The sequence below is a fragment of the Lepus europaeus genome, chromosome 9 (genome assembly GCF_033115175.1).
Source record: "Lepus europaeus isolate LE1 chromosome 9, mLepTim1.pri, whole genome shotgun sequence".
Taxonomy (NCBI): domain Eukaryota; kingdom Metazoa; phylum Chordata; class Mammalia; order Lagomorpha; family Leporidae; genus Lepus; species Lepus europaeus.
In genome coordinates, this window is record NC_084835.1 from 80,250,012 (window position 1) to 80,394,190 (window position 144,179).

At 41.2% G+C, this 144,179-nt stretch overlaps 2 protein-coding genes and 1 long non-coding RNA gene across 4 annotated transcripts; 2 read left to right on the plus strand and 1 right to left on the minus strand.

Annotated features, from left to right (window-relative positions):
- The first annotated feature begins 4,450 nt into the window (after window positions 1-4,450).
- RNF125 (ring finger protein 125) lies at window positions 4,451-56,728 on the plus strand. Its single transcript, XM_062201511.1, has 6 exons — window positions 4,451-4,818; window positions 30,008-30,161; window positions 35,411-35,505; window positions 36,283-36,373; window positions 49,927-50,034; window positions 52,102-56,728. The coding sequence occupies exons 1-6, from the start codon at window positions 4,655-4,657 to the stop codon at window positions 52,186-52,188; spliced, it is 699 nt and encodes a 232-aa protein (XP_062057495.1). The 5' UTR covers window positions 4,451-4,654; the 3' UTR covers window positions 52,189-56,728.
- Window positions 39,863-71,920, minus strand: LOC133767211 (uncharacterized). Its single transcript, XR_009866822.1, has 3 exons — window positions 71,675-71,920; window positions 69,455-69,543; window positions 39,863-39,986 (listed from the first exon to the last, which is right to left on the minus strand). It is a non-coding gene; the product is annotated as an uncharacterized LOC133767211 (long non-coding RNA).
- Window positions 71,921-72,197: 277 nt separating this feature from the next.
- RNF138 (ring finger protein 138) lies at window positions 72,198-120,350 on the plus strand. Of its 2 annotated transcripts, XM_062201512.1 has the most exons (8): window positions 72,207-72,450; window positions 72,885-73,074; window positions 98,877-99,042; window positions 101,137-101,252; window positions 111,361-111,417; window positions 112,201-112,312; window positions 115,763-115,870; window positions 118,027-120,343. In XM_062201512.1, the coding sequence occupies exons 2-8, from the start codon at window positions 72,965-72,967 to the stop codon at window positions 118,093-118,095; spliced, it is 738 nt and encodes a 245-aa protein (XP_062057496.1). In that variant the 5' UTR covers window positions 72,207-72,450; window positions 72,885-72,964; the 3' UTR covers window positions 118,096-120,343. The 2 variants fall into 2 exon arrangements, with proteins under 2 accessions (XP_062057497.1, XP_062057496.1); XM_062201513.1 differs by lacking the exons at window positions 98,877-99,042; window positions 101,137-101,252 and having other exon boundaries at window positions 72,198-72,450; window positions 118,027-120,350.
- The last annotated feature ends 23,829 nt before the right edge of the window (window positions 120,351-144,179 follow it).

Here is a 144,179-nt window from a genome sequence, read left to right on the forward strand (position 1 = left end):
TATTGTTTGTGTTCAAACAACCCCTTTACTTTAATAATGGCTCCATAGTGCAGGATTAGTGATGGGCATAAAACATGAAAGGACAGATTAACTATGTGACTACAGGGCATACACATAGAAATACTGTGCTCACAGAGCTCTGTTTTAGCCATGATTTTAACATTCATTGCAGGTCTTTGACGATGTCCCTTCCCACCCCTACCCCCAGATAAAGGGGGACTACTATACCTTTGTAAAGTCAGAAATAGGGACCACTATTGTGGCATAGTAGGTTAAGCCTCTGCCTGCAACACTAGCATCCCATATGGGCATCAATTTTAGTCCTGGCTGCTCCACTTCTGATCCAGCTCCCTGCTAATGGCCTGGGAAAGCAGAGGAGAATGGTTTCAGTGTTTGGGCCCCTACACCCATGTGGAAGACCCAGAGGAAACTCCTGGCTCCTGGCTTTGGATCAAGCCAGCTCCGGCCATTGCAGTCGTTTTGGGAGTGACCCAGCAGATGGAAGACCTCTCTCTCTCTCTGTCTCTCTCTGTCTCTCTGTCTCTCTCTCTGTCTCTCTCTCTCTCTCTCTCTCTCTCTCTGACTCTGGTTCTCAAATAAATAAATCTTAAAAAGCCAGAAATAATCTGTTTCAGAATGAGGGTATCTAACCAGTGTAGTGTCATCTAGTAGTGAGCTGGCATCATTGTGGATAGCTTGCATTAGAATGTTTTTGTAAGTAATTCTCTCTTGGCATCTGACAGCTACACAGTTATTAAAGTAACCTGGAGAGTCTGCCCACAATGCAGAGCTGTATTTCTCAAAAAATGGTCCATTGATCCCAGAACCAGCTGGGGGAGGTAGGGAGAAGAGCTGTTGAAAAATGCAGCTTTTGGGGCCGGCACTTTGAATAGCAAGCATCCCATATGGGTGCCGGTTCAAGTCCCAGCTGCTCTACTTCCAATCCAGATCCCTGCTATGGCTTGGGAAAGCAGTGGAAGATGGCCTAAATCCTTGGGCCCCTGCAGCTGCATGGGAGACCCAGAAGAAGCTCCTGGCTCCTGGCTCCTGGCTTCGATCAGCGCAGCTCCAGCCATTGCGGCCAACTGGGGAGTGAACTAGGGGATGGAGGACCTCTCTCTCTCTCTCTGCCTCTCCTTCTCTCTCTTTGTATCTCTGACTTTCAAATAAATAAATCTTAAAAAAAAAAAAAGAAAGAAAAAAAAGAAAAATGCGGCTTTCACAGCTCACCCTGGCCCACTGAGTTCAAAGATCTTGAAGTGAGGTCATTTTAACAAGCTCCACAGGTGAAAACCCTGGACATAAAAAGAGTGGGATGGCAAAATTGCAGGTACGGCCATGTCACTCTCCTATGCTAACTTTTAACTGACTCCACGAAGCCACAAAAGCAGGTTGAAAACATTTAGCCTGTCAAATAAGCTTTCATGACCCCATCTCAGCCGAGGTCTGCAGTTTCTTCTCTTCCCACTCCCTTTGTGCTTCAAAGCCCAGCAACAAGAAACTGCTTGCTGATTCTCCAAACAACTATTGCTTCTTGTCTTCTCCTATGTACTGACCAGGACTTCTATATGTGGAATGATGCTCTTTCTTTCATTCCAGCTCCCTCTATCTGCAATGTCCTTTCTTTTTCTCCTCCTGTTCATTGCATGCCCAGGGCAAAATTAGCAGCACCACTCTTTGTATAGATCTCTATCATAGATGTTATCATACTGAATTACAAATATATGTGGTTTTTCTATCCATCTTACCTATGAGGCCATGAAAGCCTTGAAGACAGGATAAATGTGTCAGCTTGGTTGCAGGCAACAGAACTCACTCTGAATAAGTTAAACAAAAAACAAGGAAGTATTGGTAAGATGCTGCAGGAGATAAAAGAAAGCGCGTCAACCACGCTTAGGAAGGGCAGATACTGGGGAAGCTGCAGATCACAAGGACAGGAACTCCCACTGATGCCAGGCAAGGGCCACAATGGATAAAAAGTGAAGAGCATGAAAGCCCCATCAGAGTCATCAGTATAACACTAAAACATACACACGCACACATGTACATCTCCATGGCACATCACATGTGATCCATAAAAAAAAGACAATTCCTCTAAAGGAAGGGTACGTGGTACAATTACAGAAAAAGATGGTGAAGACATGCTTGGCAGCCAGACGCAATAGCTGTCTACTCCACAGGGCCTTGCTGTTGATTGTGTCTAGTGAGCTAGTTGATCCAAAGCAGACTCTCATTGAATGAGTGCAGAATGAATGAAATCAGGGAGAGAACTACTGCATTTCACATTACCTGCCAGGCAATGAGCCAAGGCTTTCATTGCTATTCTTTTAACCTCTCGCATAAGTTCCACAAGTAAACCCTGCCTTGTGTTTTCAGATAAGGAAACTTGAGACCAAAGAAGATATTTGCCAAGGTTACTCAACAAGAGAGAGCTATGATTTTGAACAAGTGTGCACCTGCTTCTTCCAGTGAGAAATATATAATGTTTTTTTTTCTGCAAGAAACATATCTCACAGTGATTTTTGTATTCATGAGTAATATTCATTTTAGTTAATAGTGTCTTAGAAATATCACCATGCTGGGGCCGGTGCTGTGGCATACTGGGTAAAGCTGCTGCCTACAGTGTCAGCATCCCACATGAACACCAGTTTGAGTCCCAGCTGCTCTACTTCCAATCCTACTCTCTGCTATGGCCTGGGAAAGCAGTAGAACATGGCCCAAGTCCTTGGGCCCTTGCATCCATGTGGGAGACCCAGAAGAAGCTCTTGGATCCTGGCTTCCAATGGGCACGAGCTCCAGCTGTTGTGGCAATTTGGGGAGGGAACTAGCAGATGGAAGATCTCTCTGCCTCTGCCTCTCTGTGACTCTGCCTTCTAAATAAATAAATAAATCTTTTTTTAAAAAAAAATTAGGGCAAACGGAGCACTCTCATTCTCCTTTCCTAGTGACGAATTTAGGGATGGTCATGTGGCTTAATTTCAACCAATGAGATATAAAGGGAAGTCTATCTTCCTCATAAAAGAAGAGAGAGCTACAAGAAAGATATCTGATCCTTTGCATTCTATTAATGGAAGTGGTGTGTTGTGTAGAGAGATGTGAGAAGAAAATCTCCTAAGACAGAATTTCACGACATAGCCAGGGAGAGGAGGCTAAGAATGAACCACAAGAAAGAGAGATGGCAAGCCAGAGCGTGTCTAGGAGGAGAGAGTGGCGAATGCTGACAGAGTTGAAAGGTCAAGAAGAAGAGGACTGCAAAGAATGTGTTGGAATTAGCCACATGAAAGTCACCAGCAACAATGATGATGACATCCTTTGAGGAAAGATGGAGGTGGAGTGGTCGGTTCAGAACCCAGAATGAACTGGATAAGGCATGAATAATTTTTGAATGGAGCCATAAGGGAGAATCTGATGGAGAGATTTGACTTTGAGGAGGATGTAGGACAGGAGCTGAAGAACAAGAGGGATGGAGGGAGAGGTTTTTCTCTTTGTTTTAAAGAGAGGAATGGTTGCCTCTCTGTGTCTCCTGCTGGTGAGCTCCAGCTCCACACCGCCTCTTTGTGTTCTCAGTTCCTGCTTCACTTGTTGCTCTCACTGCTCACCAAACCTCTTCCTAAATCGTTGAAGGGCTGACTGCTTTTCATGATTCACTACTCTGCTCAAATATCACTTCCGCCAAAAAGTCTTCTCAGACCTTTTTGCCTTTCCTAGTCCTCCCTGTTTTATCTTCTTCACGGCTCTTACCACCTGAAGTGATCTGGTTCATTTATTTATTTGTTGATTACCCATATTGTCTCATTTAAAGTAGTCTGGGGGAACGTGGGTGAAGCTTATGGGATTATCATGTGTTGCACATATTATTATGCACTTTAAGCATACACACTACGAGTGTTTATTATATACCATTATGCATTATTCCTTACAACTACATTCGAACTTGTAATTATCTCAAAAGACTTTTTTGGTACTAAATTCTGCGGAACTGGGATTTTGTGGATTTATGGAAAACCATGCCCTCATCACCAGAGTCTGGCATGCAGGGAGCACTCAACAGAGTCAAGATTTAAATCCGGACCTGCAGAACCCTTTCCACTGCTTCTGCATTAATGGAAGATATACTGATTAGACGACCTAAGCAGCAATTAGCAGTGTCTCAGGAGACTCTCAGCTGGACACAGGTCATTTTTATAGCTTACTACAGTTACAACGCGGGGGACTGACATGACTGGCAACCAGGCGGAGCAAGACCAGGCCAGTACTTCCCTTAACTAGGCGTAGTGCAGAAGGAGGCTGTGTGTGATCGCCTGGAAGGTTCACTGCCTGCCCGGGTCCTCAGTTCCACAGTCGAGGTTTCAGGTTTCAATTCTCTCAGGCCCGCGAGACCTTGCAGCGTGTACCGCGCCGCTGCTGCCTCCGCCTCCGCGCGCCAACCCAGGCAACTCCCGAGCGAGCATTGCAGCACCGCGGCCGCGCACTCAGCCTGCCCCAGACCGAGGTTAGGCGAAGCCGCGAAGGCTGCTGCGAGGCTGCGCTAGCTGAGCGCGCTGGGAGGCGGCGATCACAGCTGGGCTGGGACTTCCTTCCTCCACCGCAGGACAACAAACAAGCGCCTGCAGGCACTGAGCTCTCGGCGGCTGCCTGGGCGAGAGGCGCAGCGATGGGCTCCGTGCTGAGCAGTGACAGCGGCAAGTCTGCGCCCTCCTCTGCCACCCCTCGGGCCCTGGAACGCAAGGGGGACCCGGAGCTGCCCGTCACGTCCTTCGACTGCTCGGTGTGCCTTGAGGTGTTGCACCAGCCTGTCCGGACTCGCTGTGGCCACGTGTGAGTGCCAGGGAAGCTGGGTGTACGCGCCCAGTACTTGGGGAAGGAGCTGTTGGGGAGCCGAGGGCTTGGGGGTGGGGGTTTGTAAAAGAAACCAGCGCTTTAGGAAATTGCTTCAGGAGAAACCTGGACCCATCCATTGCGGGTCACGGGGAACACGCCCAGTAGGAACCCTGCAGCCTGCTAGAGCTGCCTCGCTCCCGAAGCACAGGTGCGGAACTCCAAGGATGGGGATCCGGGCGTGGGACTCGCCGACAGCCAGGGCCTTGGTTGGAGAAACGGCACCCGCTCCGGCACCGAAAGGAGGCGAGAGCCGGGCGACGAGAAGGTGGGCTGGGGCCAAGCACACGCATCCTGCTGAACTCGGTCAAGCGGAGCTGTGCTGCCTTCTCCCCCAGAACCCCGGGCCGGTTTTGTTTTGCTGGAGCTGCGCACGTGCTCCAGACGCCTGTAGAGGCTCCTTTCTTGAGCAAACAAGGATCTGTGCAAACTGTGCTTCCACCCCCACCCCCGCATCCTTTTCTCAGCACAGGCACCCGGGCCCCACAAAGATCCTCACGTGCAACTGGAGCGTCCAAGGGACTTTCTGTGGTCGTTAGCGTTTAACAACCTGCTGGGGTGGGCCTTGGGGCTTACAGTCCCAAGCCCGTGAATGAAGCAGTTTAAGGCACAACAGCGACAGGAGGTCTCTGACTACCTAAAGCAATAGTAAGTGTTGGTTAAGAGTTGCTTAGAAATCAGGCGCTATTTAAAACTCACTGGTAGTGCAAAGCCATGGTGGTTTCTAGGAAAGTTTTAGAAGTCTATAAAATGGACACCTCCTTAATGTGAGCTGGAGTAACTGGAGGCGAGAACTGGCAACGTGAGTTTGTGTTCTCTGTTGACTTTATTTTCGTGGATACGTCGATGCAGTGTGTGGCTGGACATGTGTGTGTGCGTGAATCAGGAGCGGGATGCCCGTTTAATGCCTTCTCTGGACGGTGGACTAACTGTACTGTGGTGAAGCCCCAGGGCGATGCCACAGTGGCTTGTGTGGGCTTTTGGCTTAGCAAGATAAAAGAAGTACCATATTATAAAAGGAAGTTCACAAAACGTTTCTAAGCCGGCCTACACGGGCCTTGACACCCTCCGCAGTTTTCTGAGGAGCAGTTTTCTCCAATGCCCATCAGTGAGCAAGGGAGAAAAATGCGCAGCCCACACATGTTTAAGTGAAGAGTGCTCTGGGCACTATTCTGTGGCTGTATTTACAGGGCCTGCTGTTTCAAATCTGCCCTTACACGCAAGGCTTAAATTTGCCTCCATTCTAATGACTGATGTTTCCTAGCTTGTCAGATGTCACTCAATGACCAAAAGTCAAGATGGAAGCCAAAATGCTGTTGTGTAATGGGATAAAATACATTGATTAGTTCAGGGCAGTAATCACCTCAGGATGGTACACTTAAATTTGATCTTTATTAGCCTGAAAACTTTAAAGTTTTGCCAAAGTTGAATAGTGGGCATTGAGTCTTGAAGACTCAATGTTGTAGAACTGGAATGAGCAGCTTTGGTGCTGTAATGAACAGATTGGAAATTGTTTTTCCGGGCTTGCATTTGAACACTTTAACTTTCTGTTTAGAATGTTTTTGCTTCTACTAAAGGATAATATGCCTTTGCAAAATGTTAACTTTTCGGTTTAATCTTTTTCTTTGTTACAATGAATAGGAAACCAGCAACTGGAAAATAGTTGTAAAATAGCCTAACAAGGGCTGGACAAACTGCCTTCCCTCACTTTACTGTTCTTTGTTTTGACAAATTTATGTCCATTGTTCTGCTGTGGGCAGAATTTCCATATGCCTCCTTTTGGCAAACTTACTTGGGCCCCTTCCACTTTATAAATGTTAACCAGAGTCCATTTTGCACTGGGGATTGGGAATGTTGACACCATTTGTATATTCTAAATGAATTACTCCTTTCCATTGAACTGAAGCTGGAAAATGAAGAAATGCAAGTGAAACCCTTCTATTTTATTACTCCATAATGAAACTAGATTTCTAAACTTGTTGAACTAGTTGTTTATGCTGATTTCTGTTTACACACCTATTTCAAGTGAAACACAATAATAAGAACAATACCTTGAATTAATACATCTATAGCACTTTGTAGATCATCTTGTGATGCAACAAAAACTGAGCATTACAAAGGGCTGGATTTGATATTTAACTCTGCCACTGGTCAGCTGAGTGGCTACCAAGTTGCTAAATCTCTTTGAATCTCAGTTTTTCATTTGTAAAATGGGGTGAATAATGCAATTTTTATGAGCATTTAAAATTAACAACCAGGCCATAATAAAGGCTCAAAACATGGTTTCCATTTCCTTCAGTCATTCCATAGCAAAACTCCCATAAACAGGTATTATTTCTTATCTCAGCATTTCTTTTTGAGGAAAACTGGGCCACAAAAAGTAGATCTATGACATTTCCAAGATGTCCTAGAAAGCCTTACTTTTAGCTTAGCTTTTTTTTTCCTCTGGTGGACTTTAAGTTGCCCTGTAGTATTTTATAAAATTTTATAATTTTAAATTGACTTTATTTGTATCAGTATCAGATATAAAAATAGCTTTTGGGGAAAAGGCTTCTTACCCCTCTACCTTATATAACAGTAGAGCTGGGGAAGGATGGGGTAGATAAGTTGAATCTGTATGAGAGAAATTAGAAAGAAATCTGACTTACATTTAAAAGTAACATTCAAAGAAATTTGTCTTCAGATTGGATATGCCAGCTACAAGCAAGGAAGCTACCAAAAACAATTTCTAGGGGCCAGCGTTATGGCCTAGTGGGTAAAGCCGCTGCCTGCGATGCAGCATCCTTTATGGGTGCCACTTCCAATCCAGCTTCCTGCTAATGGGCCTGGGAAAGAAGTGAAAGATGGACCAAGTACTTGAGCCCTGTGACCCATGTGGGAGACTGGGAAGAAGTTCCTGGCTCCTGGCTTCTGTCTGGCCTAGTCCTGGCCATTAACGGCTATTTGGAGAGTAAACCAGCAGATGGAAGATTCTCTCTCTTTCTCTCAGTCTCGCCCTCTCTTTCTAACTCTGCCCCTCCCCCCTTTCTTTTTTTGACAGATAGAGTTAGTGAGAGAGAGAGACAAAGAGAAAGGTCTTCCTTCCGTTGGTTCACCCCCAAATGGCCACCATGGCAGGAGCTACGCAGATCCGAAGCCAGGTGCCAGGTGCTTCTTCCTGGTCTCCCATGAGGGTGCAGGGGCCCAAGCACTTGGGCCATCCTCCACTGCCTTCCCGGGCCACAGCAGAGAGCTGGACTGGAAGAGGAGCAACCAGGACTAGAACCCCGTGCCCATATGGGATGCCGGCGCCTCAGGCGGAGGATTAACTAAGTGAGCCACGGACCCCTCTGCCTTTCAAATAAATAAAATAAATCTTATAAGCAAAATAAAATCTATAAAAAAAGTCTAGGTTTTTAAAAATTTATTTATTTATATATTTATATTTGAAAGGCAGAGGGAGAGATCTTCTACCCTTATGGTTCACTTCCCAAATGCCCACAACAGCCCAGGCTGGGCCATGCTGAAGTCCAAAGCCAGGAACTTAGTCCAGGTCACACATGTGAGTGGCAGAGATCCATGTGAGCCATCATCTGCTGCTTCACAGGGTGACATTAGTGGGAACCTGGACTGGAAGTGGAGCTGGGAATCAATCCCAAGTACTCAGAAATGGGATGAAGGCATCCCTTGCCTGTCCCACCTTCTAGTTTTAAGTCAGGTGATAAGGAGGGAGAGAAACTGACTCAGGACAAGTTAGTGAACTTATGAATGGACATGTTGAATGTGCAGTAATCTGATAGGGAGCTATGCAAACAGAAATATTTCAAAGGCACTGGGAGAGCAGGAAAGAAGCCAGAGCTGGAGGCCAGAGAAATTACCTAAAAAGGATCTAGAGACTGAAACTGCATCTCAGAGAGTTAAATACTAACTGAGCTGTAAAGAAAGGGCTGCATCTCCATTGAACCTAGTTGGATGTAACTGCTCTAAGTCATGAAATGTGTCTAATTTTTACAAATGAATCTCTGTTGAAGATAATTCTGAAGTGCTTTTAGGTAAATGGATTAAAATGCTCCATCTGTGGTCAAGTATTAGCAGTAAAGCTTGCACCAAATTGGTGGTTCTCTATTAGAGTCTAAGTAGCTTTAAACTGATCCAGAAATATGTATCTGTGCTTTCATTTTTACATAAGACATACCACGTCAAAAACTTCTTTTTAAACCTAGGATTAAAGCTTCTTATCCTATAATGTATTACAGGTATTTATTCTCTGCTTATCTGTGCATACCAGAGGCCTTCAAAAAGTTCATGAAAAATATGTATAATGAAAAATACTGTGCATGAATTTCAGAAATTTTCTACAGCAAAATAAGCTTATCTTTTTTTAAAGTTTACTTCTATTTATATATTTATTAAAGATTTATTTATTTATTTGAAAGGCAGAGTTACAGAAGGAGAGAGAGGGAGAGATCGATCTTCCATCTGCTGATTCACTCCCCAAACGACCACAGTGCCTGGGGCTGAGCTATGCCAAAACTAGGAGCCTGAACTCCATCTAGGTCTCCCACATAGGTGGCAGGGGCCCAACTACTTTGGTCATCTTCTGCTGCTTTCCCAGGCACATTAGCAGGGAGCTGGATCAGAAGTGGAGCAGCTGGGAATGCTGATGTTGGATTAACACATGTGCCACAATGCCTGCCCCGTATTTTCATTTATGTTAGAACCAGAGCAACAGAGCATGAGAGAGAGAGAGAGAGACTGAGACTCTTCCACACACTGATTATTCCCTAATGGCCCACAGCAGCTGAGGCTGGCCCAGGGGAAACCAGGAGTCAGGAATTCCAAATGAGTCTCCCATGTCTGTGGCTAGGACTCAAGTACTTGAACGTCAGCTGTTGCCACAATGCACGCCCCATCAACTTATTGATCTTTTGATTCCATTTTTCCACACACTTTTTGAAGTACCATCTTATTAGTGAGGGTTCTCTAGAGAAACAACCAACAAGGGATATAAATTATATAGAAATAATATATACCCCAACTGTCCCAGACATTCAGGGAATGAGTCAGCAGATGGGAGCTCTCTGTCTGTCCCTCTGTGTCTACGCTTCTCAAATACATATATGCAAAAGCACCATCTCTTTCTCCTGTTAAGGCTGGACAATTGGTGCTGAAATAAACAGGCAACAGACAGATTAACAGAAGAAAAGGCAAACAAATTTATTACATGTGTGGTATCAAAGGAGAGTAAATACTCAGTAACTCAATGAGCTTTAGAAGCTTATATATTCTCTACATAAAGGAGACAGAAGTGAGAGCTGTAGAAACTTTTAGAGGAAAAGTAGATGATTAGGGGAGATGAATGGTCCCCAAGAACATATGGGATAGTCTGGGGCTAGGCTACCTGGGTTCTGGACATGGCATCAACTCTAGACTTCTTTCTTCTGGGGGACTAGTTTTTTAAGTGGTTAGGGGAACTTCCAAGAAAGCTCCTCTCTGTGCTTCAGAAGGGGTGTGGAGTGGTCAGAGAGAGCAGCTGAAACTACATGTTTAGTTGAAAGTACTCAGCAAGTCAAAGCACCATATATTGGGATTATTGTTTTATGAGTCCTTACTATATATACATTTACCTATCTATCTCTGTAGTTTAATTTGTATGATTTTCATGTATATATATATATATATATATATATATAAAGAGAGATATTAAGGAGTTTGTTTACACAATGGAGGGTAATCTTTTTAATTAAAGTCAACTGTAGATGTTAACTATATCAACAAAATACTTTCTTTACAGCAACATCTAGATGACTGTTTGATTAAATGAGTACTGTAGCCTAGCCAAATTAATAAGACAAACCATCACTACTATTCAATGGGTTATTAAGGGTTCTTAAAATCTGGTTTTCAGAAACAAAAAATAGGAGTGTGGTGGGTAAAGCTGCCACCTGGGAAACCAGCATCCCATATGGGTTCTGGTTCATGTCCTGGCTGCTCCACTTCCGATCCAGCTCCCTGCTAATGGCCAAGGAAAAGGAGCAGAAGTTGGCAAGTGTTTGGGCCCCTGCCACCCATGTGGGAGACCTGGAAGAACCTCCCAGCTCCTGCCTTTAGCCTGGCTCAGCCCAGGCCATTGTGGCTAGCTGGGGAGTGAACAAGTTGGTGGAAGAACTGCCTCTCTCTGTCTTTTCTTCTCTCTGTAACTCTTTCAAATAAATAAATAAATATTTTTTAAAAAGAAACCAAAATATTCATTAAAAATTAATCATCATTGCACTTTACTACAGAGGAGCCTTCAAAATTCTACTAGGAAATTAGTCTGTCAAGAAACAATGTACCCACATACATGTTGCTAGTGGGAATTCACACAATATCTTTTTTTTTTCCCTGCCCTCCCCGCAATTTCTTTAAATGAAAATTATTTTCATTAAAATTTTTTGCTTATTTTGCTTATTTGAAAGTCAGAGAGAGAGAGAGAGAAAGAGAGAGAGAGAGATCATCCACTGGTTTACTTACTCCCCAAATGCTGCAACAGCTAGGGCTGGGGCAGGTCAAAGCCAGGAGACTGGAACTCAATCCAGGTGTCCCTAGTGGGTGGCAGGGATGCAACTACTTGAGCCATCACCTGCTGCCTCCCAGTGTGCACAATAGCAGGAAGCTGAAATCGAAGAAAAGCCAGGAGTCCAATCTAGGCACTCTGATATGTGATGTAAGCATCCCAAGAAGCATCTTACCCATTAGGCCAAATTCCTGCCCCTATTTTTCATTTAAGTTCATCACTGTCACTTTTGTTTGTTGTGGATTGTTTGGTTAGGTATCTGATTTTATGGAGTGCATTGGTTTATTAATCCAGCAAACATCTGCTGTGTACTGAGCACACTGACACAAATCTTCACCCTCGTAGAGCAAGTGTTCTCATGGGAAGGATGAACAATCAACAAGACATGAGTGCAAGTAGGTGGTGTGTTATGCAGTGATAGGTGTCATGAATATATATATCTATATGGCAGGGCTGGGCATTTAGAGCCCCCGAATTTCATGCCTGCTTCCTGTTCCTGACTCTAACTTCCTGCCAATGTAGATCCTGAGAGGCAGTAGGTGATAACCCATGTCAGTGACCTGGACTGTGTTCTGGTCCCCTGGCTTTGACTTGGTCCAGTTCTGGCTGTTGTAGGCATTTGGAGAGTGAACCGATAGATGGAAGCTTGTGCTCTCTGTCTCTGCCTCTCAAATAAATAAATAAATACTTTTTTTTAAGAAAGGCAAAGGAATGTGATAGGAAGTGTGTGAGAGAGTTGGCAATTTTAGGGTGTTTAGAGCAGCATTTCTCCAAAAATATGTTATGAAGACCAGTGAGCTTTTGTTGTGTTTTATTTATTTTATTTATTTTTCTAACATCTCTAGCCTATTATATAACTAGGTCATCTTATAAAGTATAAAACATTACAGAAAAATGAAAATTTTAAGAGATTCATATGTATAAGATACAAGTCCTGACTTAAAAAATTATTATCATGGGGACCTGGCATCGTGGGGAAGTGGGTGAAGCCACTGCTTGCAACACCAGCATCCCATTAGGCACTGGTTCAAATCATATGGCTGCACTGCTTCCAATCCAGCTCCTTGCATTGGACTAGGAAAAGCAGCAGAAGATGGCCCAATTAGTTAGGCACACATAAGAGACGTGGATGGAGTCCCACTCCTATCACTCTGCCTTCCAAATAAATAAATAAATCTTGAAAACTTATGATATTCAACAGACATAAAATTACTGTCAGGTTGTTATACAAATTTCTCAATACTTCTCATGATTTTTATACTTAATTAAACAATGAATCATTAATAAATGGGGCTTCATTTCATGCAGCCTTGTTTTAAAAGAAAGTGGAGGGTGAGAAAGCCAGTTTGACCACACCAAAGTGAGTTAGAACACAGTTGAGTGACACTTGTGGGATCATTATAAGAAGTTTGGCTTTTTCTCTCCATGGGGGGAAGATTTGGGACATGACCTGGTTTTAAATAAATTGGCCTGGGAATATGCATTGTGGGGCAGTGGTTAAGCTGCTGATTGGCACATCTGGATCCCTGGTTGCAATGCCTGGTTCAAGTCCCAGTTACTCCATACATTCCATCTAGCTTCCTTTTAATGTGCCAGGGAGGCAAGGGATGATGGTCTAAGTACCTTGGTTCCTGCCACCCATGTGGGAGAATCATAAGTAATTCCAATCTTCTGTGCTTGGCCTGGCTCTGACTGTTATAGGCATTTGAGGAATGAACCAATGGGTGGAAGATCTCTCTGTCTCTGCCTCTCTCTGTCTCTGTCACTCTGCCTTTCAAATAAACAAATCTTAAAAAAAAAAAAAAAAAAGGAATAGATTAGACCATATGAGAAGGTAGGACCAGCAGAGTAAGTTCGGAAGCCACTGTAATAATCCAGGAGAGAGAGACCAAGGCCAGGGTGGGAACAGTGGAGGTGCTCAGAATGGTAGGATTTTAGATGTGTTTGAAGCTGCAGCTGAGAAGATAGACTCTATTTGGAGTGTGAGACAGAGTGAGAACTCAAGGATGGCTTCACAGTGTAAGACAACCAGGTGATATTAGGTAGGCAGTAAGAGCTGAATCTGGAGTTCAGAGGAAGATCTAGGTTGTAGATAAAATTCAAAGACATAGCGTATGCTTGATATCAAGCCATATGCCTGGATGAGTTTATCAAGGAGTAGGTGTAGATAGAAAAGAACAGAGGTCCAGGGACTGTATTGGTGCACACTGACATTTAGAGGCTGACAGAACAGCCAGTGAAAGGGGTGGGAGGAAACCAAATGAGTGTAGCATCCTGGAGGCCACATGAGCACAAGAAGTGTTCAAGGAGGAGCGGGGGATTCACTGAAACCAGGGCCACTTAAAGGTCAAATGGATGAAGAGAGAATTGACCACTGAATTCACAGTGTGGAGGCCACTGGTGATCTTTTTTTTTAAACTTTTATTTAATAAATATAAATTTCCAAAGTAAAGCTTTTGGATTACAGTGGCTTCCCCCTCCTCATAACTTCCCTCCCACCTGCAACCGTCCCATCTCCCACTCCCTCTCCCATCCCATTCACATCAAGATTCATTTTCAATTATCTTTATATACAGAAGATCAATTTAGTATATATTAAGTAAAGATTTCAACAGTGCGCCCACACAGAAGCACGAAGTATAAAGTACTGATTGATTACTAGTTATACCATTGATTCACATAGTACAACACATTAAGGACAGAGATCCTACATGGGGAGTAGGTGCACAGTGACTCCTGTTGTTGATTTAACAATTGACACTCTTATTTATGACATCAGTAATCTCCCTAGGCTCTTGTCATGAGTTGCCAAGGCTATGGAAGCCTTTTGAGTTTGCCAACTCTGATCTTATTTAGACAAGGTCATAGTCAAAGTGGAAGTTCTCTCCTCCCTTCAGAGAAAGGTACCTCCTTCCTTGATGGCCCATTCTTTCCACTGGGATCTTACTCACAGAGATCTTTCATTTAGGGTTTTTTTTTTTTTTTTTCCACACCGTCTTGGCTTTCCATGCCTGAAATACTCTCATGGGTTTTTTTAGCAGGATCTGATGCCTTAAGGGCTGATTCTGAGGCCAGAGTGCTGTTTAGGACATCTGCCATTCTATGAGTCTTCTGTGTATCCCACTTCCCATATTGGATCGTTCTCTCCTTTTTAATTCTATCAGTTAGTATTAGCAGACACTAGTCTTGTTTATGTGATCCCTTTGACTCTTAATCCTATCAGTGTAATCAATTGTGAACTGAAACTGATCACTTTGACTGCCACTGGTGATCTTGAGAAGAGCAGTTCCAGTCCACTGTTATGTTCCAAAGCCTAACTGGGGTGGGCTCACAAGTGACCAGAGGAGAGACTGCAAGACAATGAGCATGGAAAGCCCTTTCATGGAATTGAGAAGTAAACTGAACCAAAAAAAAGGGGGCGGGGAATAGCTGGAGGGAAAGTGGAATTGAGAGTTTTATTTAAATTAATTCTTTATTTATTTTATTTGAAAAGCAGAGGACCAATATTTGGGCAGTGGTTAAGATGCTGCTTCAGACACCTACATCCCATTATCAGAGTGCCTGGTTTAAATCCTGGTTTCTCTGCTTCTGATCTAGCTTCATGCTAATGTGCACCCTGGGAGGCAGCAGATGTTGGCTCAAGAGCTTGGGTTCTTGCCACCTACATGGGAGACCCAGATGAAGTTCTGGGCATCTGGCTTCAGCTTGGTCCAGCCCTGCCTGTTGTAGACATCTGGGGAATGAACTAGCCGATGGAAGATATGTCTCTGTCTCTGTCTCTGCCTTTGAGATAAAATGAAAATACATAGATAAAAACTTGACAAAGAAAGAAAGGCATAAAGAGAGAGAACTAGGAATTAGTGGGCCAGAGGAAGATCTGCCTTTAGCTCAGACAGTTCATCCATCCATTTAACAGAATGAAAAATTTTAGGGCTGCCTGCAGTGCTGGTATCGGGCATTGGTTCAAGTCCCAGATGTTCCATTTCTGATCCAGTTCTCTGTTATGGCCTGGGACAGCAGTGGAGGATGGCCCAAGTGCTTGGGTCTCTGCACCCACATGGGAGACCTGGAAGAAGCTCCTGACTTCTGGCTTCAGATCAGTGCAGCTCCAGCTGTTGCAGCCACTGGGGCAGTGAACCAGCAGATGGAAGACCTTGCTCTCTCTGCCTCTGCCTGTCAGTAACTCTGCCTTTCAAATAAATAAGTAAATCTTTAAAAAAATTAAGAATGTTAAATTGACCCAAATCCAAGATAGTGGTAAAGATTAGTAGGAGTTTGTGGAAGTTTTCACCTGATTGCAAATTATCATTCAAACATTTAATCTATGATTTTCTGACCATGACTTTGAGTGAAACTCTGCAGCTTAAACATGAGCCATCTATACCCCTGCTGCTGAAGGGAGTACATAGAACACTCTCACTTCCCAGTGTACTTGGGTAAGTGTTGCTTGAAATGAGATGAGATGAGTGAGGTAGTTTGTATTGTGCAGTCCTCAACCTCATGAGAGCCACTGCTGCTTTCCAACTGCCAGTCCGGATTGAGTACCAGGCTGCTGGCTTCAGCCTGGCTGTGTCCTGGCTGTGGTAGCGTTTGGAGAGTAAACCAGCAGAAAGAAAATCTCTCTCTGCCTCTTTCTTTCTCTGACTTTCAAATAAAATGAAAATAATTTTTTAAAAACCACAAGAAATGCATATTCTATAAAAAATAAATACATAGTAGAATGCGGAGAAATGCAGAGGCAAATCTTGGAAATGGAAAGGCTCCAAGACTGAACTTTGAGCGTAACATAATTGAATACTTAAACACATCCAAGGAAATCTCGAGGGCAGCTCATAGTGCGAGGCCCTGTGCTTCAAGATCAGCTGGACTTGGTCCCATCCAGACTGACCCATCCTTGCAGAAGAGGGAGTAGGTTGTGTATATATTTATTGTCCCATAATGGAATATTTTAGCCTAAGGCTCTTAATTGTCCCATTGAATGATAGATACCCTTTACTCTATTTCCATTTTCGTCCTTACCAAGCCAATTCAAGATTTTAATTTGGATGCCAGCATTGTGTCATAGTGTGATAAGCCACCACCTGCTATGCTGCCATCCCATTTGGGCACCAGTTCATATGCTTCACTTCCAATCCAGCTCCCTGCTAATGCACCTGGGAAAGCAGCGAAAGATGGCCCAAGTGCTTGGGCCCTTGTACCCATGTGGGAGACCAGGATGAAGCTCTTAGCTCGCGGCTTTGGTCAGACCCATCCCTGGCTGTTGTGACCATTTGGGGAGTGAATAAACAGATTCTCTCTCTCTCTGTGTGTGTGTCTCGTTCTTTCTCTGTAACTCTTTCAAATAAATAAATAAATCTTTTTAAAAAACTTTAATTCTGTTTTATCTTGGCAGTGAATCTGTTTTATGTTGCAAACATACATAAAAGCTCAAACCTGCCACATGTTGCCAACAGCTTCTTCCAGAAACATATTTGAGGACCACTTCTGCCTATTGCACCTGTCTAACCCTAGACTCCATGACCTCCCTAATGCTTCCCTTTTCTTTTTAAATCAACTTAGGATTCACTTGCACCTTATGAAATTGAGCACAGCATTTTACTCAGTATCCTCAGCTATCTTTTCTTGTTTCCTTACAAATACTTTGCTGACTTCTTCATTCTAAGAATTTTATTGCTAATAACTTAATTTAGGGAAATAGGAGTTAATGAAATAAGAAATGGGAGTAGGGTGACTAAGTTCCAAGCTGGCTTCAGAGTCCTTTGAGTGATTATCTGGTTCTTGACTGATTTCATCCGAAGCTGAAACTCTACAGGGAAGTGATGTAAATGAGTGTGAAGAGTGAGAACCTGACGAGCACCCACGGGAAGCGGCACCAACTGCTGTGGCCACCTGAGGACGGAGACCAGAGCTGCAGAGACCAGAGGGACTAGCTCTGCGAGGGAAGCCAGGAAATCGGGATTTGTGTGGGAAATCTGATCTTAAAGCAATGGCACTTCATTCAGGGTTTTCGAAGACCTTGATCCGGCCTTAACAAACTGCAATTGATTTCCATCCTTAGCTCTTAATCTTTCACCTCAATTTTCTTTATTCTGATCTTGTCTTTTATGATTTCTCATTCTCAACCACCTTATGCCACAAGTGGGGCAGATAAAGGAATCTCCTGGTCTCCTTAGGTTTGCATCCATTTCCATTCCTTGAGTTTTTCTAGTCAGGACACCATACTCTTATTCATTAATGGGAACTTTGGGCTCTGCCCAGAAAATCCTGCTTTTGAACAGTCCTCATAACTGATTTCATTACTTTACTTACTGGCCATTTACGGTGTAGCTACTGTGTTCTTGGGTTTTGTAGTGGGGAGTCAGAGTTCAGGATCCTGAGTGGTCCTGTGCTGTGTACATTTCTGTGATCGTCACCCAGTGGTGCTGTTACTGACGTGTTGTTAATGGGGGCATTTTTATTTCTTTTTTTTTTTTTCAGTTTTATTGAGGTGATACAGTATAATTCACACAACATGTAATGGGTTGATATTGTGCACAGCCCTGTAACCACCACCAAAGTAAGATTTAGTGAGTTAGTTCCATTACTCTAAAAGATCTCTCCTTTTTGTAGTCACTCTCTTCCCCCAGTGCCTGGTGCTGAGCTACCCCACCTCCTCTATCACCAAGCTTTGGAATTATACAATAAGCAGATTTTTCACTTAGAATAATGGGTCATGTATTTTGTGTCATATGATGAAAGTCCCTTTGGCTTGGCTTCCATATTAAATCCTAAATCTTTCTGTCCACTTTCCACGGTCAATTGCTGCTTTGCTGATCTGTGCCACCATCCTCTCTTGAAACAACTCCTATGAGAGACTTAAAACTAGACTCCTGTGGCTCTTGTAAGTCTGTGAACCATTCTGCACGTAGGATCCAGGGTATGCAATACCAATCAAATCACATCCTTCTGTTTAAAACCCCCACACCTTCTCATTGCTCTTAGCTTTGGCCTTATGATTTGTCCCCTGGCTGTCTGACTCCCCTGGGCTCCCTATGTGTCAGTGACTTGGCTTTCTATGGCTTGCTAAGGTGCTCCCTATGTTTTGCACCTTGTGCTATCAGCATTTGGAAAACCATTCCTTGGAGGTCTTCTCCAGGACCCCATGTATACTGCTCATTCAACCCCATTCATTCTCTTTTTTTCTGTTTCTTCACAAATAATTTATTTCTTAACCTATCTACTTGTTTCTCTGCTTATTTCCTCTCTCCCCATTCTAGAACTTTGAGAGCAGGGACCTTAAGTGAGGCCACAGTGTTGTCTAGGCATGTCAAACACTGCCTGGCAATGTCAGCTAGTACTACAGATTTTGCCTTTGAAGGAATGTCTGTATGGATGGGTTTTGGGAAAGTTGTGCTGATTGATGCATTCTCTCACCTTCCAAATAGGGTCCTTGTTATAACTATGGATAATTGTTTTATTAAAAAATAAAGGGGCATGCATTTGCTTCAGTGGCTAAGATGCCACCTGAGACACCTGCATCCCATATCAGAGTGCTTTGTTTGAATGTGGCTCCTCTGCTTCCAATCCAGCTTCCTGCTGATGTACACCCTGGTAACCCAAGTAGCTGGGCACCTGCCACCCACATAGGAGACCTGGATGGGGTGCCAGGATCCTGACTTTGGCTTGGCTTAGCCCTGGCTGTTGTTTGGGGAGTGAACCAGTGAATGGAAGATCTCTGTATCCCTGTTTTTCTGTCTCTTTGCCTTTCAAATAAAATGAAAATAAATAAATAAATAAAAGTAAAACCAATACAAATCTATTTTAAGGTTTTATGTTTTCATTTCAACTCATTCTGTGCTCTTTATTAAGTCATTGTAAGTGCAATATAATCTTTTTCTCACTGGATTTGGATGCTCTCAAAAATATTTTTTAACATTTTCACTAAGATGGGGCCTGTGGTGAAGAAAGATGCTTCTGCCCCTCCCCAAGTGGAAGCAAAGGTTTTGAAGGCCAAAAAGGAGTTCACAGTGACAACAAAAAAGAGAAGAACCCCACATCCCCACCTGCTAACAGCCCAAGACACTAGGGATCCTCCAGAAACAGCCCAAATATCCCAGAAGAACACTCCCAGGAGAAACAAGGCTGACCATTAGGCCATCACGAAATTCCCCCTGACCACCATGAAATACATAGATGACAGCAGCACTCTTATGTTCCTTGTGCATGTCAAGGCCAGCAAGCACCCGATCAAACAAGTTGAGAGGAAACTCTATGACGCTCATGTTGCCAAGATCAATATCCTGATCAGTAGCCTAATGAGGAGAAGAAGGCATATGTTCTACTGGTTCCTGATTATGATGCTTTGGATATCTCCAGCAAAACTGGAATCATCTAAGCTGAGTCAAGATGGCTAATTCTAAATATATGTTATATTTTGCTGCTCAATTCACATTTAATTAAGATTTTCAGGCATCTCATCCTGAAAATATTGTCCTTCCTAATTTTCCAACTAAATTTTTTTCAGGAGTAAAAAAATTTTAAGTCATAAAAAAACTGTAAAGTCACAAATGCTTAAGTAAAGAAATATTATATAATAGTAAAGTGATTAATTTCCCCACCTTTTTATTATGAGAAATTTCTAAGTTGAAAAGATTATACAGGGGGCCGGCACCGTGGCTCAATAGGCTAATCCTCCGCCTTGCGGCGCCGGCACACTGGGTTCTAGTCCCGGTCGGGGCACCGATCCTGTCCCAGTTGCCCCTCTTCCAGGCCAGCTCTCTGCTGTGGCCAGGGAGTGCAGTGGAGGATGGCCCAAGTGCTTGGGCCCTGCACCCCATGGGAGACCAGGAGAAGCACCTGGCTCCTGCCATCGGAACAGCGCGGTGCGCCGGCTGCAGCGCGCCTACCGCGGCGGCCATTGGCGGGTGAACCAGCGGCAAAAAGGAAGACCTTTCTCTCTGTCTCTCTCTACTGTCCACTCTGCCTGTCAAAAAAAAAAAAAAAAAAAAAGATTATACAGGGGTTGGCACTGTGGCATGAAGCACTGGCATCCTATATGGGCGCCGGTTCAAGAACTGGCTGCTCCACTTCCAATCCAGCTCTCTGCTGTGGCCTGGGAAAGCAGGAGAAGATGGCCCAAGTGCATGAGCCCCTGCACCCACGTGGCAGACCCAGAAGAAGCTCCTGGCTCCTGGCTTCGGATCGGCACAGCTCCGGCTGTTGCAGCCAACTGGGGAGTGAACCATCTGATGGAAGACCTCTCCCTCTCTCTCTGCCTCTCTTCTATCTGTGTAACTCTGACTTTCAAAAAAAATAAATAAATATTTCAAAAAAAAAAAAGATTATACAGTGAATGCCCATATAATCATCTTCTAGGTTCTATAGTTGCTAATATTTTGCTATGTTTGCTTTTATCTTTTACTTTGTCATATACCTATTTATCCATCTATCCATCTTGTTTTTTATGCATTTCAGTGTAAGCTGCAAATATCAGTTCACTTTATCCCTTGTCACATAACCATGCATAAAAATCAATGAGTTTAATAAGTTCCATTAATTTTTAAAACTTTTTTTTTAAAGATTTGTTTATTTGAGGCCGGCGCCGCGGCTCACTAGGCTAATCCTCCACCTTGCAGCGCCGGCACACAGGGTTCTAGTCCCGGTCGGGGCGCCGGTTCTGTCCCGGTTGCCCCTCTTCCAGGCCAGCTCTCTGCTGTGGCCAGGGAGTGCAGTGGAGGATGGCCCAAGTGCTTGGGCCCTGCACCCCATGGGAGACCAGGATAGGCACCTGGCTCCTGCCATCGGATCAGCGCGGTGCACTGGCTGCAGCGCGCCAGCCGCGGTGGCCATTGGAGGGTGAACCAACGGCAAAGGAAGACCTTTCTCTCTGTCTCTCTCTCTCACTGTCCACTCTGCCTGTCAAAAAATAAAAAAAAAGGCCGGCGCCGTGGCTCAACAGGCTAATCCTCCGCCTTGCGGCGCCGGCACACAGGGTTCTAGTCCCGGTCAGGGCACCGATCCTGTCCCGGTTGCCCCTCTTCCAGGCCAGCTCTCTGCTGTGGCCAGGGAGTGCAGTGGAGGACAGCCCAAGTCCTTGGGCTCTGCACCCCATGGGAGACCAGGAGAAGCACCTGGCTCCTGCCATCGGAACAGCGCGGTGCGCCGGCCGCAACGCACTACCGCGGCGGCCATTGGAGGGTAAACCAACGGCAAAAGGAAGACCTTTCTCTCTGTCTCTCTCTCACTGTCCACTCTGCCTGTCAAAAAAAAAAAAAATTTAAATAAATAAAAAATAAAAAAAATTAAAGATTTGTTTATTTGAAAAGAGAATGACAGAGAAAGAGAGAGGGAGGAACAGAGAGAGAGAGAGAGAAAACAGACGTCTTCCATCATTTGCTGATTCACTTGCCAAGTGGCTCTGAGTGGCCCAGGCCAAACACAGGAGCCAGGAACTCCATCCTGGTCTCCCACATAGGTGGCAGGGGCACAAGTATGTGGGCCATCTTCCACTGCCTTCCAGTGTGCACTAGCAGGACACTAGATTTGAAGCTGAGAAGCTGGGACTCAAACTGGCACTCTGATGTGGGATGCCAGTGTTGGAAGCAGTGGCTTAATTCACCATGCCATAATGTCAGTTCCCCAGTTAGATAATTTTTGAAGTAAATTACACAGGCAATGAAATGAATGGATCCTAGATGTACTGTTTGCTGAATTTTGACAAATTGTTGGCTTAGATGTCTACCAATATAGAATTCTATCATGCCCCATCCCAGCCAATCCCATTCATATCCACCCAAAGGCAACTACCATAGATTTGTGTTGCTTATTTTAGAACTTCAGATAAGGGGAACTATATATAGAATGGACTCCGTTGTGTCATGGGTGCATGTTATAGGTGGTTTGTTCTTTTTGTAGTTATAGTATTCTGTTGTATGAATATGCCACAAATTTGTTTATTCACTTGCTTGTTGATGGGCTACTATGAAAATATTTCTTATGAATATTCTTGTCCAAAACTTTTTCTTAATATGTGTTTTCATTTTTTGAGTAAATAAATGGAATTGGTATTGCTGGGCCAAAGGGTGTTTGTTTTATTAGAAACTCCCAGACTGTTTATCTAAAGTGATTGTAGGTAGTAAACTTTTAAAAGAATCATTATTGTAAAAAAAGAAAAAGAATCATTATTGTGTGTGTATGTAATATGCTCACATGGTTTAAATACTTAAGCCATTTTTAAAAATTTGAGAATGAACATACTCTTCTCCCACATTCTTCTTCTTTCCAGTTCCCATTTCCCCAACAAATAACAAATATTCTTTTTTTTTTTTTTTTTGACAGGCAGAGTGGACAGTGAGAGAGAGACAGAGAGAAAGGTCTTCCTTTTGCCGTTGGTTCACCCTCCAATGGCCGCCGCGGTAGGCGCGCTGTGGCCGGCGCACCGCGCTGATCCGATGGCAGGAGCCAGGTGCCTATCCTGGTCTCCCATGGGGTGCAGGGCCCAAGGACTTGGGCCATCCTCCACTGCACTCCCTGGCCACAGCAGAGAGCTGGCCTGGAAGAGGGGCAACCAGGACAGGATCGGTGCCCCGACTGGGACTAGAACCCTGTGTGCCGGCGCCGCAAGGCAGAGGATTAGCCTAGTGAGCCGCGGCGCCGGCCTAAATAACAAATATTCTTAGCTCTTTATCCTTAGACATGTTTTTCTACATTTACAAACCAACAAGTGGTATATATATATATATATATATATATATATATATATACTGCAATACACTTCACTATCTATGAGATCTTAGTGATTTTGAATTATCTTCTCTATGTAGTTATATAATTTATAGGTACTTATTACCTAAACCTGGACAGCCCTGTATGGATTCTAATTAGAAAATTCATAAAATCCTTGACACCTGCAAAATTTTTTTGTCAATATACTAGATCAGGATATTCAATTTACCAGCTCTTGTGACTTGAATTTGATAACTGCTAAGGAGAAAATATTTTAAAGATTTATTTATCTGAAAGGCAGAGAGAGAGAGAGAGAGAGAGAGAGAGAGAGAGAGAGATACATGGGGAGAGAGAGACTGAGAGACAGAGAGAAATTTTTCCATCTGCTGGTCCACTCCCCAAGAGCTTCAACAACCAAGTCTGGGTCAGGCTGAAACCAGGAGACAAGAATTCCATCCTGGTCTCCCACATGAGTGGCAGGGGCACAAGTCCTTGGGCCATCTTCTGCTGCCTTCCCAGGCACATTAGTAGGGAGTTGGATGGGAAGTAGAGCAGCGTAGACTGGAACCAGCACTGCCATATGGGAAGCACACTTCCCAAAGACTTAACCTGCTACATCACAATACCCACCCCTAAGGAGAGAATTTTAACTTCAGTTCTTTTTGAACTAAGCAGTTTTGCAGTCATGTTTCTTATGGTCCTACAAAATGAGATTTGAGCTGCAAGGACATCCAATTTCTTCTCTTAGTAACACTTTAAAAGTCATGATTTTTATATTCACAATCAGCAAGCTCAGTCTTTTCCTAAACCCCTTGGTCTTTGTATGCTTTCTCCATTTTATAATCACTTTTTTGAAATGGATCTGGCTAATTGATTGGTCTACCAGATCTGCAACTAACATTCCCACATTATGCAGTAATATGTCTTTATGCTTTTTCTGTGCTCATTTGAGTTTCATGCCACCTATATCACCACCGAACAGAAGTGGGTGGGGTAGTTAGGGACTTGATGAAGAAAAATGCCTCCAATGTGCTACTTTTTATAAATATCTACTGGGTATTTCCACTGTTGTGGTTATCATTTGTAATACAAAGCCTTTACAGAATGTTCTCCATGAAAGGCCCACCCAGTGGTTTATATAGCCACATCCATGATCTTATATTCTGCTGCTTCAACTTCAATGGGGAGAATTGTGTCTTGGAAAAGACTACAAACTTTGAGGCCCTAGGTTGTGAAAACTAGGCACATGGCTCCACTTCTCTGTTCCTCAATATGTCATCAGTAGGATTAGGAAAAAGCACAGCAGTGTTTCACAATTAGTCTAGGGATCTACTGTATCGTGTAAAAATGGTTGCTGCAGGCAAGGCGTCGCTCATCATCTTCTGCTTGCACTCGAATAAAACTCAGATAAGTCATGAGAAAAAGAGGAAAACTTTTGGTCGACAAGAAACAAAATGTTATCTGTTTGATTTTAAATAATATAAATAAATAATTCATGTCAGTACCGTAAGTGCTGGGGCCAGTGCTATGGCACAGCGAGATAAGCTACCACCTGCAACACTGGCATCTCATATGGAGCACCAGTTCAAGTCTCAGCTGCTCTGCTTCCTATCCAGCTCCCTGCTAAGGCTCCTGGGAAAGCAGTAGAAGATGGCCCAAGTGCTTGGGTCTCTGCCACCCATGTGGTAGACCTGGATGGTGTTCCTGGATCCTGGCTTCAGATTGGCCCAGCCCTGGCTCTTGGGACCATTTAAGGAGTAAACTAGCAGATGGAAGATCTCTTTCTGTGTGTCTCTCCCTCTCTCTTTGTCCCTCCATCTTTCAAATAAGTAAATAAATAAATCTTTTTTTAAAAAAACCATAGGTATTGTATTGAAGATATTAATTTTTAAAAAGATTTTTATTTGGCCGGCGCCGTGGCTCAGTAGGCTAATCCTCCGCCTTGCGGCGCCGGCACACCGGGTTCTAGTCCCGGTTGGGGCACCGATCCTGTCCCGGTTGCCCCTCTTCCAGGCCAGCTCTCTGCTGTGGCCCGGGAGTGCAGTGGAGGATGGCCCAAGTCCTTGGGTCCTGCACCCCATGGGAGACCAGGAGAAGCACCTGGCTCCTGCCATCGGAACAGCGCAGTGCGCCGGCCGCAGCGCGCCAGCCGTGGCGGCCATTGGAGGGTGAACCAACCATTGGAGGGTGAACCAACGGCAAAAAGGAAGACCTTTCTCTCTGTCTCCCTCTACTGTCCACTCTGCCTGTCAAAAAAAAAAAAAAGATTTTTATTTATTTATTTGAGAGAGAGAAGCCTTCCATCTGCTAGTTCACTCTCTAAATGGCTACAATGGCCAAAGCTAGGCTGAGCCAAAGCCGGGATCAAGGAACTTCCTCCAGGTCTCCTATGTGAGTGTAGGGGTCCAAGCACTTAGGCCATCTTCTACAGCTTTCCAAGGCCACAGCAGAGAGCTCGATCAGAAGAGGAGCAGCCGGAAAATGAACCATCACCTATATGGGATGCTGGCACCTCAAACAGAGGTTTAGCCTCCTATGCCACAGTGCCAGCCCCTAAGATGTTATTATTTTTTAAAAAGATTTATTTATTTGAAAGACAGAGTTACAGAGAGAGGTAGAGACAGAGAGAGAGGTCTTCCATCCACTGGTTCACTCCCCAGATGGCCGCAACAGCTGGAGCTGCACCGATCCGAAGCTAGGAGCCAGGAGCTTCTTCCGGGTCTCCCATGTGGGTGCAGGGGCCCAAGAACTTGGGCCATCTTTCACTGCTATCCCAGGCCATAGCAGAGAGCTGGATTGGAAGAGGAGCAGTCAGAACCAGAACTGCCACCCATATGGGATGCAGGCACTTCAGGCCAGGGTTTTAACCCATTGCACCATAGCGCCTGCCCCCAAGATGTTAGTTTTGAGGTGCGCATTAGAACCATTTGTAAGGAAAACCCTTCAGGACTATAGTTTGAGGATTCATTCTTAGAAACATAAAGACGTGCAAGGGCAGACTATGCCTTGGAATGTATAATCATCAAAGTAGAGAGAAACAAAAGATAACACAGGACTTTTAGATCTCTTAATTCTAAAAGTTTTGCTCTTTCTAAGAGGGGCAGCTGTGGTAATGAAGAGTTATTGAACTTTGGGCCTGAAAACCCCAGCTTCAGACCAGCTGCATTCATGCACTTTCTATATATCTGATCTTGCAGTTATAACCTACCCTCCTTGTACTTCAATTTCCTCATATATAAATGGAAAAAATCATCTTTCTTAGGGGATTGTTAAGGATAAATGAATTACGATATGTGGAAATGTTAAAAATTTCTGGAAAGAACTATTATATCAAGCTTGAAATTGTCTAAACAAAAAGTTATCAAACAGTAACAGAAATAGCTGGAAGGAAACAAGTAGCTGTGGAGTTCTGAGTAAAGAGTAGGATAGTCCTGTCAGGTTGCTGCTGGATCAGTCTTCTGTCATTCTGTTCAGTATTCAGCTCCCAGGGGGCGGGTCTACTTGGTGCTCATGCTTTCAGCAGGCAGGGGATGGTGGGCACCTTGACTGGGGACCTGCTAAGAGAAGTGTGGTTCCTGCAGAGCAAACACAGGATGCTACTGCAAAAAAAAGGGGCAACGGATGCTGGGCAGGCGTAAACATCAAGAGTTGCCTTAAGCACTGTGCAAATGGAAGCTTCCTCTGTGTACTTATAATTGATAGCAGACGCAGAAGAAAATACTTTTAAGAGTCACTAAGGCTAATATAATTGGGAGTTAAGAAGGGGAAATGAACAAGAATGGTTTGGAAAATAGCTGTGCTTGTCCATTACTCAAGTTTATCATTGGAAAGCACTTAAATAATACTTCCCAAATGCCCTTTAGCAATAGAATGGGAAATAAATTGTGTATTCATACAGCAGACTTCACAAAATTAGAATAGACCATATCAACAACACAAAACCATATGGATGAATCTCTTGATTTTATATTGAAGTAAAGGCAGATAAAGAATGCCAGAAGCTTCCATTTATAGAAAGGACAAAAACAGGCAAACCTCACTTTGTTTTTAGGAGTCAGTGATTAAAGCCATCAAGAATTGTGAGCAGTGATGTGAAAGCTGTGGTCTGGTACAACATTTCATAATCACATTGTCATGTTTTGTGCATTAAAATATATCTTATTTTTTTAAAAAGTCAGTAAAGATATTAGAATCATTACTGGCAGGAAATAGGAAGGGCAATTCTAAGAGCTAGCTTTTTGCTTTGGGTACTGGTTATATGGATGTTTTCAGTTGGTGAGATTTCACTGAACTATATGCCTAGGATATATGAACTTTGCAATTATGTAAATAGTATAAGTAGATTTTTTGAAGATTCATTTATTTATTTAAAGGCAGAATTATAGAGAGGGAGAGAGGGAGGGAGGAAGAGAGAGAGAGAGAGAGAGAGAGTCTTCCATCTACTGGTTCACTTCCAAGATGGCAACAATGGCTGGAGCTGGGCTGATCTGAAGCCAGGAGCCAGGAGCTTCCTCTGGGTCTACCACATGGGTGCAGGGGCCCAAGGACTTGGGCCATCTTCTACTGCTTTCCCAGGCCATAGCAGAGAGCTGGATTGGAAGTGGAACAGCTGGGTCTCAAATTGGCACCCATATGGGATGCTGGCACTGCAGGCAGCAGCTTTACTGGCTACGCCACAGTGCCAGTCCCCCATATAAGTAAATTTTAAAAAGCTTAACTTTTGATATGTTAACATTCTTGAGTAGATTTTATAATTTTTTTTTTTTTTGACAGGCAGAGTGGACAGTGAGAGAGATACAGAGAGAAAGGTCTTCCTTTTTGCCGTTGGTTCACCCTCCAATGGCCGCTGCGGTAGGCGTGCTGCGGCCGGCGCACCACGCTGATCCGATGGCAGGAGCCAGGTGCTTCTCCTGGTCTCCCATGGGGTGCAGGGCCCAAGCACTTGGGCCATCCTCCACTGCACTCCCTGGCCACAGCAGAGAGCTGGCCTGGAAGAGGGGCAACCGGGACAGGATCGGTGCCCCGACCGGGACTAGAACCCGGTGTGCCGGCGCCGCAAGGTGGAGGATTAGCCTAGTGAGCCGCAGCGCCGGCCCTCTTGAGTAGATTTTATACGCTGAATAGCTTAAGAGAGGTAGCAGATCATGCTGATGTGCTATCCTATCTAAATGCTCATTCCCGTGTACTTTTAACCTTTGACAGCTTCCATAAATAGGTCAAAACTTTCAGTGAATTCTGTTGATCATGTTGCGATTTTATTATGATCATCTTTAAATAAACCAGAGAATATATATATATATATATAGACTTAAAGGACATTCCTAGTAGTATGATGTTGATGGAATAATTTTCTATATCTGGAAACAATTATGGAATTATTTTATAAGGAATTACAATGTGTCTGGTATTTTTATTTCCTTGATTTGGTGCTATTTTATTATCTACCACACAAAGACCTATTTTCCAAGAAAATTTGATGTAAGATGAGATTAAAGAAAGCAAAGAATATTAGATATCCTTTGAGTGATAATTTTAACTTAGTTTATAGGAATGCTATTTCACCCACTTTGTTTTTTGTTTGTTTGTTTGTTTTGTTTTGTTTTTTTGACAGGCAGAGTGGACAGTGAGAGAGAGAGACAGACAGAGAGAAAGGTCTTCCTTTGCTGTTGGTTCACCCTCCAATGGCCGCCACGGCCGGCGCGTTGCAGCCGGCGCATCACGCTGATCCGAAGCCAGGAGGGAGCCAGGTGCTTCTCCTGGTCTCCCATGGGGTGCAGGGCCCAAGCACTTGGGCCATCCTCCACTGCCTTCCCGGGCCACAACAGAGAGCTGGCCTGGAAGGGGGGCAACCGGGACAGAATCCAGCACCCCGACCGGGACTAGAACCCGGTGTGCCGGCACCACAAGGCGGAGGATTAGCCTGTTGAGCCACGGCGCCAGCCCCTATTTCACCCACTTTGTAGTCCTATGTTTTTAAAAAATGTTTACTTATTTATTTTCATCTACTTGAAAGAAAGAGCAGCAGTGGGAGAGAGAAGGAGATCTATCATGTGCTGGTTCACTTTTTTCTTTTTTGTCAGGCAGAGTGGACAGTGAGAGAGAAAGGTCTTCCTTTGCCGTTGGTTCACCCTCCAATGGCTGCTGCAGCCAGCGCGCTGCGGCCGGCATGCTGGGGCCAGCGCACAGTGCTGATCTGAAGCCAGGAGCCAGGTGCTTCTCCTGGTCTCCCATGTGGGTGCAGGGCCCAAGCACTTGGGCCATCCTCCACTGCACTCCTGGGCCACAGCAGAGAGCTGGACTGGAAAAGGAGCAACCAGGACAGAATCCGGTGCTCCGACTGGAACTAGAACCCGGTGTACTGATGCTGCAGGCAGAGGATTAGCCTATTGAGCAGCGGCGCGGCCATGGTTCACTTCTAAATACCCACAACTGCCAGGACTGGACCAAGCCAATGCCAACAGCCCAGAACTTCACCAGGGTCTCCCACAAGGGTGGAAGAGCCCCAAGCACTTGAGCCTTCATCTGTTACCTTCCAGGGTGCATTAACCAGGCTGCTGGACTGGAAGCAGAGTAGCTGAACTCAAACCAGCACTCTATGAGATGCGGGCCTCCCAAGTGGCAGTTTAACCAGCTGCGTCACAATGCCCACCTCTGTTCTTTCTTTTGTTTAAATGCATACGAGTGTACATAGTGAGGATGTGTGGTCCTAGAAAAGGCTTACTGAAAAGGTAAGTGACTCACTGGGAAGTGGAAGATGCAGTGGACCTGTAATTTAATAGTATGGTTCAGAGTGTACAAGGTGTCATTAAGTTACAATGTTAAGAAACAGATGGTGGCGACCCCTTTATTCCTTGCAAGGAAACTGATGTATTCTTGGTTTGTTTTGGGCAGATTCTGCCGTTCCTGTATTGCTACCAGTCTAAAGAACAATAAGTGGACCTGTCCTTATTGCCGGGCATATCTGCCTTCAGAAGGAGTTCCAGCAACTGATGTAGCCAAGAGAATGAAATCAGAATATCAGAACTGCACTGAGTGTGACACCCTGGTATGTGACCTTGCCCTTGTTCATGGTTACCTGCTTAGGTCCCTGAGAAATTTGTCATTTTACTTATGCTTTTGATCCCATCCTATCTACCTTCTCTTTTAAAAAATTAATTTACCTGTTTATTTTCACTTTATTTGAAAGGCAGAGAAGCACACACACAGAGATCTGCCTTCTGCTGTAGCACTTCCCAAATACCTGCATCAGCCAGGGCTGGGCCAGACTGAAGCTGGGAGTCCATAACTCCATGCAGGTCTCCAAGTTCTTCAGCCATCATCTGCCACCTCCCAGGGTACACATTAGCAGGAAGCTGGATCAGAGTGAAGGGGAGCGAGCTGTTGAACCAGACACTGTCATATGGGATGTAGCCGTCCCAAACTGTGAATTAGTTACTGCTCCAATTACCCACTCCTCTACTCATGTCTTCTAAAGTGTTTGATTTCAGCTTCCCCTCATCCTCTTCATCTATGTCATTTGTAAAAGCTGCCAAAAATGAGCCCTTGAACTCCTAATTTTTGAAGCAAATATTTTCATTGACCACCTCCATTTCTTCTTCCTCTCATTACTTGCATGATTCCCTGTTACGTAGCCCCTATTTCTGTTACTCAATTGCAGCCAACTAGTGAATAGTTTTATCATCCAGTGACATGGTTCTACCTATACTATTCTGGACTTCTTAGGGTTTATTGATTGCTTCTTCCTTGTTGTAGTTTAAATGTTTGATTCTATTTCTTTAAGATTTATTTATTTATTTGAAAGGCATAGTTACAGAGAGAGAAGGAGAGATGAGAGGGAGAGAGTGATGGAGAGAGCGAAAGAGAGTGAGAGCGAGAGTGAGAGTGAGAGAGAGAGATCTTCCATCTGCTGATTCACTCCCCAGATGGGTGCAATGGCCAGGGCTTGGTCAGGCCAAAGGCAGGAGCCTGGAGCTTCTTCCGGGTCTTCCATGTGGGTGGCAGGGGCCCAAGCACTTGGGCCATCCTTGTGCTGCTTTTCCAGGCGAATTAGCATGGAGCTATATTGGAAGTGGAGTAGGCAGGACTTGAACTAATGCCCATATGGGATGCTGGCACTGCAAGTAGTGGCTTAACCTGTTGTGCCACAGCACCAGCCCTTCATATTTGGTTCTATAGTAGTCTGGTCAGATCGTGTGAGGTCTTAGAGGCCATGTGAAAAGAGTCCAGATTTTACCCTAAACACAATAGTAAACCATAGAAAGTGTAAGCTTTGGAGTGCTGAGATCCAATTAATACCTGTAAGGTCATTTTAGCATATGCAAGGAGAATGGTTTGGAGGGGCCAGAGTAGAACTAGTGAAACCAGTTAGGTGACTATTATGACTGGTCAGGTAAGGAAGGTAGATTAGGGTGATAGCATTAGGTGTGTAATAACAGGCTGTTTCAAGGACTATTTAGAAGGTAGAATTGAAGGAAATTGGTAACTCACTGTATATGGGAGTAAGTAAAAGGTAAGTATTAAAAATGTGCATCAGGGTTCTTATCCACATAAGTGAGTGTCCTAGGGATTGGTGTCATTGCACAGCGAGAACAATAATATCCCCACTAACCTCCTACTTGGGAGTTCCAGTTCCAGGCCTGGGACCTCCACTTTCAATCTGTCTTCCTGCTAATGTATCCTGGGAGGCAGCAGATGATGGCTCAAATGCTTGGGTCCCTGTCACCCAGATGGGGGACCCAGATAGAATTCCAGGCTCCTAGCTTTTACCTGGTCCGGTCCTGTATGTTGTAGGCATTTTGGGAGTGAATCAACAGATGAAAGATTTGTCTCTCTCATTCTGTCTGCTCTCTGCCTTCCAAGTAGATGAAAACAGTAAACAAACAAACATCTAAGTGAATGTGCTAATATGAGGAGTAAATTTGGATAAGAATAGAGAGTTAAGTTTCAGATACAATACTTAAGTTTGACTTGTTAAAGGTAGGTAGATACCTGGTCTAGAAACCAAAAGAGAGCATCTATATTTCTCTAGAAGATCTTTCTTGATCATTCATCTAAATTAAAGCTCTATGGGACCTGCCTTGAGGCTTAGTGAGTAAAAGTTGCCACCTGTAGTGCCAGTATCCCATATAGGTAATGGTTCAAATCCCTACTGCTCCACTTCCAATCTAACTGCCTGCTAATGCACCTGGAAAAGCAGTGGAAGATGACTCAAGTGCTTGGGCCCCTAAATCCACATGGAAGACCTGGAAGAAACTCCTGGCACCTAGCTTCGGACTGGCCCAGCACTAGTCATTATGGCCATTCGGGAGTAAACCAGCAGATGAAAGATCTTTTGGTTTCTCCCTCTCTTTCTGTAACTCTGCCTTTCAAATACATAAATACATTTTTAATAAATAAATAAATAAAATGAAAATAAAGGGGCCAGCGCCGTGACTCACTTGGTTAATCCTCCGCCTGCGGCGCCAGCATCCCATATGGATATGAGGTTCTGTCCTGGTTGCTCCTCTTCCAGTCCAGCTCTCTGCTGTGGCCCGGGAAAGCAGTGGAGGATGGCTCAAGTGCTTCGGCGCCTGCACCCACGTCGGAAACCATGAAGAATCACCTGGCTCCTGGCTTTGGATCGGAGCATAGCTCCAGCCGTATTGGCCATTTTGGGGGGTGAACCAATGGAAGGAAGACCTTTCTCTCTGTCTCTCTCCCTCACAGTCTAACTCTGTCAAATAAGTAAATAAATAAAAATCTTTAAAAAATAAATTAAAAATAAATTAGAGCCCTGTGATATTTTCTCATTGCACTCTGTGCTTTCCCTTTATATGACTTATTACCATTTCTAATTATGCTTTTGTGGGGTTTTTATTTAATTTAAATTATTCTCATCAGATTTGAGTCCCATCAGTGTAAAGGTTGTGTACGTTTTATTAGTAGCTGTGTACTTAGCATTTTGAAAAGTGACAGTAGGCCAGCATTGGGGTCGGTAAGGCTACAGTTTGCAATGCTGGCATCCCATATGGGTCCTGGTTCAAATCCTGGGTGCTCTGTTCCTGATCCTGCACCCTGCTAATGGCCTGGGAAAAGCAGCAGAAGATGGCCCAAATGTTTGGGTTCCTGCCGTCCACATGGGAGACCTGGATGAAGCTCTTGGCTCCTGCCTTTGGCCTGGACCAGTGCTGGCTATTGCAACCATCTGCTACCCAGCAGAGGGAAGAGCTCTCTCTGTCTCTCCCTCTTTGCATCTCTGACTTTGAAATAAACAACTAAATTTTTTTTTAAATAAAAGTGACTGGCACACTAGTAAAAAGCTTGGTGCATTTTTGAATGGTTATGTGAGACTCAATCTATTCATGGTCACTTGGCTGTAGAATTTATCCTGGTCTTTGGAGTCAGATATCCTGGAATCAAACTCTAATTATCTTACTTACTCTTTTTGATTTGGAGCAAGCTATTAATGTGAGTACTTTTCTCTTCATAAAATAAGGGAAAAGATAATGTTCACAGTATGGGTGGTTATGAAGGTAAATTTTATCTATCTATTGATCTGGATTTTAGTGCTTGGGACATAGTAAACAGTTTTTATATTCTTAGTAATCAATTATTGTTTTTATTTAGATTTCTGTCACCATATAAAATTCAACACACAAATCAAAGTCATCATATCATTCTGTCATCTGGTTTTGTCATCAACTTTTGTTGTCTGTCAAGTGAGAGCATTGTCTTCATTATCATGGATGGAGATCCCATTCCTTTCTCACTCCCCATATAGTCTAAGGTTTTATCTATTTTTTCTCTAAGCTACTTCTTTTGCCTACTTCTTCCTTTCTATACTATTCCTCTTGCCAGAAAGACTGTCCATTCCGCCTAGAGCTGTTTTAGACTTGACCTATTCTTCAAAGTCCAAGACAGATCTCCATTTATGAGATCTGTCCTAGTATTCCATTCCCTCCATTAAATAATTTCTATAGCTGTCAACACATCCTTTTCTCTCTATTAGATTGTAAGCACCGTTAGAGCAGATACAGTGCACCTTTCTTCTGCCTTTTCATATAATGTTTCACATAATTTTGTGTCTAGGCCATGAATTTGTCAATTTGTCCATATCTAGCCCCAGATATTTATGTTGAACAAGGACTGCAAAGAGAAAGAAATACTTATTAGCAGAAGTAGTAAAGACATGGAAGAACCCTACTGTGCAAAGTTGAAAAGGCTGTAAAACTTCTGTTTAAGACTGCACCCTCCATCACTTTACATTTTACATCTTTTAGATAAATATTTGTATAGCAAGGCTTTTGGTTTTACTTTTACACTTTCTTTTATTTTTGTTAAACAATTAAAACTGTTTCCTTGACGTGGTTGCTTTCGTGTTTGAGGTTTAATTTCCGTAGCTTGGGCAAAATGAAGCAAAACGGGTGGGCTGCCTCACCACAGCTCTACAAAGCTTCCTTTGGTACAAGATCTTATCAGAGTGTCTAATGAAACATTTAGTAGAATATGTGCTATGTTAGCAATAGATCCCTCATGGTGAAGCTCTCTGAATGTATATCTGGAGGAATAGGGGCTCTTTATTCTGCACTGATGAAAATCGACTGCAAGAACTGTCTTTTATGTTTGCTTTTAATGGAGCCATTAAGTATATTGTGCATTGTGAATTCATGTCTTAACTGGGTACATTATAAAACCATGGTATTTATCTTGCCCTAAAGCACAAGGTTTCTATTAACTTACTGTGGAGATCTTTATCCATTTAGTCTTATCTCTCTTTATTTCTTTTCCTTCTTAAGTTTTTCTTTTTTTCCTCCCTCTCTTCTTCACTCATTTTCCTTCTTTCCTTTCTTTCTCTGGCATGCACAAAATGTAAATTTTGAGTTACTATCCACTGTTCCACTTCAAAGTGTATATATATATATATATATATGTTCTATGTTCTATACACTTTATATATAGTACATAAAATATGTATAATATATAGTATATTATATATAAACTATATAAACTATAAATATATAATACACAAAATAAATATATATATAATATATAGTATATATATATAAAGTACATATACTCTATATTTTTTTAGAAGAATCAAGTTCAAGAAGTAACATTTGGGTCTACTAAGTATTGGAGAAATTTTAAAATGGTTTTATTCTTGATGATGCCCTAACTTCGTGATACTGTTGTCATGAATGCATCTATTTAAATAACTGGCTGGCTCATAGTATGATCTTATTTGAAAGTTATAACCTGGGTTACATAAAGCCCTCTTTCAACAGTGAAAGTTATTTTGCATTTGCTTTTCTATAGGTTTGCCTCAGTGAGATGAGAGCGCACATAAGGACTTGTCAGAAGTACATTGATAAGTATGGACCACTACAAGAACTTGTGGAGACAGCAACAAGGTTTGTTTCAGTACAATGGAGTTTGATGTTAAATTTGATGCATCTATAAAGAATTTAAGGGGTAGAAGAGTTTAACGCTTAAGAAAATATTTATGTAGTTATGTTTAGGCATTTCACCATAAAACCTGGTACTGGTAATTATTTGTTAATAGCAATCATTGTCATTGTCTACTTTAAAAACTGCGTAGGGAACCAACTGCACAATGGAGAGATTGTGGTAACTTCCTTAGAAAAGTTTATATTAGAGAAGATCCAAAAATAGAATGCTGAACTGTTAGATTTCTGGTAGGCAGCAGCTTAACCTGTGTAAGAATTTAACATTGCACCGGAAACTAAGAATGTGAGTTGACACCTGAAGTTATGTACTCCTGTTCTTGTGGAGCTGGAGAAAAAATAGCACCCAATTTGGATGTTATCTGTTATCAAAGGGAGGAAGAAAAAGATAACTACAGAACTGTTGATTGCTGTGATCCTCAGTTTCTCAATTAATGGGTACTCTGAATATTTCTCTTCCAAAGAGAATAAAGTGCTTTAAGTGTACTATTAACTGTTTCTCTGTCCAGTCCCGGGGAAGCTACTCATTGATATTTCTTAGGAGAAAAATTCAGGCATCTGGATCAGCTCCACTATCAGGACAGAACAAATAATGCCAAATCAAAAAAGAATTAGGAACAGAGATCAGATACCCCTCTGTTGTACTTTTCTAATCCCCACTTATGCTACTACTCTCTGATTGCCAGCAATTTGAGTAACATTTGGATTCCCTATGATTTCCAGGTGTGTATGTCCATTTTGTCAGAGGGAGTTGGATGAAGACAGCCTGCTGGATCATTGTATTACTCATCACAGATCAGAAAGGAGGCCTGTGGTAAGGAATTTTGCTACCATGTATTTGAGTAATGTCCTAATTCTGGATACATTAGATAGTCTAGTCCATTTAATAGATTTCTATTTATAGCTTTGTTATAAAGGACAATAATTGATGTTGAGGTTATGATAATTCTGTGTTAATGATATGTGAAAGTGCTGAGTTGAAACTGACAAGAACTTTTAATGTGCAATTGCTCTTTCATTTATGAAATTATACATTATCTCTTACAGATACGGGCATAATCAACTAAAATGATCCAAAATGCATATATAAAATCTAATTTTAGTTTACTAACAGTAGTCATACCCTAAGTTTAAAATATTTTTAAGTAATGCAAATAGTGATATGACACTAGAAATGAAGTCACTCATTTTAATTGATTAACCTATTGTTTTTTTTCCTAATCTGAATACTTATCCATATGCCTAGTAGATATACGTACGGCTCTTCCTTTCCTAGATTTATTGTTAATGCTGCCTTTTGTCTTTTCAACCTGGCATTTTAGTTCCACTGTACTATGTAGTTTTTGTTTTTTGCATTTTTAAAGATTTTATTTTATCTATTTGAAAGACTGACAAAAAGAAAGAGATCCTCCATCCGTTGGTTCACACCCCAAATGGCCATGATGGTTAGGGCTGGGCCAGGCTGAAGCCAGTAGCCACGAACTCCATCTGGATTTCCCACATAGGTGCAGGAATCCAAGTTTTTGGGTAATCTTCTGCTGCATTCCTAGGTGTGTTAGAAGGGAGCTGGATTGGAAGTGGAGCAGTCAGGATTCGAACTGTTGCTCTGATATGGATCCAGCATCACAGGTGGCTATTTAGCCCACCACGCTAAAATGCTGTCCCTGCTGTGTTGTTTTTATACATTTTTAAAATTATACACACATAACCTATGTCTATTTTTAAAAGTATCTAGTTATTTTCATTTTATTCAATCAGAGTCTCCCATGTGGGTGGTAGGGGCCCAAGTAACTGAGTCATTACTACTGCCTCACATTAGCAGGAAGCTAATTAGAATTAGTCAGGACTTGAACTCCAGGATTCCACTATGGTTTGTGGGAATCTCAAGCAGCATCTTAACTATTATAACAAATGCCTACTACAATAATTTTCATGTTTCTGTAATTTTGAGGTAAAGCACTTCTTTATCCATTTTACCATTACTTTTTTTAAAATTTATTATTTGAGAAGCAGAGAGAGAGACAGACATTTAGAGCTCCTATTTTCCAGTTCACTCTCCAAATGCCTAGTAGCAAAGAATTCAATTGAAATCTGCCATCCAAGCTGCAGGAACCCAAGTACTTGACCCATCACCAGCTTGCCTCCAGGGTGCACATTAGTAGGAAGCTGGAATTAGGAGTGGAGCCGGGCATTCTGACATGGGATACAGGTGTCCTAACTGGGTGTCTTAACTGCTGCACCAAATGCCCCCTCCTATTTTACTAATTTTGAACAATAGAATTACTAAAATTTGAATTCATATCCTTATAGATTTTAAAGCTTATTTATTTTTCATCAGAGATCCTTCATCTGCTGGTTCACTCTCCATTACCTGCAACAGTCAGCACTGGGTCAGGCCAAAGCCAGGAGCCTGGAACTCAATCCAGGTCTCCCATGTGGGTAGCAGGTAACTCTCTTCAGCCATCACCTGGTGTCTTCCAAGCTGCACATTAGCAACAAGCTGGATCAGAAACAGAGGAGCTGGGTCTGGAACCCAGGCACTCTAATATGGGATGTGAGTGTTCCAAGCAGTAACTTAATCACTACACCAAACACCCACCCCATATCCTTGTACATTTAAACTTTCCTCTATATTGATTTTCTTCATAAGAAGAAACTCCTTAGATTGATATTTCTTGGGTCAAGATGTGGACTTTTTAATAGTTCTTGAAATATACTTCTAAAATGCTTTCTGGCAACTCTGAGTTAATTTATATTTGTGTCAGCAATTTAAGGATACACCACTTTCATCTTAACATGGCCAAAATTAGATATATATTTGTTTTAAATTACCGTGGCTTAACAGATATAAAATGATACCTTAGAGTTCTTTTTTAAGTTCTTTTTTATTTATTTGAAAGGTAAAGTTACAGAGAAAGAGAGGAAGAGACAGAGAGAGAGAGAGAGAGATCTTCCAACTGCTGGTTCACTCCCAAAACAGCCACAATGGCCTGGCTAGGCCAGGCTGAAGCCAGGAGCCTAGAACTCCATCTGGGCCTCCTACATGGGTGGCAGGGGCCCAAGTACTTGGCTATCCTTTCCTGCTTTCCCAGGCACAGTAGCTGGGAGCTGGATGGGAAGTGGAACAGCTAGGGGTTGAACCAGTGCCTGTATAGGGTACTGGCATTGCAGGCAGTAACATAACCCACTACACCACAATGCTGGCCCTAGAGATTATTTTGAATGTTACCTTTGTTTTTTGTAATATGTATGTATAACAAGTATATGTAAATATATGCAGTTATACAAACATGAGTGTTATTATATACATATATGAGGTTTTTGGGGTTTTTTTTAGAGTTTTTCATAAAACCCTTTTGGAAAATGCATGAAACTGAAATATATTTATAATTTTACATTTTTATATTATTTATTAAATATTATACCACTTAGGGGTAATCGCTGTTAATGTGCCTGGGAAAACAGTGAAAGATGGCCCAAGTACTTGGGCTCCCTTACCCATGTGGGAGACCCAGATGAAACTCCTCACTCTTGGCTTTGGCCTGGTCCAACTCTGGCCATTTTGGGTGTGAACCAGCAGATGGAAGAACTCTCTCTCTCTCTCTGTCTCTCTGCTTCTCCTCTCTGTAACTCTGCCTTTCAAATAAAGAAATACATCTTTAAAAAGTAAACGAAAACTAAAATTATATAGGAGGTGGGGGGAGGGGGAGAATCCTGACAGATAGGCATGATTATTATCCCCGTTTCACAAATGAGAAACTAATACTCAGAGAAGTTAAGGAAGTCATTCAAAGTCACAGAGCTGGTAAGTAGCAAAGCCGAATTTGAACACAGTAATCTAGCTACTGTGTGATGAAGCTCTGTGGCCTACAGCAAGTTCCAGAGGGAGACCATATAAGCACACATGATAAGTTATTGATTCTAATGGCTTAGGGGTCTGGCTCTTGGAATGGCTAGGTAGGAACTTGATGTGTGTTGAATGAGCAGGGATATTGTCATAGGCTTTTCCTGCTCAAGGTGCTCTGTAGGAACTGCGCTAGGAAGTTGTTTTATAATAGGTCCTGAGAGAGCTACAGGAAATTAGAAGAAAGTGTGAAGATGGAATGGTAATGGCTACTATTTACTGACTTGTAATTGCTTGCTTGTCTCCTCCTAGCAAGTCTATGAAGACAATCACCCAGCCTCAGCCCTGACTCTTAGTGCCCAGCCTGCTGCTCAGGCTGGAGGGATGCTGGACACTCTGGAGCACCGTGGTCTTAGGCTGCATCATAGCAGCAATCTGGGGCAGGCCACATACCTGTCAGTCCACTGGTATCGTCCATCTGCTCTAGCAGAAATCCAATCAGTGCGCTGCAGAGTCTGGCCATTCATTTGAAACTAGGTTCTCCGTGATTTATGTGTCATCAAGGACATTAAGGAATGCAGACCTAAGAACAGAAATTGGAATCAGATTGCCCTTGAAATTTAGTGGTTAGAGCCTAGGCTTTGGATCAAATTCAAACAAGTCTGTTATCTTTTCTCTGTTTCTGTTTCATCATATGTAAAATGGGGATGATGATGACAACAATAAGATCTTTTCACAAGATAGGAATAATTGGACCAGGCATATAAATTGAATACTCTTTGTCACCTGGTGATCACTTCCTAAATGAAAAGAGGGTGGTGGTGGTGGGTTATTACCATTTTTTAAACTACGGAAAAACTCAAGGATAGATTTCTCAGAGGAACTAATTAACTTTGACTGTTGGGGAACCCATGCAGAGCTGGGGAGAAGGGACTTTGGGGACCTAAAGTGGTGAAATCTCACCACAAAGACTAGGGTGCTATTATGGCCTTGAGGGAGGAGCAAATTGTGCAGAAGTCCATGCTTCCGTTAATACTCTGGGATCATCTAGAAGTAGTCACTGGAACAGAAGATCTTCAGGTTTCCTGTCAGTGTTTCATTCTTGAGTGGAAGCTGAAGATGGGTGTTGTTCTAAAGGACCTAGAGCCACTAGAAGTGATGACATAGCCTATGGGGTCTATGTGGCGTAACTGAGGTTCATGTGCTTAGGTATCCCCAATAGGTGAAAACACCTGCCAAAAGTCTGGGATGAAGAAGGCTGAGTTCAACACCTACTCTGGTTTGGTGTGAAATTAGCAAGCAATTATTATGCTTTAGGGCAACTGGGCAGGGGAGGCAGAGAAAAAGAGAAAGGCAGAAAAACAGAGTGCTCCCATTGGCTAATTAACTTTCCAGTTACCCAATAGGGCTGCAGCTGGGAGCTGGGAATGTAATCTAGGTCTCCCACATGGGTGGCAGGGACTCAATCACTTGAGTCTTCACCTGTTGCCTCCCAAGGTGGGGAGCCGGAATAAGGTGCTGAAGCCAGGAAGTGAGCCTTGGGCTTCTCAGTTGGTATCCTAACCACTAGGCTGAATAACCACCCTGGACATTTATTGCTTTAAAGGACTGGGTTGCTGGGTTTGCCAGCAGATTAAGATCAGTGACATCATCTGACTTGCCTGGCATGGGAGGTTTCATAGCAGAGACTTGGAATAATGGTTCTGTCTTCCAAAAATAGACAACTCAGAGCTCAAGCCACAAGACAACCATCTTTTCTTTCTGAGCTGCTCAAGAGTGATATAGTCTGTTAAGAACCATCAGGAGATACCGACTTTTCTCATATGCAGCCTTAAGAGCTAATAGCTCTTTTTGTCTTGTGGTAATTATATTCTGCTATGTTGTATTGTTTTCAATAATTCTACCTACAGAATTTTATATCTGAAGGAGACAAATGACACATGAGCAACATGCTTTAGATTAAGAGAAATTTGCTTTTTTATCTTGGATAAAAAAGCTTTCTGGCCATTATTGCTGCCCAGGGTGTGCTCTTTTTTCCCTTCTGGTTGGCTCTTACTCATCCTTTAGAGTTCAGCCAAAATCTTACTTGCTCAGGGAGACCCTCCCTGACACTCACATTAATTTCAGCTCTTGCTTTTTTCTCCCCTGTTTTTTCAGTATTCACCATAATTTATAATTGTATATCCATTTCATATCTGTCTCTCCCTCTAAATTATTAGGTTCATGAAATCATGGAGCCAAAGCCCTTTGTTCAACACCACATGCCCAGTTCTTGGCAGAATTTTAGCACATAGTAGAATATAAGGACATGAAAGAAGATGTTAAAGAAAAACATGTCTCCATTCTCCCAGATTTAAAGGTTCCAGGTTTCCTTTATTTTCTACTTTGCTCTGTAAATTCACTTTTCAAGGAAGGGAAAGGATTTCTCTTGGCTTGAAACATAAACTGTGGTGACACAGCCTGAGCCTCTCTTCTTCCCATGGCAGTTTATTTCCGTGAGTATTAGAATACCTGTGACTCTGCTGGGCAGTGGGGACATATGTGCATATATGTTTTTGGAAGCAAGAAATTTTTCTTCTTATTTTATTTTTTATAAGTTTATTTGTTTGATAGAGAGAGGGAGGGAGAGAGAGAGAAAGAGAAATAGAGAGAGAGAGAATCTCCCATCCATTGGTTTACTCCCTCTCCAAATACAACCACCAGGGCCAGAACCTTTCCAAAGCCAGGAGCCAGGAACTCAGTTCATGTTGCCTGTGGAGTATCAGGAATCCAAGTAATTGAACCATCACCTGCTGCCTCTTAAGGTGTGTATTGGCAGAAAGCTGGAATTGGAAGTGGAGATGGGACTTGAACTTAGGCACTGTGATATGGGATGGAGGTATCCCAAATTGCATCTTAATTGCTGTGCCAAGTGCTCATCTCAAAATATCTTCATTAGATTTGCTTTCAGATTCCTACTAAATTAGGTATGCAATCTGGCTCCTTGATTTTGGTTTGAACTCTGTTCAAACCTGGAAATATTTTCACTGCATGTCTCTTCTCTCTTCTTTGGGTATCGAATTTAGTAATCTTAATGACTTTCGCAATGGCATTTACCATCTTATAGACACTGTTCTCTAATCGACTGAGTTTCTGTGGTTAATCTAAGCCATAGGGTGTGCTGAATGTCTACTGTCATAGTCTGAAGGATTATATCCTTTGCATCTTGAGATGTCTGTAACATCAGTACACTATCTTTCAACTGTTTATATTTATTTTCTTAGAATTTATTGTCTGACTTCACAATAACATAACAGAACATGTTCTTTCTTCATTAAAGATCATTGATAGAAGATTGGGTCTATAGAGAGGACTTGCCACATGAAAGCCCTGAGCAGTAAAATACGTTGTCCACAGCCTTTGTGCTTTTAGAAACTAAGGGCATCATTAAAAAAATAATAAATTCCATCCCCTATTTTACTATTCCTTGTTGAATCAGTCACTCACAGGCTTTAGAAACAGAGTTCAAATTTTTTAAAAAATTCATTTGGGAGACAAAGTGAGACAGAGAGAGAAAGAGCTCCCATCCACTCATTCATTCACCAAATGCCCTAAACAGCTGTGGGGTGGGAGTTGGTGGGGGTGGGGAGAGGGAGGTTTGAAGCCAGGAATTTGAAACTCAATCCAGGTCTTCCACATTGGTGGTAGGAATCCAATTACTTGAGCCATCACTGCTACCTCCCAGGGTCTGCATTGACAGGAAGCTAGAATTAGGAGCTGGAGCCGGGTGTGGAAACCAGTCACTCAGACAAGGGACACAGGCATCCTAATAGCTTGACCACTAGGCCAAATGCCCACACCATCATTCTCATGGATTTCTGTAGAATGAGCATAGGTGCAAAAAGAATGCAATGACCTTGGCTTCACGATGAGTGATTTTTATATTTGCATAGCAAAGAGCTGCAAGCCTTCTCCCTACCTCTCCATCCCAAGCCTATCCATACTAGTCACACAACAGCATTTCTATTCTTATTATGTTTGGGCTGTTTATGGTATTAATTTTTTTGTATGATCATAGAAAAGGGTCCTTAGTGTTGAACTAAGGCAGCCTCCCCCTCAATATGATGACTGATACACTATGTTGGTGCTTCAAGTTTTCCAGAATGATAACCCAGTTACTACAGGGGTTTTATTACTAGACCTGTCAACATCTTAATTATCCTTCCACAGCTTATTAATGCTTCCCTTACCAAGCACTTAAAATAGAACACAGCACTGCAAGAGTGGACAGTGGTGCAGAGAGAAGCATCAACCATTATTCTAAATAATTGAACACTATCAGCACTGTTCCTTATTTAGCATTTTAGTAGCTTTTTCTAAAAAAACGTCAGTTATGATTCTCATCTAGTGATGATTCTCAGTAAAATAAAACCGCCAGAACACTTTTTTTGCAATAAGTACTGGAGTCTCAAAAGGTGTTCTCTATTACAATCTAGGTATTAGGTGAAGAATATTTCCTTATCCTGCTCTACTCCCTCTTCTTTCTCTAAAGAAATTATATTTTGGGGGCCAGCTTTGTAGTGCAGCGGATTAAGCTGCTGCCTACAAAATCAGCATTCCACAGGGGCACCAGTTCAAGTTCCAGCTACTCCCTTTCTGATTCAGATCTCCCTGATAATATGTCTGGGAAAGCAGTGGAAGATGGCCAAGTACTTGGGCCCCTGCCACCCATGTGCAAGACCAAGATGGAGCTCCTGGCTATTGGGTTGGCCTGGTCTGGGCTGTTGTGGCCATTTGGGGAGTGAACCAGAGGATATTAGATCTTTCTCTCTCTCTCTCTCTCTCTCTCTCTCTGCCTTTCAAATAAAAAAAATTTTTTAAAGAGATTTTTTTTTTGTTATTAAGACAGTGGTTCTCAAACTTTATCATACTTCAGAATCACTAGGAGGGTTTGTTTAGGCTCAAATTATTGAACTCTACTTCCCCAGAGGGTCAGATTTAATGACTCTGGGCTAGGCCTGAAAAGTTGCATCTCTAACCAGTTTCCCTGGTAATACTGATTCTGTGGGTCTGAAGATCTCATCTTGAGAAAAACTACTTTGTTGAAAACATTGAAGAGGGCAAGCTACAAATATGACTATATATTTTTTATTTGATTTTGTGTTGACCAGCATTAAACAGTCTACATCCAAAGTACTTGGGGAATCATTGGCCTTTTGATAGCTTCTTCCTCATCGAATTAAAAGTGGAAAGGAACATCACCCAGATCATCACTTTTTTTTTTAATCTTCTTAAAGCAGCACCCATCAGGAAATATGTCTCCCTTTTCTAGCAAGTTCCTTTAACCCTCTGTCTGGTCTCCTGTAAAACAACTGAAGATTAAAATCTACTCGGTGATGCTGATTGTCTTTGGCTTTATAGTTTCTGGAAAGGAAACAAAAACAAATGAAGAATCATTGTATAGAGACTCTCTGGAATAAACACATTCAAGACCAGAAACTATAACCCCAGTAAAGGGGGATTATCTGAAGGCATCAAGAAGTTTGCAAACTTGAAGACTGATGTCCATGTCCTTGTCTGTTATGTACTGGCCTCTGGTGAACACATCCACTAAGAACCTAACCTCCAGGGGATTCCAAGACATGACAGAAATCAATGTAACTGATAAGTGGAAAGCTATCTCAGATTATTTCTCAATGATCTGCAGTTGGTAATAACTTCCACTATGGTGGCTGTTATTCACCCACTGTATTCACATCAGGAGAAATACAAACTGAGATGAGGCCAACATCTTTGGAATGAACACTGAGGATTTGTTGGTTCCTAATGTAAGTAGCATGGCCAGGGAGCAGTGGTAAAGGATGAACTGATGTTAAGAAATTGGAACAGCCAAAGTGAAGGTGAATACTTATACCTAGGTAATGATTAGCCTGCCATTCACTGATCATTTCTTTTCCCTTCTTATTGTTACCTTCTCTTCTCACACATCAAATCTCCCAATTTAAGAAACAAAATAGGGTTTTTGCACTGATTTTCTGGTAGATGTCTGTTTAGTCACACAACTAAATTTTATGTATGCCAGCTAACTGAAGATGAGTCCCCTATTAACATCAGACTAAAAAAAAATCCTTTGCTTAGAATTCCACATTTTCTGTATCTCTCTCTTCCACTAGACTTTAAGCTCCTTAATGGTAGGGAACAGAACATAGTCATCTCTGTATTTCTGAACTCTTGGCATGAGACCTACAGAAAACATGTTAAAAGCTCAAATAAATACTGAGCAAACTTGGCTCCAAATTATCCTTCCAAAGTCATCTGCCACCACTTCCTCCAGCAATGCCCTTCCTGCAGCGACACTGAGCTTTTTCCATTGCCTAAGCTGGCCCTGCCTATTTAGGATTTCCTGCCTTTTCCCACATGAATTCCTCTGTCTCTTGTGTTCTTCCTCTGTGGCCTGGCTGGCTCATTCTTCAAGACTCACTTCAGTTACCAACAATTCTGCTAAAACCCTTCCAAATTTTCTGGTGGCAAAATGAGAGTTAGTTCCTTTCCAAGACTGTTCATATCTTGAATGTACTGCTTGCTGCTCTGTATTCAAAGTGATAATAATGGCCACTATTTATTACCTATGCCAATGACTAAGCTAACAATGACTGAGCTTCATCATATTAAATTGTTGGAAGGAGATCTGTAAAGGTTCCCCAGTTGATTTATTCCAGGTTCTTGCTTCCACATGAGATAAGAATTCAAAACAGAGAAATAGATAAAGTGTTAGGGTGGGAGAAGGATTTATTTAAAGAGAGAGAGAGAGACAGCACACATTCAGTGGTCACTTTTATTGGATAGGGGGTGGTGCCCTAACTGAACATACAAATAGGGTGGAGTTTAGGCAGAGTTCAGTTTCAGTGCCCATGATATCTTCTGGGAGGGTTAAATGGCATTTCCACGTGAAGCTCAGAGCATATGTGTTCATTATGGTGTCTTTTCATCATGGGAAAGTAGGTGTACCTAATTGGTATGCAAGGGGTGGATTGGGGTGCAGAGATTGTGGGAAATCTGCCAGATCCTTTGTTCACTAACTGACTCATGGCCTGCCTAGCCCATATCAAAATGATGTTATTTTAAATCTATCAACAGCCCTGAGACACAGAAATATTTCTCATTTTATTGCTTAAGATTCATTATTTGCCAAGAGAAAACCTTTGAGAGGTAGAGAAGAAACTGCAGGAAACATGTAGTTTCTTCACTAGTGGAGTCCCTTCTCTCAAGGGCAGGGATCAAACAGTAGCAACTATGGTGGTTTTCAAATGCCACCCTTGGGTATTTGGCACATTAAGGGCATCGCCTCAAATTTTACAGCAACTCTGAGGCAGATGACAGAGTACTCATTTCACAGAAGGGGACACTTATGTGCTCAAGCTCACACAATAAGTAAGAGCTGGTGCTAGGATTTGAACGCCAAGTTGTCTGATGTCAGAGTATCTTACTGGGAATCCATATTCCAGGTGCCTAGTTCACAGTTAGGGGCACATTATAGAATATTGTGTGAGCAAATTTCTGTGTCACACCACAAAATATTAAGACTATTTCTTGATGTCAGCTCTTTTCACAGGATACACATTGGTCTCTGGGTGGATTCAGACTGTCTTGGGAATGGCCAGTGTTGCCAATTGGCCAAGATAGCTAAAGCTTTAGGAGAGTAATAAGTGATTATAAACCAATAATAACTAAAAGGCTGAATTTTTTTAAAGATTATTTATTTGAGATACAGAGTTAGAGAGAGAGAGAGAGAGAGGGAGAGAGAGAGAGAGGGAGAGACAGAAAGGTCTTTCTTTCAGCTGCTGATTCACTCCCCAAATGGCTGCAACGGCTGGATCTGAGCCAGTCTAAAGCCTAGAGCCAGCAAGTTCTTCTAGGTCTCCCATATGGGTGCACGGGCCCAAGCACTTGGGCCATCTTCCACTGCTTTCCTAGGCCATATACAGAAGGCTAGATCAGAAGAGGAGCAGCTGGGACACAAACTAGCACCCATGTGGGATGCTGGCACCACACACAGAGGCTTAGCCTACTATGCCACAGCGCCAGCCTCTATTTTTATTTAAAATTAATAAACCTTTTATTTTTAAACATTTATTTATTTATGAGGGCTTAATTGTGGCAGAGAAGTTTAGGCCACCGCTTGCAATGTTGGCATTCCATATGGGTGCCAGTTCATGTCTTGGCTGCTCCACTTCCTATCCAGCTCCCTGCTAAGGTGCTCCCGGAAAGCAGAGGAAGATTACCCAAGTCTGTGCCCCTGCTACCCATGTAAGATTTGCAGATGGAGTTCCTGGCTCCTGGCTTTGGCCTGACCCAGCCCCAGTTGATGTGGCCATTTGAGAGTGAACCAAAGACTGATCAAAGATTGATCTCCTCTCTCCCTCTTGCCTTTCAAACAGACTCTGAAAGGCAAAGAGTTAGAGAGAGAGAGAGAGGGAGAGACAGGAAAATGATTTGGCAGCTTTCTACAAAGTTAAACACATCCCATATAACTATGCAATCACATTCCTGGAAATTTCTCCTATGGAAATGAAAACTTACTTTTATGAAGATATCTGCACATACATATTCACTGCAGCTTTATTTGTAACAGTCACAAAGTAGAAACAATCCAATGTCTTTTAAAAGGTAAAAGGAGGGATGGGCACTGTGGTGTAGCGGGTAAAGCCATCGCCTGCAGTGCCAGCATCCTGTATGGGCACCGGTTTGAGTCCCGTCTGCTCCACTTCCAATCCAGCTCTCTGCTATGGCCTGGGAAAGTAGTAGAAGATGGCCCAATTCCTTGGACCCCTGCACCAATATGGGAGACACAGAAAAAGCTCCTGTCTCCTGGCTTCAGATTGGCGCAGCTCTGGCCGTTGTGGCCATCTGGGGAGTGAACCAGCAGATGGAAGACCCCACTTTCTCTCTCTCTGCCTCTGCCTCTGCCTCTAACTTTGCCTTTCAAATAATAAATGAAAGGATTTGGGGCTGGCATTTGGTAAACTCCCACATCCCATATATGAGTGCCTGGTTCAAGTCCCAGCTCTGCTTCCAATTCCAGCTTCTTGCTAATGTGCATCTGGGAGGCAGCAGATAATGGCTCAAGTACTTGTGTCTCTGTCACCCAGATGAGAGATTTGGATTAAGTTCTTGGCTCCTGACTCCAGCCTGGTCCAGCCTTGGCTATTCAGGACATATGGAGAGTAAACCAGAGCATGGAAGATCTCTCTCTCTCTCTCTCTCTCTCTCTCTCTCTCATTCTCTCTGCCTTTCAAATAAAATGAAAGCAATTATATATATTTTTAAAAGGTAAATGAACAAAATAACTGTGGGATATCAATACCATGGAATATTACTTAACCATAAAAAGGAAGAAACAACTTAGATGAATCTCAAGGTCTTTGTGCTCAGTGGGAAAAGCCATATAACATTCTCAAAATGATGAAGTTATAGAGATGTAGAACAGGTCAGTGGATACCAGCAGTTAGGGAGAGATCCCAGCACAATGGAGTTTCTTTGTAGTGACATACTGGGTCTGTATCTTAATTGTGTTAGTGGTTATATGTATCTACATGTTGTGATAAAATTTCATAGAACTACATACATACACACAACACATACATCCAAAAACTGCTGAGAAATGAGTGAAGTCTGCAGCCGAGTTAATTGTCAGTTTCCTAATTTTGACAATGTACTATCATTATGAGAAATGTTACCATTTAGGGAAGCTGGATGATTGGGACATGGGACCTCTCTGCATTATTTATATAATTTCGTGTGAGTTTATAAATATCTTAAAGAGCCATTAATGGCTTTTTAATTAGGAAAACATGGGTAAATATGAATATCTAATGCTGATGTGTTGTAATCTATTGGTTGTGGCCAAGAAACTTGCACAACTTATTTTAGGGGTTGGGTATTGTAGCACAGCAGGTTCTGCTGCTGCTTGGGATGCCTGTATCCCATATTTGAGTGCTGGTTCAAGTCCTGGCTACTTGGCTTCCAATCCAGCTTGCTACTAATAATGCACCCTGGGAGGCAAGAGATGAAATATTTGGGTCCCTGCAATCCACATAGGAGACCCAAGTGGAGTTCCTTACTCCAGGATTCAGCCTTGCCCAAACTTGGCTGTTGAGGGTATTTGTGAACCAGTGAGTGGAAGAGCTCACTCTTTCTCTCTCCCTGTCACTCTGCTTTTCAAGTAGATGAAAATAAACTTTTTTTTTCAAAAAAGAAAAAAAATTCCAAGTGATACACAACTGTAATATTTAAATTGTAAACTCATAAATATAAAACAAACAGCAATACTATTATATATTCAATTGGATAAGTCATATATATGAAGAAATAATGTAATTTTATTTAATGTTGCTTTGTTAATATAATTTTTAACATAATATTGAGGTGTGGCCAATGGATTCATAAAGTTAAAATTCACTTTGTTGAATGATTATTTTTTAAAATTCTGACACTAGTAATTATTTTAAATTTCTTCTTAAACTCATGGTCTCATTTCTTTCCAGTTCTGTCCACTTTGCCGTTTAATACCTAACGAGAATGCAAACAGCTTTAATGGCAGTTTAATAAGACATTTGCAAGTTAGTCACACTTTGTTTTATGATGATTTCATAGTAAGTACATTTTCTTACTTTTACATTATGCTTTTATGCTATCTGTGTTAAGCTTACTCTTGTAGGACAAGTGAGTAATATTACAGAGGAAAAATGTGTATAGCTGAAAATGTTAACTATTAGCTTTTATAAAGTTGATTGTTAATATTAAAGTAGTTATCTGTCTTGGATAAATTTATTTTCTTTAGATAATCAGCCATTGCAGAAAGAGTCAGAGTCTTTACATTATCAAATTTTTACACTACATTTCTTTATGTTTGCTTATAATGTTTATAGGATTGAGAACTCACATAGCTGAGATGAAATTATATCAGTAATAAAATAGCTCAGTTTGTTCTGCATCCAGTTACTTACACGGCTAATAACAGATAGTGACATTATCAGTGTAGTAAGACATGTGGGCATTCTCATTTTTTAAATTGAGATTGTACACAATGTGTTTGTTGGAATTTTAAAGAAATTTATTATGACAAAAATTTTAAACATATACAAAAGTAGTATTTATAATAAATATATAAAAATTAATCATAACTACTGATAACTTAGTTCAATAACCAACTCCCGTCCAATCTCATCATATGAAAAGTTCATGGAAAAACAGAATTCAAAGATAAGCTTATTTTGATGCAAAAAATTTTTGAATCCCATGAATAGATTTTTTTAAAAATCAGGCATTTTCCATGAACTTTTTGAAAACCCAGCATATGTACAGATTTTGAAAACTTTTTGCACCAAAATAGTTTTTATTTCAAGTTTCCCTGAGTTTTTGAAGTTCCTTCATAGTAAGAGTTTTTTAAGATGGAAGAAAAATTATATATAATATAAAGAGTTTTTTTTTTTGACAGGCAGAGTGGACAGTGAGAGAGAGAGAGACAGAGAGAAAGGTCTTCCTTTTTGCTGTTGGTTCACCCTCCAGTGGCCGCCGCAGTAGGCATGCTGCGGCCAGCGCACCACGCTGATCCGATGGCAGGAGCCAGGTGCTTCTCCTGGTCTCCCATGGGGTGCAGGGCCCAAGCACTTGGGCCATCCTCCACTGCACTCCCTGGCCACAGCAGAGAGCTGGCCTGGAAGAGGGGCAACCGGGACAGGATCGGTGCCCCGACTGGGACTAGAACCCTGTGTGCCGGCGCCGCAAGGCGGAGGATTAGCCTAGTGAGCCACGGCACCGGCTAAAGAGTTTTAATACTTAAGAATTTATTTCCCATTTTCAGAGATGAGAATAGAAAACAAAAAGTTCATGTAGCCTTTGCTCTAGTTTGGATTTTTTTTTTTGTTTGTTCACTTCATAGGCTACCTTGTACTAAGCTCAGTATTCTTTGCATATTGTCTCATTTTGTTCCTTGCAACAGCTTCTGTGAGGTGAATACTGTATTTTTGTCCTAATCTAGTAAATATCTAAAGCTAGAAGATTAACTAAATTGCTGAAGAATAAACCAGTATTGAGCCCAAACCTCGTGCTCTACTGTGTGTTATGGCTTTCTTTTTAATTTTATTTGTTTATGTTTTAGAATAGACGTCCAATAAAAATTTCACTTTTTGTTGTTCTCATTATTAACTGTGGAAGATGAGAGGGACTGCAGTGTATAGTGTCTCAGTAGTTTTTTTTTTTACCTATAGAGAGTATTGACATAAAGTTTTGAATTCCATTTTGATACACAGGGGTACAGGAGCAAGAGTTTTATTTTCAACATTTTTTTTAAGAAATAGATATTTATCAGTGAATTAATTTTGCTTCATGTTACATGTTTTTGTGAAACACAGCCCTTTGATCAGGATTTGTAATGCTGACTAAAAACTATTTGATCAGATAAAGACTTTAAATTTTAAATCAACAATTTTTTGTGACACTAACTAATTTAATGATAGACAATAAAGTGAAATAGAAAAATACACTGGCCCCAAAGCCAAAGCCCTAGGTTCTGTGATAGGCTTTGTGGAACCCTGGACAAGTCAGTTAACTTAACGCTGTAGTTTCCTGCAAAATGGGGGCACTGCATTAACCCATATCCTTCCATTGCTGAAACACTCTTGACTGTGTATAGTTCTAATTATTTTTCTTTATTATAGGATTTTAATATAATTGAGGAAGCTCTCATCCGAAGAGTCTTGGACCGGTCTCTTCTTGAATATGTGAATCACTCAAGCACCACATAATTTTATTAAAGGGAAAGGGAAGTGGACCATTTAGTTGCACCATTTAAGATGCTGCTTGACAAGTGGAGAGAAACTGTCAATGTTTGATGGGCAAAATGTACAACACAGTTATATGTTTGCCCATGTTTATTGTTATTTCACATTTAAAATTGCTTTCATTTTGATGGTTTCAATATATTTTACATTCTTGAGTTTCTTAGAGATATAATAACAAAAATATATTCTTAGATATATAATAACAAAAAATAGTCTCCTACACTATTTAATACATGGAAGAGACACAGGCTCGGTGTGTGATGGAGAATTTGTTTGCAAATTGGATGCCATTATGTATAATGCCACATATTAATAAGTACCATCATGGTTAGGCAAGAAAACTGTGTGTGTTCCATATAAAAAGATGAGAAGTGAAACTGTGAACATTCAAGGAAATACAAAATCTGTTCCAATGCTCTTTTTCTACGGTCCAGTAGGATAACATGAATAATCTTGGATGGGAGTAGGAAAGGAAAATTTTAGAAGTCAACAAAGACTATTTAACCAAATTATATAATATTGCAACACAACAAATTTTGTGTTAGAAATGTGTACTTAATTCTTTACTTTTTATAACTATGCACACATAAGAATTTATTTTTTTCAAATATTTGTAGCTTACTATCTAGAAATATTTCTATAATATAGACAATTACTTAAGAATCATTATCTGGTATTTACAGAAGTATTTACATACATAATTGTGGAAAACCCTAAGGGCTTTTTTATTTTAATCTTTTAAAAAGTTATAAAACACAAATACTGAAAACCAGACACAAAAGTTAGAGCTTAACATATAATTATAGAAAATATTCTAAAATTTTCTTCTATATTTTTGCCTGTCACCTGTGTGTCCTGTCATAATTAAAACTCCACAAAAAAAACCACTATACTAATTTCAACAGTAATTACTTCCTCACAATTCTTTATTATTTTATCTCCCAAGTCCCTATTTCAATATTTTAATCTTACCCATTTAAAATTATTTTATTAAATATTTTATACTTCTTATTAATTTACAGATTCCCCTTCTTCTTTCCTTTACCTGAAGAACCTAGAGAGATTCCCACAGTCTGTATTTGCTGACTGTACACTCATGGAGCAATTCAGCATATTCTTCTGTCCTCTGGATATTGGCACTTGGATCCAGAGGTTTGAGCAGACTTAGATTCAGTCTTTTGGGCAAGACTGTAAGTCATGGTTGTGTTCTTTCATCAGAAGGCATATAATGTTTAATTCTTTTTGTGACATTAGCTGAAATTGATACTTAATGCCTAAATCCATCATTCATTTTGGTTTGAAGAATATTCTACATCATTTCTTTTTCCTATATTAGTGGGAATTTTTTTTTTTTTATTTGACAAGTAGAGTCATAGACAGTGAAAGAGAGAGACAGAGAGAAAGGTCCTCCCTCCGTTGGTTCACTCCCCAAATGGCCACCATGGACAGTGCTGCGCCGATCCAAAGCCAGAAGCCAGGTACGTCTTCCCGGTCTCCCATGCGGGTGCAGGAGCCCAAACACCTGGGTCATCCTCCACTGCCCTCCCGGGCCATAGCAGAGAGCTGGACTGGAAGAGGAGCAACTGGGACTAGAACCTGGCGCCCACATGGGATGCCGGCGCTGCAGGCAGAGGACTAACCAAGTGAGCCATGGCGCCAGCCCTGTGGGAACATTTTTATTAAAGGACACTTTCCCACATTTGCTATTTTGTTAACTAGTGGTAGACTATATAGGAGAGGAAAATGAACATTTAACTTCTTTCTTTTACCAGTTTTCAGATAATAAACTTGCTTCCCATCATCTTTCATTAAAGTATTATTAAATCTTGGATTTAAACATATTTGATGGGATTCAGTCCATTACAAATATTACTTTATAGAAGTTCAGACTGTCTCATCTTGACAAAGAATGACAGCCTCATTAAGTTTGCTCTGAGTCCTTTTGACAGTAGACTAGCAGCCTTTAATAGGTTCCTTGCTATCTTATATGACAAGATGCTCCACGTTCAACCTGCACATTTCCTGCCACAGACCTGGAATCTACTATTTTTCTAAGAAACCTGGTTTCTTTCAGGGATAAACCATGTTTCAAAATCACAATTTGATGTCTAAGGATGTGTATACACTTCAAGAATTTCCTTTGATAATTGTAGGTTACTACAGGGTTTTAACCTATCCTTTCTGTTACAACTGTTTCTCTGTTCTTCTATCCTGAAAATTTAGGCTTTCAGGGACACACAGGCATGATCAAATTAGAATATCCTACACTACTTTTTCCTTTATTTACCTTGTGCATACACCATCTCAGAATAAAAGTACTAACACAACCATAACCAATATGATAACCAAAACAATCAAAATTTTTTCATTTGCTTTCTCCTTTTTTTTGTTTTTATTGGTTTACTATGTTGACATTTTCATGACATATTGCTATAACATACTACAGTTTCTCCATTTTATCCCTACATTTGTTCTTAGTTCTTTGAATAACAATATATTGAACATTTGCCACCAGTTTTTATTTGATGTCTGTTTTTCATATCTGACTCTAATGACAAATTTAGGACATGAAGCAAATAAAGTTATGAGGACTACTGCTATTAACTCCTGTTAATAAACTGCTACCTCCCCAGAGTTCATTTTTTTAATTGAAATCACTTGTAAACTCCCTTGTTACACATAAACTAAATCATTATCAGGGTCAACGTTGTGGTGCAGTGGGATAAGCTGCCTCTTGCAACACCTATATCCTGTATCAGAGTGCTGGTTAGAGTCCAGATGCTCAGGTTCCCATTCAGCTTCCTTCTAATGAGTTTGGAAGGCAGTGGATGATGGTCCAAGTACTTGAGCCCTGGCCACACATGTGGCTGACCTGGATGGGGCTCCTTGCTCAGCTTGGCCCAGCCCTGGCTGCTGCTGCCATTTGGAGAGTGAACCAGCAGATGGAAGCTGTCTCTCTCTCTGTAATTCTGCCTTCCAAATAAATAAATAAATATTTTGTAAAAATATATGTACATATAGTAATTATCATGGTGCCCCCAAATTTTCTGTACTAAGTTATCCATAACTTCTTAAAAGTCTTGGTACTATTCTCCTATACAGTACAAGGCAATTGAGAAAAATGTAAAGCTGACTGAAATCTGGACAGCTTCATAGCCTCTCTTTTATTACTTTTTAAAAAAGATTAATTTACTTTTTAAAAAAAGATTTATTTATTTGAAAGGCAGTTACAGAGAGGGAGGCAGAGACAGATTAGTTCACTCCCCAAATGGCCACAATGGCCAGGCCAAAGCCAGGAGCCTCATCTGGGTCTCCTATGTGGGTGCAGAGGTCCACACATTTGGGCCATCTTCTGTTGCTTTCCCAGGCACTTTAGCAAGGAGCTGGACTGGCAGTAGAACAGCTAACACTCAAACCTGCTGCGCCACAACACTGGTCCCCATGACCTCCCTTTAAGATAGGCATTGGTTTCAAGCTTCCTTTTCACAGTTGATAAGAAGTAACAACAGATTTTCAGTTTCACAACCTCTTTTACTCCAATTTGAATGGATCACACAATAGAGCAAAACCTGTTGGACAACAGGAGCAAGAGAGGAGGAATGCTTTAGAAAAAAATCATTGGACTGAAAATCTAGCCCCTGAAAAACAGAAGAATTATGTCTAAGCATTAGTACTGAATATGCAGACCAGAGCAATAGAAAAGACATCTTTTGATTGTAAATTTTAAAAAAAATGTTAAAACTTTGAAAACAGTATTTCAAGTAAAGCTTTAAGTCATTTACCACTATTAATCTCAATACAGTAATTTGGATCCTGTCCCTAGATTCCTTTTTTGATAATTTTGCCACCTACAAGACAAATTAGGTGCTGGCCACCTGAATCATTTTATGTTCTGAATCATCTTGAGTTCTAAAATGGTGAACTGAAAATACTGTTTCACTGTGCCTTTAGCTTTTAATAAAAAGGACTTTTTTTTAACTTATTGTTTTAAAAAATGAAAGCCAATATTCGAAGCTGTTGACTACCAATAAAAAGTTTCACTCACTTTATAGTGCCTCAGGATATACTTTTTCAAGGCCTTATAAGGGAAAAATGAATTTACATTACCCTTCTAAAGCTAAATTCCTTCTAATGCACAAAACCTGTGAGGATTTCCTTTTCATATATTTCTTCCAAAGTTTCTAAAATGTGTACGGAAAAAAATAGATTGATTGTAAATCAATGGTAAAGTTAGGGACCCTGGTCAGATCTTCTAAGAGTTCCTATCTCCAGTAATGTTGCTTCATTACTTTTACTGGGTGCTAAGTGTCTTTCATTTTGAAGTGAGCTTACTCAATTATGGAATGTTTATGATATCTTATATCCTCAAACATTGAAGATATTTTCAGAAGTACTGAGATTCATTCTTTCATTATTCAAGCATAAAAATCTATATAATGATCACAATTTAAAATGTACAATACTTTTTCTTCTGTAAATATGTGTTATTATGAGAAATAAAGAATGGCAGGACCATTGCTTTCATTAACATATCTGCCGTGTCTTTCTTTCTTTCTTTTTTTTTTTTTTTTGACAGGCAGAGTGGACAGTGAGAGAGAGACAGAGAGAGAAAGGTCTTCCTTTTGCCATTGGTTCACCCTCCAATGGCCGCCGCGGTAGCACGCTGCGGCCGGCGCACCGCGCTGTTCCGATGGCAGGAGCCAGGTGCTTCTCCTGGTCTCCCATGGGGTGCAGGGCCCAAGCACTTGGGCCATCCTCCACTGCACTCCCTGGCCACAGCAGAGAGCTGGCCTGGAAGAGGAGCAACCGGGACAGGATCGGTGCCCCGACCGGGACTAGAACCCGGTGTGCCGGCGCTGCAAGGCAGAGGATTAGCCTGTTGAGCCACGGCGCCGGCTGCCGTGTCTTTCTTAAATATTGATCTTGGGGCAGGCATTTGGCCTAGTGGTTAAGACACCAGTTGGGATGCCTGGGTTTGAGTTTGAACTCCAATTTCCTGCCATGCAGATCCTGGGAGGCAGCAGGTGATGGCTCAAGTAGTTGGCTTCTTGCCACTCACATGGGACACCTGGATTGAGTTTTGGGCTTCTGGCTCCAGCCCTGGACATCATGGACATTTAGGGAGTGAAGCAGTGGATGGGAGCTCCCTCTGTCTTGTCTGTCTCTTTGCCTCTTGAAAAAAAAAATTAAAAAAAATTGATCTTAATAATTTTTTACACTAACCTAGTATACTTTTTAAGTTGCTATTTAGGAACACCTATCACAAAAATATACATTTAGGTCAGTAGTTCACAACTATGGATAATTTTGCCTTCCAGAGGCTATTAGCAATATCTACAGATATTTTTGGTTGTCATAAGTGGGCTGAGGTATGTTTTTAGCCTGAGCCCTGGGTAGAGGCAAGGGATGCTGCTCAACATTCCACAGTGCACAAGACAACACCTCACAACAATTAACCTGTCCCAAATGTCAATAGTGCTGTGGTATAGAAACCCTTGATTTTGCCATTCTAATGCTGAGCACCATACAGTTATTGATTCTACTAATGAAGAGTTTCATTGAAATTTCACTGAGCTATAAAAGGTAATATGCAGGGGCCAGTGCTGTGGTGCAGCAGGTGAAAGCCCTGGCTTGCAGCACTGGCATCCCATATGGGCACCAGTTCAAGTCCCAGCTGCTCTACTTCCGATCCAGCTCCCTGCTAATGCACCTCGGAAAGCATCAGGGTATGGCCCAAGTCCTTGGGTCCCTGCACCCATGCAGGAGACCCAAAAGAAGCTCCTAGCTCCTGGCTTCTGATCATCCCAGCTATGGCTGTTGCAGCCATTTGGGGAGTGAACCATTGGATGGAAGACCTCTCTCCTTTTCTCTGTCTCTACCTTTCTCTGTAGCTCTTTGAAAAAAATAAAAGAAATCTTTAAAAAAAAAAAAGGTAAGATGCAAATATCCTACTCAAGCTAAATCAAATGTACCTATGTGAACAAACGAAAGCTTATTAGACTTTTCGTGAGAAGAGGTTAACCTTTGATAACTCCATTTTCTTTAAATTTTTATTTAATAAATATAAATTTCCAAAGTACAGCTTATGGATTACCATGGCTTTCCCCCCCCATAACTTCCCTCCCACCCGAAACCCTCCCATCCCCTGCTCCCTCTCCTATTCCATTCACATCAAAATTCATTTTCGATTCTCTTTATATAAAGAAGATCAATTTAGTAAATATTAAGTAAATGATAGGTCTAAGAGTCAAAGGGATCAAATAAACAAGACAAGTGTCTGCTAATACTAACTGATAGGATTAAAAAGAGAGAGAACGATCCAACATGGGAAGCGGGATACACAGCAGACTCATAGAATGGCAGATGTCCTAAACAGCACTCTGGCCTCAGAATCAGCCCTTAAGGCATTCAGATCTGGCTGAAGAGCCCATGAGAGTATTTTAGGCATGGAAAGCCAAGACACTCTGGCAAAAAACAAAAAAAAAAAAAAAAAAAAAAACAAACCACAAAACCTAAATGAAAGATCTCTGCAAGTGAGATCCCAGTGGAAAGAACGGGTCATCAAAGAAGGAGGTACCTTTCTCTGAAGGGAGGAGAGAACTTCCACTTTGACACTTTGATTATGACCTTGTCTAAATAAGATTAGAGTTGGTGAACTCAAAAAGCTTCCATAGCCTTGGCAACTCATGACAAGAGCCTAGGGAGATTACTGACACCATAAACAAGAGTGTCAATTTGTTAAGTCAACAACAGGAGTCACTGTGCACTTACTTCTCTTGTAGGATCTCTGTCCTTAATGTGTTGTTCAATGTGAATTAATGCTATAACTAGTACTCAAACAGTACTTTAAACTTTATGTTTCTGTGTGGGTACAAACTGTTGAAATCTTTACTTAATATATACTAAATTGATAACTCCATTTTCTAAGTGACATCCTAAAAGACAGAGTAAACTTGGGATCAGCAGGTAAGCCTTACTATTTCTCTCTCTTTTTAAAGAGATTTATGTATTTATTTATTTGAAAGTCAGAGTTATAGAGACAGAGAAATATTTCTATCCACTGGCTCAATCTCGATAGCTGCAATACCCAGTGCTGGGCCAGGCTGAAGCTAGGAGCCAAGATCTTCACCCAACTCTCCTACAGGGGTGGCTTGGGCCAACACTTGAGCCATCTTCTGCTGCTTTATGAACTGGTATCCCTATGTGATTCTGGTGGCAGTGATATCTGCTACACCACAATGTTGGCCCCAGAAGACTTACTTTTATGACTTATATTATCCTTATTGAAATAAATAAGACAAAAGATACCTATGTCTGAGATCCCTGAGGCTAATAAATACTTGTTTTTGTTTTATTATTGTAAAGTCTTTTGGCATTTTAACCCTATGTGTTTCAGAAAAGACCATCAAATGGATCTTATGGCTAAGCATTACCCACAAAGTAGCCATGGAAGAGGCCCAATGAGGGTGGACCACAGGGAGAGGTACTGGTCAGGATAGATCAGTTTATCCTCTGAAACCCAGCACTCTCCCAGAGTCTACTATATGGGATGGCTGTTCTCCAGAACAGCTGCTTTCTGCCTCATAATCCCAGGTGCTTTCATCTCATGGCATTTGTACATCACCATGCACCTCTTCACCATCATAACAGGCTGGAGAGTTGCATACACAAGTCATTTCTGCTATATTTCATTTGCCAACACAAGTCATATGGCCACACAGAATTTCAAGATGTTGGGGAAGTCCTAACTTCTCATGTAGACAATGACTGAATGTAGGGATAGAATGGTAATGCCAACCTTAAAGATGCAAATCAGACAGAGTTGAGAGAGACGACAGGGAGGTCCACAGAGAAAAGACATTAAAAACAAAAAATAAAATAAACAAGAAAAGTCAAATGCATTCTCAATCCCTTACAACTTTTTTTTTTTTTTTTTTTGCTAGGCAGAGTTAGACAGTGAGAGAGAGACAGAGAGAAAGGTCTTCCTTCCACTGGTTCACTCCCCAATGACCACCACGGCCGGCGCTGCACCGATCCGAAGCCAGGAGCCAGGTGCTTCCTCCTGGTCTCCCATGCAGGTGCAGGGCTCAAGCACTCGGGCCATCCTCTACTGCCTTCCCAGGCCACAGCAGAGAGCTGGCCTGTAAGAGGAGCAACCGGGACTAGTACCCGGCGCCCCAACTGGGACTAGAACCTGGGGTGCCGGCGCCACAGGCGGAGGATTAGCCAAGTGAGCCACGGCGCCGGCCAACTGTATTTTCTTAATATACTCCTTGTGTACTTCTATCAGAATCACTCAGGATACTTGTTATAATTGCCATTTTCTTGGGACCTCCCTAGATGGAAGTAATCGGTCCCTCTGAAATCCTCATGGATTCATCAGCAAGTCATCAAAATATATTCAAATCTGTCCATTCCTACTGTAGGGTTAATCTCATGAGTATAAACTAAGCTGAAAACAAAGCTTTGTAAAAATTTAGAGTGGGAATAGGAGAAGGAGGAAGAAGAAGGGTGGGAGCATGGGTGGGAGGGAGGGGTGGGTAGGAAGTATCACCATGTTCCTAAATCTGTATATATGAAATAGAGGAAATTTGTATACCTTAAATAAAATTTTAAAATGTATATATGTAACTATACTCACAGCAAAAAAAAAAAAAAAGTTTCTCACCATTTCCAATTCTTTTTAAAAATTTTCTTTTCTTAAATTTTATTTCACTTTTAAAGATTGACACAGAATGATTATACATATTTATGTGGATTGATGTGACATTTCAATACATGTATACAATGTGTAAGGATCTGATCAAGGTAAATTACACCTATCACCTCAAACATGTATTATTTGTGTTGGTAATATTAAAAATCCACTCTACTATCTACTTTAAAATATTCTATTAATTGTTGTCAACAAGTACTCCTACTATACGATAGAAACATAGAAGTCATTGCTCCTTTCCAACTGCATCCCTGCAGCTATTAACTATCCTATCTCCATCTACCCCTCTCCTACACTCTGTCTCTATTAACCACGGCTCTGTTTTCTACTTCTTAATGATCAATTTTTAGCTTCCATATGTGAGAACAGGTGTTGTCTTCATGTGGACTTTTATTTCACTTTATATAATGTCTTCCATCCACATTGCAGCAAATGACAGAATTTCATTTGTTTTTGGGCCAGAATTGTGGTACAATGTGTTAAGTAGCAGCTTGCAACAATAGCGTCCCATATGGGGTGCCAGCTGAAGTATCAGCTGCTCTGTTTCTGATCCAGCTCCCTGGGAAAAGCAGTGAATGATGGCCCAAGTAATTGGGCCTTTGCCACCCATATAAGAGACTAGGATAGAGCTCCTGGCTCCTGGCTGTGGGCTGGCTCACCCCCAGTTGTTGTAGCCATTTAAGGAGTGAACCAGCAGATACAATCTCTCTCTCCCTCCCCTACTGTTCTGTTTTTCAAATTAATTGAAAAATGATTTCATCCATTTTTACGTCTGAACAATATTCCATTGTGTATATTTACTACATTGTCTTTATCTATTCATCTGTCAATCACTGTCTCCACCTCTTTGATTGTACTCCAAGTCATCAACATCACTTGCCTGGATCCCTAGAACCATCTAATTGGCTTTGCCATTTAGCAGAGTGGTTTTCAAAAGGATGACTGATTATGCCACACATAGACCTGTCATCACTGCTCTAATTGCTCCAAGGGCTTCCCATTGGTAGTAGAATAAAATCCAAAGACCTTTCCATGCCCTTCAAAAGGCCCTTGTCCCCGCCTACCTCTCCAATCACATCTCACCCTGTTCTTTCCCTTGATCCCTCCACTTCAGCTACTCTGTCTTTTAGTGGCTCCTGCATATTTGCACTTCCTATTCCTTCTGTTAGCATAAGTTAGCATAGTTCTTTTCCAGAGTGTCACAGGACTGCCATCGAATCATTCAACTGGCAACTTTATCAGTTTCTCATACTTCCAGCTGATGTCACTTTCCCAGGTTGTCTATTATTTTACTGTAGTTTCTTCACAACTGTTCCCAGAATTTGAAACTGACTTGCCTCAAACTGTCCTCATTTCAAAAGATCACCAGTTTGTGGGTTAAAGCTTCAACACGTCAATTTTGGAAGACAAACATTCTGTCCATAACAGTATATTTGTTGAATGAATGAATGACTTGAGAACAAATGAGTCAGCATATTTAGGTTGGCTTGTCAGTGTACTCTTCTCAATTATAAGCTCTACATGGGGAACAAATTTATTACAAAAAAGAGTAGCACTATGTCTAAATCTGCTGTGCATCTCTATAGGTACTCAATAAATATCTGATAAACAATTGAATGAAAAATCATAGTTTGAGAAGCTTACACAAGATATTACTAATGAATACCATCATCAAGCCAGATACATCTGTTTAGAAATCCAATAGTGTAGGCCGGCGCCATGGCTCAACAGGCTAATCCTCTGCCTTGCGGCGCCGGCACACCGGGTTCTAGTCCTGGTCGGGGTGCCGAATTCTGTCCCAGTTGCCCCTCTTCCAGGCCAGCTCTCTGCTGTGGCCTGGGAGTGCAGTGGAGGATGGCCCAAGTGCTTGGGCCCTGCACCCCATGGGAGACCAGGAGAAGCACCTGGCTCCTGGCTTCAGATCAGCGCGATGCGTCAGCCGCAGCGTGCTGGCCGCGGCGGCCATTGGAGGGTGAGAAAAGGGCAAAAGGGAGACCTTTCTCTCTGTCTCTCTCTCTCTCACTGTCCACTCTGCCTGTCAAAAAAAATTAAAAAAGAAATCCAATAGTGTAGCTCTTACAAGAGAAGAAGTATTACTTTGTGTTTGACTAGTAATATTTGAGATATGATGCTAGCTTTGAAAGACAATTGCACATTATACATCATAGTTGATAAATTTAATTTGCTGAAGATTATACAGTAATCTGCTACAGTCAGCATGGATAAGCAAATAAAATTGACTATCCTAGGTAATCAGGTAAAATGAAGAAAATATTTAGTTCTTATATTCACTATGATTTGCTACATTTTTTGGTATATTTTACTTTGTCCCTTTGAAACATTCTTAATAATGTATGCAGGGGCTGGAGTGCTGTGGCAGGTTAACTTGCTTTCTGGGACACTGGACTTTCACATGTGTGGTGGCTAGAGTCCTGGCTGTTGAACTTCTGATCTAGCTACCTGCTAACATGCTGGAAAAGCAGTGGATGATGGCCCAAGTGCTTGGGACCCTTGCATCCAAGTGGAGACCTGGATAGAATTTCAACCTCCTGGCTTTGGCGTGGCTCACCCTGACCGTTATGGCCATTTGGGGAGTCAACTAGCAGATGAAGATTCTTTCTCTCTGTCTCTACCTCTCTTTATGTAACTCTGCCTTTCAAATAAATAAATCTTTTTAAAAAATGTATCCAAAATGATCATAGTTTTGTATACAAAATAATCCTGTCCTTTTACAGTATTTCCAGGTTATTTCTCCAGAAATTTTAGCCTAAGGCATGCTAGTTTTAAAACTAACATAATGTGGGTCTGGCATTGTGGCATAGCAGGTTAAGCCATTGCCTACAACGCTGGCATCCTATATGGGTGCCAGTGCCTAGAAAAGCCATGGAAAATGGCCAAAGTACTTGGGCTCCTGCATTCACATGGGAGATATGGATGAAGTTCCTGGCTCCTGGTTTTAGCCTGGTCTAGCCCTGGCCATTGTGGCCATTTGGAGAATGAACCAGGATCTCTCTCTCTCTCCTTCTCTGTCTCTGCCTTTCAAATAAATAAATAGATCTTAAAAATAATGAGAAAGAAGTTTCTGGTTATAAAAAACTAAGTAATTAAACTCTTACTAACAAGTAGACTGGTAAAAAAGTTCTAGAGACTTGTTTCACATCAAAGTGAATAAAGATAACACTACTCTAGACCTAAAAATGGTCCAGCACAGTGAATTCTATGGTTTTCCTTTTTTAAAATATTTTATTTATGTACTTGAAAAGTAGAGCTAGACAGAGAGAGAGAGAGAGAGAGAGAGAGAGAGAGAGAGAGACAGAGAGAAAGGTCTTCCATCCTCTGGTTAACTCCCCAAATGGCTGCAATTGCCTGATCTGGCCGATTAGAAGCCAGGAGACAAGAGCTTCTTCTGGGTGTTGCATGTGGGTAGAGGGGCCCAAGCACTTGGGCCATCTTCTGCTGCTTTCCCAGGTTGTGGCAGGGATCTGGATTGGAAAAGCAGCCAGGACTAGAACTGGCACCCAAATGGGATGCCAGCCCACAGGCAGAAGCTTAGCCCTCTACACCACAGTGCTGGCCCCGTAAGGTTGTGTTTTTTTTTTTTTTTTTTTTTTTTTGCCATACTTTTTAAAAAACAACAAACAAAAAAAGATTTTAAGCCAAAGACTTTGGTGTATTTATGGTTCTCAGATACTCAGTCTGGTAAATTATAATTGTCAGGGAAATTTAGGAAAGAAGGAAAGTCATCCCACCAACAAAACACTTGAGGTTTCAAAATAAGTATTTAAATATAGCCTGAACAACTCTATTCCTGTTGCTATTTTTTTCTCCCACTGGTCTCTTTCCAGACTTCTGATGAACTTTAAAGCAAACAGCTTTCTCTGCTTGTCACCTTTCCCCCAACTGCCATGATTCTATAGCCTCTCCACTATTCTCAGCTGGAGTTCCTTGTCAGAGTCTTATTTTCCCCATTTTAACCTAATTACCTTTTCAAAAGCATTATGTCCAAATATAGTCACTTTCTAAGGGGCTAAGGGTTCAGGCTTCAAAAAATGTATGGGAGGGGCCCAATTATTATGGTTAATTTTTTTAAAGATTTATTTGTACTTATTTGAAAGGGAGAGTGACAGAGAAGACAAAGAGAGACAGACAGAGAGAGAGCAAGCTTCCATCACCTGTTCACTCCCCAAATGGCTGTGCCAGTCAGGGCTAGGCCAGGTGGAAGCTAGGAGCCTGGAATTCCAACTGGTCTCCCATGTAGGTGGCAGGGGTCCAAGCACTTGAGTCATCTTTGATGCCTTCCTAGAAGCATTAGCAGGAAGTTGGATGGGAAGCAGATGGGACTCAAACTGGCATCACAGGTGGCAGCTTAACTCAGTGCACCATAAGGCCAGAAATGGGCTGGCTTTGTTTGTATAGCAGGCTAAGCTGCTGCCTATGATAACGGCATCTCATATTGGCACCTGGGAAGACAACAATGGCCCAAGTCCTTGGGTCCCTGCCTTTGGCCTGGTCCAGTCCTGGCTGTTGCAGCCATCTGGGGAGTAAACTAGTGGGTAGATCATCTCTCATCTCTGTTTCTGGAGCTTTGCCTTTTTTTTTTTTTTTTTTTTTTTTAAATCTTTATACTAAACTTTGTTCAAACTAATGTACTGTTTCTCACTCCTGATTGGACTGAGACTGAATTTTTCTTCAGCAACCTCAATAAGATGCAATCAGAAATTTACTGGTCTCCCGTGATCCTATGGAGATTTTCCTGGATGTAGGTAAAGGGAAGGAGAGTTGGGATTTAGAATACTGAGGTCCAGATCAAGAAAATAATCATTGACTGAAGTACAGAAGTCAACTCCTCTGATTCAGCTCTTTCAGTATATGAGATTTTTAGATGTTCCCCTACTAATAAAAATAACACCACAAGCAGTATCAGAAGGGCCACATTAGTTGACAACAGAATTTTCACCACTGCAAAGTCAACCAAACAATGCCCATGAGACTCTGGTCCTATGCTCTGCTGTATTAACTCTGTCCAGCAGCAGATGGCACATGTCCTGTGGTTTCTTTCCCTTTCTTCATGTTTTAATTGGAATTTTCTTTTGCTCTCTATTGTAATACATGAAAAGTGACTGATAGAGATTACATTTATGATTTAGTCTAAGGTTGCAGTGTCATGAGATGTTAAAGCTTGACGAGATTAAGACTCAAGCAAAAAAAAAGAAGTAAATTATTTGGAATTACAGTACTAGAAATATAACAGCCTCAAGACATTCCCTCTGGAAGCATAGTTGAAAGGAATTTTGGGTTGCCTCCTTTTGAGGAAGACATAAATGCCTGGGTATTGAGGGGGAAGCCTGGAGTAACTGAACTTTATGTACAGAAATAAGGGTATATATGTGCACTCAAGTACACTTGAGGGTTCGTCTCTTTCCCTAAAAAATAGACTTTGTACAGCTGGAGTTGTGGTGTAGTGGGTAAAGCTGCCACCTGTGATGCCAGCATTCCATACCTATGTGGGCACCTGTTTGTGTCCTGACTGTTCCACTTTGGATCCGGCTCCCTGTTATTGGCTTGGGAAAACAGAGGAAGATTGGACCCACATGAGAGACCTGGATGAAGCTCCTGACTTCTGGCTTCAGCCTGGCCCAGTCCTGGCTATTCTGGCCATTTGGATTGTGAACCAACAGATGGAAGACCTCTTTCTCTGTGTCTCTGCCTCTCTGTAACTGCCTTTCAAATAAATAAATAAATCTTAAAAAAAAAAAAAAAAGGCTTTGGTTTTTAAAACTGGTGGCAGGCTTTTGCCTCTACTGTGGTATCACAAGTAATCTTGTTATAGTTGCCATAATCAAAGAATGTTAATAAATGTGGGGAGGAAAGACAAAGAAAAAGGAACAGGGAAGGAGAAAGGGAAACAAGAGAGGCGTTGGACAAGGCAGAAGGTGACTTGTCCTACAGCTCCTGTGTGAACTAACTGTCCAAGTTAAGGTGCTTAATACAAACTGACTAGAATATTAAAATCTCAGTTCCACATATTTTGGGAGAGAGACTGACTGTCAAAGATTGGGAGTCTACATTACTCTAATCACCTATAACATGAAGGCTATATTTCATAGGCTGAACAGGGACACCAGGGCTGCTAATAAGAGCATTTCCATTATGCTGTTTTGCACAGATGTAAAGAGGGAAAATTTTAAGAGGTTATTATTATTATAAGTGATAGGGAGGGAGAGAGTGAAAGAGACAGAGACAGAGAGAGAGAGGTAGAGAGAGAGAGAGAGAGAGAGAGAGAGAGAGAGAGCGAGCGCAAGCACTCCTATCCATTGGCTCACTGTCCAAATGTCCACAATTGCTCGGGCTGGGCCAGGCTAAAGCCAGGAGCCAGAAACTCAATTCAGGTTTCCCACATGGGTGGCAAGAACAAAATTACTTGAGCCATCACCACTGCTTTTTATGTTGTGTATTAGCAGCAAGCTGGAATTGGGAGTAGAGCCTGAGACTAGAACCCAGTGGAACATGGCTGCCTTGACTGGTAGGTCAACTACTCACTCATAAGGAGAGAACTTGCAATGGAAAGTAACCCAGCTCTTTCTCTTTTGGGAAAATAAACCACGTTTCTATTTCTTTCTTACATGTCTTCTCTCTCTTAAAGTGTTGAATCAGCTAGGAAAATGGGATAGGGTCCAATCAGGAAAGCAGAGCTAACAAAGGCTAGTTCAATAAGGGATGTTTAATGTAGGAGACTAATTACAAAGACATTGGAAGAGCTGAAAAAACAAATAGAACAGGATGCAAAAGCCACTGATTGGCAAGGCCATCTCAGTAGGAACTGGGATCAGAGAGGAAAGGCAGCTTCACAGAATCACACACATAAGGAGAGAAGGTGAAATATTACAACTCCTTCTTCCTTCCTATCTTATCAGTGCTCCTCATTGGCTGAATATATATGAATAATATATATATGTCAGCTGGCAATGGACTCTGGGAAACTGCTTATAAGGGTCAGCTCTGGCAACCCAGAGGCAGAGAGTGGGAAACAGATCCGATTACTGAGGAGCACATTTGTAGCTCAGATACTTTTAGCTATGAATAATAGAGGAACCAGTTGAGGAATGGCTTAAACTAGAAGAGGTTTATTATCATGCTTATAGCTTTAGTTCCAGGGTTAACTGAATTAACCAAATGGTTCAACTACATCAAGGAACTCTATTCTCTGTGTCTTTCAACACTGCCATCTTCAGCACATTGGCTTATTCTTTTTTTAAAAATTTTTGACAGGCAGAGTTAGACAGTGAGAGAGAGAGTGACAGAGAGAAAGGTCTTCCTTCCGTTGGTTCACCCCCCAAATGGCTGCTACGGCTGGCGTGCTGTGCAGATCCGAAGCCAGGAGCCAAGTGCTTCCTCCTGGTCTCCCATGGGGTGCAGGGCCCAAGCACTTGGGCCATCCTCCACTGCACTCCCAGGCCACAGCAGACAGCTGGAATGGAAGAGGAGCAACCGGGACAGAATCCGGCACCCCAACCGGGACTAGAACCCGGGGTGCCGGCAGCACAGGCAGATGATTAGCCTAGTGAGCCACAGCGCCAGCCACATTGGCTTATTCTTCACTTGCTCCTTTATGGTTTCAGAATTTGGATCAGTTCCAGGCAGCAGCATACTCTATAGACACAAAAAAATCCAAACATGGGAATTTAATTGTTTATTCCCACTTGTTTTATAAATAAAAAGAGAAGCGCTTGTCAATGCCCCCCAAATAATTCCTCTTGAAACGCCTTCATCAAAATTGAGTCACATGATCATGCTTAGACCACTGGCAAGAACAAAGTGTCAATCAAGGTTTTACCCCTTGAGCTGGAAATGACTGCTACTTCCTGAAAAATATGGCTGGGAAAAAGAGAGAAGATATCAGAACAAAAATCTTGAATTGTTAGAGTGGAGGATGGGAATGAGATTTATGAATGATTGTTGATGGGAAGACAGTGTCTGTCACAGATTCTCTTTCACATTCCTATTCACTTGACCTCCTTGCTACTCACCCTGACACATCCCATCTGCCAGTATATGTGTTGGAGTAAAGTGGAGAAAAAAAGAAATCAGCAAGAATCCAACAGAAATGAAATCAATCATTGCTTTTAAAAAAAAATTCTCAAACATGCTTATTCAATTAGAATTACATGCCTTCATTGGTTATTCAGGAGTAATCCTGAAAATATTTCCTAACTGGAATCAAATTGATGCTGATCATTCAGAATAAACTATTGACCAATCAGAATGTACAAAGCTGAAAAGGCCTAGTAATGCTGTCCTGGTGCAAATCAACTGAACATAAACACCACACATGGTACCAATTTAAGAAGGTACCAAAAGGTAAACAGTGAAGCATGACCTCTCCTCCCATTCCATCCTCTAGCTTCTCAGTTCACTTCTTTAATGGTAACCACTTTTACCCACAAAACAAGCTTTTGAAAATTTGTAATAAGACAAATAGTATTGCTAAGGCTGGACTACGGAACTAGGACATACCTTCACTTAGCTTGGTCTTCATTAGCAGATTCTAGCAGCAGAACATTCAGGACTCATAGTATTTCTAGGAACGGCCAAAATTTGCCTTGCTGCAGAAAAATCAAGCAAGAATCCAAAAGAGAACTGACAAGATACCAGGACCCAGATTTCCAACAGTGGCTCAAGTACAGTGTTAGCTCTCCATCATCTTCACTTCTATCTTCCAAGATGCCATTTTGTGGAAAGCAAGCTGACATTGATTCAATGTTTTAACCTAAACTTGAAGGAACTGCTTACATTACTGCAATAAAACAAGCTTATCAAATCTGTCTAACATTTAGGGTTTAATCCCAGACATAGAGGACATTTTATTTACACAGCTGAACATTGTTGAGTAAATCTGTGATATCTGCAAAAAAAATTTCAAGTAGTTCTTTATATGAAATGCTGCTGAGACATAGATTATGTCATTTGGTACTTATTTATTTTTTTAAGTTAACTACATTTTCCTTATACTTAACTTTTGATAGATTTCTATATATTGCCAATTATATACTTATATGTACACCAAATACTTTTTTAGAATATATGAGGATGTAATACAATTATGGTTGGATTAGGCACAAATACAGCTGCTATTACAGTGAAAGAATGAAGCAAGTAAAATTAAAGTCAGAGCCAGCATTATGGCGTAGTGGGTTAATCAGCTGACTGCAACCTGGCATCCCATATAGGTGCTGATTTGAGTCCCCAGTGCTTCATTTCCAATCCAGTTCCCTGCTAATACACCTGGGAAAGCAGTGAAAGACGGACGAAGTATTTGGGCCCCTGCCCCTACATGGGAGACCTGGATGAAACTCTTGGCTCCTAGCATTGGCCCCGCTCACACAGTCACTTTGGCCATTTGGAGAGTGAACCAGCAATGGAAGCTCTCTCTCTGTAACACCTTCAAATAAATTTAAAAAAAAAATTAAAGTCACAAAATTAATGTTAGGGTTAGAATATAGAAAAAACCATTATATACATTGTTTTCCTAAAATGGCCCTAGTGAATGTCGAGTGGAAATATTTTATCAGAAAGGTGAAATTTGGAATCCAAGTACTATGTTATAAACGAATTTTAAAATCAACCTAGAGTACTGCTATTAGCTCCTCCCATGATGTGCTCTTCCTCCTCCCAGGAAATTTGAAGCTAAAATTAGTTTTCCTGTTCTGCTTCCACTACAAAATGCTATAGTTTGGTAGAAAGAATTAACTATTCATCAGCCAAATAACTGAATATTATTCCAGAAAGCACTATTTTAATATGCACATCAAGACCCATTTTCCTTCATAAAGTTTTCTCTGTTAAGTCCATGTAATTCCAAACATTCCACTGCTATTCTCGTTCTAGTTACTGCTAATGCAAAATTTAATACTTTGGCAAATACTAATTTTTTTAAAGATTTACTTTTCTGACAGGTGAAAGTGGGGGAGGAGAGAAGGAGGTCACCAGATGGCTGCAACAGTCAGGGCTGGGCCAAAGCCAGGATCCTGGAAGTCTCTCTGGGTCTCTCTCATGGGTAACAGGGGCCCAAGTACTTGGAGCATCTTCCACTGCTTTCCTAGGTGCATTAGAATCAGGCTAGACTCAAACCAGAGCTCCAATATGGGATGGCAGCATTGCAAGGGGCAACTTAATTGGCTTTGTCACAACCCAGGCCCCAAATACTGTTTTTTGTTCTCTCATTTTGATAGCGATCCAAGAGTATAAACTAGCTGACAGCAAAATTCATGATGTTTGGAAAACACTTAATATATAGTGCTGTCAAAAGACAAATTTAAAGATCTTAATTGGTTTTTATTTTAGGTTCTAGGATTAGGCAACAGCTATTCCCATAAAATAGAATTATGTGTTCTGATGAGTTGAGCAGAGTTTGGCCTTACACACAAGGAAAGGGCTCATGAAATCAGAAACGGAACGAAAAATAGAATTGGTCATTTCAGAGTTGCTTGTTTAGGGATCTGGCTACCATCACTCTACTGGCTTGTCCAAGTTCATATAAACAACTCAGGCTTGGTACTGCGGAAACTTAAGCATGAGTTACTCCATTCTGGTTCCATCTGTTAGGTCTAGTGAAGGAGTTCAGCCCAAACTAACGACATCCTATACATTAATAGTGCCAAGGCAACATGACCAAGGAAGGCAGAATTGAATTAACTCCAACCTTAAAGGACTAACATTTAACCTTTAGTGACGAACCTTGATGAGATGGCCTAGGTTCATGCTTCTACATTTTTTTTTCCTCAAAGCTATCAAAAACCAAAACAAAAACCAAAATAAAACAAAACAAAAAACCCGCAAGCCCCCCAAAATCCAAAAGGACGGGTGGAAGACCGCATCCGCGAATGTGACCAGTCGGCATAGTGCGTGCCACTGTCTAATTTAAAACTTTCTCAAAGGAACTTTTAATCCCTCTCCGCAATATTACTTGTTTGGTACCACATCTTGCCAAAGATTCTGGCAAGGGCAAACAGTAAAGCCCCCAAAAAATTTCAGCAAAAACTCCTGAAAAACCCAGCCTATCTGACAGGAATGGTCCAAGCGCAGCCCCGGCTACCGAGCGGCTGAAGCCGGCGCGCGGCACGAACGCCGGCGCTCGGCTGGTGACGTCACAACTTGCTACGCGACGGTTGCTAGGCAGCACGCCTGCACCTCGGTCCCCGCCTCTCCCTGCTCCCCGGCCCGGCGCCCGCGGTCCCGCCGCGTTGGGCGACCCGCGGGGCAGGGTGCGGACAGCGCGATGCCGCGGGAGAGCTGCTGGCGGGGGCGTTGGGATCCCGGAGCACCATGAGCCTCAGGTTCCTCGCCGTTCCGGGCTGATGAGCATTGCGCACGCTGCCTCCATTTGCCTACAGGTCTCGGATGCGAGGGCGGCAGCGGCCGGTCCAGACGCGGGAAGACCACACGGGGCTACGTCTTTATCCACCCGCGACGGAGAAGCGGTTCCATCCACAGCGGCGCTCTGGGATTCCTAAGTGAGGGTCGCGCCCTAAGGCGGCGTGGTGACTGCGCCGGGGCCCTACGAGGCGGGTCGGGAGGAGGAGGTGGAGGAGGAGCGCGGGGCTGAGGCGGGAGGGAGCCGCCTCCGCGCGCGGGGAAGCGGAACCGCTGGGAGGAGGAGGGTCGCGAGCGGCGCCGGAGGCCGGGTGTGGATCCGCAGCCCAGCCCGCGAGCTCGGAGGCGGCTGAAAGGAACCGGTCTTTGGCTGGTGCCCGGCTCCCTGGGAAGCGACGGCGAAGCCGACCGCCCAGGCCACGCCCTTTGTGGGAGGAGCTCTGGGAGAACCCGCCCCGCACCGGCGCGTGCGGCTCCGGCGTCTGTGCGTTTCGCCCCGCCCCCCGGGCGCCGCCCCCTTCCTGGCGTGAGCCGCTTCCTGACGTGATTCCCCTCCCCCTCCGGGTGCGCGCAGGGTGTCGGGCCCGGGGCCGCCACCGCCACCTCGGCCTCTGCTGCTGCCCCCGCCGCCGCCTTGTTTCCCCATCACCTGTCATGGCCGAGGAGCTTTCCGCGGCCACGTCTTACACCGAAGATGATTTCTACTGTCCCGTGTGTCAGGAGGTGCTCAAGACGCCGGTGCGGACCACGGCCTGTCAGCACGTGTGAGTAGATGCCCCCTCCCCCGCGCGGACCTGGGTGGTCGTTTAGGCCCCGTATCCGGCCCTGGACCCTCAGATGAGGCGTGGCGGGAGCCGAGCCCGCCGCGGCCTGCCCGGGGTGGGGTGGGGGGACCCGTTCCCCGCCCATCGTCGCTCCGGTCACGCTCTCCGCCAGGCTCGGAGCCCACTGCCCGGGCCTGGGCTCTTCTGCCGGAGCGCCTGGTACCCGGGCTTATCTCATTTCCGTGCCCCCGGGGCAGGGGCCAGCCGCGGGCCTCTCGCTGTGGTAGTCTTCGGGCCCTGGAGGCCCCTCCAGCCTCCGCCGGGCCGGGGAGCAATTGAGGGGAACTTGGAGCCTTTTTGTTTCCTAGCAACCCAGGCGCAGGCTATGGTGTCGAGTGTCAAAACCGGCCAGGGGCCTACCCTCCCACCTGCCCTGTGTCTTAAACTTTTTGCTTCTTTCAGAGCTTGGTTCATCATCCCTTGTTGATCCAGCAGCGCTTATCTAATTCTGATCCTGCTGCACAGATCGCACTCCAAGGGCTTGGCTTCGCTTAAAATTGAGTGTATGTTAGAATGGTCTAGAATGAGTTTTATTCTCTCCTGGGTTGGCACCGATAGGATTTCCGGGTATTGAAGTGATAGTTGCCCTTTGTTTTACCCTTCTGCTTATTGGTCACTGCAAGGCTGGAGGTGAGTTCTGTTAGGAGGAATGGGCTGACCCTGTGGCACTAACTCTAGGGGAGTGAAGGAACTTGGTGCTTGTAATTTTGTAGACTTGCTGAAGTGCCAGAGTTAGAGGGAGCCCTTCCTGAGAAGGTAGATAGGACTTCTGACTAACCTGGCAGGTGAGTGCCCTGGTAACTTTGTAAGTAAACATTCCAAGGCCCAGGCTCCATTTCAGACTTAAAAAAGAATTTCTGGCAGGGGTGGGCTGGAAATCTTTATCTTAAAAAATATGCCCAGGCTTCAATGTTCTGCATGCTTGAAAACAGTTGAGAAGAATTGGGCCTATTCTTAAATGTATTTCTATTTTTTACTTGGAGAGGTGGGGTTCCAAGAGTTTGTGGAGCATGAATTGACTTGTGTTCCTAATCACAAATGTCATTGCTACAGTTTTTTTTCTCTTAATCTGAAGTGCACTGTCTGCTTTATTCCTGAACTGTATTGGTTGTACGAGCCAAGAATATGTGGCTTTTTCAGGTTAGAAATTATGTCAGTTGTGTGTTTGCTCTATTGGAAGATGAATTAGTCCAAGATGTCTAGGGAAGAATATTTAAAAATTCTAAGTACTGTGCTGGCACTGAGTGGAAAGATGGGAGGAAGGCAGGACAAGATGTGAGGGAGTTAGCGTAGCTGCTAATAGTATGTATATGTGACAGGTTTGTTTCTGGACAGAATCATTTTGGTTATCCTTTGGGTCACTGACCTCACAGAACTTACTGTAATTTTTAGCTCCCCTCAAAATTCCATGCAGATTGCACTAGTCCACTTCCCTTGTGGGGTAGTTTATTTAAATCAAGAACTATAATTTGACTTGACCTCAGAAGTATGGAAAAAGAGTGAAGATTGGTTTTTAATTCAGGGCCTTTCTCAGAACAACTCAGGGGGTTTAGATGTGACCAAGTAGCCTCCCATTCCCACTCCTCCATATAGTAGTTACTTTGTAATTCTGGCTGGAGAATGATCTAAATAAGTAAAGGTAGGAAAATACTTTATTTGGAGGGGGTGGTATTAGAATAAGGTCCTGATTGGCTGGAAGGAGTTTGATGGAGAGAATCTTTGTTTTAAAAAAGATTTATTTAGTTATTTGAAAGGCAGAAAGAGAATACCTTCCATCTGCAGTTTCAGTCCCTAAGCTCCCACAACAGCTGGACATGGGCCACATAAGAGCCAGGAACTCCATTTGGGTCTCCCATGTAGGTGGCAGGAACCCAAGTACTTGAGCCATCATCTGCTGCCTCCCAGGTGCATTATCAGGAAACTGGATCAAAAGTGGAGGTGGGACTTGATCCCAGGCACTCTAGTTTGGGATGTCGGCATCCAAGTGGCTGCCTCACTTGCTGTGCCATAACACCTGCCCCATTTAAAAAAATTTGTGATTTATTTGAAAGGCAGCGAAATATTAATTCATTGATATATTTCCATCCCCTAGTTTACTCCTTAAGTGCTACCACTGCCAGGGCTGGGCCAGCCTGAAGCCAGGAGCCCAAATTTCATCCTGGGTGTTCCAAGTGGGTGACAGGGATTTAAGTACTTGAGCCATCACCTGCTGCCTCCCAGTGTTCATTAGCAGGAAGCTGAAAGGGGCACGGAACTGAGATTCAGACCCAAGCACTCTTATAAAGAATGTGGGTATCTTAACTGCTGTGCCAAATGCATGTACCAAGAATCATTTTTTCAAGTAATAGAGTTTATTGTGTCATTTACCTTTTTCTGTTTCATGAAGGAGAGGTCTGTACCTTTAAACAACTTTATATTTAGCTAAACAATCAATTTCTAGTTCAAAAATGGAGAGGATCAAGGTGATAAGAGACTTTGAATCATTGTAGGTCGGTTTGAAAGTAAGTTTCCAGGGATTGGCGCTATGCCACAGTAGGTTAAGCTGCTGCCTGCAGTGCTAGTTTGAGTCCTGACTGCTCCACTTCCGATCCAGCTCCCTGCTAATGCTCCTGAGAAAGCACTGAAGATGACCTAAGTCTTTGGGCCCCTGCACCTACATGGGAGACTTGGATGAAGCTCCGGGCTCCAGTCTGGCCCAGCCCCAGCTGTTGTGGCCATTTGGGGAGTGAACCAGCAGGTGGAAGATCTCTCTCTTTGTGTCTCTCCCTGTCTCTCTGTAACTCTATAAATAGATTAATCTTTAAATAAATAGGTTTTCATTGAACGCCACCGGATAACTGGAAAAGGTTTGCCTACTGATTATTCAAGTCAAAGGAGCAAGTTCATTGTCATTAGTTAACAACTTTATCTAAATATAAATTCCCATTTAATCCCTATTCATTCCTTCCAAAAGCCATTGTTGACTGCTCTGTTTGCATAGTATGGGGAATGCAAAGTGTTCTTTCCCTAGAGACTGTTAATAGTCTAATGGAGAAGACCTCTAAATGAACAATGATTGATGTGGAGGCAGTTTAGCAAGAAAACTTTTTGTGAGCATTGGGAGGGCAGAGATCTAAATCACCCTTGAGTATAGGGACAGTTTCTTGGATGAAGTATCACTTGAGATTAGAATTTGTATGTAGGGGTTGTTGGGAAAGACCCTGTTTAGCTTTGCATGGTATGAGAGGCAAGGAGCATGGTACTGAGTATAACTCTGGCCTTCTACAAAGTTTGGAGCCAGAGAATGAGTGTACTGGAGATGTAGCTTAGAGATACTGGTAGGAACTTACTGTGTAAGACGATTGGAATGTTTTTCTGAAAACCATAGAGACCTATTAAATAATTTTTGGCAGAGAAGCAGCATGGTCACATTTCAATTTTACAAAGTTTACTTGAGTGGCAGAGCTCAGCTTGGTATTGGTAAGAGTAGTGAAGAGGCTGGTGACACATTGATGTGTCAGGGAGAGAAATGACTCAAAGCTGAACTAACGTAATGATAATGGAAATGGATAAGTGGTTTCTGCTCTTTGAAGGAAATCGTATAGAAATTTGGTGATTCTATGTCGAATGGTTAAAAGTATGAGGGAATTTTTTAAAGTTTGTGGAAAAATAGAATTAAAAGTTGTTTCTTTTGATGAAAAAATTTGAAATCCATGCAGTTTTTTCATAATACCCTTTTTCCATAAACCTGTCAAAGTACTGTGTGTGTAGTGAAAGGCAGATCTGGAATTCATGGAGCTAAAGCTGTGCATGTGGATGTTGTCCCCTGTGTGTATAAATTGACAGATGAAAGATGGACCAGATAGAACAAAGTACTTGGAGAATACAGATTTAAATTTTAAGTAGAGAAAAGCGGAGTCTGAGAAAGAACGGACTGAAGAATAGAAAGAAAACCAGAATAGAGAATGCCAGTGGAAACTGAGAATTTTAAGGAAGTAGCAATATCAGATGCATATGAGTAATCAGATATATTTTGAAAAACATAATAACATTAAAGTTGAACAGATATTCAAAATAAAGTCTTAGAAGAAAGTACAGAGTGGCATAGTAATAAGGTCTATATCTCTTTTGGTGATAATAATTGGTTCACTTCTCAAATGTCTGTAGCCTCCAGGGCTGGGCCAGGCCAAAGCCAGGAGCTGGGAACTCTTTCTGGATCCCCCAACATGTTTTTAAAAAAATATATTTATTTTGTTTGAAAGGCAGTGTTACAGAGAGGCAGAGAAAGACAGACAGAGAGAGAGAGAGAGAGAGAGATCTTCCATCCGCTGGTTCACTCCCTAGATGACTACAACAGTTGGAGCTGCCCTGATCTGAAGCCAGGAGCCAGGAGCCAGGAGCTTCTTCCAGGTCTCCCATGCAGGTGCAGGGGCCCAAGGCCTTGGGCCATCTTCTACTGCTTTCCCAGGCCATAGCAGAGAGCTGGATTGGAAGTGGAGCAGCTGGGACTTGAGCCGGCACCCATATGGGATGCCAGTACTGCAGGCAGCAGCTTTACCCGCTGCACCACAGCGCCGACCCCAGGAACTAACTACTTTGACATCACCTACCGCCTCCTCATGTGTGCATTATCAAGAAGCTGGAATCCATAGTTGAACCAGGACTTGAACATAGGCATTCTGCTCTGAGATTCAGACCTCTCAAGTGGTGACTTAACTGTTGTGCCAAATGCCCACCCCCAAACTTCTTGAAATACCGTTATAGTTACTTATAAAACGGCATCACTTAAAAAAAAAAACTATGGTATTTAAAATATGTAATAGGAGGTTGACATAATTTTAAGTCCTGAACACTAATTAAGAATCTCTGATTATTTGCTTTTTTTTTTTTTTTTTTTAAAAAAAAGGCTTATTTATTTATTTGAAAGTCAGAGTTACACAGAGAGAGAAAGAGAGGCAGAGAGAGGGAGAGGTCTTGCATACATTGGTTCACTCCCCAATTGGCTGCAGCATCCAGAGCTGTGCTGATCCAAAGACAGGAGCCAGGAACCTCTTCTGTGTCTCCCATGCAGATGCAGGGGAGGGGCCCACAGACTTGGGCCATCTTCTACTGCTTCCCCAGGCCATAGCAGAGAGGTTGGATTGGAAATAGAACAGCCAGGTCTTGAACCAGCGCCCATATGAGATGCTGGCAGTGCAGGCAGCGGCTTTACCCACTACGTCACAGCGCTGTCCCCGATTATTTGCTTTTAAAGATTTTTGGGGAATGGTTTTTATTACAGACTAAAAAATATATGGAAATATATGGTGCCAGATTTTTAATTTAACTGATGCAAATCAGTAGCATGATGGGTGTGAATGTTCTTTTTCTCTCCGTATCTGTTGATGTTTTTTTTCTTGGTGAAAAAAAAATAAGAACAGAAATTCATCTGGCATCTGCTAGTTTGAAATTGAGAGAAATTTAAAGATGATCTTTTAAGTTGTTTTAGGGTATTACGCTATCTTAAAGATGCAAACTCCTTTGATATGTTGAAATTTAATTTAATAATTAAATTTATTAATTCTTTGCACTTTTTTCCTTTCTCTTTTCTCCTTTCTTATGACATAAGCTATCTAGCAAATTCATATAGTTTTTTGGTCTTGTTTTATTTTGTCTTTTTAAAGATTTATTTTATTTATTTGAAAGAAAGAGTTACAGAGAGAGGTAGAGACAGAGGGAGAGGTCTTCCATCTGCTGGTTCACTCTCCAGATAGCCGCAACAGTCAGAGCTGTGCTGATCCAAAGCCAGGAGCCAGGAGCTTCTTTCGGGTCTCCCATACAGGTGCAGGGGCCTGAGGCCTTGGGCCATTTTCTACTGCTTTTCCAGGCCATAGCAGAGAGCTGGACTGGAAGAGGAGCGGCTGGGACTAGAACTGGCATGGGTGCCAGCGCTTCAGGCCAGGGCGTTAACCCACTGCACCACAGCCCTGGCTCCAAGTTCACATAGTTTAACCCAAAGTGAGAAAAACGCTTGGCCGGTGCCACAGCTCAATAGGCTAATCCTCCGCCTGTGGCGCCGGCACACTGGGTTCCAGTCCCGGTTGGGGCTCTGGATTCTGTCCCAGTTGCCCCTCTTCCAAGCCAGCTCTCTGCTATGGCCCAGGAGTGCAGTGGAGGATGGCCCAAGTCCTTGGGTCCTGCACCCACATGGGAGACCAGGAGAAGCACCTGGCTCCTGGCTTCGGATCAGCACGATGCGCCAGCCACAGCATGCCAGCTGTGGTGGCCATTGGAGGGTGAACCAACGGCAAAAGGAAGACCTTTCTCTCTGTGTCTCTCTCACTGTCTACTCTGCCTCTCCAAAAAAAAAAAAAAAAAAAAATGCTTGATGAAGAATGGAATGGGAAAGGGAGTGGGAGATGGGATGGTTGCAGGTGGGAGGGAGGTTCTGGGGAGACAAGCTGCTATAATCCAAAAGTTGTACTTTCAAAATTTATATTTATTAATTAAAAGTTTAAGGGGATGTTGGTGGGCATCGTCACCATCTTCTGTAGCTACTTCCTGCTTATCAGGGGCACAGACCCTGCCTGTTTTCGGTATGGAAGTCTCTGCTTATCTCATCTAATGAGTTCACTTCACAAGCTGGCTCTCTTTCAGTCACCACCATCCTCAGTGTCTTCTGCATGGTCATCATTATTCTCAGAAGCTGCTGGGTTCTGCTGGGTTATTTTAGATATAAATGAAGGTCCATTGTCGCTCTGGAGTGACCGTGGGATTCCAAAGTGTGGCACGTTGTCTTTCAACACGGCTTTAAACACGTCGTGTGCTTTCTCCATTCGGGTCGGAAAGGCCTCTATCCATCCTATGAAAGTATCAATAAAGACTAGAAGGTACCTATAATTGCTTGTTGGGAGCATATTGGTAAAATCAACCTGCCAATCTACACCTGCACAGTAGTCAACAGGGGAGTTGGCCTTATGTGGTGAGGGTTATTCTGTAAACATAGTGGCCACGAGTGAGTCATTTCCTTTATGACTGTATATAGTCCCTTTCCTCCAAAAGCTCAGGAGACCAGTTGTACTAATGCATCTCTTCCCAGGTGGGTAGAGTTGTGTATCTCCTTTATAATTTTCTATTGAGTGGCCATTGGTAGCATAATTCTATGATTTAGCATCCACCATCTATTTGCATTTTTAGTATAGCCTCGCTGTTGGGCTCATTCATTCTCAGGCTCCGTATAGTGAGGTTCCTTAACCACTTCCACAGATTGAGGTATAAGGGCCATTTCCAAACTTTCCTGTGTAGCTGCTCTATCTGCTAACGCATTTCCCTGATTAACATAATTATCTCCCTTCTGATGTCCCTTGCAGTGGATGATGGCCACTTCTGAAGGTTCCAGTACTGCCTGAAGTAGAGCCAGTATCTCTTTTCCATATTTAACAGGGGAATTCTTTGCAGTCAGTAAGCCCCTCTCTTTCCAGATTGCTGCGTGTGCATGTAACACAAGGAAAGCATATCTGGAATCTGTATATAAACTTGGTAGCCTTTTCCCAGTTGTAAAGCCCTAGTCAATGCAATAAGCTGCGCCTTTTGGGCTAAAGTATTGTGTGGTAGTGCTTGGGCTTCTATTGTCTGCCTTTCTAACTCCTTCCTTCATATAGCTGCTGCCATCAGTAAACCATTCGGCATCCGGATTTTCCAGAGGCTCATTTCGTAGGTCTGGCTTACTAGAGTACACCTGCTTAATTCATTCCCCCCTCAGAGACTCCATCCCTTTAATCCTAATGGGAGTTGATGGCCATCGAATCATCTCTTCTGTAACTGCTTCCTGTTCATGAGGGATGTACTGCAGGCCCTGCCTATCCAGTGTCTGTAAGTCTCTGTCTATCCTATCTAACAAATTTGCTTTGTGGGTTGGAGCAGTCTTGGTCATTGCCAAGGTCTATGTCCCTGCGTAGTCAGTTACTCCCATAAGTCGAGTTCTGAGGTTTCTGACTGGCTTATAGGAACAGTCAGGAATGTCTTTTGCATTCACCTGTGAAGACTTAAGAGGTAGAAGTTTAGTCCTAATTTCATGGAAGTAGTCGTGTTCACTAGCATCTGGTCAGGTCCCTTTTATTTAAGCTGAAACTGATCTGAAGAGGATCTTCTTACGAATGGCTTGCTCAGGAATTTCTAATGTTGGAGTTTTTTGCTAAAAACTCCTTGATTCCTTGGAACACATTTGCAGCTCCCTTGTCCAGCACAGTGTCTGTTTCAGAGGCTTTTAAGCAATCACAAGGCTTAGAATCCAAATCCTGGAATCCATAACAACTTTTGTAGCTACCCTTTTCAGTACAAAGTCTGTATCAGGGCCTCTTTAAAGCTATACACAAAAGTTTGGAATCCAAATCTTGGAATTCAAATTCCATAGAATCCTGTTGACAGTAATTCCCAGTACCGGAGCTTTTATTTAGAAGCTCCTTAGTTCTCTGGAACAACTTTTGCAGCTACCTTTTTCAGTACGGAGACTGCATCAGAGCTTCTTTAAAGCTATACACAAAAGCTTGGAATCCAAAGTCCATAGAACTTTGCCATTCTCAGAAATATCCTCCACTGCCTTTAAATATCTGACCCTATGTTAAAATATACTAGATAGAAATTTCACAGAGAGACATGTATGCAAGATTTCACATTTGAGGCACTTACCAAACCTTAAATAAATGCCTAAAAACACAGGCAATGGAGTCTGACATTTAGAAATAACTAGAACTTACAATGCGTACTATCACACAATAGAGCAAAGCAAATCTTTGGAATTAAGTTTTTCCATTAAAGTTACTACTGTAGCTCTTTTGAGAACAGAGGTCCTACATGGGTAGTTAGTACACAGTGACTCCTGTTGTAAATTTAACAATTAACATTCTTACGTGTGACATCAGTGATCACCTGAGGCTCTTGACATGAGCTGCCTAGGCCATGGAAGCCTTCTGAGTTCCACAAACTCCATCAGTATTCAGACAAGGCCATAAGCAAATGGAAGTTTTCTCCTCCCTCCGGAGAAAAGTCCATCCTTCAACGGCCAGTCTTCACTGGGATCTCACCCAGAGAGGTTCTCCATGTAGAGACCTTCTGCACAAGTGTCCTGGCTTTCTACGCCTGAAATGCCCTTCTGGGCTTTCCAGCCAGACCAGATGCCTTTAGGGCTGATCTTGAGGTCACTGAGTGCTACTCAAAGCCATTGCCACTCTATGAGTCTGCTGTACAGACTGCTTACCATGTTGGAGCATTTACTCCTCTTTAACTTTATTATTATTAGTAATAAACACTTAATCCTATTGACATGATCACTCTATACGTAATCCCACCTATATGACCACTTTAAAACTTAAGATGTTGGCCGGCGCCACGGCTCACTAGGCTAATCCTCCGCCTTGCGGCGCCAACACACCGGGTTCTAGTCCCGGTTGGGGCACCGATCCTGTCCCGGTTGCCCCTCTTCCAGGCCAGCTCTCTGCTGTGGCCAGGGAGTGCAGTGGAGGATGGCCCAAGTTCTTGGGCCCTGCACCCTATGGGAGACCAGGAGAAGCACCTGGCTCCTGCCATTGAAACAGCGCGCTGCAGCGCGCCTACTGCGGCGGCCATTGGAGGGTGAACCAACGGCAAAAGGAAGACCTTTCTCTCTGTCTCCCTCTACTGTCCACTCTGCCTGTCAAAAAACAAAACAAAAAAACTTAAGATGTTAACATTACCATCTAGCCCAGAGGATTTGCAATCCCATAGCAAATTTTAAACTGTACCCTTAGAAGTAACTCCGTAAGAATGCATGCAGAAGTATACTGCTTTACCGTCTCTCTGTAGAACCTGAGAAAATAAAAATAGACACAGCTCTTCACGAGCTTAATTATTAAGCATTTTACATGGATATATTGTATTAGCTATAATTCATTAATTAGATCTAGTTGAAAGGTCTCCCAATTATTAAGTGTAGATCTTTTAGGGAGTCTCCAAAAGAGCAGATGTAGAACTGCCCATTGTTAAATTACTTTGTAACCTGGGGAGACAAGGTAAATAGGGCTAAGCTTTGGCCTAGTTATATTTCTGATCATTTACCTTAACCTGTAATCTGGCATTTCAGTGCTATTGTGTCTGTTATGGGGTTTAGTGTATATATCACACCAAGGAGATATAAACCACTCAGTCTGAGAAATGTCATTTCAGACTGTTATAATCCTGCCTCAGAAACAAAAATAAGAAAAAAAAAACAGGTAAAAAAAAATCGTCCTGAAGTAGAAAATAAAAAACAGCTAATTGTGCTAATACCGCCCCAGGAATGAAAATAACAAAGGAAGAGAACCGTCCAGAGATCGAAAATAACAAACCAGCTAATCATGCTAACACTGCCTCAGGAATGAAAATAACAAAGAAGAGAACCATCCTGAGGTCGAAAATAAAAAACAGCTAATCATGCTAACACTGCCTCAGGAACGAAAATAACAAAGGAAGAGAACCGTTCTGAGGTCGAAAATAACAAACCAGCTAATCATGCTCAAATCACCTCAGGAACGAAAAAAAACAAATAGAGCTGTCCTGAGATCGAAAATAACAAACCAGCTAATCATGTTAACACCGCCTCAGGATTGAAAATAACAAACAAAGGAAGAGAACCGTCCTGAGATCGAAAATAACAAACCAGCTAGTCATGCTAATACCGCCTCAGGAACAAAAATAAAGGAAGAGAACTGTCCAGAGTTCAAAAATAAAAAACAGCTAATTGTGCTAATACCGCCTCAGGAATGAAAATAACAAACAAAGGAAGAGAACCGTCCAGAGATCGAAAATAGCACACCAGCTAACCATGCTAACACCGCTTCGGGAACGAAAATAACAAAGGAAGAGAACCATCCTGAGGTTGAAAATAAAAAACAGCTAATTATGCTAATATTGCCTCAGGAATGAAAATAACAAACAAAGGAAGAGAACCGTCCTGAGATCGAAAATAAAAAACCAGCTAATTATGCTAAAACTCCAGGAATGAAAATAACAAAAACAGAAATGAATAATAACATGATTTAATGCTGCTATATAATCATAATATAAATAACATTATATATATAACATACATATTATGCACAGGCCATATATACATAACACCTATAATGTATATATACAGATACACACTACATATGTGCTATATATATATATATACTTTACATATGTAATATGACATAAATCATAATAATATGATTTAAAATGCATAGCTCTATTAACCAGGCATACAGAATGTAATATACATACACCCTATACACATGCTATATATATATACTATATATACACACAACACAATACAAATTGTAATAATATATTCTAGAATACATAGGTATATTAACTATATTAACTATGCATGTAGCATGTGTATACATAAGATATATACAAATCGTCTGAAATATATATCTCTTAATCAGGCATGTAGCATGTGTATATACATACATACTACACATATACTATATATATACTACATATATACAATATAAAGCATAATAGCATGTGTATATATACACACTACACATGTCATATGTACCATATATATATATATGCACAACACAATATAAATCATAATCTAGAATACATAGCTGTATTAACTAGCTGTATTAACTATATTAACTTATGCATGTATATACACATACATACCCCACATATATGCTATATATATGTATTATAGCTATCACAATATAAATCATAATATGATCTGAAATATATATCTCATCCACCAAGGATAATAGCATTTGTATATATATATACACGCAACACCTATGCTGTGTGTATATATATATATACACATACATACTATATATAATACAATATAAATCATAATCTATTAACCAGGCATTTTAGCCTGTGTATGTACCTATACCCACTACACCTATGCTGTATATATAAACTATATGTATAAAATAAAATATGAATCATAATGATGTAAAAAATATATATATTAACCAAGCATTGTAGCATGTGTATATACATACACACTACACTTATGGTGTATATATATGCATATATGTATCTATATACTATATGTACATACAATACAATATAAATCAGAATAATATGATCTGAAATATATAGCTCTATTAACCAGGCATTGTAGCTTGTGTATATACATATACACACTACACCTATGCTGTATATACATACTATATATGCACAATACACTATAAATCAGAATAATATGATCTGAAATACATATCCCTATTAACTAGGCATGTAGCATTTATATATATATCATACCTATGCTGTATATATATATATATATATATATATATAAAATACAATATAAATCGTAGTAAAATGGCTTAAAAGACACAGCTCTATTAACCAGGCATACAGCATGTGGTGGGCCATGGGGGCTGCCATCTTGGGGCGGAGTCTGTTCCTCCTCCCTGATGCTAACATGTTTCTAAGCAACCAAATCAATCCTCCAACCTGAAATTAGCATTTGAAAGCTTATATGTTACTGTCCAGGAACAAGAAGTTTCAGAACTTTTTAGCCACTGATATAAGTTAAGACTTAGCCCTAGAAAGCAAGTAAATTGTCTTTGAAACACACTAATCTCTTTGCACTAGCAACATCACCAAAGAAAAAAAAATTCCTTAAAGCCAAAACTACCAAAGAAACCCAAACCAGCGTCTTCCCTTTTTGAAACTACCAGCAAAACAGGGCTAGTTTGTGCCTTTGCCGAGCTGCTGCTGGTCAAACCGGCCTTATGGAGTTTGGCACAGGTCGTGTGCTCCCATGAGCTGTGGCGGGTTGCGGCCTGTGGGCAGGACCCCAGAGAACCCAGCCTGAACCCGTGCCTGCTCTGAATGAGCTGCAGCAGGCTGCAAGCACTCCCATGAGCTGTGGCAGGTCACTGCCTGTGGGCAGGCTGGACCCCAGAGAACCTGGCCTGAGCCCATGCCTGCTCCGAATGAGCTGCAGCAGGCTGCGCTCTCCCATGAACTGCAGCGGGTCGCCGCCTGTGGGCAGGCTCGACCCCAGAGAACCCAGCCTGAGCCCGTGCCTGCTCCGAACGAGCTGCAGTGGGCTGCGCATGCTCCCATGAGCTGTGGCGGGTTGCTGCCTGCGGGCAGGACCCCAGAGAACCCGACCTGAACCCGTGCCTGCTTGGAACGAGCTGCAGCGGATTGCATGTTCTTTCCTGAGCTGCCGCAGTATGTATATGTGTGTATATATATGTATGTATAATACAATATAAATTATATAATAAAATGGCTTAAAAGACACAGCTCTATTAATCAGGCATATAGCATATAGTGTGCCATGGGGACCGCCATCTTTCAAACTCCTTCTCCCTGATGCTGACATGTTTCTAAGCAACCAAATCAATCCTCAGACTTGAAATTAGCATTTGAAAGCCCAGGTTTCCAACTTGAAATTAGCATTTGAAAGCTTGTATGCTACCACCCAGGAAAAGAAGTTTCAGAACTTTTTAGCTGCTGATAACTCAACCAAAACCACACAAAGAAATTCAATTCAGCAGAACCAAGGAGAAAATAAAAAGAAAAAAAAAAAATCCCACTTACCCTCTGTGTGAGCGAGCCGCTCTATCCCCTCAGAGCAGGGCGTCTCCAGCCTCACACCACAGGGTCTACAGGCCTACTAGGTTCCCATCCCTGCACCAACATGTGCCCGCCTTGAGCCCCCACACTCCAGGCAAGCTAGCCAAACGCCCATGTGGGGCAGGGCCAGCCCACCTCTGCTGAGCTGCTACAGCCAGACTTGGCCCCAGGGCTGGGTTGCGTGCTCCCCTGAACTGCCTCCACTTTTGGGACAAGCTGGGCGCAGCCCCAGAAACACAGTGCGAATCCACCAGGCTTCCGCGGGAGCTCTGCGAACTGCACACGTTCCCGCTGAGCTGCTGCGGGTCCCTGCATTTGGATCCCGGGTGCGGGAAAGCTGAGGGGGTCGGCCATGTTCCAAAGGGCTGGTGCAAATGGCGCCTTCCCCGGCTGGGCTGGCAAGGCCCCCCTGGGAGCTCTGTGCGAACCGCCCTTGAGACCCCAGCACAGAAAAGCCGTGCACGGCACCTGGATCTGGTGCTGAGCCTGGGGCAACCTTGGGCCATGGGCCTGGCCTTTGACCACCTGCTCTGCGACCAGCACCAGGGCCGGAGAAAAAGATGCACCCCTCCCCCAGCAAAGTTCGTGAGAGCAACACACCAGGGCAGGTGCTTTGGAGCCCTGTGGGAAAGCACCAACCCAGATGGGTGAGAGGGTGCAGGCAGAAGGATAGGGTCAGAAGCCACAGGAAGTTCACTCTCACCATGCTGCCTAGTTTTTAAATTTCTTAACAATCAGTCCCTTCTTAAAAATTTATAAATCCCTTAAAAATTTCATATTTTATATCCCTTTGTGGTTACCATATGAAATCGGAGAAGACCCCCTAAAATTCACACTGAAATGTGACCCCTTATAGTTCCCTAGAAATGCTATTCGGGGTGCCACATGTGCTACCGGAATTTGCAGTGCCTTACTATTTCACCATGGTATTATTACTAAATCCCTGATATTAATAAGCCCAAGAGGGTTCTTGCCTAATATTTAGAGAAGAATTCTAAATACTGGCACAGATAAATGAGGCAGCATGGCACGTTTTAAGCTTTTATTTAGTGAGAAAGATGCATAGGCGAGTGAGCTTTATTTAGGAGAGAGAGGTGAATAGGAGTTCATACCGAGCACCAGGAACCAGCCATGTGGAAGAGCATCTAGGCCTGTATCTGAGCCAGGAAGCCTAGAGCACATAGCCTGAAGGCCACGTGCCCTGGAGGCGCAGGGCTACAGCAAGCCCCCTCCTGACAATAGGCCAGGGAAGAAGAGCCGCCTGGGCCACACCGAGTCCCCCGGCTTTTTCCAAAGGGGAGTGGCTAATTAACCTGATTGGCTGGTGGGCACCCAGGTGTGGCCCGGTTGGGGAATGAGGTCACACAGGGGCGTGGCAAAGGCATGGTCTTCCAGTTCACAAATCTAACAATTTCAACTTGTATGCCTGCCTACTTCAATTTGACCAACTATGAGTCTATCTGGTTAGATTATAAGCTTTAAAGGCTGCAACCCATATTCACATTAACCTTAATTAATATGAACCTTAATGTGAACCTTCTATACACACTTAGTGTTTTATTGAGCAAAGGAATGATGGGTTTGTGCTGAGAGACCACAGCTTACTAACTTTTAACCGTATTCTGTCTGTTTTCTTGTACAGAAAACAGGTGTAGAAATTTCATAGAGTAATTGCTTTTGCAAAGATTAAGGATGTTTTTATGTTTGTGCTTAATAATAATGATCTTGTATTTGTGTTTTATAATTTTCAAAACTATATATATATGAAAGTATTGTGTATTAGCTATAGCTTCTAAAGTAAAAAGATCATTATTGTAAATAAAAAGAAATCTATTTCAAGTTTTTGGTCTAGATATTTAATGCTTAAGGAATCATTAATAATAAGACCCCAAGTGTATGCCAATACTGCAGTTAGTACAGAACCCTGTTTTGAGGTGCAACCTGTTGCCATCAGTCAAAACACATTTTCTGTTCATTGTTTTCTATTTACAAACTTAATGTCTTTTCCTTCTTAATTAAGCACTTATGCACTGTGGCCTTATTGTAGTTTAGGTGTGATAGCAAAATGAGCACAAATTTCTCTTCTTTACAGTTTCACAGATAGAAGAGTCCTTCTTACCAGATCTTAATAACTTAAGAATACACACTTTTTCTTGTTTAATGCTTTCACCTTTTTTTTTTTTTTTTTTTAAAGATTTACTTATTTATTTGAAAGGCAGAGTTACAATGAGAGAGGAAAGAGATCTCCATCCACTGGATCACTCCGAAATGGTGGCAACCACTTGGGCTGGGCCAGGAGGAAGCCTGAAGCTTCTTCTGGGTCTCCCATGTGAGTGCGGGGGCCCAAGGACTTGGGCCATCCTCTACTGCTTTCCCAGGCGCATTAGCAGGGAGCTAGATTAGAAATGGAACAGCTAGGCCTTGAACCAGTGGTCATATGGAATGTCTGTTCTGTAGGCCGTGGTTTAACCTGCTGCACTATAGCGCTGGCCCTTTTTTGTTAAGATTTTTTTCTTTATTTGAAAGTTAGAGTTACAGAGGGGAAGAGAGAGATTGATAAATTGGTCGATCTTTGTCTTTTGGTTCACTCCCCAAATGGCTGCAACAGTCAGGTCTGGGCCAGGCTGAAGCCAGTAGCTTTATCTGGGTTTCCCACATGGATGGCAGGTACCCAAACACTTGGGCCATTCTTTGCTGCTTTCCCAAGCCATTAGAAGGGAGCAGGATTGAGGGACATGAAACAGCATCTATGTGAGATGCTGGCATTGCAGGTGGTGGGTTAACCTGCTATGCCACAACTCTCTGGCCCCTAAAAGCTTTCACCTTTTGACTTAAAGGACGCACTTTACAACTTCTCTTGGCTTATCTAAATTGCTAGGTTCACTAGTCTTGTGCTTTGGTGCCATTATTAAAATAAAGCAAACACTGCAATACTCAGCTGATCTGATAACCAAGATGGCTGCTAGGTGATTAATGGGCAGGTATATATTGCGTGTATACACTAGACAAAGAAATGATGCAAGTCTTAGGTGCAATAAAGTGGGAAAGTGTGATTTCATCATGTTACTTGAGTGGCATGCAATTTAAAACTTACGAATTGTTTGTTTCTGGAATTTTCCAGAATTTGGTCCATATTCTTGGACCAAAGTTGACCATGGGTAACTAAAACTGGAAAACAAAACCATGGATGAGGGAACTATAAATTTTTCATTTTATGGGATGTGCATTTCATATTATTTCTCTGTGTAACTCTGTATTGTGAATATTTTCTATTTAAAAAAAAAGTTTTGCTGCTTTGTGTTTTACATTATACCATGTATGTTTCCTAGGGCTGCTGTGACAAATTACCATAAATTTGGTAGCATAAAACAATACAAATTTATTTTCTCACATTTACAGAGACTATAAGTCTGAAGTCATTGTCACTGGGCCAAATTCTAGGTGTTGTCAGGGCCACGTTCCCTCCTGAGACCCACAAAGCCATATTACTCAGATTTCTCTCTTGTGTTCACAGGGATTTTCTGTGTCTGTGTCAAATCTCCCTGTGCCTCTCCCTTAGAAAGACACTTATGATTACATTTAGTTCCCACTTGAATAATTCCCACTAAATCCTCTCATCTCAAAATCCTTAATTTAATAGACCTATGTAAGCTACTATTCACTTTTGTGAGAGTAGGAAGTGCATGTATTTTAATGGCCATTGAATTTACTGCAATCTGTGCTTTGTTTTGAGTTAATTTTTAAGATGGGAAACTTATTTAGGTTTGTTTGCGTATATAGTCCAATTGCTCCATTGTCATTTATTTAAAAATCTTTCCTCCATTAATATGATTTTTACACTTTTTTTTTTTGCTTTTTAAGCTATATTCTTACCAGCCAAGAACCATCCTTAATAATTTTTAGCATCTTTTTAATAAAGGCCTTTTTAATAATGCAATCATCCTTATTTTTTAATTTTTTTTAAAGAATTATTTTATTTATTTGAAAGAAAGAGCTACAGAGGGAGGTATAGCTGGAGAGAGAGAGGTCTTCCATTCCGATGGTCCACTCCTCAAATGACCACCATGGCCAGAGCTGAGCTGATCTGAAGCCAGGAGCCAGGAGCTTCTTCCAGGTCTCCCATGCAGGTGCAGGGGCCCAAGGCCTTGGCCCATCTTCTACTGCTTTCCCAGGCCATAGCAGAGAGCTGGATTGGAAGAAGAGCAGCCGGGACTCAAACTGGCACCCATAGGGGATGCTGGCGTTGCAGGCTGGGGCTTTAACCCACTACCCCACAGCGCCGGCCCCAACAATCATCTTTAGAGACTTTACAATGAGCTTTATATTTGTTGTTTTCTTTCAGCTAGAATCTTCCTTAATGACATTATACTTTATTATGCAGTTCTAAGTTAATTTTAAGCCTGATTGTTAGTTTTTTAAATGAATGATTTTCATTGTAGTTTTGATAATACTGGTCCATAGTAATGCAATTAATAATTTTGATAACTTCTGGTCCATAGTGATGCAATTAATATTTGAAGAGTTGGGGCCGGTGCTGTGGCATAGCAGGTAAAGCCACCGCCTGCAGCGCAAGCATCCCATAGGGCACCGGTTTGAGTCGAAGCTGATCCACTTCCAATCAAGGTCTCTGCTGTGGCCTGGGAAAGCAGTAGAAGATGGCCCAAGTCCTTGGGCCCCTGCACCTGTGTGGGAGACCCGGAAGAAGCTCCTGGCTCCTGGCTTCAGATCAGCGTAGCTCTGGCCATTGTGGCCAATTGGAGAGTGAACCAGCGGATGGAAGACCTTTCTCTCTCTCTCTCTCTCTCCCTCCCTCCCTCTCTCTCTCCCTCTCTCTGCCTCTGCCTCTCCTCTCTCTGTGTAACTCTTTCAAATAAATAAATAAATCTTTTAAAAAATATTTAAAGAGTTTTATTTTTCAAATAATTTATCATACATAATTTTGGATGTCAATTTAGTATTTTCTTACAAGAATTTTGTCACTTAAAGTGATTTTTCTTTTCTATCTTTTTGCCTTTGGAGTTTTTTTTATTATTATTTTTAAAAAGATTTGTTTGAAGTTAGCATTGTGGCACAATGAGTTTTGCCACTGCCTGTGACACCAGTGTCCCATGTGAGTGCTGGTTAGAATCCTGTCTGCTCCACTTAGGATCCAGCATCTCTGTTTAGGTACCTGGGAAAGCATCAGAGGATGACCCAAGTTCTTGGGCCCCTGCCACTACATGGGAGACCCAAATGAGGCGCCTGGTTCCTGGCTCCTGGCTTTGGCCTGGCCCAGTGCTGGCTGTTGCTGCCATTTGGGGAGTGAACAAGTAGATGGAAAATCTCTCTCAATCTCTCCCTCTCTCTGTAATTCTGCCTTTCAAACAAATAAATAAACCTTAAAAAACAAAAAAGAATTATTTAATTTTATTTGAACGGCAGAGTGACATAAAGAGTTAGAAAGAGATCTTTCATCCCTTATTTCATTGCCAAAATGCCTGCAATGTCCAGGATTAGGCACACAGAAGCTGGGAGCCAGGAACTCAATCCAGGTCTCCCACAAGGTGGGAACCCAACTAATTGAATCATCATCTGCTGTCTCCAAGGGTGCACATTAGCAGGGAACTGGAATTGGATTGGATTCGGAACTCAAACCTAGGCACTCTGATACCAGGATGTGGTCTACAGTCTAGTGTCTCCCCCTCCCCAGAAGATTGATTTGTTTATTTGAAAATCAGAGTGACACAGAGAGAGAGAGAGATCTGTTTGCTGGTTTGCTCCCCAAACGCCCGCCGCAGCTGGTGTTGGGCTGGGCAAAAGCCAGGAGCCAGAACTCCATCTAAATCTTGCTTGTGAGGGATACATGTACTGGAGCCATTATATGCTGCCTTCCCAAGCACATTAACGGTAAGCTGAGTAGCTGGGACTCAAATCAGCCTCTGTTATATAATGCAGGTGTCCCAAGTAATAGTTTAATCCACTCAGCCGTAATGTCCACCCCAGAACCTGGTATCTTAACCACTAGGCCAAACACCTCCCTCTAGCCCTTTTTTTTTTTTTTTTAAAGTCTATTCTATAATCCTTCTCTTGTACCTTATTTAAGACTTTTACATGTCTACTTGTAAGTAATATTTATGAATTTATACACCTTTTTTCCTGGCTTGCCTTGTAAGTTTTGAATCTCTTTACCACAAATTGAACTATTGAGATTTGTGCTATATTTGGATAATACTCATTTTGGAACAGTAGTGAATTATCATTCAGAAACACTAAATTTTCTGATTTTTTTTCTCATTTGTATAAAATTATTTACTTTTTATTTATTTACTTAAGATTTATTTATTTGAAAGAGTTACACAGAGAGAGGAGAGGTAGAGAAAGAGAGAGATCTTGCATCTGATGGTTCACTCCCCAATTGGCTGTAATGGCTAAAGCTGTGGCAATTCAAAGCCAGCAGCCAGGAGCTTCTTCTGGGTCTCCCATGTGGGTGCAGGAGCCCAAGGGCTTGGGCCATCTTCTGCTTTCCCAGGCCATAGCAGAGCGCTGGATGGAAAGTGGAGCAGTTGGATCTTGAACCTGCACCCATATGGGATGCGGGCGCTTCAGGCCAAGGTGTTAGTTAACCCACTGTACCACAGCACCGGCCCCAATGATTTACTTTTTAAAATGAAAAACAATTACCTTTTTTGGGGGATTTGTTGAAATAATACTTGGTAGATTTTCATAATTAATATTATGATTACAGCCCCAATTTCCTTCCTGATCTCTAAGCACTCTGTGTCATTTTAAAAGTATATTGTAGTGCCAATGCTGTGGAGTAGAGGGTTAAGCCAGGACCTTCAGCACTAGCATCCCATATGGGTGCTGGTTCAGTTGCTGGCCGCTCCACTTTTGATGCAGCTGGCTGCTAATATGCCTGGGAAAGCAACATCTGCACCCATGTGGTAGACTTGGAAGAAGCTCCTGACTTCGACCTGGCTCAGCCCTAGTTATTGGAGCCATTTGTGGAGTGAAATAAATCTTTTTAAAGTATTGTTTTAAATTATAAAAGCAGTATAAAATTTTTAAAAAATTCAAACTAGAAGAAGAGTGGATTTCCCTTTATTCCTATTTCTCTTGTCAGAGGTATAACCCATGTTAAGACACTGGTTGATGTTATTCCTTTTTCTGATTCATTTACGAACATACACATCATTTTAAAAAATATAAATAGGGTTATACAACACAAATAACATGACATGGTATTTTTTCATTCAACAAAATATTGTGGTTTATAAAGAATGTACATTTCTTAATTTCATATCTTCCTTTTTTTCTTTTATGTGACTTTTTCTTTTGAAAAATTTACTATGGAAAGAACATGGATTAGAGAAATTGACTTCTATGTTTTTATCACCCAGAATTAATTATCAAAATTTTTATATTTTAATTGATAGTCAATAATATATTTGCATGATTCAAATTACTGTACCCCAGATTACTTGGTATCTCATTATTGGTTTCTTTTGTCTTTTCAGATGTTTTATACATGTATTCATATAAGCAGGTATACTCCTAAATTGCTATCCTCTCTCTTTGTTTTTACACAAATGGTAGCATACTATAAATTTCATAGTATTGATATTTTATTATATTTGCTTTAAATCCCCCCCACAAGGAATAGAAAACATTATCAGTAAGACCAATCTATATTCATGAATGATGTTTACTTAAGCTACCTTTGAACTTTTAAATGTGAATGCATCTATAACCAATATAGAGATTGCTTTAGGTGTGTAACATTTGAGTGCTGTACACCAACCCATTTTTCTATAAGCCCTGTGGTTGTTTTTTTTTTTTTTTTAAGATTTATTTATTTATTTGAAAGTCAGAGTTACACAGAGAGGAGAGGGAGGGAGAGTGAGGTCTTCCATCTGCTGGTTCACTCCCCAAATGGCCGCAAAGGCCGGAGCTGCGCTGATCTGAAGCTAGGAGCTGGGAGCTTCTTCCAGGTCTCCCACACAGGTGCAGGGGCCCAAAGCCTTGGGCCATCTTCTATTGCTTTCCCAGGCCATAGCAGAGAGCTGGATCGGAAGTGGAGTAGCTGGGTCTTGAACTGGTGCCCATATGGGATGCTGGCTCTGCAGGTGGCAGCTTTACCTGCTATGCCACAGCACTGGCCCGCCCTGTTTTTTATTGGATAATTTTTTGTTGCGTAGTGATTTTTAGAAATATATTTGTGTATAATAACTGATCCTTTAATAGATATTTCAGAGAGTCTGTAATTGCTGACTTTTCTGCTTTTTCAACAGCATTTGCTGGTAGAAAACTAATATCATACAAAATTTAATTCAAATAATATTACAAAGGAGAGAGACATTTCATATGGATAAAAGAAATAGCCATCATAACTTTATATAAAGGGGGATGGGTATTCGACACTTGTGTGCCATATTGTAGTGTTTAGGTTCTGTTCCTCACTCTGGCTCCCTATTCCAGCTTCCTGTCCATGCACACTTTGAGAGGCAGCAGTGATGGCTCAAGTAATTGCATGGTACTGGATTGAGCTCCTGGCTATGGCCAGGGCCAGTCCTGGCTGTTGCAGGCCTTTTAGGGAGTGAGCAGACCGAAGAAGCTCTGGTCATTGCTCTGTCTCTTTGCCTCTTCAATAAGAAAGAAAGAAGGAATTTAAACTACATAGGTGAAAACTGACAAAATTGTAGGGGGAAATTAACAGAACCACAATCATTATGGTATATTTTAATTCACCTCTTGGGGGACGTGCTTTTCACTGGAGAATATGTAATAGAGAGGACCCTCAAAATAAGAATAGAATTGAATGGTCAACTGCTAGACCACATTAGTAGATCCAGGAGAGAAAGCATATTATCGCTCTAGTGGATACCAGAGGTATTTCATAGACTTCAACCTTTTTATTATAAAACCATAACAAATTAGGAGTAGACTTTTATCCTAAGGTAGTGTCCCTAAAACTATAGCAGATATACTGAGTAGTTAACTTTAGATGCTTTTCTGATCAAGAGCTAGACAAAGATGTCAGCATCAGTCCTAACATTCAACATTATGATTTTAGGTTTTAGGCAATTTGGTGAGAAAAGAGGAAATAAGATATACAGAAATGGAAAAAAGAGATAGAATTGTCATTTGTAGATAAAAATATCTATGCATAAAATTGAAGGGAAATAATTGACTATTAAAATAAGAGTATTATAGAATTTCTTAATGTAAGAAAAGACAAAAATCAATATTTGTAGGCCAGCAATAATCAGATAAAAATTTAAATAAATATCCTCTAATAACACTTAACATAATAAAACCTAGACTCTAGAATAAGTCTAGTAAAAATATGCAGATTTCTTAAAGAAAATTGTAAAATTTTATTGAAAAAGATAGAACTTAGTATGTGGATTCATGACATTCATGGGTAGAAAGATTCAATACAATTAAGATGTTAGTTTTCATAGGTAGTTTGTAAAACTGCAATTCCAGTAAAAGTCCCAATGTGATTTTTGGGGTAGAATTTGAAAAATAGTCTTTTTTTTTTTTTTTTTAAGATTTTATGTATTTGTTTGCAAGGTAGAGTTGCAGACACAGACAGACAGACAGTGAACCATCCCTGGTTCACTCCCCAAGTGGCTGCAACTGCTGGAGCTGGGCCCATCCAAAGCCAGAAGCCAGGAGCTTCTTCCTGGTCTCTGGTGAGTGCAGGGATCCAAGCACTTGGGCCATCTTCTGCTGCTTTCCCAGGCCATAGCAGAGAGCTGGATCAGAAGAGGAGCAGCTGCTACTCAAACTGGTGCCCATATGGAATGCTGGCACCATACGTAGAGGCTTAGCCCACTACACCACAGCACTGACCCTGAAAAATAGTCTTAAAAAATACTGAAGCAGCAGGCATCATGGTGCAGCAAGTGAAACCACCACTTGATATGTTGACATCCCATATCGAAGTATCTGCAGTTGAGTCCCACTTTAATCTCTGAGACAGCTTCCTGCTAATTTTTAGCCCAGGAGACAGCAGATGATGGCTTAAGTACTTCAGCCCCTGCCACCCACATGGGAGACTCAGATGGAGTTCCTGGTTCCCTGGCAGTTGTAGGCGTTTGGGGAGTGAACCAGTGGAGAAGGATCTTTTTCTGTTGTTCTGCCTTTCAAATAAATTTTGTAAAAAGTTCTAATAGTTAATGAGCTTTTTACTTAAACAATTAAACTTAAAAATTATGGTTGTAGGATTTTGAATGTTTATAAAGTTACTGTTAGTAAAATGATGCCATCTTAACTGTGGCACCATCTATGCCCCAGACTCCATCTTAGGTCCTGGCCCCTGTTGCCATGTTGCACAGAAGGCTTTGGTCCTAAACCTCATGATCCAACCACTGGTGTCAGCTCCACCCCGACCCTAATGAGATTCACTACTCCTACTTCCCTACCCGCCCCCCGACAAAGGGATATTAAGACCTGTTTCTGGACATGTGCTTTCTCTTTTCCTTTTTCACCTCCTCTCCTCTGGCCTGTCTTGCTTCCTCTACCCCACGTTATGTTTGGTGTATTTTGTGGCAGCATTACAGTTACTAAAGCTCAAAATAGAAGCAGGTGTTGTGCAGTGAGTTAAGCCATCGCTTAGCTCAACTGCATTCCATGTTGCAGGGCCTGTGTTTGAGTCCTGCTTGCCCTTCTCATTGGGAAGCTGCCTGTAATGGCTTGGATATTTGGGTCCCTACCACCTACATGGGAAACGTGGTTGGAGTGCCTGGCTCTAGGCTTCAGCCTGGCCCAGTCCCAACTGTTGTAGGCATTTGGGAGAGTGAACCAGTGGATAGGAGATGTAGGTGTATGTCTCTGCTTTGTAAATAGATTTTTAAAACATAAAAAAATAAAAGAGGGTAATGTAAGTAGTTGGGGAAAACAAAGCTTGAAATAGCCCTAAGATTTTGGGATCCTCTCTCTTTAAGTACTTTGATATAGAATTGACGTTTAAAAAATTTAAATAGGCACTTTATAGATAATTATAGGGTAGAATTTGATGTTTATAGTTTCCAGTTTGACAAGTGAAAACTGGTATCTTGGTCTTGTTTACTTGGTATTACTTTGATTCCTGGTTATGGTGACTATTTTTAATGTTTTATGTTCTTAGTTGGTAATCACTTCTAATGCTACTTTGATGGCATTTGCTACTATTGATTGTACACTTTCCTGTCATAAATATTAAGATAAACATTTTACATGCACTACCTCCTGATCCTGTGAACAACACAGTTAGTTGTAGATATTTTTATTATTTAATGGGTGAGGAAATTGGTATAGGAGAAAAGTGACTTGTTCAATGCTACACAGTTAGAAAACTCAGATTCTGTGATCTGTCCTTACACTATTATGTTTGAATTTATGTTAGTATGAGTGAGGAATACTGATACATTTGTTTTTATAGGGGATTGGATTAAATATGCTTATTCTAGATCTCTGTTGAAGATATCTGTGATCACCTGACTCTCTTAAAAGCCAAATGATAAAGTGTCATATTTGGTAGGGTTAGAGAAGAAATAAATACTTTGATACTAATTAGAGTGTTGGTTATCAGTTATTTGGAGTTGTAAGTGTTCTTAATTTTTTCTCAAACTTTATTTTCTTGCACACTGTTACAAGAAATATTCATATTTCCTGAACAAATAAATTTGTGTAAAATTTATGTTTTTTTCTTAACAGAGAAACCTATTAACTGTATTATAGAACTTTCCAAATTAGTTTTTGTACTCTTTTTTGGTAGACTTAATCAGATTTTGTAGAACAACATTTAATGTAAATAGTTTGAGAAAAGTTATTTTGATCCATCCTCTAACTTTGTAAGGGGAGGATGGCGATACAATATATTTAGGAATGTAGCTTCAGATAGCTACTAAATGGCAGAGCTGGATCAGATCCAGTTCTTTCTTTGAAGCATGCTTCCTCTGAAAATGTTATATAATATTAATGTTTGTCTTTAATATACTGTGTTAAAAAGTTATAAAGCAGATTTGTGTGTTTTCTATTATATTCTCATCTAGTCCATTTATTTGTTTTATGCTCTATAAAATATATACATGTCCTTAAAATTTGGAATAGCCTAACTTATTTAGTGCAAATGCAAATCTGTAATTACCTGTGTTTAAAAATAGATATAAAAAGCATAATTTTTTCTGTAATTAATGTGTCACAAATGTTTGGTTTAGTTTCTGTAGAAAGTGTTTCCTGACAGCAATGAGAGAAAGTGGAATACATTGTCCCCTGTGTCGTGGAAATGTGACTAGAAGAGAGAGAGCATGTCCTGAACGGGCCTTAGACCTTGAAAATATCATGAGGAAGTTTTCTGGTAGCTGCAGATGCTGTGCAAAACAGGTAGAGTAAATGTGACATAGCTTTTCTTTGAAAACCAAATTTCTGCTCTGAAATTCCTGTTTGCATTTTCTTGGTGGGTGATGCTTTGAACAGAAAGAAGTTATTTAGATTAGTTTAGAATTTAGGCCAATGGGCCAGTGCTGTGGTTCACTTGGTTAATCCTCGCCTGCAGCGCTGGCATCCCATATGGGCGCCGGGTTCTAGTCCCGGTTGCTCTTCTTCCAGTGCAGCTCTCTGCTGTGGCCCGGGAGGGCAGTGGAGGATGGCCCAAGTGCTTGGGCCCCTGCACCCACATGGGAGACCAGGAAGAAGCACCTGGCTCTTGGCTTCGGATCAGCACAAAGCCAGCCGTGGCGGTCATTTGGGGAGTGAACCAGCGGAAGGAAGACCTTTCTCTCTGTCTCTCTCTCACACTGTCTATAACTAACTCTACCTATTAAATAAATAAATTTAAAAAAAGAATTTAGGCCAAAAGTGCTGTGAATTACAAGCCTTACTAGTTTATAAACTTACTGAGAACAGGGACTGAAAGGTAAAATCCTTGATTTTGCCTTAATTTTTGGCATGGTGTTTTTCTCAATCACTCATTGATTAATTACTATTGATTAATGAAATGAGCATTTAGCTCTTTAAACATTCTGGTCCACATTCTATTTTTTTTTTTTTAAGATTTTATTTATTTATTGAGAGTTAGAGTTACAGACAGTGAGAAGGAGAGACAGAGAGAAAGCTCTTCCTTCCATTGGTTCACTGCCTAAATGGCCAAAATAACTGGAGTTATGCTGATCTGAAGTCAGGAGCCAGGCGCTTCTTCAGGGTCTCCCATGTGGGTGCAGAGGCCCAAGCATTTGGGCCATCTTCTGCTGCTTTCCCAGGCCATAGTAGAGAGCTGGACTGGAAGAAGAGCAGCTGGGACTAGAACCAGCACCCATATGGGATGCTGGCACCACAGGCATAGGATTAACCTGCACCATTGCGCCAGCCCCTTACATTCCATTCTTACATAGTTTTTCTGACAGTAAACTTTGATACTTTGCATCTTATTATTACAGCTTTGCATATGAAATATTAATTAGTTTAGCCAATTGGATTTATGTAGCCAGAGAACTCTCTAGCTGCTCACATTACTTAGTATTTATCTAAGAAATCACAAAATATTTTAAAAAATATTTTATTTGTTTGACAGGGTTACACAGAGAGAAGAATAGACAGAGAGAGAGAGAGATCTTCCATCTGTAGGTTCATTCCCCAAATGGCCTTAACAATCAGGGCTTCTTCTGGGTTTCCCACGTGAGTGTCAGGGTCCCAAACACTTGGGCCATCTTCTGCTGCTTTCTCACTCACATTAGCAGGGAGCTGGATTGGAAATAGAGCAGCTGAGTCTTGAACCAGTGCCCATATGGGATTTTGGAATCATGGGCTGTGGCTTTACTTGTTGTGCCACAATGCTGACCGCACAAAATAGTTGATGAAAGACTTAGTTTCAGGAAAATCCAATTCTAATCCAGATTTTATTGTTCTTTTGTTTGGTGAAATAGTGAGGGTTATTAGGCTTTGAATATATCTGTGTGTCTGGATTTATCAGACATTTTTCCTACCCCTTGATAGAGTTCAGTGAGCAAAACCAGTTGCTTTTTCATGCTTTCACACAGCCAGATCTGCTTTTCCATTTCTTTGAAGAGGTGTTTAACTGATAGGGCAGTGAAGTAAAGCTAGAAAATGTACGGGAGAGGTTTTGACTTTCTCCTCTGTGAGAAACGGAGTTATATTCCAGATGTTAACCTGGGAACTTATACTTCATTGGCATGAGTTAACCTCTTAGTACTGTTAATTTTTTTTTGTTTTGACTATTGGTAATATTACTTGAAGTGCAAAATTATTTGTTATTTTTTGCTGCGAGTTTTTGGACAGATGGGCTCTTCTCTATGGTCTCTGAAGCTCACACTTACAGATAAAATCATTTGCTAATTTTTAAGAAAAACTTTTAAGTGATATATTTAGTGATCTGTTTTTAATCTTTTTTCCTCTTATTGACAGTATCTCAAATCTTGTAAATTTTAAGTTAAAAATCACATTTTGATCAATGATTTACAGATTAAATTTTATCGCATGAGACATCATTACAAATCTTGTAAGAAGTATCAGGATGAATATGGTGTTTCCTCTGTCATTCCAAACTTTCAGATTTCTCAAGATTCAGGAGGGAACAGGTAAGTAATATTTATTCCTAAAAATAGAAGTTTTATAATTGAAATGGAAGTTATTTGGGGAATTATGATAAGTTTTTCTTTTTATTTAAATTGCTAAGTATCATAACTACAGTATTGACATCCAAAGTTTGTTTGTCACATGTATGATTGCATCTGGAAGATTGACTTCATGATATACTTAAGTTTATGTTATTCAAAGGTTTCTAAGAATCTACATTTCTTTGAATAAAAACATTTCAGAGAGTAGAAAGCTGTTTTTTGTTACTGATTTTGGAACTGAAATGATTTGAAAAACTAGAGAAAATTCTTTTCAGTCATATATTTGAAAATTAGAATATTTTCTTTTCTACATAGAAATAGAATTATTTGAATTTTTTCTGACAATAAAGTATCAAGTTAAAGTTTAGACTTGTTGATATTTTTAGTTTTATGTTAGTCTCAACATTTTTAAACGACATTTTGATTTGATTTATGTCTTACTGTCTCAAATTTATGTACATAAAGCACTTTTATGAAGAATGTTTCACACAGAATAAACATGTTATTTAAAACATAGTGTGAAATACCTAGTTACCCACTAACCAACCCACGTCAAGAAATAGAACTTTTTCAGAACTTTAGAATCCACTACACGTTTGAAGTTCGTGCTCCTAGAGGTGATCACTGACTTATTTGGATTATTCATCCCATTGTTTTCCTTTATGTATTATCATCCATATATCTACTCTAAACAATACATTGTTTAATTTTCAAAAACTCCACAATAAACACACATAACCATATAGGGAAAGGCAATATTGTCACTATTATGGAAAGACTCCCTAGAGACAATATATCAAGCAAAGTCTCTAAGATTTTATTTTAGTAGCTTTTCATTTACATGTTACTAATTTTCAGTAATTTAACCACCCTTAAGCACTCTATATTCATCGTACTGCATTAGGCTTTTCTCCTCCTCTTTGGTTGAAACTTTTAGTAATTTCTCATTGCCTAGAGTGCAAAATTATTTTTAGATTTTCATTTCACTTTACTCACTATCATTGGATGAAATTCACTCATTTTGTGATTTTTTTTTTAATCCCTTGAGTTCCTTCATCTCTGTGCTTTCTTTATTATTGTGCTTCTGTTGTATTAAAATTACCCATCTTTTACCCAATAGATTGTTCTTAAATGTTGCCTTGTTTCAACATTGACCCTCTTGCTCCTGTCAGACTTCCTGGTATATGTGACTTGTGCAATGACTGCTTACTAATTGTCCAAGTTTTCTTTTCGGGAGACAGACCTTCCTGTGTGTATTCCTTAGATATACTTGGTTATAGACACTATTTTTCTTAAAGATTTATTTATTTATATATTTGAAAGTTGGAGTTACACAGAGAGGAGAGGAGAGGCAGAGAGAGAGAAAGGTCTTCCATCTGATGGTTCACTCCCTAATTGGACAAAGCTCCAGAGCTGTGCTGATCTGAAGCCAGGAACTTCTTGCGTCTCCCACGTGGGTGCAGGGGCCCATGGACTTGGGCCATCTTCTACTGCTATCCCAGGCCACAGCAGAGAGCTGGATCGGAGTGGAGCAGCTAGGTCTTGAACCGTGCCCATATGGGATGCCGGCACTTTAAGCCAGGGCTTTAACCCGCTGTGCCACAGTGCCAGGCCTGGTTATAGACACAATTGATGACTAATAATATCCCTTATCTGTGCTTTTCTTCTAGCCTGTTACCACTCACTTCCCTGGCTCAGCCTGTATTGTCTCTCACTTTAACAGCTATAGTTTTCCTGTATTCTGTCCCAAGTATTATAGTATTATTTCAGAAGTACAATTCTAATCTCTTTTTCACTGTCCCTGTACCTCCCTATTTATACCCTGCCAGTGACTCCCCATGGACCCATAGCAGTATTTCTCATCCTGGGTTCCATGAACCAGCTTGATGGTTTTATGACCCCCATCCACTCCCAGACTGCTAATGTGTGTGTGTGTGTGTGTACATGGTTTACGAAAGAGGGTTCAAGATTTTCAAGGGTTTTATTAACTAAAATCTAGCCAACTGACTTCTAAGACAAAACCCCTTATCCCAGAGCTTTTTTGGTCTGGGCTTTTCCTCTCTTCAACCTTTTTCCCTTCTTGGCCACTTATCAATATATCATGCCTTAGCTATATCCTTGCCATTCTTAGAAGCAGTTTAACTTAGTGCTTAAAAATGAAGCTTGGTGCCAGAGTGCCTGGGTTCAAATCCCAGCACTTATTAACTGTCTGACTTTGTCAAGAAACTGTGCCTTAGTTTTTACATGTGTTTAAAAAAAGATAGAGATGATGATAATATTAACACCTCATTTTTGGTTTGGAGGTTGTTAATATGGGTGAAACAAATTGAAGAGTACATTGCTTTGGTAAATGTCCGTTTTTTTGTGTTTTTTTTTTGACAGGCAGAGTGGATAGTGAGAGAGAGACAGAGAGAAAGGTCTTCCTTTTGCCGTTGGTTCACCCTCCAATGGCCGCCGCGGTAGCGTGCTGCGGCCGGCGCACCGCGCTGATCCGATGGCAGGAGCCAGGTGCTTCTCCTGGTCTCCCATGGGGTGCAGGGCCCAAGCACTTGGGCCATCCTCCACTGCTCTCCCTGGCCACAGCAGAGAGCTGGCCTGGAAGAGGGGCAACCGGGATAGAATCCGGCGCCCCGATCGGGACTAGAACCCGGTGTGCCGGGGCTGCAAGGCGGAGGATTAGCCTAGTGAGCCGCGGCGCCGGCCCGTAAATGTCTGTTTTTAATTACCACCATCATCATCATCATCACCACTGCTACTCCGTCACCCCTATACTCTTACCAATGGTACTCTTTTTCACCACCCCACCTTTTCTTATCACCTCACTAGTAGACCTTCTTTTTTCTTTGAAGACTTAGACCCAGTTCTAACTATTCTATAAAGTATTTCTTGATGTCTAGAATTTCTTCTTCTTGATGGAACTATCATTTGAGCCTCTACTATACCCTTTTGTGCTTGTTCTGTACCCTCTTGTACTTTATTTTGTAAAGATTCGTTTATTTGAAAGTAAGAGTTACAGAGAGAGAGGGAGAGAGGCAGAGAGCACATCTATTGGATGGTACACTCTGCAGATGTCCACAATGGCCAGGGCTAGGCCAGTTTGAAGCCAGTCAGGAGCTTCATTATGAATCTCCCATGTAGGTGGCAAGGGCCCAAGTACTTGGCCATCTTTCACTGCTTTTCCCAGGCCAATAGCAGGGAACTGGATTGGAAGTGGAACATCTGGGACTGGAACTGGCACTCATATGGATGCTGGTGGCCTTACCCACTGTGCCACAACACTAGCTCCCCTCTTGTTCTTTATTGTATTTATTTGTTTACCTATTTGTCATCTGTTTACCCAGAATGACCCTCTCAGTCATACTTATTTTTATATCCTATACAAATTTCTAATTGCAGTGGAAGAATTGAGTTGAGTATGTGAATTTTTAGTCAGTAAGGATATGGGTGAAGGAGGGAAAGTTTTTTAATAGTAGGAAGTATAAGATATGCCAGAGTACAGTCAGCATCTTGTCAGGAAATAGTATGCTCTAGGCAACTTGAGAATTTAATAAAGGTACTATTTTTAAAAACTAGTGTATTGGATAAACTGTATGATGGGGTACAGGAAATTATAAGAAATGATGATGTACTAAGTCTACTGAAAATAGGGAAGGGGAAGGAATAATCATAACTTGGAGAAAGCAAGCTGTGTGGGGTGAGTGTTTGGCCTAATGGTGAACATACCAGTTAAGATGCCTTTATTTCACTTAGTGCCCGGATTTGAATCTCAGCTCCAGTTGCAGCTCCTGATTCCAGCTTCCTACTAATGCAAAATCTCAGAGGCAGCAGTGATATCTCAGTATTTGAGCTCCTGCCACCAAGTAGAAGACTTAGGTTGAGTTTTCAGCTCCTGGCTTCTGTCCCTAAGCCGTTGCAGGCCATTTGGGGAGTGAGCCAGTAGATGGGAACTCTGTCTCTCAAGTAGAAGAAAAAAACTGTATGGAGAGGACAGTTAAAGGTTGCAGATAGTTAAAGCAGTTTTACAGTGGTACGTGGGACATAAGTATCTTGTTTCTCCTTCAAAATTCCTGATGGGCTGATCTCATCTGGAAGACAGCAAGGGGACCTGTTGATGCAAGTTAGTCTCTCAGTACACAGCGTATGTTATAAAATGGAGGAGGGTAAATTTGGAGGAGTTAGATGATTAGCACATAAGGATTTTAGTTATATAATATATATTACATCCTATATGCTGTTATATATATATGTTATATATATAATATAATATCCTATATACTGTTTCAGAGCTTCTAAGTTGTTAGTACAAAGAAGAAAACCTCCAATAGTGACAGTTTTATACTGTAAACAAAATAGTTTCTGATGAGAAACACAGCTATCCTCATACAAAAGAAATGACACTGAAAAGTGATTTGCTAATAGGTCTCCAGGAGAAGAAATAATTACAGTAAGCATAATTTCACATAACAAGTTACGTAAGGCTGTACTTTAAAGATTTTCAGTGTAGACTATCATAATGCCTTATTTTAATTTATATAAAGCTTTTCTTCCAGGAGTATTTCACAGTCTGGATTAGTATTCCTTTAATGTGACCCAACTTCTGTAGCAAAATAGTACAAGGGGTCACTTCAGGGTAGAGCCCAATTTTTTTTTTTTTTTTTTAGAATATAGTTCACAGTATTCCTTAACTACAAATGGGGAATTTAAAGTCTGAATTCAGAGCATGGCTTTGGAAATTCTTAAGGTTGTATTTGCGTGTTCCAGTCTCAGTAGTTAGAGAGAGAGAGAGAGAGAGAGAGAGAGAGAGAGAGAAAGGAGGGAGGGAAGAGAAAATAAACCTATCAATCATAATTAATTCAGTATATATTTCTTATACCTTTTAAAATGCTGGGAACACTCTGCATGTTATTGAATAAACAGTAATGCAGCTATTTTAGGCTAGGGCTGAATACCATAGTTTTACTATAAAGTAGTAAATGTTGGAGATTGGTAGCAAAATTACTGTTTTGGTGTGAAGTTGGTTTTTCATAGTTAGCAATGCTTGCTATTTTACTAAGGCTATTTCTAGTGCATAACAATAAAATTGTGCTTTTTATGTAAGATATGTATGTGCTCTTTTGGGTTCTTTTAGCCATTAGAATTAAGGAGGAAGTGTAAGAATTTTTTTAATAATTAAGATTCCAGAACACATTTCTATTTATCTTACTTGACAATTACTTGTTCTGTTTGCAGATCCTTCTTGACTGTAAACATTAACCACTAAATATAAATGGATTCATATAGTTGTAACTCTAAAAACTGAAAAAGTTGCAGGGTAGGTGTTGGCTCATATTGGAGTGCTGGTTCTAGCTCTGGCTACTCTGCTTCCAGACTAGCTTTCTGCTAATGCATCTGTGAGGCACCAGAAGGTGGCTCAAGTGCGTGGCCTCCTTCAACCCATTTTGGAGATTTCAGATAGAGTTCTGGGCTCCTGGCTTCCGCCTGTCCCCATCCTAGCTATTTGCAGGCCTTTGGGGAGTAGACAAGCAGATGGAAGATCTGTTTCTCTCTCTCCCTTTCAAGTAGATGAAACAAAAAATAAAGCTGGCCACCAAAATCTGAGACTTTAAAAAAAATTATTAATCTAAGGGAGAGAGAGTGAGAAAAACACAAAGAAGGTACCCATCCTCTGATTCACTTCCCAAATAACCAAAACAGCTGGGACTGGGCCAGATTGAAACCAGGAGCCAGAATTCTATACAGGGCTCTCACATGAGTGGCAAGGACTCATTTACTGGAGCCAGGAACAGAGCTAGTTATCAAACTCAGGTACTTTTTTTTTTTTTTAAAGATGTTATTTATGGGACCAGCACTGTGGCATAGCACGTAAAGCTGCTGCCTGCAGTGCTGACATCCCATGTGGGCACCAGTTCAAGTCCTGTCTCCTCCACTTTTGATCCAGCTCTCTGCTATGGCCTGGTAAAGCAGTAGAAGATGGCCCAAGTCCCTGGGCCCCTGCATCCTTGTGGGAGGCCCAAAAGAAGCCCCTGGCTCCTGGCTTCAGATCAGCACAGCTCCGGCCATTTCGGGTAAATGAGGAGTGAACCAGCAGATGGAAGACCTCTCTCTCTCTGCCCTTTATTATTCCATGTGAATTTTAAGATCAGATTCTGAGATTCCCCAGAATTCCTATACAAATTTTGATCAGAAGCATTATGGAAGCTTTCTTCATTAAAGTCATAAATTAATTTAGTGAAAATTGACATTGTTATGATGATTTTTTCCATCTGAAAGAATGATCTCCTTTTTTTTTTAAAGAATTATTTTATTTATTTGAAAGATAGAGTTGCAGAGAGAGAGAGAGAGGTCTTTCACTCTGCTGGTTCACTCCCCAAATGACTGCAATGGCCAGAGCTGAGCTGATCTGAAGCCGGGAGCCAGGAGCTTCTTCCGGGTCTCTCATGCAGCTGCAGGGGCCCAAGGAGTTAGGCCATCTTCTACTGCCTTCCCAGGCCATAGCAGAGAGCTGGATCGGAAGTAGAGCAACTGGGACTTGAACTGGTGCTCCTTACCTTTTTTAAAAGGTTTATTAGGGGCCTGTGTTGTGGCACAGCAGGTTAAGCCCCATCTGTGACACCAGCTTCCCACTGGGGCACCTGTTCAAGTCCTGAATCAGCTCCCTGTTAATGCATTTGGGAAAGCAACAGAAAATGGTCCAAGTAGTTGAGTCCCTGCCACCCTCATAGGAGACCCAGATGGAGTCACTGGCTCCTGGCTTCAGCCTGGCTCTGCCCCAGCTGTTGCAGCCATTTGGGGAGTACACCCAGTGGATGGAAGATGGATCTCTCTCTCTCTCTCTCTCTCTCTCTCTTTCCCTTCTCTGTCTGTCACTGTGCCTCTCAAATAAATAAATCTTTATTTTACAAAGTATTATGGGTTTTATGTTAATACAATGTACAGTAATTTTGGTGATTTATTAGATGTGATATTCTTTTAGATTATTATATAGAAAATTATTTCCCAAAACCAGTTTTGTCTGTTGCTTCTTAATTTAATGCTACATATGGTGTATTGAATTAAATAGGATCTCTGTCTAATATTAAATAGCAGACTTTTTTGTTATTCCTTATTTTAATGGTAATCCATCTAAAATTTTACTATTAAATGTGATGTTTAATTTTTTAACGTACTATTTGTTAGACTTTGGTTAAAATATTTTTATGTAAATATCTATTTTATGATATTACCCTGAATTTTCCATTAAATGATTTTAATCAAACCAGAGTCATTTATAGAATTAAAAAGATAATGAATCTAGTTGATTCTCAGCTGTTCTGATGTCTACAGTTTAAGCATTTGTGTTTTCAGAAAACATTGTGGGTATCAGAGGTATTTTGGTTTTGTTTTTGTTCCTACTATAGAGATTGAATTTTATTGAATGGTTTTCCTGCATCCAGAAAATGATCATAAGGCTTTTCTGTTTTGGTTTGGTTTGGTTTTTACAAGATGGTGTTAGTAATAGATTTTTTCATTGTTGAATCTTTTATCCATTTCTGGATAGTAGCCTAGGCATGATACAAGGGTTACTCAGAAGGACTAGAAGGGCAGAATTACAGTAATAATGGATTATACAGAGTTGTGATGGGAAAGCATTTATAAAGGACATTAACTTTGATGTTAAAATCTTTTAACTAGAGGTTTTGTTATTATGTACCCTTTTGGTGAAAGAATTGAGTGTGTGCTCTCAGTATTTATGTGTTTATTTAAAAACCACACATGATGGCCAGCGCTGTGGTGCAGAAGCCATGGCCTGCAGTGCCAGCATTCCTGTATTGGTGCCAGTTCCAGTCTTGGGTCTGGCGCCTTAGACCGCTCGGCCATCCTGACACATGCCAGTTCCAGTCTTGGCTGCCCCACTTCTGATCCAACTCTGTGATAATGCACCTGGGGAAAGATGGCCCAAGTCCCTAGGCATCTGTACCCATGTGAGAGACCCAGAGGAAGCTCCTGGCTCCTGGTTTCGGCCTGGCACAGCCCTGGCCATTGTGGCCATTTGGGGAGTGAACCAGTGAATGGCTCTCTAACTCTAACTCTAACTCTACCTTTCAAATAAATAAATAAATAAATCTCTTTTTTTTAAACATTTATTTATTTATTTGGTAGACGGAGTTAGAGGGAAAAGGAGAGAGAGAGAGAGAGAGAGAGAATCTTTCTTACTCTAGTTTACTACCCAAATGGCTGCAATGGCTGAGAATGGGCCAGGCTGAAGCCAGGAGCCAGGAACTCCATCTGGGTCTCAATGTGGGTGATAAGGGCCCAAGTAGTTGGGCCGTCATCTGCTGCTTTCCCAGGCACATTAGCAAGGTGCTGAATCAGAAGTGGAGCAGCTGGGACTTGAATTTGCTTATATGGGATGCCAGTGTTGCAGGCTATGGCTTAACCCGCTGCACAACACCAGCCCCTATGCCTGTCTTCTACAGTACTCATCCTTTATGTACATCTAAAAGCATCAGTAGTTTAAATACAATAGAAATGAAGAAATTATTTTAAAAATAGTTTCAATGGTGTAGTGTAAAAGTTTTGTTCTTAATGTTTTATTTTTTATTGAAAACAATATTGACTATAAAAGGTTTTTTTTAACACTGTTGACTCAGTAATTCAAAAATTTGGATCTGGATTCATTTTATTTGATTATGGCTTTTTTTTTTAAAAGTATTTATTTATTTATTTGAAAGGCAGAGTTATGGTGAGGCAGAGGCAGAGAGAGAAAGGTCTTCCATCCACTGGTTCACACCTCAAATGACCACAACGGGAGCCAGGAGCCAGGAGCTTCTTCCTGGTCTCCCACACGGGTGCAGGGCCCAAGGACTTGAGCCATCTTCTACTGCTTTCCCAGGCCATAGCAGAGAGCTGGATTGGAAGTGGAGCCGGGACTTGAACCAACACCACAGTGCTGGAACCCTGATTTATTATTCTTGTAGCTAAGAAAGATAGCCTACCAAACAAAATGTGTAATTCAAATGAAGAAATATGTCTACCAGGGGTTGAAATTTTTCTGTCTTGTTTTTCAAATATCAAGAGTGCTGGTAATGAAATTTTCATCTTTACTGATGATGAAATACAACTGTACTTACAAACCAATCAGAAGTTATAATAGTATAATAAAGAGCATATTCAAAACCCAGTGATTGTGTTTATTAGGAAGATTTTTAAACTGGTTTGAAAAATCTGTTACCATATGCGTGGATGTGAAAAATTTTTAAATAGGTGTCACATGCTGTTTTTGTTAACAGAATCATATAACAACCCTTTAATAAATGTTCTCTCCATAGTTTATTTTACAAATTAAAATATTTTAATTCCAGTGTTGTTTAAATGCCACTTTTACCTGAACAGATGATTAATAATTGCTGAAAAGGAATCAAATAGTGGTTTAGTAGTCTTATATTTGGGTATGTAGCTAAACAATGAAGTTTGCTTGCTTGCCTTTGCATATACTATGTGTATTCTATTGAATGGCCTTATGACCACATTGATGAGGTACTGTAACATGTAAGTGAAAATCCCTTTATAGAATACCCATTCTTCCCTCAGGACTCCTCTGATACTCCTCATGATATGAATCTGTCAAAAGAAAATGTCAAATTCTTTATAGTAAATGTTAGTGAAGCCTAGTTTCTTTCCTTTTAGGAGGAACATTCAAAAGGAGCATTCAAATATTTTCTTAAACTTACTTACTTTGGAGGCCACAATCTTAAACCGTATCCTAGTTGGAAGTCAAGAAGTTCATAAATTCTTGAGTCCAGAGTTTATACACTTAGTGCTAAAGACAGAGGAATAGAATTTAACGTAGTTCTGCAAAATTCTATATTTATGCTTTTGTAACTTTGCATAAATTTATTTTGAAGGACAATGAACAAGAACCCAATAAATGGACTTATTTTATTGGAAAAGTAATTAATGCTATAATTTAAAGTTCAGACTATGAAAACAAGTAAGACTAGTCTTTTTCATTAACAGTTCAAGTTAATGAACTATTAATATATTTTGTTATTTATTTAGGGTGTTAACTTTTCCCCCTCTGCTTCTTAAGTAATAGGAGTGAAACATCCACATCTGATAACACAGAAACTTACCAAGAGAATACAAGGTAAGCTTTTGAAAAATTTTTAGGAAATAATATTCATCACTTTATCAAATAATAATAGATAAGCCTTTTTAATCAGTTAAGTCTCTAAGAACAGTGCTAGGAGTTAGCTCATTAGAAATGAATAATATACTTTCTGCTTTTAAGAATCACATTAGATGAGGAGAGCTTTTCTCTCTCACTGTGTTCAGGTTTCTTCCCTGCATGATTCAGGTATATTTGTCAATATTGAACTGTCTTGCTGGAATTCAAAGCTATAAAATCCAGCTGATGCTTGATCCTCAAAATATTTTGAAGTAGTGCATTCTGGTGAACATTGCCTTGGTGTTTTCCTGAGAATTTTGTATGTTAGATTCCAAGGACCTGGACTAGACTAAGGATATAATATTAATCGAGGTATTTTAAAAAATTTTTCGATGTTTTAAGATGTGAGGACTTTGGGACTCCACAGGATAATTGAAAATTTCAAGTGATATCTGATGGCATCACATCAATGACTATATTAAGTTTCATCCTAACTTCTTAAAAACAGCTAGGGTTTTGTTTGTTTGTTTTATCTTAGAGGCACCATGAAAAAAATTAGCTGAGATACTAAGAGTACTGTAACTGAGATTGTATTCTACATCATTGTTGAAAATACATTTCCAAAATGAGAGCATCTTTGAATAATCTTATGACTGTAAGTTTTTAAAAGAAAAATTAGAATAGTTGGTCAAAAAATAGTGGAACATCATTTCTATGTTAAAATTTTGATTTAAGTATGCTTCATGTAAAATTGTTTTGTAGTTCTTCTGGACATCCCACCTTTAAATGTCCCTTGTGTCAAGAATCAAATTTTACCAGACAACGTTTACTGGATCACTGTAACAGTAATCACCTATTTCAGATAGTTCCTGTGGTAAGTAAATATGTATGTTTATAAGCTGCTCAGATTAAAGCATATGGTTCCATTTATTTCACTTTATATGTACAACAAGGGAAGGCAGGTGAATTAAATTTGGATGGGACATTATCTGTAAAGTCAACTTTTGGCAACAAATGATTCATAACTATGAAGCAAAATGAGATTTTTTGAAAAGGTTTATTTATTTATTTGAAAGGCAGAGTTACAGAGAGGCAGAGAGAGAGCTCTTCCATCCACTGGTTCACTTCCCAAATGGCCACAACAGCCCAAGCTGGGCAGATCCAAAGCCAGGAGCCAGGAGGTTCCTCTGTATCTCCCACACAGGTGCAGGAACCCAAGGACTTTTGGGCCATCTTAAGATGTGCTTTCCCAGGCCATAGCAGAGAGCTGGTTTGGAAGTGGAGCATTCAGGTCTCACTGCATCCATATGGGATCCTGGTGCTGCAGGCAGCAGCTTTACCCGCTACACCACGGCGCCGGCCCCAGCAAAAGGAGATATTTAAAATTTCAGTAACTTACATCACAAAATTGGAGATGTGTACTGGAAGGTGATATAAGAGGACAGTTTGAAGAAGAGTGAAATAATTAAAGATGAGCCAGGATTCTTTATTGAGCAGTGGCAAAACCTAACACTATTGTTCCATAGGATGCAAATAATTGGATCTGGTCAGGTGGATTTGCTGTAGGTGAAAATAACCTTTATAAGTAAGAATAAAGACAGTAGAACTGTGTCCTTGCAGAATCTGGTATATGAATGCATTAAACAAGTAAGAAAAAGAATCATACTGTTTTTTATACACATGCATGTTTTTGATGGCATTTTTAAAAAAAAAATTATTTATTTGAAAGTCAGGGTTACAGAGAGAGACAGAGGGAGAGACAGTGAGAGAGACAGAGAAAGATCTTCCTTCTGCTGGTTGTCTTCCCAAATGGCTGCAACAGCCAGGGCTGGGCCAGCCGAAGCCAGGAGCCTACAGCTTCTGGGTATTCCACATGGGTGCAGGGGACGGAGGACTTGGGCCATCTTCCACTGCTTTCCCAAGCCATAGCAGAGAGCTGGATCGGAAGAGGAGCATCTGGGTCTCGAGCCAACACCCATATGGGATGCCGGCATGCAGGCTGAGATTTAGCCCACTATGCCACAGCGCCAGCCCCCCTTGTTGCCATCTTAAGAGTGCAATGAAAAGAAACCAATGAAACCTTTTTGATGGATGAGAGAGATCAGATTCCAACATTGTGTAAATGCTCTAAGAACTCTTTGTTTCAAAGATAAGTTTAACAGATAAGTGATTTCAACTTATTTAGGTGATAGAACAGGGGAAACTGAGCTGCAAGACATACATCCCTTTCAGCTGTACCTTTTTTTTTTATGATTGATTTGTTTGAAAGAGTGATAGCTTCCATCAGCTGGTTCACTCCCCAAATGACCACAGCAGCCAAGTCTGGAGTAGGCCAGAGCGAGGAACTAGGAACTCCATCCTGGTCTCCCAGTGGTTGGCCTGTCCTCTGTGGCCTTCCCAAGTGCATTGTCTGGAAGCCATACTAGAAGCTGACTAGAAGCTGGGACTTGAACCAGAATTCTGCCAGCATCACAAATGGCAGCTTAACTTTCTGCACCACAATGTCGGGCCTTCAGCTGACATTTTATACGTAAAAATTACCTTCAGAAATCAGAATAGGAGGAAAGTGTTACCAATAAAAACTAGGTATTTCAAAGCTGTTTTAGTAAATGTACTAGAAATAATTTTGAAAAGAACTTGCCTTGGTAAATATTGAGGATGCTTTTAAACTCTTGCATAACACCCAGGGAGTTATACCAGCTACTTTGCTCATTAAATAAGCAAATACAGTGTCAGTCTCTAGGAAATTTCACTCAGTTTTATACTGAATTACCAGATTTTTATTCTTCTCTGGATAATATTTAATATACCATCCACTGGCTAGAGTATAATTAGTGAAGTTCTTTTTTATGTTATTTCAGTTTGTCATCCACAAACTTTTTTAGGTACAGTTTATTTAAAACTTTAAGATGGGCCGGCGCCGCGGCTCACTAGGCTAATCCTCCACTTTGCGGCGCCGGCACACCGGGTTCAAGTCCCGGTTGGGGCGCCGGATTCTGTCCCGGTTGCCCCTCTTCCAGGCCAGCTCTCTGCTGTGGCCAGGGAGTGCAGTGGAGGATGGCCCAAGTGCTTGGGCCCTGCACCCCATGGGAGACCAGGAGAAGCACCTGGCTCCTGCCATCGGATCAGCGTGGTGTGCTGGCCACAGCGCGCCAGCCGCAGCGGCCATTGGAGGGTGAACCAACGGCAAAAGGAAGACCTTTCTCTCTGTCTCTCTTTCTCACTGTCCACTCTGCCTGTCAAAAAAAAAAAAACAAAAAAAAAAACTTTAAGATGGCAGTTTTTTGTTTTTTGTTTTTGTTTTTGTAAAGGATTTGTTTATTTGAAAGGCAGAGTGGGAGAGAGTGAGACAGAGATCTTCCTTCTGCTGTTTCATTCCCCAAATGGCTGCAATGGCCAGGGCTGTGTCAGGCTGAAGCCAGGAGCTGGGAATTCATCTGGGTCTCTCATATGGGTATATGTGCCCAAAGAGTGGGCTATCTTCTGTTTTCCCAGGTGCATTAGCAGGGGGCTGGATCAGAAATGAAGCATCTGGGACTCCCAATGGGTGCCCATATCGGATGCCAGCATCACAGATGGTACCTTAACCCACTGCACCACAACACCAACCCTAAGGATGCAATTGAAAGTATATTTTACAATTTACTTCATTTGCATTTTCAGTGTATATGAAATGAAACTAGTAATTATATTGCTGTTGTCTAGATCAAATGAGTGTATGCTGCATGTTATAGGCAGGTAGTTAATGGTAACTGTCATTACAGCTGGCATTTTTAAAGGTTGGATGTGGTGTTTCTGTGGAATGTTGTAAACTTGATTTATGTAACTAGAATGTTTCTCATTACACTGTATTATATGTCATAAATTTAGCTTTTAGAAATGCTTTTCATGTACCAGGCATTCTTCAAATATTGTTGAGTTCTAAACAGCTCTAGTATGTGCATATTGGATTAAAGCAACCCACACGATTATTTTGGTTTCTAAGTGCATATGGAAGTTAGATTTTATGGTGTGGTCTGTTAAGTGTCAATAGCATTATATCTAAAAAACAATGTACATACCTTAATTAAAAAATACTTTATTGCTAAAAATGTCAGCCATCATTTCAGCTTTTCAGACTTTCATCATTTCAGACTTGCTTGATGCAGGGGTTTTCACACACCTTCAATTTGTTTAAAAACAAACCAAAAAAAACTTCCAAGTACAGTAAAGCAAGGTATGCCTGATGTTTTTGGTAACATGAGCCTGTTGTTTTAATACTCTTAGTAATTATATAATGTTTAGTTTTCATTATTTTTTATGTAAAACAATCTGTTTCTCATAGACGTGTCCTATTTGTGTGTCTCTTCCTTGGGGAGATCCTAGCCAGATTACTAGAAATTTCGTTAGTCATCTAAATCAAAGACATCAGTTTGATTATGGAGAATTTGTGGTAAGTGAATTCTTCAAGATTAAGAAAGTACTGTTTAAATATTCAAGTTAAATTATGTTTTTCAATCTAGACTTGAGTTTTGAGACAAGCTACTGTATCGTACTATTAGATATAATGCAAATTCTTCTTAAAAGCAAATTGTTTTTAATAATATTGGTGAACTTTAGTTGTACAAATGGTGAAAGTTGAATTTAATGTTCACTTCTATACTAGGGAGAAAATTAATAGAGGAAGAACAAACTCCCACATCAACAAAATGATGATTTATATGAAAACCCTGTCTAGATTTAAAGAAAAATTATACCTACTAGAAAAGTAAAATCAGTACAATATATAAAGGAATGATATATTTCTCATATAATGTAAAGTGCTTGTTAAATCCACTGTAATTTCTCACTTCTAGCATGAGACATTTTCTTTTTTAAAAATGAGGGAGCTTCATTATCAGGCAAAATTGGGTTGACAGTTTAACTGAGTGAGGAATTTACATAATATAAAAAAAAAGATCCCTACAGCAAAAATGTAGAGTTACTTTCTACTTCCAAAATATGTTATAATAATTTTTCTAATTAGATGATGACTTCTGTTTTATTAATAGGTAAATTAATTTTATTCAGCTTCAGTGTAATTAAGACTTTTTTTTTTACTTCAAGATTAATCCTTGCAAAGAATGGCTGATAATTGTTTTCCAGTTTAGGTAAACAAAGGCATATGCAGTTCACACAATGACATGAACCAAATTTACATTTGTCTTTGCTCTCTAGTGTTGAGATCATATCATTCTTGATAATTTTTTTTAATTTTATCAAATATGTATTTTGTATTTTATTTCAAAATAATTCAAATGTATAAAATTTATGTATTATTTAGCAATTTTATGAAATAATTTAGATTATTCTCATATGAAAGGTTACTGTGCATAGAGAGCTATGTTTGGAAAATTGCATTTTTTGAACCACTTTTGATCTAATTGTCAGATTGTTTTACCTTGCCAAAGAAAAATATATAATTATGATTAGTTGAAGTTGTCAAGTGGAAGCCTTGAGATACATATATTTTTTAAAGATCTATTTATTTATTCATTTATTTGAAAGGCTGAGTAAAAGAGGAGAGACACAGAGATTTTCCAAATGGCTGCAAGGCCAGGGGTAGGCCAGACTTGAAGCCAGGAGTTAGGAGCTTCATCCCAGTTTTCCACATGGTTGCAGGGACCCAAGCACTTGGGTCCTTTCCCACTGTTTCTCTAGGTGCATCAGCAGGGAACTGGATGAGAAATGGAGCTTCCAGCACTCCCAACAGGTGCCCATATAGGATGCTGGTGTCACAGACAGTGGTTAATCTGCTGTGCCACAGTGCTGGGCCTAGCTTTGATAGATACTTTGTTGTTGTTGTTAGGTCCTAAAATTAATAGTAAATGGAATGTTTAAACTTAAAGGATAGTTTTCTGAGTGAGCTACAGTTTTTAGTTCATGACATTTATTACTAATAGTTACTTAAAATCAATTTACTTTCAGATACTTGACATTCATTCCTAAAGATGAGTTAAAATTAACTGTGCTTTTATTTATTTATTTTTTAAAAGATTTATTTATTTGAAAGTCAGAATTACAGAGAGGCAGAGACAGAGAAAGAGAGGTCTTCCATCTGCTGGTTCACTCCCCAAATGGCTGCAACAGCCAGAGCTGGACCAATCCAAAGCCAGGACCCAGGAGCTTCTTTTGGGTCTCCCATGCAGATGCAGGGGCCCAAGGATGCAGGCCATCTTCCGCTGCTTTCCCAGGCCATAGCAGAGAACTGGATAGGAAATGGAGCAGCCAGGACTTGAACTGGTGCCCATATGGAATGCTGGCACTACAGGCGGCAGCTTTACCTGCTACACAGCGCTGGCCTCCTGTGCTTTTAATTAATGATAATAACTCAGATTTCATTTATTACTGATCTCCGGTTATTTATTATTACCAAATAATTATAACAACTTAATTTGTATTAAAGTAAATTTAAATAAAACCGTATTTAAATCTCACATGTTAAAAATACAGTGTGTTGCACATAAACTGTACATAGTGGATATTATATATCAAGATGTATAATGTATTGGCCAAAATATTTAGTGGAGTATTTTTTCCTTACTGATATGTTAATGTTACTGTTTTTAGAATCTTCAGCTAGATGAGGAGACCCAATATCAAACTGCTGTTGAAGAATCTTTTCAAGTAAATATCTGAAGACTGTAGTCATCTCTGCATCTTTGTACCTGCAAGTGCCATCTTTTAAGAGAAAAGTACATGAAGTCATCGTTTTCAGTAACTTGATGTGTATATTAATAAAAATAATTCAGTCTATTGTTTTAGTTTTTTGATTGAAAAATAAAGGTGGGCCATCTAAAACTTCATCTTCTGGATAAGTAAAAATTGAAAATTTAACATTTGTTTGAAAAGCATAAAAGATTACATTTCATTAATGTTGTGAAAGGGAGGAATCCCTATTGTATTTTTTTATATTACACATATTCTTAAATTTTTCATTATTATGTTGTTTTTAAAATTTGATGCAGTTTCCTCTCACTTTATTTTACACAGGTAACACACAATAGGAAATTCTGAAAGATACAATTGATATAAATAAACAATTCTGAGCCAGATACTGGAGTTGCAGAATGCAGACTTGAAGTGCTAAATGAAATGATCCAAAGGAAAGTTTTTAAATACAGATTCTAGCTAATTCAAGTATTAGAAAATTGTATTTATATAAAACTATTAGTATTTTTGAAGAATAGTGAGATTTCTTTAATAATTTTTAACTATTTAAAAAAGTGAAAGCTCATTATAAAGGTATTTTCTTTTCCTGTTAGAAGAAAATACCAAGATAAACATTTCTTTGAACAAGTAATTTCAGTCTTCTTTGATTCATTTGTAAATCTGAAATTTACTAAGCTATCTAACAGCTCTTTGGCCTCAGAATTTTTAAGTCAGTGTTTCTGATTGGCTAAGATCAAACTTACTAGAAACATTCAAGTTTGTCTTCATTTCACTTTAGAAAGTCATTCAAAGTTAAAAATATATGTGTATATACATATACTGCATATGTATATGCACACACCTATATATACTTGCAGTTTGTCAAGTTTTATAGAATTTTTGTTAAAGATTTTAACAATGAGCAGGCAATATAAGATTGAGTGTTTATCAGATTTGACACAAATTTTGTATATCACCAAATGTTTAAAATTAGTCAAATGCTACATGGTCTGGTTGGCTGGTATTACACCTTAAAATCAGTTTACACACACAAATTATCTGTTTCAATGGTGCTCATTTGTTATTCTCAAAGGTAACATATGATTATGATAATAATGAGACAGATTCTGCCAGTCACTCTGTTTCAGTGCTTTTAAATCAAAACTGGGTTAGTTCTTCATATTCATTAATGGGACGCATATTTTGTGGAAGGCAAATCACATACTAAATGATGAAGAGTGGATTAGCTGACATTCCATACTAATATGTGTTGTTTATGCTTTCGTTAACTAGATACAAAAGAAAATCTCAGTAGTTTGCTGCTAATATATACATATATTGTATAAAAAGGTATATTTTGGTTTTGTTAAAACCCTTGTTGACTTTTCTACAGTGAACTTTTTTTAACTTGATTTAATAAAAATGTTAATTTTGGAAGTGGAGTTTTGTAAAACCCTTTTTCAGTCTAACAGTAATGACTTTATGCATTATAGTAACAATCACAAAAGCCATACATCTTAATGAACATAACTTTGTTCTGTCATTCTAAAGAGTGAAATTTACTGTGTGCTTGAACATTTTCCCTGCAGTTACATGAGCATAATTTTAAGAATAGCTGTAGTTTTAAAGTGATGACTATAGTTTTTACCAGTTTAAAGCAATAACTTTAGTAGCTTCTTTCAAAATGTGATATGTCCAGTCCAGTATGCCAAATGAAACCATTCTTGTACTTAAGAACTTTAAAGGAAAGTTGTAGCAGAGATCATCTTGATGAAACTGTGCTTTGAAATTTTATGGATGACTTACATATCATTAATAGTCTTGTGTCTGATGACCCTTTTTATAAAGAAAATAGTGACTTTATTTACTTTGGGAACTCCTTGGTGCGGAAATGATTGTTTAAAATCTCCCCTCCTTTTGTTAGTTGAATGGGATTAGGGATAAGCTTTAGAGATTTAATTCATGGAAGAGTCCTTATTTTTAATATTGTTTATAGCAGAGTCAAGAAAGCAGAGGGAAACTGTAATGATACTCTGAACCTAAATTTAGCTACCACAAAGGCAAGCTATTTCAGCAGATTAACAGTTTATGTTGTTAAACATAGAGTCTTGAGATGTATTGCTTTTTTTTTTTTCAATTAAAAGTTGTTTTCTCCTCCTTGTGTGTCTAATTACAGTTTTGTCTAGAGGAAAACAACTTTGATAACTCATCCTGAAAGACATGTTGGAGATAACCTGTTATTTTGCAGTTTAAGCAATGAAAAACTGCCACATGCTGATGTGATATATTTAAGCCTATTACCTATTTCAAATATTAAATACTTTATAAAGCTACCTTATGATGTGTTCATACAGCAAGATTTTCAGATCCTTCTAGCCAGGTAGCAAGCTAGTTAACTGGTTAATAAACACTAAAAAAGGTACCCTTACGTAAAGCTGTCCAGGGGTGGGACAGGGGGCCTGTGTTGTGGTGTGGCCTTTGGTCCTGGCATCCCATATGGGTGTCTATTTAAGTTCCAGGTCCTCCACTTCTGGTCCAGCTCCCTACTAATGCACCTGGGAAAGGAACAGAAGATGACTGGAGTGCTTGGGCCCCTGCACCCACATGGGAGACTTACATGAAGCTCCTGGCTTGTGACTTCATCTTTGTGCAACCCCAACCATCGCAGCCATATGGCTAGTGAGCCAGCAGGTGGAAGATCTCTCCCTTTCTAACTTGGTCTTTCAAATAAAATAAATCTTAAACTGTTCAGGACTATAGGGATATATTGCCAAATGCAGTGTCATATCTATTTGAGTATCAGTGAGTCATAACTTCTTTAGAAACCCCTTAGAGCTCCTATTATAGTATACCCTTTGTAGAAGGGGTGACCCAGAAAACATGTAAATATATGTAGTATAAAACTGAAAATAGAAATGTGAAGCATTCTGGTACCACTAGTGGGCACTGTAATTTTCTAATTCTGCAGTATGGTTTTGAAAAGGGGTAGGGACTGGAGATGAGTTACATTGAGAAATTAATGGAGAATACAGGAACCTCAGAATAGATAAAACTGCATGTCCCTACTCCAACAGCAACTTTCCAGTCCTTAAGTTGAGAGGTGACAGTCACTGAACTCTGCATCCCTGAAAGGAGAATGGTAAGTGAGTATAGTCCATTGTTCTCAGTTGACAAACTTGCCTGAAGCTATAGTTTTCTAGTAGGAATTCATAAGCGTATAATGGCAAGTAGATATGCAGAATTCAAAGTGAGCTGGGGGGTGAGGGGCTGGCGCAGTGGCACAGTACATTAATCCTCCGCCTGTGGCGCCAGCATCCCATATGGGCACCGGTTTTAGTCCAAGCTGCTTCTCTTCCAGTCCAGCTCTGTACTCTGTGGCCTGGGAAAGCAGTAGAAGATGGCCCAAGTGCTTGGGCCCCTGCACCTTCATGGGAGACTGGGAAGAAACACCTTGCTCCTGGCTTTGGATCAGTGCAGCTCCAGCCAATTGAACCATTTGGGGAGTGAACCAACGGAAGGAAGTCCTTTCTCTGTCTCTCCCTCTCACTGTCTGTAATGCTACCTCTCAAATGAATAAATAGAAAAAGCTGGATAGGAGGGTGAATGTGGAAGAGAAAACAAATGAATTACAGCCACTCAATGGGAGGATATGGAATAGAAGGAAGTAAGAATGTACAGGATGTGAGGGAGGAAATTTGCTAAGTGGGCAGTAATGGCACATGATTAATTCAGTGTACAATAACCTGAGTAATCAGTACTCAGATCAAGACAAAACACTAGAATCCTGTAAGCCTCATTTTTCCTACTTCCAATCAACCACCACCATCACCATGTATGTACATTCTTTCAAGTGTTTCTTTATGTATGCCAGCACAGGAGGGGAGGGAGGTTGCCAAATGTAGGTAGAAACTAAATACTAATTGGTCTGCACACAATGACAGGAAAATTAGGTGAAGAGTAACTAAATACCTTCTGTATATCAAGGTATCAATTTGACTTCTATAGATTGTGTTTTTAGGTGCTCTATTATCACAGGTCAGGGAGAACCTATGGTATTTGTTCTTTTGGGACTGGCTTATTTCACTAAGTATGATGTTTTCCAATATAATCCATTTGATTGCAAAGATCTTTTTTTTCACTATTATGTAACATTCCATGTTGTACATATCCCATAAGTTCTTCATCCAGTCTTCAGTTGATGGACATTTGGGTTGATTCCATATCTTAGCTATTGTGAATTCAGATATAATAAACAAGGGTGTACAGATAACTCTGCATATGCTGATTTAATTTCCTTTGGGTAAATTCCCATGAGAGGGATGTCTGGGTCATATGGGTGGTCTATATTTAGATTTCTAAGGTATCTCTGTACTGTCTTCCAGTGGCTATACCTTTTTACGTTCCCACCAACTGTGGATCAGGGTACCTTTGTCCCTGTATCCTCACAAATGTGTTTATTGATTTTTGTATGAAAACCATTTTAACAAGGGTGAGATGAAACCTTGTGGTTTTGATTTGCATTGCCCTGATGACTAGTGATCCTGAGCCTTTTTTCATGTGTCTGTTGGCCATTTGGATTTCCTCTTTTGAAAAATGTCTGTTTAAGTCCTTGGCCCATTTCTTAACTGGGTTGTTTTGTTGAATTCTTGATCTAACCTTTATCAGTTGCATAGTTTGCAAATAATTTCTCATATTCTGTCAGTTGCATCTACAGTTTGCTGAGTGTGTCTTTTGCAGTGCAGAAGCTTCTCAATTTGGTATAATTCCATTTGTCAATTTTGGCTATTATTGCCTGTGCCTCTGGGGTCTTTTCCAAGAACTCTTTGCCTATACTAATGTCTTGCAGCTTCTCCCCAATGTTCTCTAATAATTTGAGGGTATTGGGTCCTAGATTTAGGTCTTCAATCTACTTTGAGTGGTTTTTTGTGTAAGGTGGGGTCTTGCTTCAAACTTCTGCATGTGGAGATCCAGTTTTCCCAGCACCATTTGTTGAAGAGACTATCCTTGCTTCAGGGATTGATTTTAGCTCCTTTGTCAAAAGTAAGTTGGTTGTAGATGAATGAGTTGATTTCTGGTGTTTCTATTCTGTTCCATTGGTCTACCCATCTATTTTTGAGCCAGTACCAGTCTGTTTTGATTACAGTTGCCCTGTAGAATGTCTTGAAATCTGGTATTGTGATGCCTCTGGCTTTGTTTTTATTGTATAAGATTGCTTTAGCTCTTTGGGGTCTCCTATGTTTCCATATGAATTTCAGCATTTTTTCTATATCTGAGAAGAATGTCCTTGGTATTTTGATTGGTATCACATTGAATCTGTAAATTCCTTTTGGTAGTATGGACATTTTAATTATATTAATTCTTGCGGGCTCATCCTTTGAGGCCCACACACTTTCGGCATGGTGGGGCAATGGTGTTCTTTGACAAGAAGCACAGTAGACAATTTCGGTGAACATGTCCACTTTATTAATGACCAAGCACACCTTTTAAAGGGCAGGCAGAAGGGGTGTAACTAATTCAGGGCAATACTAGTTCTATAGGATGAAGCTGATATTGGCACCACTATGCTTCTCCAATCAGCTTGAAGGTCACATAGGCCAGTAGCTTTCTAGGTGGGCCTGGGCCACACCTGGGAGCAGTTTACCTGATTGACAGAAGGTAGGGGAAGGGGAAATGTGTCTGGGCCTCTTGCTGCCTGCCAGCAGTCAGGTTTGCCCACAGATTCTTCCAATCCATGAACATGGAAGAATTTTCCATTTCTTTGTGTCTTCTGTTTTTTTCTTTAATCTTTTGTAATTCTCATCATAGAGATCTTTGACTACCTTGGTTAAATTTATTGTAACTACTGTGAATGGGATTGATCTTAGAGGCTCTTTCTCAGCCATAGTATTGTCTGTGTATACAAAGCCTATTGATTTTTTTGTGTTGATTTTATATCCTGCCACTTTGCTAAACTCTTCTATGAGTTCCAATAGTCCCTTAGTGGAGTCTTTTGGATCCTCCATATATAGAAACATGTCATATGTAAATAAGGATATTTTGACTTCCTTCTTCCCAATTTATATCATTTTGATTTCTTTTTCTTGCCTAATGGCTCTGGCTAAAACTTCCAGGACAATATTGAAAGGCAATGGTGAGAGTGGGCATCCTTTTCTGGTTCTGGATTTCAGTGAGAATGCTCCCAACTTTCCCCATTTAATAGGATGCTGGCTGGGGGTTTATCATAAATTGTCTTGATTATGTTGATGAATGTTCCTTCTATACCAAATTTGCTTAGAGTTTTAATCATGATAGGTGTTGTATTTTATCAAATGCTTTCTCTGCATCTATTGTGATAATCATATGGTTTTTGTTCTTCAATTTGTTAAATGTGATGTATCACATTGATTGATTTGCTAATGTTGAACAATCCCTGCATACCAGGGATAAATCCCACTTGGTCTGGTTGAATGATCTTTCTGATGTGTGGTTGGCTTTAATTGGCTGGTGTTTTGTTGAGGATTTTTGTGTCTGTTTATCAAGGATGTTGGTCTGCAGTTCTTTCTTCATTGCATCTTTTTCAGATTTAGGAATTAAGGTGATACTTCATAGAGAGAGTTTGGGAGGATTCTCTCTCTTTCAATTGTTTCAAATAGTTTGAGAAGAATTGGAGTTTGTTCTTTAAATGTCTGGTAAAATTCAGCAGTGAAGCCCTCCATTCCTGGGCTTTTTTTTCTTGGGAGAGTCTTTGTTACTGATTCAATTTCCATCTTGGTTATTGGTCTGCTTAGGTTTTCTATGTCCTCATAGCTCAATTAATAAGTTGTATGCGTCCAGGAATCTATCCATTTCTTCTAGATTTTCCAAATTGTTGGCATACAGCTCTTTGAGTAATATCTGATGATTCTTTTTATTTTGATGGTATCTGTTGTTACATTTCCTTTTTCATCTCTAATTTTATTGATTTGGATCTTCTCTTTTTTTGGTTAGTTGGCCAATGGTGTGTCAATTTTGTTTATTTTTTTTCAAAAACAAAAAACCCAGCTCTTCATTTTGCTGATCTTTTGTATTTTTTTTGTTTGTTTCAATTTTGGTGACTTCTTCTCTAAGTTTAACTATTTCTTTTCTCTTACTAGTTTTGCATTTGCTTTGCTGTTGTTTTTCTAGGTTCTTAAGATGCTTTGTAGCTCATTTATTTGGTGCCTTTCCAATTTCTTGATGCAGGCACCAATTGCTATAAACTTTTCTCAACACTGATATTGCTGTATCCTATAAGTTTTTTTTTTTAAAAAAAGATTCTATTTATTTATTTGAAAGGCAGAGTCACACAGAGAAGGAGAGGCAGAGAGAGAGAGAGAGGTCCTCTATCTGCTGGCTCACTCCCTGATTGGCCGCAATGGCTGGAGCTGCGTCAATCCAAAGTCAGGAGCCAGGAGCCTCCTCCAGGTCTCCCATATGGGTGCATGGGCCCAAGGACTTGGGCCATCCTCCACTGCTTTCCCAGGCCACAGCAGAGAGCTGGATTGGAAGTGGAGTGCCGGGTCTTGAACCAAAGCAGCGCCCACGTTGGATGCCGGCACAGCAGGCAGAGGCCCTACCCGCTATGCCACAGCGCTGGCCCCAAGATCCCACAAGTGTTTTGTTTTGTTTGTTTTTTTGACAGGCAGAGTGGACAGTGAGAGAGAGAGAGACAGAGAGAAAGGTCTTCCTTTGCCGTTGGTCCACCCTCCACTGGCCACCGCGGCCAGCACGCTGTGGCCGGCGCATCACACTGATCTGAAGCCAGGAGCCAGGTGCTTCTCCTGGTCTCCCATGTGGTTGCAGGGCCCAAGCACTTGGGCCATCCTCCACTGCACTCCCTGGCCACAGCAGAAAGCTGGACTGGAAGAGGGGCAACCGGGACAGAATCTGGTGCCCCGCCGGGACTAGAACCCTGTGTGCTGGTGCCACAGGTGGAGGATTAGCCTATTGAGGATCCCATAAGTTTTGATATGTTGTAATATCATCTTCATTTGTTTCCAGAAATTTTTTCTCATTTGATTTCTTCAATGACTCACTGTTCATTCAGGGGCATGTTGTTCAGTCTCCATGTGTTTGCATGTGTTCTAGAAATTCTTGAGTTGTTGATTTCCAGCTTCATTTTATTGTGGTCAGAGAAGATGCATGGTATGATTTTGATTTTTTTTTTTTTTTAATTTGCTGAAACTTGCTTTATGGCCTTGCATGTGTTCTATCCTAGAGAAAGCTCCATGCACTGGTGAGAAGAATGTGTATTTTGCAACTGTCAGATGAAAAGTTCTATAGATAACCATTAGGTCATTTGGTCTATAGTGTTGATTAACTGTTGTTTCCTTACTAATTTTCCGTCTGGTTGATTTGTCCATTGCTGAAAGTGGAGTATTGAAATCCCCCCATTACCATTGTATTGGAGTTTATGTCTCCCTTTAGATCCATTAACATTTCTTTTAAATAGCCAGGTGCCCTGTAATTAGGTGCATATACATTTGTAATAGTCACATCTTCCTGTTGAATTGATCCCTGAGTCATTGCATAGTGCCCTTTTTTATTTCTTTTAACCGTTTTGTGTTAAAGTCCATTTTGTCTGATATTAGGATGGTTACACCAGCTCTTTTTTGGTTTCTGTTGGCATAGATTATCCTTTTCCATCTTTTCACTTAGTCTGTGTGTATGTCTGTTATTGAAATGTGTTTCTTGCCAGCGCTGCAGCTCAATAGGCTAATCCTCTGCCTGCGGCGCCGGCACACCGGGTTCTAGTCCCGGTCAGGGTGCCGGATTCTGTCCCGGTTGCCCCTCTTCCAGGCCAGCTCTCTGCTATGGCCCGGCAGTGCAGTGGAGGATGGGCCAAGTGCTTGGGCCCTGCACCCCATGGGAGACCAGGATAAGCACCTGGCTCCTGGCTTTGGATCAGCACAGTGTGCCAGCCGCAGCGGCCATTTGAAGGTGAACCAACAGCAAAGGAAGACCTTTCTCTCTGTCTCTCTCTCTCTCACTGTCTACTCTGCCTGTCAAAAAAAAAAAAAAAAAAGAAATGTGTTTCTTATAGACAGCAAATAGATGGGTTTTGCTTTTTAATCCATTCAGCCAGTCTGTATCTTAACTGGAGAGTTGAGGCCATTTATATTCAAGGTGACTATTGATAAGTAACTTGGTCCTGCCATTTTTCCATAAATATTTCTATTGTTTACTTTGGATTATTTGTTTATTTGAGAGGCAGAGTTTTGGAGAGAAGATACAGAGAAAGAGAGATCTTCATCTACTGGTTCATTTGAACCGGCACTCATATGGGATGCTGGCACTGCAGGCTGGGACTTTAATCTGCTGGGTCAAAGCAGTAGCCTTGAAACTGCTTTTTAAAAGCAACCTGAGGCTGGCGCCACAGCTCACTAGGCTAATCCTCCATCTGCAGCGCCGGCACACCGGGTTCTAGTCCCGGTTGGGGCACCAGATTCTGTCCTGGTTGCTCCTCTTCCAGTCCAGCTCTCTGCTGTGGCCCGGGAAGGGAGTGGAGGATGGCCCAGGTACTTGGGCCCTGCACCTGCATGGGAGACCAGGAAGAAGCACCTGGCTCCTGGCTTCGGATTGGCGCAGTGCGCTGGCCGCAGCACACCGACCATAGTGGCCATTTTGAGGGGTAAACCAACGGAAGGAGGACCTTTCTCTCTGTCTCTCTCTCTCTCACTGTCTAACTCTGTCTGTCAAAAAAAAAAAAAAAAAAAAAAAAAGAAGAAGAAAGAAAGAAAGAAAAAAGAAAAAATGCAACCTGAGAGCTGGCTTTGTGGCATAATGGGTAGAGGTGCCATCTGTGATGCCAGTGTCCCATATGAGCACTGGTTCGATGCCTGGCTGCTGGACTTCTAATTCAGCTCCCTGCTAATCTGGCTGGGAAAGCAGTGGAAGATGGCCCAAGGGCCTGGGGCCCTGTACCCATGTGGAAGACCTGGAGGTAGCTCAACTCCAGCTGTTGCTACCATTTGGGCAGTGAATCAGCAGATGGAAGGCCTTTTCCTCTCAAAAAAAAAATAAACAAATTCTTTTTTTTTTTTTTTTAAAAAAAAGACAAAACTTCCTCTCCCTCTCAAAAAAAATAAACAAATTCTTTTTTTAAAAAAAAAAAAGACAAAACTTTGTACTTGAAGTAGAAATCTTTTCTCTTGGTCATCAATCCATCCATCCCTTCATTCTGTACCAATCTAATTAGTGTGAAAAACATAACGTGTCAGCTACCTGATAGTTTGTGTTTTTTTTTTGTTTTTGTTTTTGTTTTTGCTTTGTTTTGTTTTGTTTTAAGATTTTATTTGTTTATTTGACAGGTAGAGTTACAGACAGTGAGAGGGAGAGACAGAGAAAGGTCTTCCATCCGTTGGTTTACTCCCCAAATGGCTGCAACAGCCGGAGCTGCGCCAATCTGAAGACAAGAGCCCGGAGCTTCTTCTGGGTCTCCCATGCAGGAGCAGGGGCCCAAACACTTGGGCCATCTTCTACTGCTTTCCCTGACCATAGCAGAGAGCTGGATGGGAAGAGGAGCTGCTGGGACTAGAACTGGTGCTTATATGGGATGCTGGTGCCGAAGGCGGAGGATTAACCTCTGCACCACAGCACCGGTCCCTTTTTTTGTTTTTTGTTTTTGTTTTTGTTTTTGTTTTTTTAGATACCTGATAGTTTTAAAATTTTTCAATACTTCAAGAAGGTGTTTTAGAGGCTCTGTGGCCAAACCAATATTTCATAGCAAATTAGGCTGATTTACATTTCCAAGAAATTCAGCTTTTGCTTTTCTGTGTTAGCATATTTGGCTTTAAAAACATCTACTTTTTAGAAAATTTGAATACTTTATTATTCAGTATTTGAATGGTCTTTAGACCATTTCAAAAGCATCTTCTTAGGTAAAACAAAGATTCTAAATTGGCTGTCTTGTGATGGTGGTAGGATGAGCATCTGAATCTATGGTGGTTTTAAGAGTTTCATAAAACATTTGCATGCATGGATGTACTACTGGTCTCCTATTTGAGGATTTAGATGGTTTCAGTTTCTTAAGCTATGTCTCTGTGAGGATTCTGTATAAATCTTGTCCTCCATTTCCAATCTGGAAACCAGAAAACTAAGCTTGTTAGAATTGTATCTAAATAATTAAGATCAAAGAGAAATGAGTTTCTCCAATTAATATAAATTTAAGTTCATGGAATTTTTGAAAGTCAAAATGGTAGAATTTAAGCTCAAAATCATTTAGCCTTAGGTTTGCAACTAGATCCTACTGTACTGTTGCCTTAGGTAAGGCATTTATTCAATCTTTATGCTACAGTCTCAGTTTCCTTATCTATAAAATGAAGGTAGAAATGCCCTTGTCTTATAGACACTGTGAAGAGTAAAACAGTGTCTAATATGTAATAATGTTACACATAACAATGCCTAATATGTAACAAATATTACTTATAATACCTAATGTAACAATATGTTACACACAACAGTGCCTACTATTAAAATGTAACAATGCCTAATGTGTAACAAGCATTAATATGTAATATTTAACAAGCACTCAGTTTCAGCCATTTTTAATCCACTTCTTTACCTGTGAAGTAAAAAAGCTTGGTCTTAGGATATTCAGCTTTTAAATACCTGCCTATTACATATCATTGTGTTATGATGACAAAGATATCTTAAAAAGAAAACACAATTGAGCTAAAAATATATCCCATATAAATGATTAAAAATAAGTTGTTTCTAAGTAGTTAAGAATGTATAGTGCCGCAGAGGAAATGTGCCTTAGAAAGGACATTAATTGTGGGGCTTGCATTGTGGCATAGCAGTTTAAGCCTCTGCCTACAACTGGCATCCTATATGGGCACTGGTTCAAGTCCTGGCTGTTCCACTTCCAATCCAGCTCCCTGATGGTGGCCTGGGGAAAGCAGTGGAGGATGGCCCAAGTGCTTGGGTCCGTACACCCACAACGAAGACCCGGAAGAGGCTCTTGGGTTCAGTCTGCCCAGCCATAGCCATTGTGGCCATTTGGGAAGTGAACCAGCAGGTGGAAGATATTCTCCCTCTCTCTCCCCCTGTCTTTCAAATAAATAAAAAATAAAACATTTTTTAAAAAAGAAAGGACATTAATTGAGACAACTGGTGAATTTGGAAGGCTGACTATATATTAGAAAATAATATTGTAACATAAAATCTCCTGAATTTGGTAATTGTATAAGAAACTGCCAAACTGGGATCTAATTGGCTATACCTTTTTACCAGCAATGTATGAAGAATCAGTTTCTCCACATTTTTACCAAAGTTGGCATTTGAATATTTTTAAATTTTAGCCTTTGAAATGGGTAAATAGGGTTCAGCATTGTGGCACAGTGGTTAAGCTGCCGCCTGCAATACCAGCATCCCATATGAGCATTGGTTTGTGTCCTGGCTGCTCCACTTCTGCTCCAGCTCCCCATTAATGCACTTGGGAAATAATAGAAAATGGTCCAAGTGCTTGGGCCCCTGCAACCCTTGTGGGAGACCCAGATGAAGTTCCTGGCTTCTGGCTTTGGCCTGGTCCAGTCCCAAATGAGACCATCTGGGGAATGAACCAGCCAATGGAAGATTCTCTCTCTTCCTCTCCCTAATTCTGCCTTTCAAATAATAAATCTAAAAATAAAGAAACAGATAAATAATGATGTATCATTGTGGTTTTAATTTGTTTCTCTCTCTCTCTCTTTTTTTTTTTTTTTTGACAGGCAGAGTGGACAGTGAGAGAGAGAGAGACAGAGAGAAAGGTCTTCCTTTACCGTTGGTTCACCCTCCAATGGCTGCCACGGTTGGCACGCTGCGGCCGGCGCACCACACTGATCCGATGGCAGGAGCCAGGTGCTTCTCCTGGTCTCCCATGGGGTGCAGGGCCCAAGCACTTGGGCCATCCTCCACTGCACTCCCTGGCCACAGCAGAGAGCTGGCCTGGAAGAGGGGCAACCGGGACAGAATCCGGTGCCCCGACCAGGACTAGAACCCGGTGTGCTGGCGCCGCAAGGCGGAGGATTAGCCTAGTGAGCCGCGGTGCCTGCTTAATTTGTTTCTCTAATGCTAATGATATGGGACATATTTTTTTTAAAAAGCATGTATTTATTTATCATTCATATGTAGAGTGATAGCAAGAGAGGTGGGGATAAAGAGATCCTCCATCTCCTGGTTCAATTCCCCAATGCCCACTGAAACTAGGAGCCTGGAACTCCATCCATGGGGGGCAACGACCCAAGTACTTAGGCCGTCTTCTACTATTTTTCCAGGTGCATTAGCCAGGATCTAAACTAGCAGTGGAGCTCAAATTTGCACTCCGATATGGGATGCCAGTGTCACAAGTGGAAGCTTTGCCCACTGTGCTACGATGCTGGCCTCCAGTCAGATATATTTTAACATGTTTATTTGCCATACGTATATTCTGTGAAGTAAAATACCTATTCATATCCTTTGCCCGTTTTCTAATTACATTACTTATTTTTCTTTTCTTTCTTTTTTTATTTTTTTTTTTATTTTTGACAGGCAGAGTGGACAGTGAGAGAGACAGAGAGAAAGGTCTTCCTTTGCCGTTGGTTCACCCTCCAATGGCCGCCGCGGCTGGCATGCTGCGGCCGGCGCACCGCGCTTATCCGATGACAGGAGCCAGGTGCTTCTCCTGGTCTCCCATGGGGTGCAGGGCCCAAGCACTTGGGCCATCCTCCACTGCTCTCCCTGGCCACAGCAGAGAGCTGGCCTGGAAGAGGGGCAACCGGGACAGAATGCAGAGCCCCGACCGGGACTAGAACCCGGTGTGCCGGTGCCGCAAGGCGGAGGATTAGCCTAGTGAGCCGCGGCGCTGGCCACATTACTTATTTTTCTACTATTGAGTGTGGGATATTTTTATATATTCTAATTCCAAGTCCTTTGTCAGACAGGAGTATATCATTTGTAGACATTTTTCTCCCCATTTGTAGCTTTGCTTCCTCTTATAGGGGTTTCCACAAATCAAATTAAAAATTTTGGTGAAGTCCTATTTATTGATTATTTTTTGTTATGAATTACACTTTTGGTATCATGTCTAAGAGTACCCTTCAGCTAGTGTTATGTTTTCTTCCAAAAGTTTTCAAATTCTATACTTTACATTTAAATCTTACTCCCTTTAAAGTTGATTTTTGTATAATGGGTAACATCTAAGCTGAAGTTCTCTTTGTGTGTGTGTATCACACACATGTATGTGCACATAGACCTGTCAACATCTGATTGGTACAGCACCATTTGCTTCATATGTCTATCCCTCCTTCAGTATAATAGAGGATATGGAAGAGAATGTCCTTGTTCTTAGGGGACACTTTAAAAATGCTGAGTCATAATATCTGCAACTATTCTCAGATGGTTAAGCTAAAAGGAAAGACAAACACACAGAGATAAACAAATGTGGTAAGATGTAACACATGAAGAGTGCTTGCTTCGGCGGCACATATACTAAAATTGGAATGATACGTAACACATGGAGACAATAGATGAAGGATATTTGAGAACTTATTGTAATTGTTTTACAAATTTTATTTGAATTTTTTTCAAAATAACAAATGCCTGTAATTTTTTAAAAAGTACTTTATCAGGGAAAAAAGTTTGAGTTGTGTCTTTTGAAATTTAAACTAGGTCTCCAATTGACAAGCTACAGTGCACCAGCCTGTTATGAGAAGGATTAAGTGGCGCAGAAGTGGTAATTAAGCCTGTGGAAGAGGAGCAGAGGAGATGAGATGCGCATGTTCAGAGCAGGTGAACTTTCACAGGATGTTTTATGTTGTGGCATGATGCCATCCAAACCCAGTGATAACCGTAGGGCAATTTCCTAATTTCACATGCCTGATAAAAATGTAAATAACACAAAATTATGGCCTCTTTGAAGCGTAAGAGACTCTTACAATATTTGCAAAATTTACTTCATTTCAGGTGAAAATGTTTATTTTCTTTGATCACACTTCATGGACTGGGTTTCAGGACTTCATTTTCTGGTCTTAAGTCAGTTTGATTAATGATCTAGCTTGCTGGCTCCTTGATTATAATCCAGTGCTTCAGTTTTTTTTTTTTTCTTCTTCTTCTGATTAGTGGAGAACAATTTGGTATGATTATGTGTGATGTATTACTAGAAACTATATATATATATACATATAAGATTTATTTATACTATATATAAACTATATATATATATATATAAGATTTATTTATTTATTTGAAAGGCAGACTTCTATCTGCTGGTTCACTCCCTGAATGGTCACAATGGCTGGAGCTGAGCTGATCCAAAGCCAGGAGCCAGGAGCTTCTTTCAGGTCTCCCATGCAGGTGCAGGAGCCCAAGGTCTTGAGTCATATTCTACTGCCTTCCCAGGCCATAGCTGGACTGGAAGTAGAGCAGCCAGGACTCGAACCAGCACCCATATGGGATGCTGGCACTGCAGGAGACGGCTTTACCTGCCACACAACAGTGCCAGCCCCTAGAAACTATATTTTATCACAGTTGTTCACCACTATGTGAACACTGGTAACAATTTGCATTAATCACAATCCCTAAAATATTTGTTACATTTATGATATTTATTACTATTATTTTTTAAAATTATTCATTTGAGAGGCACTGTTACAGAGAGAAAGAGGTCTTTCATCTGCTGTTTCACTCCCAAAATGGCTGCAACAGCTCAAGCTGGTCCAGGCTGCAGCCAGGAGCTTCTTCTGGGTCTCCCATTTGGATGCTAGAGTCCAAACACTTAGGCCATCCTCCTCTGCTTTCCCAGGAGCATTAGCAGGGAGCTGGATCAGAAGTGGAGCAGCTGAGACTTGAACCAGCTTGACCATCCCATCATATGGGATGATGGCATTGCAGGGAGCAGCTTAACCTGCTATGCCACAATGCCTGCCTGTGGCTGTTGAATTTCATCATTTTTAATTTGGGCCCAATTGTTCCCATCAAAGAACATGTTTGAAATTTGATTTTGGCATTCAACATATTAGCCACTACTCCAGGATTCATTTGCAGATTTATCAGTGAGACTTTGACCTTATTGTACAGGACCAAGCCCAGTCTAGGAACAAACTATTGAAAACTGCTTTAGGGGCCTGTGTTGTGGCGTAGCGGGTAAAGCTACCACCTGCAGCGCCGGCATCCCATATAGGCACCGATTCAAGTCCTGGCTGCTCCATTTCTGATCCAGCTCTCTGCTATGGCCTGGGAAAGTAGTAGAAGATGACCCAAGTCTTTGGACCCCTCGAAGAATCTACTGGCTCCTGGCTTTGGATTGGTGCAGCTCCAGCCATTGCAGCCAACTGGAGAGTGAACCAGCAAATGGAAGACTTGTCTCTCTCTCTGCCTCTCCTGTCCTGTGTGACACTACCTTTCAAATAAATAAATAAATCTTTAAAAAAAAAAAAAAAGAAAAGAAAAAGAAAACTGCTTTAGACTGGTATCCATCTGTTAATAATTTTAGAGTAAGGACAGCTGTTTGATGCACTGGTTAAGGGTTAAGACACTGCTTGAAATTCCCACATCCCATATCAGAGTGTCAAGGTTCAAGTCCTGGCTCTTCTTCCAATTCCAGCGTCCTGCTAATGTGTACCCTGGGAGAGAGCAGATGATGGCTCAAATACTTGGATCCCTGCCACCCAGGTGGGAGACATGGATGAAATTCTGGGCGCCTGGCTTTTCCCTGGTCCAGCCCAGGCTGTTGTGGGCATTTGGGGAGTGAACCAGTGGATGGAAGATATTTCTCTTTTTCTTTCTCTGTCTCCCTCTGTCACTCTGCCTTTCAAATCAAAATAAATAAATAAAAATGAATCTTTTGGTGCAGTTATTAATCTCAAATACTACTTAATGTTTATGCTTAAATATTCTGGCCTTCCTTCCTTGCATGTTGTTCACAAGACTAATGATTCTTAATCTTCTGGCCCATTAAAGGTGTTAAAATGTGAAATGTGGGCCGGCGCTGTGGCTTAACAGGCTAATCCTCTGCCTAGCGGCGCCGGCACACTGGGTTCTAGTCCCGGTTAGGGCGCCGGATTCTATCCCGGTTGCCCCTCTTCCAGGCCAGCTCTCTGCTATAGCCCGGGAAGGCAGTGGAGGATGGCCCAAGTCCTTGGGCCCTGAACCCACATGGGAGACCAGGAGAAGCACCTGGCTCCTGGCTTCGGATCAGCGCGATGCGCCAGCTGCAGCGGCCATTGGAGGGTGAACCAACGGCAGAAAGGAAGACCTTTCTCTCTGTCTCTCTCCCTCACTGTCCACTCTGCCTGTCCAAAAAAAAAAAAAAAAGTGAAATGTGTTTAGTTTGATCTGACTAACCAAATATATCCTGGCCCTATTTTCTTATCTAACTGCTTACAAGTCAGATATTTTAGAATTTTGTCAGGCAACATGTCTACTAGATGATGACATAAAGGGTGTTGTATAGTCTTCACTGGTACTAGGCATAGTTTTTCAACAGAGCTGGAAGTTTTGGTTTCCTTCATTTGTTATTTAATCCATTAATTTTAGGGAGGACTTGTCTGATTGTAAAGATATTTCTCATAGCAAAAAATCAGAGCAGTTGGAGCCAAGTAGTATTTCTTTAATACTGAGTGACTTGTGCTTACTGAGGGCTTCTGGCAACTTGAATGTGAAACTCAGGACAAACATGTCTAAGCTAAAGATTTATTTACAGATTCTATTTATTTCTTTCATATTCTTGCCGAATATTCTGCTGCTGTTTATTTAATACGGGCTAATATCATAAAAAGGGGCCAGCTGATATAAGGTTTGTGAAATTCACAATATAGGGAAGGATTTATTTATAACTTTAAATTGGATTTGAGTGATCACATTATTTAATCCCATGATGAAAATGTACACCACCTGTAGTATGGTATCCCAGATGGGTACTGGATCAAGTCCTGGCTGCTCCAGTTCCCATCCAGTTCCCAGCTGGTGGACTGGGAAGATAGCAGAAGATGGTTCAAGTGCTTGGGCCCCTGGTACTCACGTGGGAGATCTGGAAGAAGCTTCTGGCTCTTGGCTTTGGTTTGGCCCAGCCCTGGCCGTTCCACCCATTTGGGAAATGAACCACCACTGGATGGAAGAGCTCTCTCTCTCTCTGTGTGTGTGTCCTTTATTTGTGTAGCTCTAACTTTCAAATAGATAAATGGATCTTTAAAAAAAGATTTATTTATTTATTTGAAAGGCAGAGTTTTATATATATATAGTTATATATATAGTTATATATAGAGAAAAGGACACACACACACACACACCCATGGAAAGATGGGGGGGGGGGAGAGAGAGAGAGAGAGATCTATCCACTGGTTCACTCCCCAAATGGCTGCAACAACCAGGCAGGGCTGGGCCAGGCTGAAACCAGGATACTGGACATCTCCATCTCCCACATAGGTGTAGGAGCCCAAGCATTTGGGCCATCTTCTGCTGCTTTCCCAGGTGTATTAACAGGGAGTTTGTTTAGAAGTGGAATAGGGGCCAGCACTGTGGCATAGCAGGTAAAGCCGCCGCCTGCAGTCCAAGCATCCCATATGAGTGCCAGTTCGAGTCCCAGATACTCCACTTCCGATCCAGCTCTCTGTTATGGCCTGGGAAAGCAGTAGAAGATGGCCCAAGTCCTTGGGTCCCTGCACCCATGTGGGAGACCCAGAAGAATCTCCTGGCTCCTGGCTTTGGACCGGCGCAGCCCCAGCCATTGCAGCCAATTGGGAAGTGAACCAGCGGATGGAAGATTCTCTCTCTCTGCCTCTCCTCTCTCTGTGTAACTCTGACTTTCAAATAAATAAATAAATCTTAAAAAAACATTTAAAAAAAGAAAGTGGAATAGCTGGGATTAAAACTGATATGGGATGCTGGCACTGGTATAGTAGGTAGTGGATTAACTTGCTGTGCTACAGTGCCAGTACCAGACTGGTAGTTTTCTTTATATGATTTATTTATTTAAAAGGCAGAGTTACAGAGTGAGAGAAGGAAAGAGATCTCTTCAATCCACTAGTTCACTTCCCAAATGGCTGCAATGGCCAGGGCTGGGCCAGGACGAAGCCAGGAGCCAGGAGCTTCTTCTGAGTCTCCCATGTGGGTGCAGGGGCCCAGGCACTTGGACCATCTTCCACTGCTTTCCCAGGTTCATTATCAGGGAGCTGGATCAGAAGTGGTGCGGCCAGGACTCCAACTAGTACCCATATCGCATGCCAGCACTGCTGGCTGTGGCTTTAACCCACTATGCCCCAGTTGCAACCCCAGACCAGTGGTTTTCAACTCAATAGTATCACCTGAGATTCCTTGGAAAAATAACTATATCCCAGAAGCCACCTCCAGAGATTTTCCTTAGTTTGGGTGGGACCTAAATGATTTTAATGTACAGCCATGGATAAGAACCACTGCAAAATTTTTGCAGGCTGGACTTTATTTATTTATTTTTATCGTGTTTGGGAGGCAGAGAGTGAGCGAGCTTCTCTCCACTGATGCAATCCCTGAAATACTTGCAACAATGAGGGTTGGGCCGGGGCAAAGCCAGCAACACGAAACGCCAAGCACGTGCTCCTGAAGGCTGTGATTTTATATCACTCATTTGGAAATGCCGAACACCTAACCCGTGTGTGTGTGTTTGACTGTTTTTCAACAGCAGGGAGCAATGGTGTTGTCTCTTCCTCCACTGAGCTACTATGGTGCTGATATATGTAGCTGTAAAGGCCCTTTGAGAAATTGGGTTCACCTTAGGTAATTTTTAAGGCACCTAACCTTAATAAAAATTAATAGGTAGACAATATCCAGAAGAACTATGGGGTGGGTGTTTGGCACAGCACGGCTGTCACTACTTGGGTTGCCTGTATCCCATATTGTATCCCTGGAGTCGAGTCCAGGCTATTTTGCTTCTGATCCAGCTTCCGCTAGTAATGCCTATCCTGAGAGGCAGCAGGTGGTGCAATCTTTCTCTCTCTCTCTCTGTTGTCAAACAAAAATGAAAATAAGTAAAACAATTTAAAAGACACTGGTTAAGATGTCATGTACTCTATTAAAGTGCCTGTATTCAATTCCTGCCTTAGAGCTCCAGACTTCAGCTTCTGATTCCAGCTTCCTACCTCTGGGGGGCAGCAATGATGGGTCAAATAGTTGGATCCCTGGCACCCATGTAGGATATGCAGATTGAATTTCCAGCTCCTGGCTTGGCTTTGACCCCATCCTGGCTGATGTAGACATTTGGAAAGTGACCCCACTGATGAGATCTCTCTCTCTCTCTCTCAAGTAAATAATAAAAAAGATACATTTGAATTATGTTTTTAATTTTTACAGGATATTAGTGACTGTATTACCATATAAATGATACTTGTTAGAATGTCCCTAAGGGTTTGGTGCTCATGGATTCACCATCTCTGAGCAAATTGGTGGTATGTACTATCGGGACAAGGGAAAACAAGACCATTTCCCTCCCCTCTCAGGTACCCACAGTGCATTTTCCAGTGACTTCTTGGAGACATTGATGACAACCAGTTTCCAGTCCAGTTTCAAGAGATGGAGGGGACTGTCTAAAGATCTAATGTTGCTTTAGAATAGGTAATTTTGAAGTGGGAAAATTCTATTAAGGAAAGAGAACACAGTGATTGGTCAGACTGCATTTCAGAAATCCCCTATGTTTTTATTGGTTTGGAAAAAAGGGGGTGCTCTACAATCCTTTTTTTTTTTTTTTTTTTAGATTTATCTATTCATTTGAGAGGTAGGGTTACAGATGGAGGAAGTCTTCTATCTGCTGATTCCCCTCCCAAATGGCTGCAATGGCCAGAGCTGGGCCGATCTCAGGGAGCCAGGAGCTTCTTCTGGGTCTCCTGCATGGATGCAGGGACCCAAGCACTTGGGCCATTTTTTGCTGCTTTCCCAGGTGCATTAGCCGGGAGCTGGAAGAGAAACAGAGCAGCCAGGACCTAAATTGGCACCAATATGGGATGTCGGCGCCACAAGTGGAGGCTTAACCTACTACGCCACAGTGCTGGCCCCTAAATACAACCTTACAAGCAAGAGCCAAGTGCTGTTTGAAGTCCCAGCATGGTGTTGTGTGTGCTTTCTCACCAAAATAGCTCTGCTTTTCCCTCTGCCTGGAATATCTACCCTGCCCCCAACCTTGGCCACTTGATCTTCAGCCTGGACTTTTCTTTTTCTTTCTTTTTTTTTTTTTTTCTTTTTTTAAGGGAAAGTTTATTGGGGGAAACCCAACAGGCTGGAGGGAAGGGGCGAAGAAAGAAAAAGAGAGAGAGAAGGAGAGCATAACAGAGACAGAGACAGAGACAGGTCAGGAGATGGAGAGGAAGAGAGAGAGAGAGAGAGACTTGTTCAGGAACGGGTCCTTTTAAAACTTTGCCATGGGATGTCAGCCTGGACTTTTCTATAAATACATTGTTGATCCATACAGAAATGCTTAAGTGCTCTTTCCCAGGCCCCCAGTGGACAAAGTTTCCCCTTCATTATGGTGATTGACACATGGTCCCACCTGTTGTATCTTGAGGCTGGGAGGTCCTGAATGCTAATAGGTGCTTAATAAAAAAAAAAATCGTGAAGAAATGTGCTCTTTCTTGTGAGATAAGGAGTCTTTAAAACAAAAATCACAAGGTAATTTGGAAGAAAATTATAATTATGTCTAGACTCCAAATGTTGTGTGACCCTGCCACAATTTTGAGCTTTGGGGACACTTGTTTGTATTGTAATCCATTTTCAGGACTCTGTGACAGGAAAGCTGGCACCTCTGGGAGAAGGAACACATATTTCTGCTATTTATCTATCACATAAGCCACATATTGTTCCTAAATGCCAGAGGGACTTAACAGTAGTGATGAAAATGCAGTAGGCAAAAGAAATGGCATCAAATTATCAGTGTAGCTAAACCAGTGGTCTGTTATAGGCTGATTAAACACATACGTGTAACAGCCACAAGGTGGCAGCTTAGAACTATGACATTACAGAAAGAACATTTCAAGACCCAACCATTTGCAATGTGGCCAGGGAGGGGAAAGGAGCGTAGGCACAATTAGAACAGCAGCAGGGAGAGAGAGTGTGGTGTGTGATAGTCACTGCACACGTCTTTATAGTTTTATCTTCCCTAGAAAAATGACAAACACACATGCACATGCACATAGACAGCATGGCCTCATCAAATGTAACATTAACAAGTCTTTCTCAAGAAACATCAGCAAAACAGTGAGTCTGCCATGCCAGTGTGCCTTGGCCTCAGGTGCCTCCACTTCCTTCATCCCTCTTGTGGTATGTTTTTATAGCTGGTTAAGGACTTCCTGAGGGCAATTCTACTTTTATTTGATTTTTCACTTAGCCTGTTTACTTTAGAACCTCACACTGTTATAAATCACTACTCTACTCTGCTTATAAAAATGCACACATATAAATATATATTTTTATATATGAATGTCCCCTTCCTGCCCACTTCTTAGAGCAAACGTGCACTATTCAGAGGTCCAGGAAACTCAAGGTGCCCTCCCAGTTCAGATCCCTACTGTGAACATGTCCAACATGGTCTTGTTATTTGAACACCAGTTCTTATAAGATGATTGTGAAACTTTGGATTGCTACAAGGCAACTCTCAGAAGAGCAAACACAATGTCTGAAATGAATCATTTTAGCAGTACTTTGCACAGATAAGGAATTACCAAAGACTGATTCCAAATTCAACTCACTTAATAAGAAGTTTTTAAAAGCTTGACATCAGAATCAAGTGAAAGCAGGAACTATTGAAGTAATTAAAAAGGAATGTTATTAATAGTAAACCATATACACTCCTTAGAATTTAACTGTTAGGTAGCTTGCAAATCAAAATGGTATTTTAATAAAATCATATTTCCTCAGACCAGCTCTAGGCTAAAAACCATAGATATAGGGTGAGGGGTAAGACACCGTCCTATCTTCAAGGAACTTGTAACCTGGTGGGAAAAGATGACAGGCCTTTAAGTACTCACTGAAGTACAGTGAGAACAAATGCTGTAGAATTTCAGAGGAGGAAGGGAGACTTCCAAGAGGGGACTGACATTGGCCTGGACTTTGGAAGATGACTGATACCTGGATAATAACAGGAGGGTGAAGCCGTCTCGGTGCAGAGGGCCAAGAAACAGGCTCAGGAGGGCGTGTTCAGGACAGACTGAGTAAAGCAGGGTAGCCAGAGAAGTCATGGAGGGTGTGGGGGAGATAAGCATAAGCTATAGATAAGACAGACAGGGAAGCCAAGCTCAGAGTCTTCCTGGGGGCAGCCTTTGGCACAGCAGTGGAAACTTTGCTTGCAATGCCCACATCTCACACCGGAGATTCTGGGTGTGAGTCCTGGTTATGATTTAACTTCCTGAGAGGCAGAGGGTGATGGCTGAAATACTTGAGTTTCTACCACCCATTGTGAGTGAGCCAAATTTAATCCCAGACTCTGAAGAGTGAACCAATGGGTGGAAGATCTTTGATTCTCTTTCTCTCTCTCTGCCTTTCAAATAAATAAAATAAATACATAAAATATTAATATCTGTAAAAAATTCTGTTCTTTCACCCAGGGGCACTAAAAGTTTTTGAACAGGGGAATGACCTGGTAGAGAATAAGCTTGGAAAATATTATGCGGGTCTATTGGTCTGGGTGTAATTATAGACAGTGTTTCTTTTGTTTTTAAAAATCCTCCAAATACCATAAAATATAACCTGTAGCTACAGTGCTTATAAGAATATTCAAACATATTAGAGCCAGGAGGTTTATCACTCATAAGTGGATGATGGTGCCTAACCCAAGAGTTGAAGGGTAATTAGCATGGAGAATGAAAGAGGTTGGGGGATGTGGTTTTGGAAAGGGATGTACAGGGAAACTGCTAATGCCTGGTGTAATTGGCATTTAGAGTGTGATGTTGGAAGGAACAGGAGATCAAGCGAAAGATGTAAAGAGAGCATGGAGAGCCTCAAGTGCTATAGTGCACAGCTTGGACTTAATCTTGTAGCTCCCAGGTTACCGCTGAAGGCCTTACTCAGAAAATGAGAGGACGTTTTGCATTCTGGGCAGATTATTCTGTTTGTGTGGAAGAGGGAACCATGTTAGCAGATGGGGCCCGTTGGGAGGCTGAAGTTCAGAAGAGAGAAATGCTGGGTCTGGAAGGTTAGGGTGGTGGATGATGGTATGGAGCGGGGAGATAAGAGGATTCCAAAGTGTTGTGGAAGAAAAATGAGCTGAACTTGATATGACATAGATGTGATTGTGATGGGGAAGGGGAAGTCCCCGGAAAACAAGTATTCTCTTACTGCTGAGCCTGGGAAGAAGGGGAAACCATTACTGCAGGAACAGATTCTCCCTGAGAGGAACATGGTGATTTGAGTGCCACATCTGTTGATTTTGATAGCTGTCCAGCAGGAATTGGATATTGAATCCTAAGATGAGGGATAAACAGTGCCTGAAACCATGACAATATATTAGATCATCCAGACTAACATGTAACGATACCTAATAATTTCTAACATTTGTTTTACTAATTCTATGGGTTTGTATGTGTTAACTTATTTCATTCTCCCAACAAATATATTCAGTTGATACTTTTATTCCATTTATGTAACAATGGGAGAATAGAAACAATAAAAAGAGACTTGTGGGTCTGATGCTGTGGCATGGTAGGTTAAGGCTCTGTCTGCAGCATCAACATCCCATATGGGCACCGGTTTGTGTCCCAGCTGCTCCACTTCTGATCTAGCCCTCTGCTATGGCCTGGAAAGCCATGGAAGAGGGACCAAATGCTTGGGCCCCTGCACCCATGTGGGAGACCCAGAAGAAGCTCCTGGCCTCTGTCTTTGGATCTACTCAGCTCTGGCTGTTGTGGCTATTTGGGGAGTGAACCAAGAGAGAGAAGATCTTTCTCTGTCTCTCCCTCTCTGTCTGTGACTCTGCCTTTCAAATAAATAAAATATTTAAAGAAGAAGGAGGAGGAGGGAGAGGTGGAGGTAGAGGAGAAGGAGGGACTTGCTATAGCCTCCCCACTCCCTATTTACCTACCTGCAGCATGTACTCAATTTACTGACCTCAAGTGCTTGGTCTACTGTGGATGAAAGTGCACTTTTCTTAGAGTGCATCCTTCCACTTGTGCTGGTTCCCATCCTCTCTCACTCCTATAGACATTGTTTCAGCCATTGTCCACTCTCTGTACATAATAAAAGTTTGCCTCTATTGGATCATTCCTGTTAGCATGCAAACATGTTATTATTTCTAGTAGTTCAAACAAAACCAAAACTCTCTCTTGAGCCCATTCTGACTTGTAGTTCCCATCCCATTTTTTCCCCTCCCTTTTCCATTTCAAGAGTTTCTGTACTTGTTGTCTTTAACGTCTGCATTTTATTCTCATTTGAATTCATTCTGGTTTGCCTCCTATTACTTGTGGTCTGCCAAAATTGTCATTCACAGCGTAGTTGAAGCCCTCCACTTTGCTAAATTCTACAAAGAGCTTTCAGGTCTTATGCTCTTTGACCTATTTGCTGCACCTGACACAGCTGACCACCTCTTCACTCTTCTCATCACTTGCTTTGGAGGCTATGACATTCTCAGTTCCTGTCTTACCTCTCTGCTCACTCCCTCTTAGTTTCCTTTGCTTATTCCTCTTGAGCTTCCTAAGCTTTTGGTGGACAGGGCCTGAGGGACCAATCCTTGTATCTCTTCTCTGTTCATACCTTGATTATCTCATCAAATTTCATAGTGTTAAATACTATTTGCAGTCTGTTAATCTCAAATTGGTAATTCTAGGTTATGTAGAACCTCTAGGCTTCATAGATCCAACTATTGTCTCCAACTTGATGTCCAAGAGAAAGCTTCAACTTTGTCTAAACTAAATTGCTGATCTCCTCCCACTCCATTCAGCTTGGTTTTCCACAGTTTGTCCAATTGTAGTTAATTGCAGCTCTCTTGTTCTCCTTACTCAGCTCCAAAACTTGTGCTCATCTTTGATTCTTCTTTTTCTCCCATACCCTATATCCAATCCAAATTCCATTGACCACTCATGCAGTGTATTCCTAATAGAGCAGCCAGAATAATCCTGCTAAAATTTGATTGGTCTTGTTATTCTGCTCAAAATCACCCACTGGATCCT

Bases quoted from the DNA above. Each gene is read 5' to 3' on its own strand.
- RNF138 (XM_062201512.1), top strand. From the start codon at position 72,965: ATGGCCGAGGAGCTTTCCGCGGCCACGTCTTACACCGAAGATGATTTC. The intron at 111,418-112,200 runs GTAAGCTTTTGA...ATTGTTTTGTAG, and splicing joins ACTTACCAAGAGAATACAAG to TTCTTCTGGACATCCCACCT. The intron at 115,871-118,026 runs GTAAGTGAATTC...TACTGTTTTTAG, and splicing joins TTGATTATGGAGAATTTGTG to AATCTTCAGCTAGATGAGGA.
- RNF125 (XM_062201511.1), top strand. From the start codon at position 4,655: ATGGGCTCCGTGCTGAGCAGTGACAGCGGCAAGTCTGCGCCCTCCTCT. The intron at 30,162-35,410 runs GTATGTGACCTT...GCTTTTCTATAG, and splicing joins GCACTGAGTGTGACACCCTG to GTTTGCCTCAGTGAGATGAG. The intron at 36,374-49,926 runs GTAAGGAATTTT...ATTTCTTTCCAG, and splicing joins GATCAGAAAGGAGGCCTGTG to TTCTGTCCACTTTGCCGTTT.